This window comes from Oncorhynchus masou, chromosome 25, assembly GCF_036934945.1.
Source record: "Oncorhynchus masou masou isolate Uvic2021 chromosome 25, UVic_Omas_1.1, whole genome shotgun sequence".
Taxonomy (NCBI): Eukaryota; Metazoa; Chordata; class Actinopteri; order Salmoniformes; family Salmonidae; genus Oncorhynchus; species Oncorhynchus masou.
The window spans coordinates 15,300,299-15,444,477 of NC_088236.1; the positions used below are offsets into that span (position 1 = coordinate 15,300,299).

Sequence of the window (144,179 nt, forward strand, 5' to 3'; positions counted from 1 at the left end):
TGCAACATTATTTTGTTGAAAGAAAAGTTGATTGCACCCTAATTGGACATTTCAATGTATTGGATTAATATAAAATTCAATAACCATAGTTCCCAACATCTAATTAGACCAAACCTCTTTTTAACAATGATTAAATATGTGAGGAATCCAAACTCCACACCAAGCTCACCCAACTACCAGAAAAGTTTGTCATTGAAGTCTCTTGCATTTTCCCTACTTTAATTAGTGTGAAAGTGCCAAGTTTTGCCCACTAGATTCCATTGTTCCTTCTACTGCCACACCTTTTGAATCACTTTGCTGGTCTCTAGTGTTATGTTTTTAGCTGATATGTTCAACACCTACCTCGGCGTTGTGAGTTTTGGGCGACGTCTACAATGTAGATGTTAGCCTGCAACATGGCCATAATATTTACCCCCTCATGTGGTTAGTGCGGATGTCATCACAGGGTCTGGGGAAGGAAAGTAAGCACCTGTATCTGTTCCTGCATCCTGTGATCAACAGGTGTCTCCCAACCACCACACCTCTACCTGCTAGAAGACGGACTGGAGCTGTGGTAGGTACACACACCCACACACACACACTCAGCCTCGTCAGCACACTGATGCTAACAGCCTCTGTCACTCTTCTAAAGGCAGACATGTTTTAGGCACTTACAGCTTTCACCTTTCTCGCACCTTCTGAAGCTGTCTTTTTCTCTCACACCCTTCTCTTTGATGTTTTGATCTCTCTCTCTTTCCTATTCAATGGGCTTTATTGGCATGGGGAACATATGTTAACATTGACAAAGTAAGTGGAAGAGATTACAGTGTATAAACAAAACTGAAATAATCAAAAACCTAACACTCACAAGTTTCAAATGAATAGACACATTTCAAATGTCATTATGGCTATGTACAGTGTTGTAACGGTGTGCAAATAGTTAAAGTACAAAAGGGAAAATAAATAAACATAAATGTGTGGTATTTACAATGGTGTTCACTCTCTCTCGTATATCAATGCAATTTCGATTCAATTCAATTCCAATTTAAGGCGCTTTATTGGCATGGGAAACATATGTGTACATTGCCAAAGCAAGTGAAATAAATATGTGATAAATAAAAGTGAAAAATTTAAAATAAACTCACAAAAGTATAAAGACATTTCCAATGTCATATGTCTATATACAGTGTTGTAATGTGAAAATAATTCAAGTACAAATGGGAAAATAAATAAACATAAATATGGGTTATATTTACAATTGTGTTTGTTCTTCACTGGTTGCCCTTTTCTTGTGGCAACAAGTCACACATCATGCTGCTTTGATTGCACACTGTATCAGGAATCAAGGTGATACCCAAGTGCAGACTGTGTGAAGTAACAATGTTTATTATAACACCAGGGGCAGGAAAATGACAGGTCAAGGCAGGCAGGCAGGCAGGCTCAGGGTCAGGGACAGGCAGAGTTCAAATATCCAGAGGTGGAGCAAAGGTACCGAAAGGCAGACAGGGTCAGGGACAGGCAGAGGTCAAATATCCAGAGGTGGGATAAAGGTACCGAAAGGCAGACAGGGTCAGGGTAGGCAGAGGTCAAATATCCAGAGGTGGAGCAAAGGTACTGAACGGCAGACAGGCTCAGGGTAGGCAGAGGTCAAATATCCAGAGGTGGAGCAAAGGTACCGAAAGGCAGACAGGGTCAGGGTAGGCAGAGGTCAAATATCCAGAGGTGGGACAAAGATAAAGGACGGCAGGCAGGATCAGGGACAGGCAGAGTAGTCAGGCAGGTGGGTACAAGGTCAGGACAGGCAAGGGTCAAAATCCAGGAGGAAGATAAAAAGACAGGTAGCTGACAGGACTTGGTAAGCTTGACAAACAAGACAAACTGGCAACAGACAAACAGAAAACATGGGTATAAGTACACAGGAGATAATGGGGAAGATGGGCGACACCTGGAGGGGGGTGGAAACAAGCACAAAGACAGGTGAAACAGATCAGGGTGTGACACACTGTGGTATTTCACACAATAGAAATGGGACTTTGTCAAAATGTGATTTATTTTTGAATTCTTGTGGGTCTGTGTAATCTGAGAGAAATATGTGTCTCTAATATGGTCATACATTTTGCAGGACTTTAGGAAGTGCAGCTCAGTTTCTACTTCATTTTGTGGGCAGTGTGCACATAACCTGTCTTCTCTTGAGAGCCAGGTCTGCCTTCGGTGGCCTTTCTCAATAGCAAGGTTATTTTCACTGAGTCTGCACATAGTCAAAGATTTCCTTAATTTTGGGTCTGTCACAGTGGTCAGCTTTTCTGCCAGTGTACTCTCTGTTTAGGGCCAAATAGCATTCTAGTTTGCTCAGTTATTTTGGAAATTCTGTCCAATGTGTCAAGTAATAATCTTTTTGTTTTCTCAATATTTGGTTGGGTCTAATTGTATTGTTGTCCTGGGGCTCTGTGGGGTCTGTTTGTGTTTGTAAACAGTGTCCCAGGACCAGCTTGCTTAGGGGGCTCTTCTCCAGCTTAATTTCTCTATAGGTGATTGCTTTGTTATGGAAGGTTTGGAAATCGCTTCCTTTTCGTGGTTGTAGAACTTAACGGCACTTTTCTGGATTTTGATAATTAGCGGGTATCGGCCTAATTCTGCTCTGCATGGATTATTTCGTGTTTTACATTGAAAACAGAGGAAATGTTTGAACATTTCTGCATACAAGTTGGTGTTTGTCTCATTTAGTGAATTCTTGGTTGGTGAGCGGACGCAAGACCTCACAACCATAAAGGGCAATGGGTTCTATAACTGATTCAAGTATTCTTAGCCAGATCCTAATTAGTATGTTGAATTTTATGTTCCTTTTGATGGCATTGAATGCCCTTCTTGCCTTGTCTCTCAGATCATTCACAGCTTTGTGGAAGTGACCTGTGGCTCTGATGTTTTTTTGTGTGCTCTAGGGTAACGGTGTCTAGATGGAATTTTTATTTGTGGTCCTGGCAACTGAACCTTTTTTGGAACAGCATTATTTTTGTCTTACTGAGATTTACTGTCAAGGCCCAGGTCTGGCAGAATCTGTGCAGAATATCTAGGTGCTGCTGTAGGCCCTCCTTGGTTGGTGACAGAAGCACCAGATCATAGGCAAACAGTGGACATTTTACTGCAGATTCTAGTAGGGTGAGGCCGGGTGCTGCAAACTGTTCTAGTGCCCTCGCCAATTTGTTGATATATAAGTTGAAGAGGGTAGGGCTTAAGCTGCATCCCTATCTCACCCCAAGGCCCTTTTGAAAGACGTGTATGTTTTTGCCAATTTTAGCCATACACTTGTTGTTTGTGTACATGGATTTTATAATGTTGTATGTTTTTCCATCAATTTCTATCAACCATTTTCCATCAATTTGTATAGCAAATCCTCATGCCAAATTGAGTCAAAAGCTTTTGTTTTTAGTCAACAAAGCATGAGAAGACTTTGCCTTTGTTTTGGTTTGTGTGCAGGGTGAATTAGGGTGTGCAGGGTGAATATGAGGTCTGTCGCACAGTAAATTGGTAAATTGCCAATTTGACATTTGCTCAGTACATTGTTTTCACTGTCTGCTGTTACTGATGCAGAGCATTTTTCCAAGGTTGCTGTTGACACATATCCCACAGTAGTTATTGAGGTCAAATTTGTCTCTACTTTTGTGGATTAGGGTAATTAGTCCTTCGTTTCAACATTTACATTTACATTTAAGTCATTTGGCAGACGCTCTTATCCAGAGCGACTTACAAATTGGTGAATTCACCTTATGACATCCAGTGGAACAGCCACTTTACAATAGTGCATCTAAATCATTTAAGGGGGGGTGAGAAGGATTACTTTATCCTATCCTAGGTATTCCTTAAAGAGGTGGGGTTTCAGGTGTCTCCGGAAGGTGGTGATTGACTCTGCTGTCCTGGCGTCGTGAGGGAGTTTGTTCCACCATTGGGGGGCCAGAGCAGCGAACAGTTTTGACTGGGCTGAGCGGGAACTGTACTTCCTCAGTGGTAGGGAGGCGAGCAGGCCAGAGGTGGATGAACGCAGTGCCCTTGTTTGGGTGTAGGGCCTGATCAGAGCCTGGAGGTACTGCGGTGCCGTTCCCCTCACAGCTCCGTAGGCAAGCACCATGGTCTTGTAGTGGATGCGAGCTTCAACTGGAAGCCAGTGGAGAGAGCGGAGGAGCGGGGTGACGTGAGAGAACTTGGGAAGGTTGAACACCAGACAGGCTGCGGCGTTCTGGATGAGTTGTAGGGGTTTAATGGCACAGGCAGGGAGCCCAGCCAACAGCGAGTTGCAGTAATCCAGACGGGAGATGACAAGTGCCTGGATTAGGACCTGCGCCGCTTCCTGTGTGAGGCAGGGTCGTACTCTGCGGATGTTGTAGAGCATGAACCTACAGGAACGGGTCACTGCCTTGATGTTAGTTGAGAACGACAGGGTGTTGTCCAGGATCACGCCAAGGTTCTTAGCGCTCTGGGAGGAGGACACAATGGAGTTGTCAACCGTGATGGCGAGATCATGGAACGGGCAGTCCTTCCCGGGAGGAAGAGCAGCTCCGTCTTGCCGAGGTTCAGCTTGAGGTGGTGATCCGTCATCCACACTGATATGTCTGCCAGACATGCAGAGATGCGATTCGCCACCTGGTCATCAGAAGGGGGAAAGGAGAAGATTAATTGTGTGTTGTCTGCCTAGCAATGATAGGAGAGACCATGTGAGGTTAAGACAGAGCCAAGTGACTTGGTGTATAGCGAGAATAGGAGAGGGCCTAGAACAGAGCCCTGGGGGACACCAGTGGTGAGAGCGCGTGGTGAGGAGACAGATTCTCGCCACGCCACCTGGTAGGAGCGACCTGTCAGGTAGGGACGCAATCCAGCGTGGGCCACGCCGGAGATGCCCAACTCGGAGAGGGTGGAGAGGAGGATCTGATGGTTCACAGTATCGAAGGCAGCCGATAGGTCTAGAAGGATGAGAGCAGAGGAGAGAGAGTTAGCTTTAGCAGTGCGGAGCGCCTCCGTGATACAGAGAAGAGCAGTCTCAGTTGAATGACTAGTCTTGAAACCTGACTGATTTGGATCAAGAAGGTCATTCTGAGAGAGATAGCGGGAGAGCTGGCCAAGGACGGCACGTTCAAGAGTTTTGGAGAGAAAAGAAAGAAGGGATACTGGTCTGTAGTTGTTGACATCGGAGGGATCGAGTGTAGGTTTTTTTTCAGAAGGGGTGCAACTCTCGCCAGCGGTCAGGGATGAGTTGATGAGCGAGGTGAGGTAAGGGAGAAGGTCTCCGGAAATGGTCTGGAGAAGAGAAGAGGGGATAGGGTCAAGCGGGCAGGTTGTTGGGCGGCCGGCCGTCACAAGAAGCGAGATTTCATCTGGAGTGTAGGGGGAGAAAGAGGTCAGAGCACAGGGTAGGGCAGTGTGAGCAGAACCAGCGGTGTCGTTTGACTTAGCAAACGAGGATCGGATGTCGTCGACCTTCTTTTCAAAATGGTTGACGAAGTCATCTGCAGAGAGGGAGGAGGGGGGGGAGGGGGAGGAGGATTCTGTAGGGAGGAGAAGGTGGCAAAGAGCTTCCTAGGGTTAGAGGCAGATGCTTGGAATTTAGAGTGGTAGAAAGTGGCTTTAGCAGCAGAGACAGAGGAGGAAAATGTAGAGAGGAGGGAGTGAAAGGATGCCAGGTCCGCAGGGAGGCGAGTTTTCCTCAATTTCCGCTCGGCTGCCCGGAGCCCTGTTCTGTGAGCTCGCAATGAGTCGTCGAGCCACGGAGCGGGAGGGGAGGACCAAGCCGGCCTGGAGGATAGGGGACATAGAGAGTCAAAGGATGCAGAAAGGGAAGAGAGGAGGGTTGAGGAGGCAGAATCAGGAGATAGGTTGGAGAAGGTTTGAGCAGAGGGAAGAGATGATAGGATGGAAGAGGAGAGAGTAGCGGGGGAGAGAGAGCGAAGGTTGGGACGGCGCGATACCATCCGAGTAGGGGCAGTGTGGGAAGTGTTGGATGAGAGCGAGAGGGAAAAGGATACAAGGTAGTGGTCGGAGACTTGGAGGGGAGTTGCAATGAGGTTAGTGGAAGAACAGCATCTAGTAAAGATGAGGTCGAGCGTATTGCCTGCCTTGTGAGTAGGGGGGAAGGTGAGAGGGTGAGGTCAAAAGAGGAGAGGAGTGGAAAGAAGGAGGCAGAGAGGAATGAGTCAAAGGTAGACGTGGGGAGGTTAAAGTCGCCCAGGACTGTGAGAGGTGAGCCGTCCTCAGGAAAGGAGCTTATCAAGGCATCAAGCTCATTGATGAACTCTCCGAGGGAACCTGGAGGGCGATAAATGATAAGGATGTTAAGCTTGAAAGGGCTGGTAACTGTGACAGCATGGAATTCAAAGGAGGCGATAGACAGATGTGTAAGGGGAGAGAGAGAGAATGACCACTTGGGAGAGATGAGGATCCCGGTGCCACCACCCCGCTGACCAGAAGCTCTCGGGGTGTGCGAGAACAAGTGGGCGGACGAAGAGAGAGCAGTAGGAGTAGCAGTGTTATCTGTGGTGATCCATGTTTCCGTCAGTGCCAAGAGGTCGAGGGACTGGAGGGAGGCATAGGCTGAGATGAACTCTGCCTTGTTGGCCGCAGATCGGCAGTTCCAGAGGCTACCGGAGCCCTGGAACTCCACATGGGTCGTGCGCGCTGGGACCACCAGATTAGGGTGGCCGCGGCCACGCGGTGTGGCGCGTTTGTATGGTCTGTGCAGAGAGGAGAGAACAGGGATAGACAGACACATAGTTGACAGGCTACAGAAGAGGCTACGCTAATGCAAAGGAGATTGGAATGACAAGTGGACTACACGTCTCGAATGTTCAGAAAGTTAAGCTTACGAAGCAAGAATCTTATTGAATAAAATGATTGAAATGATACAGTACTGCTGGAGTAGGCTAGCTGGCAGTGGCTGCGTTGTTGACTTTGTAGGCTAGCTGGCAGTGGCTGCGTTGTTGACACTACACTAATCAAGTCGTTCCGTTGAGTGTAATAGTTTCTACAGTGCTGCTATTCGGGGGCTAGCTGGCTAGCTAGCAGTGTTGATTACGTTACGTTACGTTAAAAGAACGACAATAGCTGGCTAGCTAACCTAGAAAATCGCTCTAGACTACACAATTGTCTTTGATACAAAGACGGCTATGTAGCTAGCTAGCTACGATCAAACAAATCAAATCAAACCGTTGTACTGTAATGAAGTGAAATGAAAATGTGATACTACCTGTGGAGCGAAGCGGAATGTTGACCGGGTTGTTGAAGTTCTATTCGGTAGACGTTGGCTAGCTGTTGGCTAGCTAGCTAGCAGTATCTCCTACGTTAAGGACGACAAATAGCTGGCTAGCTAACCTCGGTAAATTAAGTTAATCACTCTAAGTCTACACACTCTAAACTACACAATTATCTTGGAAACGAAGAAAGCAAAGACAACTATGTAGCTAGCTAACACTGCACTAACACTGTTTCAAATATTGTGGAAGATGCCAAAGCTCTCTCTCTCTACTCTCTCTCTACTCAATTCAGTTCCGTAGACTTTCTTGACATGACAAGTTAAATTAGTTATATTGTCATACTATACATATTCAAAAAAGTTGGGACTAACAGCAATAAGGCTTCAATAATAATAGTAGTACTAGTAATGGAAATGGGATTACCATGAACAGCAACTACAACAATATTATTGAGAATAATAATACATTAATGTAATAGTAGGCCAGTCTCAACATGACTGAGAAGCCACATGACATGATCTGAAAGGCAAAACAAAACAAAATGGGAAATATTCCCTCAGGTTGCGGCAGGAGCACACACATTTAGCTGCCTGCACATTTAGGCTTTTTCACAAAAAAAAAAAAAAATTCTACATATTCTATAGTTTCAAATTCTTTGTGCTGAATTATCATTTTGGGAAAGAAAGATTCTCTTAGGACTGAGTACTTGTCACAGTGTAATAGGAAATGCCGCTCTGTCTCTACCTCTCCCCGGGGGCAGAGTGAGCACAGCCTGTCCTCTCTTGGCAGCCAGGTTTGCCTGTGATGACCAGTCTCTATAGCCAGACTGTGCTCACTGAGTCTGTACCTAGTCAGTGTTTTTCTCAGTTTTCTATTAGTCACAGTGGTCAGATAGTCTGACACCATGTACTGTATATTTAGAGCCAAATAGCATTGACGTTTACTTAGATTCTTTGTGGTGTCTTTCCAATAGGTGATATATTTATATTTGTGCTTTTTGATGAGTTGGTAGTGCCATATTTCTGCCTAGAGGTATTTATGGGGTATTTATGGGCTTTGGCTTTGTGAACTGAGCCTCAGAACCAGCTGGCTGAGGGGATGCTTCTCTTGTTTCATCTCTTGATATTGTAGGGCATTGTGATGAAATTTTTCGGGGTCACTTGTTTTTAGATGGCTGGAAAATGTGATGGATCTTTTTTCTATTCGAATAAGGAGGGGGAATTGGCCTAATTCTGCTCTACATGTGTTATTTTGACAGCTTTGCACTCGCAATACAGTCTTGAAAACTCTGCATGCAGTATTTCAATTGGATGTTTGTCCCATTTGTTAAATTCATTATTAGAGAGTGGACCCCATACTTTGCTGATTGGAACATTTTGGGCCACATTCTAATTGGAATTTTGATTTCAATGTTACTTCTAATGGCATAGAATGCTCATCTTGCTTTGTCTCTCAGCTTGTTCACACCCATGTGAAAGCTAACCGTCCTAGATACAGTACGTGTAGTTTTTGGTGTGTTCAAATATAATTTATATTTCTTATTCTGATTTCCGGACCTCTTTTGGACTATCATAATATTTGTTTTTCTTAGGTTAACTTTTAGAGCTCAGGTCTGTGCAGATGATCTACATCAAGGGGGGAGCAAAGTATTCTTGACACAATTCCCGCTTAACCCGGGAGCCAGACGCACCAATGTGTCGGAAGAAACACTGCACACCTATCAACCGTATCAGCGTGCAATATCCCTGCCCACCACACGAGGCGCTAGAGCACAATGGGACAAGGAAATCTTGCCCTGCCAAACCCTGGACCAATTGTGCAGCCTCATTGGTATCCCAGTCACGACCAGCTGTGACACAGCCTGGGATCAAACCCAGGTCTGTAGTGATGCCTCAAGCACTGCAATGCAGTGCCTTAGACCACTGCACCACACGAGATGTCCCTGCAAATTGATTTTAACAAACAATTGGTCCCCTCTAAAAATGCGTCCCTCCGTTGAATTTGAAAATCCCAATATGGACCTCGAGCCAAAAAGTTTGCACACACCTAGATGCTAGATGCTGCTGTAACCCATCCTTAGTGGGAGACAGCAGCACCAGGTCATAAGCGTGTAGCAGACACTTGATTTCAGTGTTGTGTAGGGTGAGACCAGGTGCTGCAGGTTCTTCTAATGCTTTTGACAATTAATTAATGTAGATTAATTGGCAATTGACTGCTGATTCAAGGATTTGTAATTTTTATTGTATCTTTTCATTCTGTGCTCTTCATTATATTGCTGTAGATGTTTGAAAAGTTATTTCTCCACATATCTCTCTTCATTGAAGTAGGGTGACCCGGGGGAAATCGGGTTAATTTGGTTAATTTGGTAAATGGTATGATCTCAATATAACCCAGTGGACAGCGAGAGGATTTTGATTGTGATTGTGATTTGTTAATCATTTAAGATAACATTTGTGTTATGGTGAAGATGGTGGAGTTCTTGTTCTCATCTTACCATGACCCCCGCCCTATCACGTGTGAGTACAGTAGAATCAGAATATGCTAAATGTCACTCATTTCATTGGTGGGGGCTGTGCCAGTTGCTCCTCTCACAGCTTGTGCGTAGCTCTGCCTGCTGGGCTGTGGATCCTCCAGGTGTGTGTCTGCGGTGGGGGGTGGGGGTTAGGCCTTGTTTGGGTGGGTCTAAAGCTGGACTGGGGTGATCTGTGCTGCCCTGGCTGTGGTGGGTGTTGAGGTTAGTGGTGCTGTGGCCGTGGCCATGGCTGGGGTTCCAGGGTGCTGGTCCACAGTGTTGTCTCTGTGATCTCAGGAGGTAGGGATTGCTCCGCTGTTCCTGGGTGGAGAGGTCAGGCTGAGGTTTAAATCGACGTCCTTGAGAGTCGTTGCAAGGATGGAGTCTGTCTCCCTGTACAGGTGAACATGGTCGAAGACACAGTCCAGATTGAGGGTGGGATAGTGGGCCAGGTGTACATTGGGTTGCAGGGCACAGTCCTTCGAGAGGCTGGTGTTTATTCTTTGGATTATGGCAGGATGGATGTCGTTCCTCTTTAGAAGAGTGGACACCACAATCCTTGAGTTGGGGAAGATTGCGAGGCCTTCTCAATCAGTCCCATAATGACGTTGCAACCCTCTCCTGTTGAGCATGCATGTCGCTGCTTCCTATATGTATGATTTTGTGGCTTGGCGACCCGAGCTGGGCCTTATCAAGCAGCTCCCTGACACTCTTGTTTTGGGTCGAGGGAAATGTTAATTCTCATGAACAAAATTCCCATTTGAGTCCATCAACAGCATGCTGTCAGCCACTGTGCATTCTGTACTGGATGGAGTAAAGATGGGGTAGGGGGGGTGTTGGATGTTCTGTGCCGGTGCTACTGTCAGTGGGAGGATCTCTTGTAGACTGGGGTGGAGGCATGCAGTAGGCAGGGCTGGGGAGGCCTGGTTGGTGTAGGTGGGCTCCTTTGCTGTGTGAGGGCAGGTCACAGAGTGGTGATCTAGCTGCTCCTGCAGCCTGTCCTCTGTTCTCTATCTTTCCTGCAGCTCCTCTCAAATCAAATCAAATGTTACTTGTCACATGTGCCAAATGCAACAGGTGAAGACCATACAGTGAAATGCTTACTTACAAGCCCTTAACGAACAATGCAATTTTAAGAAAATACCTAAAGATAAGTAAGAGATAAGAACAACAAATAATTATAGAGCAGCAGTAAATAACAAAAGCAGGGCTACATACAGGGGTTACCGGTACAGAGTCAATGTGAGAGTCAATGTGTGTGCAGGGGTAATTGAGGTAATATGTACATGTAGGTAGAGTTGTTAAAGTGAATATGCATAGATAATAACAGAAAGTAACAGCAGCTTAGAAGGGGGGGCAATGCAAATAGTCTGGGTAGCCATTTGATTAGCCGTTTAGGAGTCTTGGGAATTGAAGCTGTTAGAAGCCTCTTGGACCAAGACATGGCGCTCCGTTACCGCTTGCCGTGGAGTAACAGAGAGAACAGTCTTTTGACTAGGGTGGCTGGAGTCTTTGACAATTTTTAGGTCCTTCCTCTGACATCGCCTGGTATAGTGATCCTGGATGGCAGTAAGCTTGGCTCTGGTAGTGCCTTGTGGTCAGAGGCCAAGCAGTTGCCATACCAGGCAGTGATGCAACCGTCAGGATGCTCTCGGTTGTGCAGCTGTAGAACCTTTTGAGGATCTGAGGACCCATGACAAATCTTTTCAGTCTCCTGAGGGGGAATAGGTTCTGTCGTTTCCTCTTCATGACTGTCTTGGTGTGCTTAGACCATGTTAGTTTGTTGGTGATGTGGACACCAAGGAACATGAAGCTCTCAACCTGCTCCACTTCAGCCCTGTCAATGGGAAAGGGGGGGGCTCGGTTCTCCATTTCCTGTATTCCACAATCATCTCCTTTGTCTTGATAACTTTGAGGGAGAGGTTGTTGTCCTTGCACCACATGGTCAGGTCTCTGACCTCCTCCCTATAGGCTGTCTCATCTTTGTCGGTGATCAGGCCTACCAACGTTGTGTCATCAGCAAACTTAATGATGGTGTTGTGCCTGGTCGTGCAGTCTTGATTGAACGGGGAGTACAGGATGGGACTGAGCACACACCCCTGAGAGGCCCATGTGTTGAGGATCAGCGTGGTAGATGTGTTGTTACCTACACTTACCAAATGGGGGTGGCCCATCAAGAGATCTGGGATCAAGTTTCAGAGGGAGGTGTTTAATCCCGGGATCCTCAGCTTAGTGATGAGCTTTGAGGGCATTATGGTGTTGAAAGCTGAGCTGTAGTCAATGAATAGCATTCTGACACAGGTGTTCCTTTTGTCCAGGTGTGAAAGGGCAGTGTGGAGTGCAATAGAGATTGCATCATCTGTGGATCTTTGGGTGCGGTATGCAAATTGGAGGGGGTCTAGGGTTTCTGGGATAATGGTGTTGATGTGAGCCATGACCAGCCTTTCAAAGCATTCTCATGGCTACAGACGTGAGTGCTACGGGTCGGTAGTCATTTAGGCAGGTTACCTTAGTGTTCCTGGGCACAGGGACTATGGTGTTCTGCTGGTATTACAGACTCAGACAGGGAAGGTTGAAAATGTCAGTGAAGACACTTGCCAGTTGCTCAGCGCATGCTCGGAGTACACGTCCTGGTAATTCGTCTTTTCATGCCCTGCCACATCCGACGAGCGTCGGAGCCGGTGTAGTAGGATTCGATCTTAGTCCTGTATTGACGATTTGCCTGTTTGATGGTTCGTCAGAGGGCATAGCGGGATTTCTTAGAGTCCCGTTCCTTGAAAGTGGCAGCTCTACTACCCTTTAGCTCAGTTCGAATGTAAACCATGGTTTCTGGTTGGGCTATGTATGTGCAGTCACTGTGGGGACGACATCCTTGATGCACTCATTGATAAATCCAGTTTTTTTTATTTTTTTTTATTTCACCTTTATTTAACCAGGTAGGCAAGTTGAAAACAAGTTCTCATTTGCAACTGCGACCTGACCAAGATAAAGCATAGCAGTGTGAACAGACAACACAGAGTTACTCATTGAGTAAACAATAAACAAGTCAATAACACAGTAGAAAAAAAGGGGTCTATATACATTGTGTGCAAAAGGCATGAGGAGGTAGGCAAATAATTACAATTTTGCAGATTAACACTGGAGTGATAAATGATCATATGGTCATGTACAGGTAGAGATATTGATGTGCAAAAGAGAAGAAAAGTAAATAAATAAAAACAGTATGGAGATGAGGTAGGTAAAATTGGGTGGGCTATTTACCGATAAGAGTACAGCTGCAGCAATCGTTTAGCTGCTCAGATATCAGATGTTTGAGGTTGGTGAGGGAGATAAAAGTCTCCAACTTCAGCGATTTCTGCAATTTGTTCCAGTCACAGGCAGCAGAAAACTGGAACGAAAGGCGGCCAAATGAGGTGTTGGCTTTAGGGATGATCAGTGAGATACACCTGCTGGAGCGTGTGCTACTGGTGGGTGTTGCAATCGTGACCAGTGAACTGAGATAAGGCGGAGCTGTACCAAGCATGGACTTGTAGATGACCTGGAACCAGTGGGTCTGGCGACGAATATGTAGCGAGGGCCAGCCGACAAGAGCATACAAGTCGCAGTGGTGGGTGGTATAAGGTGCTTTAGTGACAAAACGGATGGCACTGTGATAAACTGCATCCAGTTTGCTGAGTAGAGTGTTGGAAGCTATTTTGTAGATGACGTTGCCGAAGTCAAGGATCGGTAGGATAGTCTGTTTTACTAGGGTAAGTTTGGCGGCATGAGTGAAGGAGGCTTTGTTGCGGAATAGAAAGCCGATTCTGGATTTTATTTTAGATTGGAGATGTTTGATATGAGTCTGGAAGGAGAGTTTACAGTCTAGCCAAACACCTAGGTACTTATAGATGTCCACATATTCAAGGTCGGAACCATCCAGGGTGGTGATACTAGTCAGGCGTGCAGGTGCAGGCAGTGAACGGTTGAAAAGCATACATTTGGTTTTACTAGCATTTAAGAGCAGTTGGAGGCCACGGAAGGAGTGTTGTATGGCATTGAAGTTTGTTTGGAGGTTAGATAGCACAGTGTCCAAGGATGGGCCGGAAGTATATAGAATGGTGTCGTCTGCGTAGAGGCGGATCAGGGAATCACCAGCAGCAAGAGCAACATCATTGATATATACAGAGAAAAGAGTCGGCCTGAGAATTGAACCCTGTGGCACCCCCATAGAGACTGCCAGAGGACCGGACAGCATGCCCTCCGATTTGACACACTGCACTCTGTCTGCAAAGTAGTTAGTGAACCAGGCAAGGCAGTCATCAGAAAAACCAAGGCTACTGAGTCTGCCGATAAGAATATGGTGATTGACAGAGGCGAAAGCCTTGGCAAGGTCGATGAAGACGGCTGCACAGTACTGTCTTTTATCAATGGCCGTTATGATATCGTTTAGTACCTTGGGCGTGGCTGAGGTGCACCCGTGACCGGCTCGGAAACCAGATTGCACAGCGGAAAAGGTACGGTGTTATTCGAGATGGCTCCAACCTAAGTGTATGTAAACTTCTGACTTCAACTGTATATGTAAACATCAGCTGGTAAACGATATCTAAGTCTTGAGGTTTTGCTCACTTGAGGTAGAGTATCTCATGATAAGCTGTAGACCACACTATATATTTATATAGCCCTTTGTACATCAGCTGATATCTTAAAGTGCTGAACAGAAACCCAGCCTAAAACCCCAAACAGCAAGCAATGCAGGTGTAGAAGCACGGTGGTTAGGAAAAACTCCCTAGAAAGGCCAAAACCTAGGAAGAAACCTAGAGAGGAACCAGGCTATGTGGGGTGGCCAGTCCTCTTCTGGCTGTGCCGGGTAGAGATTATAACAGAACATGGCCAAGATGTTCAAATGTTCATAAATGACCAGCATGCTCGAATAATAACAAGGCAGAACAGTTGAAACTGGAGCAGCAGCACGGCCAGGTGGACTGGGGACAGCAAGGAGTCATCATGTCAGGTAGTCCTGGGGCATGGTCCTAGGGCTCAGGTCCTCCGAGAGAGAGAAAGAAAGAGAATTAGAGAGAGCATATGTGGGGTGGCCAGTCCTCTTCCGGCTGTGCCGGGTGGAGATTATAACAGAACATGGCCAAGATGTTCAAATGTTCATAAATGACCAGCATGGTCGAATAATAATAAGGTAGAACAGTTGAAACTGGAGCAGCAGCACGGCCAGGTGGACTGGGGACAGCAAGGAGTCATCATATCAGGTAGTCCTGGGGCATGGTCCTAGGGCTCAGGTCCTCCGAGAGAGAGAAGGAGAGAATTAGAGAACGCACACTTAGATTCACACAGGACACCGAATTGGACAGGAGAAGTCCTCCAGATATAACAAACTGACCCCAGCCCCCGACACATAAACTACTGCAGCATAAATACTGGAGGCTGAGACAGGAGGGGTCAGGAGACACTGTGGCCCCACCTGAGGACACCCCCGGACAGGGCCAAACAGGAAGGATATAACCCCACCCACTTTGCCAAAGCACAGCCCCCACACCACTAGAGGGATATCATCAACCACCAACTTACCATCCTGAGACAAAGCTGAGTATAGCCCGCAAAGATCTCCGCCATGGCACAACCCAAGGGGGGGTGCCAACCCAGACAGGATGACCACAGTAAGCCAGTGACTCAGCCCCTGTAATAGGGTTAGAGGCAGAGAATCCCAGTGGAAAGAGGGGAACCGGCCAGGCAGAGACAGCAAGGGTGGTTCATTGCTCCAGAGCCTTTCCGTTCACCTTCCCACTCCTGGGCCAGACTACACTCAATCATATGACCCACTGAAGAGATGAGTCTTCAGTAAAGACTTAAAGGTTGAGACCGAGTTTGCGTCTCTGACATGGGTAGGCAGACCGTTCCATAAAAATGGAGCTCTATAGGAGAAAGCCCTGCCTCCAGCTGTTTGCTTAGAAATTCTAGGGACAATTAGGAGGCCTGCGTCTTGTGACCGTAGCGTACGTGTAGGTATGTACGGCAGGACCAAATCAGAGAGATAGGTAGGAGCAAGCCCATGTAATGCTTTGTAGGTTAGCAGTAAAACCTTGAAATCAGCCCTTGCTTTGACAGGAAGCCAGTGTAGGGAGGCTAGCACTGGAGTAACATGATCACATTTTTTGGTTCTAGTCAGGATTCTAGCAGCCGTATTTAGCACTAACTGAAGTTTATTTAGTGCTTTATCCGGGTAGCCGGAAAGTAGAGCATTGCAGTAGTCTAACCTAGAAGTGACAAAAGCATGGATTAATTTTTCTGCATCATTTTTGGACAGAAAGTTTCTGATTTTTGCAATGTTACGTAGATGGAAAAAAGCTGTCCTTGAAATCGTCTTGATATGTTCTTCAAAAGAGAGATCAGGGTCCAGAGTAACGCCGAGGTCCTTCGCAGTTTTATTTGAGACGACTGTACAACCATTAAGATTAATTGTCAGATTCAACAGAATATCTCTTTGTTTCTTGGGACCTAGAACAAGCATCTCTGTTTTGTCCGAGTTTAAAAGTAGAAAGTTTGCAGCCATCCACTTCCTTATGTCTGAAACACATGCTTCTAGCAAGGACAATTTTGGGGCTTCACCATGTTTCATTGAAATGTACAGCTGTGTGTCATCCACATAGCAGTGAAAGTTAACATTATGTTTTTGAATAACATCCCCAAGAGGTAAAATATATAGTGAAAACAATAGTGGTCCTAAAACGGAACCTTGAGGAACACCGAAATTTACAGTTGATTTGTCAGAGGACAAACCATTCACAGAGACAAACTGATATCTTTCCGACTGATAAGATCTAAACCAGGCCAGAACTTGTCCGTGTAGACCAATTTGGGTTTCCAATCTCTCCAAAAGAATGTGGTGATCGATGGTATCAAAAGCAGCACTAAGGTCTAGGAGCACGAGGACAGATGCAGAGCCTCGGTCCGATGCCATTAAAATGTCATTTACCACCTTCACAAGTGCCGTCTCAGTGCTATGATGGGGTCTAAAACTAGACTGAAGCATTTTGTATACATTGTTTGTCTTCAGGAAGGCAGTGAGTTGCTGCGCAACAGCCTTTTCTAAGATTTTTGAGAGGAATGGAAGATTCGATATAGGCCGATAGTTTTTTATATTTTCTGGGTCAAGGTTTGGCTTTTTCAAGAGAGGCTTTATTACTGCCACTTTTAGTGAGTTTGGTACACATCCGGTGTATAGAGAGTCGTTTATTATGTTCAACATAGGAGGACCAAGCACAGGAAGCAGCTCTTTCAGTAGTTTAGTTGGAATAGGGTCCAGTATGCAGGGTGAAGGTTTAGAGGCCATGATTATTTTCATCATTGTGTCAAGAGATATAGTACTAAAACACTTGAGCGTCTCTCTTGATCCTAGGTCCAGGCAGAGTTGTGCAGGCTCAGGACAACTGAGCTTTGAAGGAATACACAGATTTAAAGAGGAGTCTGTAATTTGCTTTCTAATAATCATAATTTTTTCCTCAAAGAAGTTCATGAATTTATCACTGCTAAAGTGAAAGTCATCCTCTCTTGGGGAATGCTGCTTTTTAGTTAGCTTTGCGATAGTATCAAAAAGGAATTTCGGATTGTTCTTATTTTCCTCAATTAAGTTAGAAAAATAGGATGATCGAGCAGCAGTAAGGGCTCTTCGGTACTGCACGGTACTGTCTTTCCAAGCTAGACGGAAGACTTCCAGTTTGGTGTGGCGCCATTTCTGTTCCAATTTTCTGGAAGCTTGCTTCAGAGCTCGGGTATTTTCTGTGTACCAGGGAGCTAGTTTCTTATGAGAAATGATTTTAGTTTTTAGGGGTGCAACTGCATCTAGGGTATTGCGCAAGGTTAAATTGAGTTCCTCAGTTAGGTGGTTAGCTGATTTTTGTCCTCTGGTGTCATTGGGTAGACAGAGGGAATCTGGAAGGACATCATTGAATCTTTGTGTTGTCTGTGAATTTATAGCACGACTTTTGATGTTCCTTGGTTGGGGTCTGAGCAGATTATTTGTTGCCATTGCAAACGTAATAAAATGGTGGTCCGATAGTCCAGGATTATGAGGAAAAACATTAAGATCCACAACATTTATTCCATGGGACAAAACTAGGTCCAGCGTATGACTGTGACAGTGAGTGGGTCCAGAGACATGTTGGACAAAACCCACTGAGTCGATGATGGCTCCGAAAGCCCTTTGGAGTGGGTCTGTGGACTTTTCCATGTGAATATTAAAGTCACCAAAGATTAGAATATTATCTGCTATGACTACAAGGTCCGATAGGAATTCAGGGAACTCAGTGAGGAACGCTGTATATGGCCCAGGAGGCCTGTAAACAGTAGCTATGAAAAGTGATTGAGTAGGCTGCATAGATTTCATGACTAGAAGCTCACCATATTCTTATCGGCAGACTCAGTAGCCTCGGTTTTTCTAATGACTGCCTTGCCTGGTTCACCAACTACTTTGCAGACAGAGTTCAGTGTGTCAAATCGGGGGGCATGTTGGCCGGTCCTCTGGCAGTCTCTATGGGGATGCCACAGGTTTCAATTCTTGGGCCGACTCTTTTCTCTGTATATATCAATGATGTTTCTCTTGCTGCGGGCGATTCCCTGATCCACCTCTATGCAGACGACACCATTCTGTATACTTCTGGCCCTTCCTTGGACACTGTGCTATCTAACCTCCAAACGAGCTTCAATGCCATACAACACTCCTTCCGTGGCCTCCAACTACTCTTAAACGCTAGTGAAACCAAATACATGCTTTTCAACCGTTCGCTGCCTGCACCTGCACGCCCGACTAGCATCACCACCCTGGATGGTTCCGACCTAGAATATGTGGACATCTATAAGTACCTAGGTGTCTGGCTAGACTGTAAACTCTCCTTCCAGACTCATATCAAACATCTCCAATCTAAAATAAAATCTAGAGTCGGCTTTCTATTCCGCAACAAAGCCTCCTTCACTCACGCCGCCTAACTTACCCTAGTAAAACTGACTATCCTACCGATCCTTGACTTCGGCGATGTCATCTACAACATAGCTTCCAATACTCTACTCAGCAAACTGGATGCAGTTTATCACAGTGCCATCCGTTTTGTTACTAAAGCACCTTATACCACCCACCACTGCGACCTGTATGCTCTAGTCGGCTGGCCCTCGCTACATATTCGGCGCCAGACCCACTGGCTCCATGTCATCTACAAGTCCATGCTAGGTAAAGCTCCGCCTTATCTCAGTTCACTGGTTACGATGGCAACACCCACCAGTAGCACCCGCTCCAGCAGGTGTATCTCACTGACCATCCATAAAGCCAACACCTCATTTGGCCGCCTTTCCTTCCAGTTCTCTGCTGCCTGTGACTGGAACGAATTGCAAAAATCACTGAAGTTGGAGACTTTTATCTCCCTCACCAACTTTAAACATCTGCTATCTGAGCAGCTAACCGATCGCTGCAGCTATTCATAGTCCATCGGTAAATAGCCCACCCAATTTAACTACCTCATCTCCATACTCTTTTTATTTATTTACTTTTCTGCTCTTTTGCACACCAGTATCTCTACCTGCACATGACCATTTGATCATTCATCACTCCAGTGTTAATCTGCTAAATTGTAATTATTTGCCTACCTCCTCATGCCTTTTGCACACAATGTATATAGACTCTTTTTTTCTTTTTTTCTACTGTGTTATTGACTTGTTTATTGTTTACTGCATGTGTAACTCTGTGTTGTTGTCTGTTCACACTGCTATGCTTTATCTTGGCCAGGTCGCAGTTGTAAATGAGAACTTGCTCTCAACTAGCCTACCTGGTTAAATAAAGATGAAATAAAAAAAATAAAAAAAATACAAAACTAATTTTCAGAACTTTCTTGTTGACAAACTATAGCTTTGGCAAGTTGGTTATTTACTTTGTGCATGACACAAGTCATATTTTCAACAATTGTTTCCAGACAGATTATTTAACACTGTATCACAATTCCAGTGTGTCCAGTGAGGTTTACATACACTAAGTTGACTGTGCCTGTAAGCAGCTTGGAAAATTCCAGAAGACAATGTCATGGCTTTAGAAGCTTCTGATAGGCTAATATACATCATTTGAGTCAATTGGAGGTGTACATGTGGATGTATATCAAGGCCTACCTTCAAACTCAGTACCTCTTTGCTCGACATCATGGGAAAATCAAAAGAAATCAGCCAAGACCTCAGAAAACAAATTGTATACCTCCACAAGTCTGGTTCATCCTTGGGAGCAATTTCCAAATGCCAGAAGGTATCATGTTCATCTGTATAAACAATAGTACGCACGTATAAACACCATGGGACGACGCAGCCATCATACCTCTCAGGAAGGAGACGTGTTCTGTCTCCTAGAGATAAACTTATTTTCGTGCAAAAAGGGAAAATCAATCCCAGAACAACAGCGAAGGACCTTGTGAAGATACTAGAGGAAACAGGTACAAAAGTATCTATATCCACAGTAAAACGAGTCCTATATCGACATAACCTGAAAGGCTGCTCAGCAAGGAAAAAGCCACAGCTGCAAAACCGCTATAAAAAAAGCCAGTCTACGATTTGCAACTGCACATGGGGACAAAGATCGTTCTTTTTGGAGAAATATCCTCTGGTCTGATGAAACAAATATAGAACTGTTTGGCCATAATGACCATCGTTATGTTTGGAGGAAAAAAGTGCAGGCTTGCAAGCCTAAGAGCATCATCCCAACGGTGAAGCACAGGGGTGGCAGCATCATGTTGTGGGGGTGCTTTGCTGCAGGAGAGACTGGTGCACTTCACAAAATAGATGGCATCATGAGGAGGGGAAATTATGTGCATATATTAAAGCAACATCTCAGGAGGATTGGGCCAAAACTCACTCAATTTATTGTGGGAAGCTTGTGGAGGGCCCCCTCGAAACGTTTGACCGAAATTCAACAATGTAAAGGCAATTCTACCTAATACTAATTGAGTGTATGTAAACTACTGACCCACTGGGAATGTGATGAAAGAAATAAAAGCTAAAATAAATAATTCTCTCTACTATGATTCTGACATTTCACATTCTGAAAATAAAGTGGTGATCCTGACTGACCAAAGACAGGGAAGTTTTACTCTGATTAAATGTCACGAACTGTGAACTGAGTTTAAATGTATTTGGCTATGGTGTATGTACATTTCCGACTTCAACTGTATGCATAGGCACTCGCACCGTGTCTTACCAGACGCTATTCTATCCTGCCGATAGCGTGTTTAACCCGCCAGCTGTATGTTCTTAATGTCGTCATTAAGCCACGACTAGGTGAAACATAAGATATAACAGTTTTTAACGTCCCGTTGGTAGGATAAACGTGCTTTCAGTTCGTCCCATTTACTTTCCAGCAATTGAACATTAGCTAACACTACGGAAGCTAACACTATGGGCACAAAAAACAACAAAAAAACAAGCCAAGCATCACACATGTATTCTTCCTATATCCTCTATCCCTTCAGTGTCTTATTCACTGAATTGCATTCTAACCGAAACCATCCACACATGTGTGCTGAGTGCGCATGCAACCTCCCTTTAGGCCTCCATAAATGCCTATGAAAACTGATTGAATACAGAAGCTACATTCCTTGCCAAATGACAACAGTTTAATCACAAATTCCAAAATGGACTGCTTGAATGAAGTAGGAAAATATGTTTTCCAACATTAGTTTGACAAAGTTAAAGAACGTATTTTCATCAAAATCATTAAGCATAGGCCTAATTACCAAACAGATGGTGGCTGTTATTTATCATCATGTAGTGTTCAATGTGCAATTGTTAATCCACTTGGAAAATTCCAAAGAAGAGGCAGAATAAACTAAATTGAACATCTGTATTTCGAAAAGGAGACAGATTTTGGTTTGTAACCCTGAAAATATTGTCGTTCAACTCTCCAAATTGAGCCCTGTTTCAAATTCTCTCTCTTTGAGAATAACTGTTCCAGATGCGAGATGCACATCACTTCAAAAGTTTGGACACACCTCATTTTTTACTATTTTCTACATTGTAGAATAATAGTGAAGACATCAAAACTATGAAATTACACATATGGAATCATGTAATAACCAAAAACGTGTAAAACAAATCAAAATATATTTTAGATTTTAGATTCTTCAAAGGAGCCACCCTGGCCACCCTGGCTACTTTGAAAAATCTTAAATATAAAATATATATTTGATGATCTGGAAAGATTCTGAATGGAGGAATGGTCAAGATCCCTCCCAATGTGTTCTCCAACTCATAAAACATTTTAGAAAAGGCTGTGCCGTTATCCTGACAAGGTGAGGTATTGAAAGCAGGGGTGTCAATCATTTTGACACTAACATTTTGGAGAAGGTCTTACTTTTTAAATAGCATCTCTTTCTCTGAACAAGTGTATCAGTATAAAATGATAGAATTTCCCTTTATTTTTAGCATACGAAATAGCACAGTATTTTTCTCATTTAATTTACAGTCATTTCTGCTCATCTTTGTCATGGGTGTCAATAATTTTGGACCCCACTGTGCATACTCTGAATCTGAAACAGAGTTTGTGTAGTATTATCAAAGGCTCTGTTACTGTATACTGTTGTCCTGTATGGCTCAGTTAGTAGGGCATGGCACTTGCAATGTCAGGATTGTGAGTTTGATTCCTGGAGCCACTCATATGTCAAATGTATGCAAGTCGCTTTGGTTAAAAGTGTCTAATAAATGGCATATGTTGTTATATTACTCAGCTATATGTGCTTCTGTGATGCTCCTCTGTCTCACACCCCTCTCACTCTCTCTATCCATCTACCCTCCTTTATCTCCTCTCCATCCCCCCATCTCCCTCTAGGTTGGTGACGTTGGAGTCCAGTCATCACCCCAAAGCATCTCAGAATCTTCCAGAACATATGATCTCCCCTGGGTTAAGATGTACATGAAAAGAATAGAAAGGCTGGCACAATCCAGACGATCTTCATCAGGTCAAGCAGACAGGAAGTGCAAACATTCCCTTAGCTAACATCTCCCATCTAGTTAGCCTTCAAAGGGAATGAGTAGTATAAACAGCACTCTGGTTGCTCTCTGTGACGTCAATGCCTTCTTATCCCTCTGCGCCCTACAGGGAATTGAATGACGTGAATTGGGTGATGTGAAGGAGCTGTGCTCTGAAGTAAAAATAGAGTAGTCCTACCTTGACTATACAGACACTAACAGCAATAACTACAAATACACATTGGCAGCCCTTAAAAAGTTATTAAGTAGGCAGATGGGGTAAAAACTGATTGTTTTAATAGTTACACACCGTTCATAGTTACACACACATTTGCAAGTCATTCTAAGAAAGAGCATATATAAATAGCTAAAAGGTCAAATGTCTTCCTCATGTTTTGATCTCATAAAATTACAATGGTATTCTGATGTTTTCCTTTGTCTTAAAAAAATATTCCCATAGTTTTCTCTTTCTCTATTGTGTAACTTGTTGCTGTAATAGTATTGAGCCAGGGAGGGAAGACAGAGTAGGCTACTACTCAGCTCTGTGATATAGGGTCATAGTCCGTCATGTTCCAGGAATTTCTTGAAGGCCAGAGGAATCATGAATCATCCACTGTTGTATCACTGAGTGGATCTAGTAACTGGGTGACTTGCGGTCAGTAGTAAATCATTGTCATTGTCAGTACAGAGCGGTACAGATCGTACTGAGTAGGTATTGATTCAGTGCTGTGGGGAGTCAGGTGGGGTTAAATATTAGTTAAGTTTGGGTAAGATTGGTACAGGCTCAGTGATGCACTATAACTCCAGGGATGATTGGTACAGGCATGAGCGCTGGACAAGCTGGCTGAGGCATAGAAACCCGACGAGCCAGCTGAGGCGTGGCAGCCTGGCGAGCTGGCTGAGTCATGCGAGCCTGACAATCTGGCTGAGGCTTGAAAGCCTGACGATCTCGCTGAGGTGTGGGAGCCTGATGGGTCAGCTGAAGCATGACATGGCGCCTTCTGTGGCAAGAAGACCTCTCGAGCCAGCTAAGGTGTGGCAGCCCGACGGACATGAAACAGAACAGGACCCGTGTCTGCACAGGGGTAATGTAAAGACGTCAATGATGACACAGGGAACAAACTGAGGAGCAGCCAGATATAGAGGGAGTAATCAGCAAAGTAATGGAATCCAGGTGAGTCAAATTGCAGATCCCCCCCCCTCCCATAATCTATCTGTTATTGTCTCGCGTATAGGCAAGCCAGCGGGGGTTATGAAATATAAACACGAGACTCACAGCTTTTTGAAAATATAGATTGCTATTATTTTCTGTGCATATCATAAAAGACGATTGTTGCAATTTAACACCCTACGCCTGCTCCATAATAAGAGTAGAATCTACAGCCAGGCATAGCTCATAAAATGGCTACACACAGTTGGTGTCACAGATAAAAGATGTTTGTCCGGCGTGGAGTTTGTTTTTACGTAGGATGTAGAGTTATGACCCACTTACAACCAACTGGTGCTGTTGCCACTGCTCAGGTTTGTGTGTAAATAAGCAGATGTAGCCTTTCAGTTCCAATTAGGGATAGCTGCCTAATTGGGATTTTCGGTTAGCTGCCGAAAATACATTTGAACAGTGATGCTTTTCCGGTCCATAGGTTAATTTTAATTATTTAATGGAATTAAATTGCCGCTTTTGAATATGTTAGTTTGTCATGTATCTTTTTTTTATCAAACGCGAACAGCATACAGAGCCTAGTTTTAGTAGAATATCACATATCAGACAACGAGAGCTGCAGCTCATCAAACTCCTCCTCAAACAAGCTGGTTGCTGATGGAGTAAATTGTGTTCTCATAAGCCCAGTCATTGTGCAAGTCCAATCGCATGTTAAAAACTGAGTTTTGAGGGCCACGATTAAAAAAGAGGAGGATCCCAGCTTTCTGTTGCTACAAAAAAAGCTTGTCCTCCTTTAGGCTTGGGTGATATTATGATAGTATCGGATATCTAAAATTATTGACAGCCATTGTTGATGGTGACAACACTGGGATGTGACAGACAAGACAATGTAGCTTATTTCAACTTGACTGGCACCACACAGCAAAGAGCTGCCATGCCAAGTGGATGATTCCTTTGCTATAGCCTGCAATAAAAACACTAGATGACCAAAAGTTTTGTGGACACCTGCTCGTCGAACATCTCAGTTCGAGTTGGTCCCCCCTTTGCTGCTATAACAGCCTCCTCTCTTCTGGGAGGCTTTCCACTAGATGTTGGAACATTGCTGTGGGGACTTGCTTCCATTCAGCCCCGAGAGCATTAGTGAGGTCAGGCACTGATGTTGGTGGCTCGCAGTCCGTGTTCCAATTCATCCCTAAGGTGATCGATGAGGGGGAAGTCAGGGCTCTGTGCAGGCCAGAAAAGTTATTCCACACCGATCTCGACAAACCCTTTCTGTATGGACCTCTATATCTTTGTGCAAGGGTGCATTGTCATGCTGAAACAGGAAAGGACCTTCCCCAAACTGTTTCCACAAAGTTTCAGAGGAAGGCCCAAAAAATTGTCAAAGAGTCCAGTCACCCAAGTCATAGACTGTTCTCTCTGCTACCGCACAACAAGCGGTACTGGAGCATCAAGTCTCGGTCCAAAAGGCTCCTTAATTAACAGCGTCTATCCCCAAGCCATTAGACTGCTGAATAATTAATTGAATGGCCACCCGGACTATTTACATTATCATCCCCACCCTTTGTTTTTGCACTGCTGCTACTCAATGTTTATTATCTATGCATAGTCACTTTACCCCTACCTACATGTACAAATGACCTCGACGAACCTGTAACCCTGCACATTGACTAGCTACCGGTACCCACGTATATAGCCTCACAATTGTTATTTTATTGTGTTACTTTTAAATGTATTTTTGACTTTAGTTTATTTGGTAAATATTTTCTTAACTCTATTTCTTGAACTGCATTGGTGGTTAAGGGCTTGTAAGCAAGCATTTCATGGTAAGGTCTTGTTTTCACCGCATGTGACAAATAAAATTAGATTTGAAGTTGGAAAAACATGATCATATAGAATGTTATTGTATGCTGCAGCCTTAAGATTTCACTTCACTGGAACTAAGGTGCCTAGCCAGAATCCTGAAAAACAGCCCCAGACCATTATCTCAGCCCCAGGCGGCCCCAGACCCCCCCCCCCATCTTTTGCAGAAATTACAGCTCTAAGTCTCTTGGGGTATGTCTCTATAGTCTTGGCATATCTAGCCACTGGGATGTTTGCCCATTCTTCAAGGCAAAACTGCTCCAGGTCCTTCAAGTTGGATGGGTTCCGCTAGTGTACAGCAATCTTTAAGTCATACCACAGATTCTCAATTGGATTGAGTATAAGACAAGGACATTCCAAGACATTTAAATGTTTCCCCTTAAACCACTTGAGTGTTGCTTTAGCAGTATGCTTACGGTCATTGTCCTGCTGGAAGGTGAACCTCCATCCCAGTCTCAAATTGTCACGCCCTGATCATAGAGAGCCCTTGGTTCTCTATGGTGTAGTAGGTCAGGGCGTGACTAGGGGGTGTTCTAGTTCAATACTTCTAGAGCAGCTGGTAATCGTTGCCTCTAATAGGGGATCATATTTAGGTCATATTTAAAGTTTCATCGAAATAAAGATGTGGAACTTCAATCACGCTGCGCCTAGGGCTGCTCATTACGACGATCGTGACACAAATTTCTGGAAGACTGAAACAGGTTTCCTTCAAGAATTTCTCTGTATTTAGCACCATCCATCATTCCTTCAATTCTGACCAGTTTCCCAGTCCCTGCCGATGAAAAACATCCCCACAGCATGATGCTATCACCACCATGCTTTACTGTGGGGATGGTCGCTCTGGGTGATGAGAGGTATTGGGTTTGCGCCAGACATAGTGCTTTCCTTGATGACCATAAAGCTCAATTTTAGTCTCATCTGACCAGAGTACCTTCTTCCATATGTTTGCGGAGTCTCCCATATGCCCTTTTGGTTGAACACCAAACGTGTTTGCTTATTTTTTTCTTTAAAGCAATGTTCTTTTCTGGCCTCTATTCCACAAAGCCCAGCCTTGTGGAGTGTTCGGCTTAAAGTGGTTCTGTGGACGGATACTCCAATCTCTGCTGTGGAGCTTTGCAGCTCCTTCAGGGTTATCTTTGGTCTCTTTCTTGCCTCTCTGATTAATGCCCTCCTTGCCTGGTCTGTGACTTTTTATGGGTGGCCCTCTCTTGGCAGGTTTGTTGTGGTGCCATTTTCTTTCCATTTTTTAATAATGGATTTGATGGTGCTCCATGGGATGTTCAAAGATTCTGATAGTTTTTTATAACTCAACCCTGATCTGTACTTCTCCACAACGTTGTCCCTGACCTGTTTGGAGAGCAGCTTGGTCTTCATGGTGCTACTTGCTTGGTGGCGCCCCTTGCTTAGTGGTGTTGCAAACTCTGGGTCCTTTCAGAACTGGTGTATATATACTAAGATCATGTGACACTTAGATTGCTCACAGGTGGACTTATTGAACTAATTATGTGACTTCTGAAGGTAATTGGTTGCACCATATCTTATTTATGGGCTTCATAGCAAAGGGGGTGAATACATATGTACAAGCCACATTTTTAATGTTTACATTTTTTGAAACAAGTATTTTTTTTCATTTCACTTCACCAATTTGGAATATTTTGTGTATGTCCATTACATGAAATCCAAATAAAAAGAATTTTAAATTACAGGTTGTAGTGCAACAAAATAGGAAAAACACCAAGGTGGATGAATACTTTTGCAAGGCACTGTAATGTGCTTCCAGAGACAGTTTGGAACTCGGTAGTGAGTGTTGCAATCGAGGACAGACCATTTTTACATGCTTCAACACAGGGGACCCGTTCTGTGAGCTTGTGTGGCCTACCACTTCTCGGCTGAGCCGTTATTGCTCCTAGATGTTTACAAAATAATAGCACTTAATGTTGACGAGGGCAGCTCTAGCAGGTCAGAAATTTGATGAACTGACTTGGTCCCACGTTGAAAGTCACTGAGCTCTTCATTAAAGCCATTCTACTGCCAATGTTTGTCTATGGAGATTGCATGACTGTCTGCAAAACATTTTTTTACACCTGTCAGCAACAGGCGTGGCTGAAATAGCCAAATCCTCTAATTTGAAGTGGTGTCCACATACTTTTGTGATTCTGATATAGCGTATGTTATAAACTATTTACAGAATGCATGAAAACAATGTAGACTAAGCTAAGATTTTCATCAAAGCAACCTAAAAATTCCAAAGAAAGTTTAGTTTTTTTCTCTGTCCACTGGGCCATATAGCCAAAGCCTATTTACATTTTATAGACGACACTGGTGTCTAATTATTTTAAAAGCCATATGTCTGTGGCTCTGCCTCCAGATCCTGCTAATACAACGTGTTGGGATGACACTCCCAGTCAGTCATCACCTATTCACAGCCTCCTCATATCCCCACGGACTCATTTAGATCTGAAGCTTATTTTATCTCCTAAACACCCGTCAAACTGTCTCTTAGGCAGATGGTTTTAATATCTCTATTAACATCAGCTGATTAGCCTCTAACCCCCTCTATAGCTCTATAGACGCCCCATAAAGGCTGTCTCCATGATCATGTTGTCCTCACGTTGACGTCACCATAATATCTGCCCTTGTTAAAATGGTTTCTAACATGCTAACCAGAACGGACACGTCGCGTGCGCGGGGGCGTCGCTAAATAAATGTAGAAATCCATGTTATTCAATTATTGCACCCACACAGCTCGTGCAACGAGCGTCTGCGACACCAAGGGCTAAAATAGAAGTCCTTCCTATTTCTGACGCAGATCGCGCTGAAAGTCCTGCCTCTCCCATCTCCTCATTGGTTTAGAGAAGCAGGTACCCACGTGCCATCTCCTCATTGGTTATACCCATGTGGGTGATTGAAAGACGAACTTTGTTACCGGCTGTCGTGGTAATACAATGAATGTTTAGATGCGATCACCATATAAGTTCAAAGATGAAAAAGCCTGAAAGGAGGAGAGATGACTAGAAACGATTCGGATGGCCGTTTTATGTGTGGATAAATTGTCCGAGTAGAGGTCTTTGTGCATTTCAGGTAAAATAACAACTCAATGTTTATATCCCAGGACAAATTAGCTAGCAACAGCAAGCTAGCTAAATAGGACAAATTAACGTTAGCTAGCAAGCTAACTAGATAAATTGCCATACATGTTTAATGCTTTTCGACCTGTCCCCAAATTAATGTCATTGGTTCAGAGTTTGTTTTGATATTTTAACCTGCGTGTCGTGATCGCGTTTGGTGTGTGGGGGGGCAAAATACATTTATGCACGATAGCGCACAATGCTGCACTCGCACAGCCGGTCTGGGTTCCGTGTAATTGAAATGGCTTTCTTGTGGGACCTAGACTACCCAGTACAGAAAGATGAGTGATGTTGCTGCTGCTCTAAAGAACACCCTATAGATTGGTCAAATGATCCACTCACTTACCTATCTATCAACTATATATGCAGAATGACCTTTAATGACCTCAGGAAACGGCCACATCTGTTACTCTCTCCTTTCATCTATTACCCTCTCTCCCCCATCCTTCTCCCATTGGCCTATTCTGGCCTAATGGAAAGTGTGACATTTCTCTTAACAAGGTTTTCCACAGATGTAATGAATTTCATAACCAGTGACAGCTCCTTCTCAATATATTAATAGAAATAAATAGGCTTTAGGATTTTAATTATGTTTTTAAAATGTTTGGTGTATTCAGTTGGGCGGTAGCAATAACTGGTATGAATAAATGGGATTCCCCATAGTCGTCTCTCCTGTTCGCATATTAAGAATAGCACTGGTGTTTTGGTGGATATTTCACCCCCCTCCCTTTCCGCCTCACATTTACAGCAGATATTTGTTAGTGTTAATTGCATATTTCATTAGGGCTGGGAATTGCCAGGAACCTCACGATATGATATTATCATGGTACTTGGTGCCGGTACAATATATATTGCAATTTTGTGATTTGGCGTTCCAAACATATTGCTCACTATATATGCCTACTGCAGAGACAAAGCATAAGAAAACAAGTTTTGAAAATAAGTAATTCCATTTTCTGTGCCATATTTCTGGCAGATCTGAATTTTATAGAAAATCTTGGCATACGTTATATATAAAGTATATACTGTTTGTGGCTTGGCCTGAATGTAATGCATGATTCTTCCCAATTGATTCCTGTGAGGTGAAATATAAAGCTGTTTTGATGAAAGAGGATTAGGGGTCTCAGAAGTGGAATCGATCGTCAAAACAAAAGATTTGCACTCAATATCAAAGCCTACACTCCAACCCTTTCATACCAACATGAATACAGGCGGAGCACTACTTACAAGCCTGTCCTCATGCATTTATGTACATGCATTTATAATTTAACACAGAGACAAATGCGCTTTCTTTCAGGCTCAGGTCAATCTCTACACCCCACTCTGCTTTCAACTGGGTTTGACTTCGTATATTTTTGATCAGTGGAAAAAGTGTGTGAAATGTGTGCCTCTGGAACATGTTGGCCTAGTTTTTGTCAGCTATGTGTGTGGTCTAGTCTGGTCTGGTCTGGCCTGGTCTTGTCTGATCTGGTCTATTCTGGTCCTGGCTGGTCTGATCTGGCTAATGAAGATAACTGCTTTATCTTCACTAAGTTGAGCAGGAGAATGTTACTAGTTAAGTGGTTGTTGAATCTAAGCTAACCAGACCAAGCTAACATAAGCTACTGCACTCTAACACCAGGCTGAAAGACACGGTAAGTCAGGTTTGAAACAATGTGATGATGTGTTTGAATTAATTGTATTCAATTGTAATTGGAACCATTACAAGAGCAGTGAGAGATGTGAGGGAGCATTTCTGATATTAATGCACCTTCACGCTAGGGCAGGGCAGTAAACCCCCCAAAATTACGAGTTTTTATCACCAGTATTAAAAATGCTAACAGCTGAGAACCGCTAGCTAGCTAGCACAACATGTCAACAATGTCGGGAAGACAAGCTTGCCAAGTAGACCCCTGGAAATCTACTGACTACCCTTAGTGGTGAAAGTAAGAAATGCAATTGAAGCCAAAAATACAGGAGAATAATAATCTATTTTTATTTATTAAAAAGATTATACTTATTAAATAGAGGCATACTAAGACCAAATAAACTTAACAAAGTGTGTAAAAGATAACAAATTAGTGCAGGAAATGAAGACATTTATTAAATGTATTTTAAATGTTTTATTTAACCTTTATTTAACAAGGCAAGCCAGTCAAGAATAAATTCTTATTTACCATGACAACCTACCAGAAGACAAAAGGCCTCCTGCGGGGATGGGGGCTGGGATTAAAAATATAGGACAAAACACACATCACGCCAAGAGAGACACCGCAACCCTCATAAAGAGAGACCTAAGACGACAACATGACATTTTAGCAACACTTGAAAACACAGCATGGCAGCAACATGGTAGCAACACAAAATAGCAGCAGCTCAACATGGTAGCAGGGCAACATGTTAGCAGCACAAAACATGTTACAAACATTATTGGACACAGACAACAGCACGAAGGACAATAAATTTGCGACAACAATACATCACGCGAAACAGCCACAACTGTCAGTAAGAGTGTCATGATTGAGTCTTTGAATGAAGAGATTGAGATAAAACTGTCCAGTTTGAGTGTCTTTTGCAGCTCGTTCCATTCACCAGCTGCAGCGAGCTGAAAAGAAGAGTGACCCAGGGATATATGTGCTTTGGGGGCCTTTTTGGATATATGTGACTGGCGGAATGGGTGTTGTATGTGGAGGATGCGGGCTACAGTAGATATCTCAGATATGGGGGAGTGAGGCCTAAGAGGGTTTTATAAATAAACATCAACCAGTGGGTCAGAGGATGACCAGTTTACAAAGGAGTATAAAGTGCAGTGATGTGTCCTAAAAGGAGCATTGGTGGCAAATCTGATGGCAGAATGGTAAAGAACATCTTGCCGCTGGAAGTGAATTCTTGAATAGAACAAATAACTATGCCAAGTGGAAACCATTAGTCGAGTACCAGAGTTTGGGGCTACAAAATAGGACTTTGATTCCTTTGCAATGTTTTACAAATAGGACTACTTCATTGTCAGTTTTGTCCTCCTAATATTTTTGGTTGAAGTTGTCTTGAACAGTAGCCTATTAATCAATCAGATTGGAGAAAGCCCATTAAAACCACTTAGAATGAATTTGTTGCTATGCACTACCCATAAATCATATTTGTAACTTTTATTATTCAGAAACAACAAATACCGACAAAAATTAGAAAAATACTGTGATATGATATTTTGTCCATATCACCCAGGCTCTCTGCCTGGCGTCGTTCTGTGAAGACTCCTACTTCCTACTCTAATTCTCTTGCTAAGCTAATGACTTCTGACAGCTGACCTTCACATCAACACGCCCAGAAGAGGGATCTTTATGGCAGGAGCTTGACTCCATTTTGTATTCTCCATTTCTTTTGACACATGAATCTCTTCGGACGCCTTTTATGTTGGTCCACAGGAGAGTGAGACGTCTTGCTCTAACTTTATCTGCCTGGGTTGTCACTTTCAGAGAAGAGATTAATCTTTTCAGAATAGGCTACATTCCAAATGGCATCGATTACAGAGGGCAATTCTGAACACATTACGAAACAACAAAGGGTACCAGACAATAGGACAATGCCTCAAATAAATTTTACTCCAATTAGTTGAATCTCTGTATTTAACACCGAATCACTTGACTTTGGATGGGATCTGCAGTCGCTTCTAAGATCTTTGCTTTCTAAAGGATCCACATTAACTGTTCTGCATCTACTGTATCACAGTTGTTCTGATTTCATGACAATCTTTTTTCATTGGGGTGTAGACTCTGTTCACCACTGTATAACATAAACTCAGCAAAAAAAGAAGCATCCTCTCACTGTCAACTGCGTTTATTTTCAGCAAACTTAACATGTGTAAATATTTGTATGAACATAACAATATTCAACAACTGAGACATAAACTGAACAAGTTCAACAGACTTTTGACGAACAGAAATGGAATAATGTGTCCATGGACAAAGGGGGATTCAAAATCAAAAGTAACAGTCAGTATCTGGTGTGGCCACCAGCTGCATTAAGTACTGCAGTGCATTGCCTCCTCATGGATTGCAGCAGATTTGCCCATTATTGCTGTGAGATGTTATCCGACTCTTCCACCAAGGCACTTGCAAGTTCCCTTGACATTTCTGTGGGAATGGCCCTGGCCCTCACCCTACCGATCCAACAGTTCCCAGACGTGCTCAATCCGATTGAGAACCGTGCTCAGAACACTGACATTCCTGTCTTGCAGGATTCACGCACAGAACGACCAGTATGGCTGGTGGCATTGTAATGCTGGAGGGTCATGTCAGGATGATCCTGCAGGAAGGGTACCAAATGAGGGAGGAAGATGTCATCCCTGTTACGCACAGCGTTGAGTTTGCCTGCAATGACAACAGAGTACAGAGTACAGACCTCGGTGTAATGCTCATTCCTTCAAAGATAAATGCAAATCTGACCATCACCCCTGGTGAGACAAAACCGCAACACGTCAGTGAAGAGCACTTCTTGCCAGTCCTGTCTGGTCCAGCGACGGAGGGTTTGTGCCTATAGGCGACGTTGTTTCCGGTAATGTCTGGTGAGGACCTGCCTTACAACACGCCTACAAGCCCTCAGTCCAGCCTCTCTCAGCCTATTGCGGGCAGTCTGAGCACTGATGGAGGGATTGTGCATTCCTGGTGTAACTTGGGCAGTTGTTGTTCCCGCCCTGTTTCTGTCCCGCAGGTATGATGTTCGGATGTACCGATCCTGTGCAGGTGTTGTTATACTTTGTCTACCACTGCGAGGACGATCAGCTGTCCGTCATGTCTCCCTGTAGCTCTGTCTTAGGCGTCTCACAGTACGGACATTGCAATTTATTGCCCTGGACAGATCTGCAGTCCTCATGCCTCCTTGCAGCATGCCTAAGGCACATTCCCGCAGATGAGCAGGGACCCTGGGCATCTTTCTTTTGGTGTTTTTCAGCGTCAGTAGAAAGGCCTCTTTAGTGTCCTAAGTTTTCATAACTGTGACCTCAATTGCCCAGAACGACAGTTCCACAGGTGCATGTTCATTAATTGTTTATAGTTCATTGAACAAGCATGGGAAACAGTGTTTAAACCCTATACAATGAAGATCTGTGAAGTTATTTGGATTTTATGAATGATCTCTGAAAGACAGGGTCCTGAAAGAGCGCCATTTACTCTTTTGCTGAGTTTATTTCTATCAACTCTAGGCATTTTCCAGAGTCCTAACTCTGCAATAGGTTAGTTTTTTTTGCCTTCTCATCATTGGTGTTCATAGACTTGTCTTGTGCATCTCTGTCCATATGCTGAGCCATGCCTATCTCTTTATTTTCTCTCCCTCTCTTTCTAACTCTCCAACTCTCTCTCCCACTTTCCCTCCGAGATTTCTGCTCAGCCATGACTTTTCAAAGCCTGTCTCCCCTAACTTTTCTTCATCTTTTCATCTCTTCATCTCCTTCAGTCATATCGTTATTGATGCTGTGTAATGGGGACTTGATAATGAACATCAACGCTACTTGGTTCTTTCGGTCTCCATATCTCTCTGTCTATCTCCCAGGAGAAAGTGTGGGGCCTCTAGCTAGCATACTCTAACAACCATAGCTAGAGTTGGAGTGTTAATGGTCTTACTAGACAGCACTGTATTAGCATGTTCATGCTTCAACATCTCATCTTTGTGCCCACTATGATATTAGTGTCACATCTGCTCCTGTCATGCCCTCTAGTGCTAATCTGGTGTCTCCTTGACCTTCCCCCACTTCCCCAGTTCACTCTCCCTCTCTCTGTGTCTGTGTGATTGTGTGGATGGAGACAGGTGTGCTGGAGTCAGAGCAGATCCCCTCCAGCTGCAACCTGTTCCATAATCAAGACCTCTACTAATACTCAGTCCTGCCACCTCCACACTGCCAGATCGTAATCTCTGCTCAGTCAGTCTATGTTTCTAGCCGTTTGTTACTATTCAGATCCTGTTTTCCTGTTGTGCCTGTTTTCCTCTCCGCTACAGTTCTGCCCGCTCTGACTCAGGTCCTTGTATTCAGTCCCACGTCTCCTCATCCAGCTACTCTGTCCTGGATTTCCCACTCCACTACTCCCTTTGATTCCCCTCCGGACCAGCTCACCCTGTCTCAACCCTTCTCGCTCCAGCCTGGGCCTCCGCACCTAGTTTCCAGCAACCCGTCCGACTTTCCCCTGAATTGCATTCCATCTCCCCCTGTGTTTCAATAAATACATTGGTTACTTCATCCCAGTCTGCTCGTTTGTCTGCTCTTGGGTTCCCCTGTTCCACTCTTCGTAACAATTAGCCCAAGGCTCTTCAGTTAGTGCTGTCTGTTGCACAATGGCAGGCATGGATTGCTCTCTTATAATGCTCCGTGAATCATAGGGAACCAAATAATCTCTTTATACAACGTGTTTAGAAAAAGTACATTGCTGAAGTTTTAAAAGTTAACGCTTGCTTTGTTAATAATGGACACATTGTCTTAGTGATTCTGTATACACAAAATTACATGCAAATATCCATGGCTTGATATAAACTATTATTCGAATATGGCAAACCAAAGAGTTCTCTCTGGTTGTGGTACCAGGATGGGTTTTAAATTACGCTGCATATTGTTTTGCATAACCTTCTTTAATGATGTGATTGAAGTTCAGTAGAGGATGACCCATGTTCCTCTGTAGTTTTGAAATGTTTCTTTACCATGGGACCTCATCTAATGCTGCTTGAATTGTTTTCTCCTTGGTTTATGTGCAATTGCTGCGAAAACATCCCTCTGCCCTGGACCCTTTGAATTAGTCTTATGGTTTATACAGACAGTGTTTCCGCTCTGTCATCTAATGCTACAGTCTCACCACATGTAATGTCTCAAACTCACAATCTGTCTGCTAGTGCTAACTACCCTTTTTGATGCACTTACCCAATTTTGAACCCTTTCGCGGAGAGCCTAAAGCCTGCTGGCAACATTTGGGAAGGGACCAACGCCCTCTCCGTGTCCCCAACAGACATTAAAGTTGTTTCAGGGACAGGCATTACAGGGAGATGCAAGCCCAGCATTGAACACACTTTCTGTTCCCCGCTAATTCACAGTCCTCCAGCTGCTCTCCACCATATGCCCGGGGCCAGACTGGTATCTTCTGTGAATGTTTTTATAAATCCCTTTGCATCTTCATACATGCGTAAACAGACAGTCCTCACAAAATCTAAAGTAAATTTGTTTTGAAATGTCTGTGCTATATCTGAGAGATAAAAGAAAGATCTGGAAACTGATATCCAATTGGTAGTTAGTCTTTTCCCATCTACCGTATGGACACGGTAGAGGCGAAGGTTGAGAGCCATTCGTCCTTCAAAACACGACCCAGCCAAGCCGCTCTGCTTCTTGACACACTGCTCGCTTAACCCGGAAGCCAGCCGCACCAATGTGTCGTAGGAAACACCATAAAAATGACGAGCGAAATCAGCGTGAATGCGCCCGGCCCACACTAAACTATCTCCACATACAGAGCATTTGGAAAGTATTCAGACCCCTTGACTTTTCCACATTTTGTTACGTTACAGCCTGTGAGGAAAAAAATCCTGTATCACCTCTAAGCTTGTATAGCAGAGACAATGTAAAGAATAATTACTTTAATAGTTATTAATGCTAAACTTTGTTATGCCTTAATAACTCTTAAGGCTAGGGGGCACTATTTTCATTTTTGGAAAAATAACGTTCCCAAAGTAAACGGGCTATTCCTCAGGACCAGATGCTAGAATATGCATATACTTGACAGTTTAGGATAGAAAACACTCCAAATTTTCCAAAACTGCAAAAATATTTTCTGTGAGTATAACAGAACTGATATTGCAGGCGAAAGCCTTAGAAAAATCCAATCAGGAAGTGACTCTTATTTTGAAACCTCTGCGTTCCTATGCATCCCTATTGACCATTGAAGGGGTTATCAACCAGATCCCTTTTTCTATGGCTTCCCTAATGTGTCTACAGTCACTAGACATAGTTTCAGGCTTTTATTTAAAAAAATGAGCGTGAACGACAACATTGCATCAGTGGTCAGGTGGTGGCTCTCAGCGTGATTTGTGCGTAATAGACAAAGGCGGCCATTGTTCCTCTCGCTCCTAGTATAAAGCCAATTGTCCCAGTTGATATATTAACGAATAGATATTTGAAAAACGCCTTGAGGATTGATCATTGTAACGGGTTTCTTCCGCTGACGGAGAGGAGGACCAAAATGCAGCGTGGTTAGAGTTCAACATGTTTAATCAAGACCATACATGTGAACACTACAAAATACAAAACAACAAAAGCGAAAACCGAAACAGTCCTATCTGGTCCAATGACACAAAGACAGAAGACAACCACACACAAATTACCCAAAGAACATGGCTGCCTAAATATGGTCCCCAATCAGAGACAACGATAAACACCTGCCTCTAATTGAGAACCAATTTAGGCAACCATCAACTTATATAATCACCTAGGTTAGATAACACACCATAAACATACAAAACCCCTTGACCAGGTAGAAAAAACACATAAATCCCCCATGTCACACCCTGACCTAACCAAAATAATATAAAAAACAAAGATAACTAAGGCCAGGGCGTGACAGTATCCCCCCCCCCCCCAAGGTGCGGACTCCCGGCCGCACACCTAAATCCATAGGGGAGGGTCTGGGTGGGCGTCTGTCCATGGTGTCGGCTCTGGCGCGGGACGTGGACCCCACTCCACCATAGTCTTTGTCCGCTTTAGTCTCCTCCTAGGAACGGCGACCCTCGCCGCCGACCTCGGATTGGCAACACAACTAAAGGGCCCTGCTGGACTAAACAAACTCCTCCGGACTGAGGGGCAGCTCCGGACTGAGGGGCAGCTCTGGACAGATGGAAGACTCTAGCAGCTCCGGACAGACGGGAGACTCTAGCAGCTCCGGACAGACGGGAGACTCTAGCAGCTCCGGACGGGTGAGGCGCACTGTAGGCCTGGTGCGTGGTGCCGGCACTGGTTGTACTGGGCCGAGGACACGCACCTCAGGGCGAGTGCGGGGAGGAGGAACAGGGAGTACTGGGCTCTGGACACGCACAGGAAGCCTGGTGCGGGGGGCTGCCACCGGAGGGCTGGTGCGTGTAGGTGGCACTGGACGTGCAGGGCTAGGGAGGTGTACAGGAGGCCTGGTGCGTGAGGCTGGCACAGTCTTCACCATACGACTAGCACACACCTCAGGACGAGTATGGAGAGCTGACCCAGGTGCCATCAAATCCCGACACGTTCCGTCCGGCGAAATCCGTGCCTCATGCACCAACACAGCACCTCCCTCATAACTCTCTCCTCCAATTTCCCCATTAACTCCTTCACTGTCTCTGCTTCGCTCACCTCCAACACCGGCTCTGGTTCCATCCTTGGCTCCTCACGGTAAACAGGGGGAGTTGGCTCAGGTCTGACTCCTGACTCTGCCACACTCTCCCTGTTCTCCCCCTCAAGAAATTGTTGGGGTTGTCTCTCGGGCTTCCAGCCGCTCTGCCGTGCTAGCTCCTGTGCATTTGGTATTTGGTCAATAACAAAAGTTTATCTCAATACTGTTATATACCCTTTGTACCCTTTGTTGGCAATGCCAGTGGTCAAACTTTTTCTGTAAGCCTTCACAAGGTTTTCACACACTGTTGCTGGTATTTTGGCCCATTCCTCCATGCAGATCTCCTCCAGAGTAGTGGTGTTTTGGGGCTGTTGCTGGGCAACACAGACTTTCAACTCCCTCCAAAGATTTTCTATGGGTGTTGAGATCTGGAGACTGGCTAGGACACTCCAAGACCTTGAAATGCTTAGGCTTCTTACGAAGCCACTCCTCCATTGCCTGGGCGGTGGGTTTGGGATCATTGTCATGCTGAAAGACCTAGCCACGTTTCATCTTCAATGCCCTTGCTGATGGAAGGAGGTTTGCACTCAAAATCTCACGATACATGGCCCCATTCATTCTTTCCTTTACACGGATCAGTCGTCCTAGTCCCTTTGCAGAAAATACAGCCCCAAAACATGATGTTTCCACCCACATGCTTCACAGTAGGTATGGTGTTCTTTGGGTGCAACTCAGCATTCGTTGTCCTCCAAACACGACCAGTTGAGTTTTTACCAAAAAGTTATATTTTCGGTTTCATCTGACCATATGACATTCTCCCAATCTTCTTCTGGATCATCCAAATGCTTTCTAGCAAACTTCAGACGGGCCTGGACATGTATTGGCTTAAGCAGGGGGACACGTCTGGCACTGCAGGAATTGAGTCCCTAGCGGCGTAGTGTGTTACTGAAGTTAGGCTTTGTTACTTTGGTCCCAGCTCTCTGCAGGTCATTCACTAGGTCCCCCCGTGTGGCTGTGGGATTTTTGCTCACCGTTCTTGTGATCATTTTGACCCCACGGGATGAGATCTTGCGTGGAGCCCCAGATCGAGGGAGATTATCAGTGGTCTTGTATGTCTTCCATTTCCTAATAATTGCTCCCACAGTTGATTTCTTCAAACCAAGCTGCTTACCTATTGCTGATTCAGTCTTCCCAGCCTGGTGCAGGTCTACAATTTTGTTTCTGGTGTCCTTTGACAGCTCTTTGGTCTTGGCCATAGTGGAGTTTGGAGTGTGACTGTTTGAGGTTGTGGGCAGGTGACTTTTATACTGATAACAAGTTCAAACAGGTGCCATTAATACAGGTAACGAGTGGAGGACAGAGGAGCCTCTTAAAGATGGTCTGTGAGTGTGTAACGACGTTCTTCGTTTGTCGAAAGAGAGTCGGACCGAAATGCAGCGTGTTGATTAATCATGTTCTTTAATGAAACAAATAACGGCACTATACATGAAATAACGAATAAATACAAAAACAACAAACGGAACGTGAAACTTATTACAGCCTGACTGGTGAACACTAACACAGAGACAGGAACAATCACCCACGAAATACAAAGCGAAACCCAGGCTACCTAAATAAAAATAAATATGGTTCCCAATCAGAGACAACGAGAATCACCTGACTCTGATTGAGAACCGCCTCAGGCAGCCAAACCTATGTAACACACACCCCTAATCAGCTACAATCCCAATAACTAAAAAACCCCACTAAGAATACAACAAACAATAAACCCATGTCACACCCTGGCCTGACTAACTAATTAACTAAAACACAAAATACTAAGACCAAGGCGTGACAGAGTACCAGAAATCTTGCTTGTTTGTAGCTGACCAAATACTTATTTTCCACCGTAATTTGCAAATAAATTCATTAAAAATCCTACAATGTGATTTTCTGGATTTCTTTCCTCATTTTGTCTGTCATAATTGAAGTGTACCTATGATGGAAATTACAGGCCTCTCTCATCTTTTTAAGTGGGAGAACTTGCACAATTGGTGGCTGACTAAATACTTTTTTGCCCCACTGTATGTCTATGTAGCCTGAGAGATATGAGAGGTAAAAATAGAGAAGTGAGAGTTTAAGACTGTATTTGGAAATTATGTTTCGATATATAATGTTATCTCTGGGTTCCGATATATGGATTCTGTGAAAATGAATGAGAACTTGTATGTGTGTATAATCGATTACTGGAGTAGATATGAAGTAATAATGAAAATATGAATAATATACAAACTTGCAGACTCAAACGTAGACGTATGGAAGGGGTGAAACAAGTATTCTAAGTTGGTTTCTTTATGGATCATTTGATAGTGATTGGTTATAGCATATACAGTAAATGCTGGAGTGGATTAAAACACAAATAATTATAGAGTGGTCTCCCTGTTTAACATAAGTTATCATGTTTTGTTTTGTCTATAATTTAAAACTTTTTCTTCAGCTGGTAAAGTAACATTAGAAGGAAAGACAGAGGTAGAATATAGGAGACGTTGTAGAGGGAAATAAGTATTTGAGGGAAAGAGAAATGTACTGGGTGATGATGATTGAGAGAGCGTTTGAGTTCAAGTAAACAGATATGTAGTTAGTGAACGTAACAAAGAAAGTGGGAAAGAAAGGAAATGGGAAGTTAATTGGAAAGTAAAATGGAAAGTAAGAATTCAAATGTTGAATTGTTTGGATTGATTAAAATTTTACAAAATGTTTATTTTCTCTTTTTGGAGAGAATGGTGTGTCCTTATATCTCCCTTTGAAATATTTCCGGAGGCTGTTCCCTTGGGAGAGCAGTTAGTGAAATCTCTGCAAAGAAAATCTTGGACAAACTTTAAGGCTATTGTGTCGTTATTATGTGCCTGATGTTAAGACCACAAACTGTTATAATTGGGTAATTTGCAGGATTTACCTGTCATTTCAATAGGCATAGGGCCTATATTACTGATTGAAATCTGGGTTTATGATTGTGGTTTAACTTTGCCATGCTTTGATTAGACAGCTACAGTAGTCTGGGTAAGATTTCGGCGGGATGTAGGCTGAACGATGTAGCAGCTTGCTTAGGTCACATTGAAAGACTAATTTGTTCAACGTGAATAACGAGGCGATTTCGATGTATGAAGTTTTGGCTTGCCCAATAGCCTGCTTGAAGAGGCTTCTGAGAATGGGGTCATAATTTCAATCACTAAATTAAAAATATGAATAATATGGATATGAACTGAAAGTATATGCTTGTCAACAGCCAGTGTTTGTTGTATTACCTGTAGCCTAATCTGACGGACTGTTACCTAAATGTAATGCATTCTAATCACAGCTGTGTCCATGATCACTACTGATTACTTTCAATTTAATTAACTAAACATGGCTATTAATAGTTGCATAATAAAACAAGTCTACAACAACATTAAATTGAAGTTATAAGCAGTGTTAATATGCAACAGAGGTTGGAAATAAAATATAGAATAACATTGTTAAATCAAATCAAATCAAATGTTATTAGTCACATGTGCCGAATACAACAGGTGTTTCACCTTACAGTGAAATGCTTACTTACGAGCCCCTAACCAACAGTGCAGTTAAATAAATAGGGATAATAATAACAATTAAAAGTAACAAGTAATTAAAGAGCAACGGTAAAATAACAATAGCGAGACTATACACAGGGGGCAACCGAAACAGAGTCAATGTGCTGGGGCACCAGTTAGTTGAGGTAAAAGGTACATGTAGGTAGAGTTATTAAAGTGACTATGCATAGATGGTAACAACAGAGAGTAGCAGCAGTGTAAAGGAGGGGGGACGAATGCAAATTGTCTGTGTAGCCATTTGATCAGATGTTCAGGAGTCTTATGGCTTGGGGTTAGAAGCTGTTTAGAAGCCTCTGGACCTAGACTTGGCGCTCCGGTACCGCTTGGATGGTAGGAGTCTTTGTCAATTTTTAGGGCCTTCCTCTGACAACGCCTGGTATAGAGGTCCCGGATGGCAGGAAGCTTGGCCCCAGTGATGTACTGGGCCATTCGCACTACCTTCTGTAGTGCGTTGTGTTCAGAGGCCGAGCAGTTGCCATAACAGGCAGTGATGCAACCAGTCAGGATGCTCTCGCTGGTGCAGCTGTAGAACCCTATGAGGATCTGAGGACCCATGCCAAATCTTTTCAGTCTCCTGAAAGGAAATAGGTTTTGTCGTGCCCTCTTCACGACTGTCTTGGTGTGCTTGGAGCATGTTCATTTGTTGGTGATGTGGACAACAAGGAACTTGAAGCTCTCAACCCGTCGATGAGAATGGGGGTGTGCTCGGTCCTCTTTTCGGGTGTCCACAATCATCTCCTTTGTCTTGATCACGTTGAGGGATAGGTTGTTGTCCTTGCAGCACAGGTGTCCTTGCCAGGTCTCTGACCTCCTCCCTATAGACTGTCTCGTCATTGTCAGTGATCAGGCCTACCACTGTTGTGTCATCAGCAAACTTAATGATTGTGTTGGAGTCGTGCTTGGCCATGCAGTCATGAGTGAAAAGGGAGTACAGGAGGGGACTGAGCACGCACACCTGAGGTGCCCCTGTGTTGAGGATCAGCGTTGCAGATTTGTTGTTACCTACCCTTACCACCAGCCTGTCAGGAGGTCCATGATCCGGTTGCTGAGGAAGGTGTTTGGTCCCAGGATCCTTAGCTTACTGATGAGCTTTGAGGCCACTATGGTGTTGAACGCTGAGCTGTAGTCAATGAATAGCATTCCTTTTGTCCAGGTGGAAAAGGGCAGTGTCGAGTGCAATAGGGATTGCATCATCTGCGGATCTGTTGGGGCGGTATGCAAATTTGAGTGCGTCTAGGGTTTCTGGGATAATGATGTTGATATGAGCAATGACCAGCCTTTCATGGCTACAGATGTGAGTGCTACGGGTCGGTAGTCATTTAGGCAGTTTACCTTATTGTTCTTGGGCACAGGGACTATGGTAGTCTATTTAAAACATATTGGTATTACAGGCTCAGACAGGGAGAGGTTGAAAATGTCAGTGAAGACACTTGCCAGTAGGTCAGCGCATGCTCAAAGTACACATCCTGGTTATCCGTCTGGCCCAGCGGCCTTGTGAATGTTGACCTGTTTGAAGGTCTTACTCACATCGGTTGCTGAGAGCGTGATCACACAGTCTTCTGGAACAGCTGGTGCTCTCATGCATGTTTCAGTGTTATTTGCCTCGAAGCGAGAAAATAATTGGTTTAGCTCGTCTGGTAGGCTCGTGTCACTAGGCAGCTCTCGGTTGTGCTTCCCTTTGCAGTCTGTAAGGCTTTTCAAGCCCGGCCACATCCGACGAGCGTCAGAGCCGGTGTAGTACGATTTGATCTTAGTCCTGTATTGATGCGTTGCCTATTTGATGGTTCGTCTGAGGGCATAGCAGGATTTCTTATAATCTTCCAGGTGAAAGTCATGCTCCTTGAAAGATGCAGCTCTAGTCTTGAGCTAAGTGCAGATGTTGACTGGTATCCATGGCTAGACTACAATATTAGGGTAGACTATAATGAAATCAATTACTTTTAATAAGGAGAGAATAATACTTTTGGATTGCTTTGTTTTCTATGATAAGTGTCAGTGATGATTACATTGATAAGGAGGGTTGGTTTAAATCGAATGAGTGTTGACAGTATGTGAATGGTAATATGTTTTTAGTGGTTTTTATTTAGCAGTTGAGGTTTCAATACAAGGCTAAAAAATGTATAGAAGGATTGAGCTTTGAAACTGACAGGTGAAAGCATATGGTGCCCGCTGGGCCAGAGCGTGCTGTAATAAACTTTTTTTTTACAATTTCCAATTATCATTACATAATTTTATAGTTTGGGTAAACACTAATGATTAGGAAAAAGTTTAGAATTTAGCAATAGTCCTATGTGCGATTCAGACCATGACAACGACAGCTCCCCTTTACTGCTGAAGACAGTGATGTTTGACCTGTTGTAGACAGAGGTTTGCTCTCACAAGGTTGGCTCAGTGGGAGTGGAATTTTGGCTGAACGCCCAGACTCTGTGATTGCAAGGTGTTCTTTTCTAAGCTGGGAGCAAGCGCTTTCCTGAGAAAGGATCCACTTGGCAATCTTTGACAATGACAATGGTTAGAACTGTATGTGGTATGTGTAGAAGGTTAAAGGTTTTAATCTCAGTGGCACAACAGAAGCCATTTACTTTAATGTACTAGACTAAGAAAGCACTCTCCTAAAGTGTTTCGTGAATTGCTTGGTTGAAATTATGCTTAGATTATGACAAAATTGTCTTACATTATTAACTATTGCTTACATGTACTGTTTTATGCATTGAATATTTGCTTGTTTGATTAGCCCCTTTTTACATTTTTTTGCCTGAAATTACATACTCAAATCTAATTGCCTATAGCTCAAGCCCTCAAGCAAGGATATGCATATTCCTGATACCATTTGAAAGGAAACAGTTTGACTTTTTCTGAAATGTGAAAGGAATGTAGTAGAATATAACTCAATAGATCGGGTAAAATATCTGGTAAAAAAACAATCATTATTTTGTATTTATTTGAATCATAATTTTTTAAATGCAAGAGAAAGGCCAACATGTATTATTCCACCCCAGGTGCACTTTAGATTTCGTCCAGTAGATGGCAGCAGTATATGTGCAAAGTTTTAGACTGATCTAATGAACCATTGTATATCTGTTAAAAATATTGTGTCAAGACTGCTCAAATGTGCCTAATTTATTAATAACTTTCATTTTCAAAATTGTGCACTCTCCTCAAACAATAGCATGGTATTATTTCACTGTAATATCTACTATAATTTGTATAGTGCAGTTAGATTAACAAGAATTTAAGCTCTCTGACAATATCAGATATGTCTATGTCGTGGGAAATTTTCATGTTACTTACAACATCATGCTAATCGCATTAGCCTTCTATAGCTCAACCGTCCCGTGGACAGGACACTGATCCCGAAGAAGTTTTAAGAACAAATTCTTATTTACAATGACGGCCTAGGAACAGTGTGTTAACTACCTTGTTCAGGGGCAGAATGACCAATTTTTACCTTGTCAGCTCGGGGATTTGATCTGGCAACTTTTCGGTTACTAGCCTACGCTCTAACCACTAGGCTACCTGCCGCCGCAAAAGGTCATATGTATATTTTAGGTCGTCATTGTAAATAAGAATTTGTTCTTAAATAACTGACTTGCCTAGTTAAATACACATAAAAAAAATGTACAATTAAATGTAAGGGTATTAATTCTGATTTTATTTGTTATTTTATTATTTTTATTTAACCAGGCGTGTTGTTTTTTGTTGTTGTTTTCTTTTACATATTAATCACAATGTGGGGCATTTGTCAAAAGGGAGGATTACCAATCCCCTGAGGCTTTTTGGTTAAAGATGCAGATTGATTTTGTTTACATGCCTGCCTGTAAAAGGAAGAAGTGTATGGTTGTTTGTTTTGTTTGTTCTGTTTCTGTCTTGCTTTAATATAAATCTCACCGGATTGGGTCTGCTGGATGAATTAGCTGTCTAACTCCCTGACTCTGTAACTCTGCGGTGAGGTCGGCAATAGGATGGGGGAGTATTAGCCAATTCAACTTTTTTAAACTCTGTGTTGTTATTCCCTTTGATATGTGTCTTTCAAATTTGTATTAATAATATTGGTAGAAATAATAATTACATACAGTAAATAAATTGTCTGGATTTCTTGAATCAGAAATGCCTGAAACTAAACTGTTGTTCTAAACTGCCCTAAACTAAACTGTTGGTATCTATATGCATGGAAGGGGTAATTCGGCCGAGAACAGTGTGGACCTCAAACCCCCTCTGACAGGCTAAAGTAATGCCAAAAATGGAGTTCAGTATGGTCCCTCACCAATTATACTGTGAGACCTGTGTCCGAGCCAGCAACCTGTACACAGTATCCAGTCGAAGCTATCAACTACCCTTTCTCTCATGCTTTTTCGCTCAGGAGTGCAACAGGAGTCCACGTGGAGTGAGGATGGAGAGTGATATGTTCCAACTTCCCTCATGTTGCTGGTATACTGGTTGGCAGATGGACATAATGGTTGGTAAAGGTGGTGGCGGCCCAGGTGGGACATCAGTCTGTTTGGGAGAATCAGATCATTCCTCAGACATTGAAATCGGGACATTATCACGAGCCTTCCACTTTGAACATGTGTGCCATCGGGAAAACGAACTGTAAAACTATCTGAAGAAGAAAATGAAGAGACGCCAGAAGATTGAATGCTGGTGTCACGTAGAGTAGGCCAGAAGGCTAAACTGGATAACCTAACCTCTATCAAAATAAAAAGATGGCGGAACCGCAAAAGTTCTTCTGTGCAAAGGTGTTTATTTACAAGTGATTCCGGAACAAAAAACAACAGTACTGCCATCAACGTCTACCTTATGGGACAGCTTAAAAACAATGCTGCCCCATCCACAGCTCAATCCAAACTGCCTCTTCATGACTGAAAGAGAGGCTCCTTTTGTAGGGCTAGCCCCTCCCCTCAGAACAATTAACCCTAATTAATTAATCAATTAACAATACAAACCTACATTTTCCATGAACTGAACTAAACATACTAAAGGATATACATTGCAACACGGTTTTAAACAATATCACAACATAACATTTACAACATTACATCACTACTGACAATATCTTTCAATATGCCCATATGCATTAATGAGCCATTTGGGACAGGCACTATAAAGCCAACCCAATTCCCTTAGCTCGGGTCCTTTTCCAGCATACCCGGAAGCTACAGAGATGGAGAGAGAGGAACAGAACAAACAATGCGCTCATCCACAACATTGATAAGTATAATAATTATTGTATCTCTCAAATATGAACATTGACAATTGTGAAATGCATGCACCAAGACAGAAGTTAATTTGTGTGTCGACCCACATTGTTAACTTATCTTATAATGGCGCAGGGAGGAGTGATGAATATGTGTGTGCGTTAAAGAACCAAATGCTGCCCGCGTCCAGTGACGGACTTCTACGTCACAGCTGGGGAAGGAGAGCGTTGGAAATGTGTCCACAATTATTACTTGGGGTATCAGGTTGATTGTGGAGGTCTATACACTGCAAAATGTATAGTAATATAGACTAAGAATGGATTAAGATATTGATCAGTAATTATAACCGTGATGAGAAAGTTAAGGCTAGAATTATGGATAATTTTACTGTATGTAAATGTACTTGCTGGTATTGCCGATGTTTGCTAAGTTGAGGGTTTCAGCATTGAGTGATAGAACCAACGTGAGTAACTGAGCAATGTCATTCTAAATTTGGGTTGGATAGTTCATTGGGTTTTAATTATGATTTGTAATTTGAACGCTTTTTTGTAACTGACTAACTGACTAGCAATTTTTCTTTGTATGTTTATAACTGTATAAGTAGGAAGAAATGAAAGTGTTACGGGTTAGATAAAATGATTTATGTGTAAATGTAGTTGTGGAGAAGGTGGTCATTGTGGAAGGAGAGCCCTGCTGGGCCCTGGTTGGGTCCGTTGTGTACTGATGAAGCATGTACTCCTGTTTGATCTACCTATGTTTTCAACTATTTGTGTTAATAATGCGGCTTTACTATGATTTTTCTTGAGTTGAGACATGAGTCCCATTCTTCTCTACAGATCCTCTCAAGTTCTGTCAGGTTGGATGTGGAGTGTTGCTGCACAGTTATTTGCAGGTCTCTTCAGATATGTTCAATTGATTAAAAGTCTGGGCTCTGGCTGGGCCACTCAAGGACATTCAGAGACTTGCATTGTCTTGACTGTGTGCTTAGGGTTGTTGTCCTGTTGGAAGGTCAACCTTCACCTCAGTCTGAGGTCCTAAGCACCCTTGAGCAGGTTTTCATCAAGGACCTCTCTGTACTTTGCTCCATTCATCTTTCCCTCGATTCTGATCAGTCCCTGCTGCTGAAAAATATACCCACAGCATGATGCTGACACCACCTTGCTTCACCGTAGGGATGGTGCCAGATTTCATCCAGACGTGACACATGGCAGTCAGGTCAAAGAGTTCAAACTTGGTTATGGTCAGACCAGAGAATATTGTTTCTCATGGCCTGAGAGTCATTTAGTTGCCACACGGGTTGTCATGTACCTTTTACTAAAAAGTGGATTCCGTTTGGCTCTATGGACAATTCCTTTGACTTGGATTTAGCTGCCACCGGCATGATGCTTGGCATTCAGATAAAAAAAGCTCAGTCTTGGTTTCATCAGATCAGGTAATCTTGTTTCTCATGGTCTGAGAGTCATTATGTGCCTTTTGGAAAACTCTAAGCATACTGTCATGTGCCTTTTCCGAGGAGCGGCTTCCGTCTGGCCACGCCATCATAAAGGCCTGATTGGTGGAGTGCTGCAGAGTTAGTTGTCCTTCTGGAAGGTTCTCCTATCTCCACAGAGGAACTCTAGAGCTTAGAAAGTTGTAGAAACATTCCAAGGTGTTTAATACCACTTTGTGTTACAAAGTGGTATAAACATTTATTTTTTAAAAACAATTCTACGATCTACACATTTTACACAAATGTCAAAGTGGAAGACATATTAATGAGTAAGTATTCAACTCCCTGGGTCAATACTTGTTAGAATAACCTTTTGCAGCGATTATAGCTTTTGGGGTAAGTCAATAAGAGCTTTGCACACCTTGATTGCACAATATTTGCCCATTATTCTTTCAAACAAATTGTCAACCTCTGTCAAGTTGGTTGTTTATCATTGCTAGACAACCATTTTCAAGTCTTGCTATAGGTTTTCAAGACGATTTCAAAGCAAAGGGCGGCAGTGTAGCCTAGTGGTTAGAGCATTGGACTAGTAACCGAAAGGTTGCAAGTTCAAATCCCAGAGCTGACAAGGTACAAAATCTGTCGTTCTGCCCTTGAACAGGCAGTTGACCCACTGTTCCTAGGCCGTCATTGAAAATAAGAATTTGTTCTTAACTGACTTGCCTAGTAAAATAAAGGTAAAAAAAAAAAAAAGCTGTAACTAGGCCACTCAGGAATATTAAATGTTGTCTTGGTAAGCAACTCCGGTGTGTAGATGTAGCAACTCCGGTGTGTAGATGGAAGCAGACTGAACCAGGTTTTCCTCTAGAATTTTTCCTGTGCTGAGGTCGATTCCATCTAATTTTATCCTAAACAAATGTCCAGTCATTGCGGATGACAATCGTACCCATGACATGATGCAGCCACCACCATTCTTGAAAATATGAAAAGTGTTACTCAGTAATATGGTTTCCATCCTACCATTTCATGAGGATGAATTACTTGACGCATTAAAAAAGTCACGACTGGGCTGATGGAAACAATTTCATAAATGCCGACATACAAATTGTTCGTTCTACATGGTGGGATCTTTTTGTGTCTGTAAAATCAATTATGCGAGAAAAATGGCAGTGGAAACGCCTTTATTGATATAATAACCATCATATCGAAGTAAATTTGGAGTGATGATTCAGTGTGTGCTATAGGCTATAGATTAAATAAATTGTTATGGACTTCACAGGGTGGTGAATGTGCAAGATGATGAGCTTAATGATTCTTTCCAATAAATATCAATGGTCTTATTCTGGTGACATAATGATCGATGCTTGGCTGCCGTTGTACAAATACAAATACAAATATAAAAAGAAGATGAAACCCATTTAACTTTTATTTTCATTCGGTAAATGGTGATTTAATGGCAAAAGTGATGTTGATGTGCACTACGTCATCACGCACAGTCATTATCTGCAAAAAGTCTGTTTGATGGATATGCATATCTGGTCGGAATATGCTCATATAACCTAGCTAGTGATGTGCTGTGTTGGATTAGCCCAAAACATAACGCTTTATATTCAGTACAAAAAGTTAACATATTTTTTCCAGTATTACTTTTTCTTTTTTTTTCTTTTTTGTATTTCACCTTTATTTAACCAGGTAGGCAAGTTGAGAACAAGTTGTCATTGACAATTGCGACCTGCTCCAGATAAAGCAAAGTAGTTTGACACATACAACAACACAGAGTTACACATGGAGTAAAACAAACATACAGTCAATAATACAGTAGAAAAATAAGTCTATATACAGTGAGCAAATGAGGTGAGATAAGGGAGGTAAAGGCAAAAAAAGGCCATGGTGGCAAAGTAAATACAATAAGTAAAACAGTGGAATGATAGATTTGCAGTGGAAGAATGTGCAAGGTAGAGATATAAATAATGGGGTGCAAAGGAGCAAAATAAATAAATACAGTAGGGGGAGAGGTAGTTGTTTGGGATAAATTATAGATGGGCTATGTACAGGTGCAGTAATCTGTGAGCTGCTTTGACAGCTGGTGCTTAAAGCTAGTGAGGGAGATAAGTGTATCCAGTTTCAGAGATTTTTGTAGTTCTTTCCAGTCATTGGCAGCAGAGAACTGGAAGGAGAGGAAGCCAAAGGAAGAATTGGTTTTGGGGGTGACCAGAAAGCACGTGCAGGTGGGTGCTGCTATGGTGACCAGCGAGCTGAGATAAGGGGGGACTTTACCTAGCAGGGTCTTGTAGATGACCTGGAGCCAGTGGGTTTGGCGACGAGTATAAAGCGAGGACCAGCCAACGAGAGAGTACAGGTCGCAGTGGTGGGTAGTATATGGGGCTTTGGTGACAAAACGGATGGCACTGTGATAAACTGCATCCAATTTATTGAGTAGGGTATTGAAGGCTATTTTGTAAATGACATCGCCGAAGTCGAGGATCGGTAGGATGGTCAGTTTTACAAGGGTATGTTTGGCAGCATGAGTGAAGGATGCTTTGTTGCAAAATAGGAAGCCAATAGAGGGAAGGATGCGCAAATAAAATGAAAATAATGCGTCTGCTCTCAAGCTTAGCCTTTTCTTAACAACACTGTCATCTCAGATTTTCAAAATATGCTTTTGAACCATAGAAATTGACTAATTTGTGTAAGAGTATGCAAAGCTAGCATAGCCAAACATTTTCACAAAAACCAGATAACCAAATAAATAAAATCATTTACCTTTGAAGAGCTTCTGATGTTTTCAATGAGGAGACTCTCAGTTACATACCAAATGCGCAGTTTTTCCTGAAAGCGTCTGTGTGTAGGAGAAATCGTTCCGTTTTCTACATTGCGTCTGGCTACCGAAACGAACCGAAAATTCAGTCACCTACAACGTAAAACTTTTTCCGGATTAACTACATAATATCGACCGAAACATGGCAAACGTTGTTTGGAATCAATCCTCAAGGTGTTTTTTCACATATCTCTTCATTGATATGCAGTTCGTTGAAGCTTGCGTTCCTCTCTGTATCCCATGGAAAAATACTGGCAGCTGTCTTTTGCGCACCAATTTCGGCGCAGGACACCGGGCGGACACCTGGTAAATGTGGTCTCTTATGGTCAATCTTCCAATGATCTGCCTACAAATACGTCACAATGCTGCAGACACCTTGGGGAAACGACAGAAAGGGCAGGCTCATTCCTCTCGCATTCACAGATAAGCCAGACAATGGAAAACAGAGCCTCAAAAATCCTGCTAATTTCCTGGATGCCGTCTCATCTTGGTTTTGCCTGAAGCTCACGTTCTAGGGCACGCACAGAAAATATCTTGGTAGTTCGTCAGAGTGTTTTCTTTCGAAAGCTATCAATTATATGCATAGTCGAGCATCTTTTTGTGACAAAATATCTTGTTTAAAACGGGAACGTTTTTCATCCAAAAATGAAATAGCGCCCCCAGAGCATCAACAGGTTAACTTCGGATTGGATATGCTTGATGCGAGTCTGGAAGGAGAGTTTACAGTCTAACCAGACACCTAGCTATTTGTAGTTGTCCACATATTCAGTCGGAACCGTCCAGAGTAGTGATGTTGGACGGGCGGGCAGATGCAGGCAGCGATCGGTTGAAGAGCATGCACTTAGTTTTACTTGTATTTAAGAGCAATTGGAGGCCACGGAAGGAGAGTTGTATGGCATTGAAGCTTGCCTGGAGGGTTGTTAACACGGTGTCCAAAGAAGGGCCAGAAGTATACAGAATGGTGTTGTCTGCGTAGAGTTGGATCCGAGACTCACCAGCAGCAAGAGCGACATCATTGATGTATACAGAGAAGAGAGTTGGTCCAAGATGGAATCCTGAGGCACCCCCATAGAGACTGCCAGAGGCCCGGACAACGGCCCCTCCGATTTAACACACTGAACTCTATCAGAGAAGTAGTTGGTGAACCAGGCGAGGCAATCATTTGAGAAACCAAGGCTATCGAGTATGGCGAAGAGGATGTGGTGATTGACTGAGTCGAAAGCCTTGGCCAGATCAATGAATACGGCTGCACGGTATTGTTTCTTATCGATGACGGTTAAGATCTCGTTTAGGACCTTGAGCGTGGCTGAGGTACACCCTTGACCAGCTCTGAAACCAGATTGCATAGCAGAGAAGGTATGGTGGGATTCTAAATGGTTTGTAATCTGTTTGTTGACTTGGCTTTCGAAGACCTTAGAAAGGCAGGGTAGGATAGATATAGGTCTGTAGCAGTTTGGGTCAAGAGTGTCCCCCCTTTTAAGAGGGGGATGACCGCAGCTGCTTTTTAATCTTTGGGAATCTCAGATGACATGAAAGAGAGGTTGAACAGGCTAGTAATAGGGGTTGCAACAATTTTGGCAGATCATTTTTAGAAAGAAAGGGTCCAGATTGTCTAGCCCGGCTGATTTGTAGGGGTCCAGATTTTGCAGCTCTTTCAGAACATCAGCTGACTGGATTTGGGAGAAGGATAAATGGGGAAGGCTTGGACAAGTTGCTGTGGGAGGTGCAGTGCTGTTGACCGGGGTAGGGGTAGCCAGGTGGAAAGCATGGCCAGCCATAAAAAAATGCTTATTGAAATTCTCAATTATAGTGGATTTATCGGTGGAGACAGTGTTTCCTATCCTCAGTGCAGTGGGCAGCTGGAAGGAGGTGTTCTTATTCTCCATGGACTTTACAGTGTCCTTTTTTGAGTTTGTGTTGCAGGATGCAAATTTCTGCTTGAAAATTCTAGCCTTGGCTTTTCTAACTGCCTGTGTATATTGGTTTCTAGCTTCCCTGAAAAGTTGCATATCACGGGGCTGTTCGATGCTAATGCAGAACGCCATAGGATGTTTTTGTGTTGGTTAAGGGCAGTCAGGTCTGGAGAGAACCAAGGGCTATATCTGTTCCTGGTTCTAAATTTCTTGAATGGGTCATGCTTATTTAAGATGAATGCCTTATTGCAAATAGGATGCATATTTTGGAATATGTTTATTCTGTATAGGTTTCCTTCATTTCACAATGCAATTTATGTTAGTGTTGTGGAGTAACTATAGTGTTGTTGATCCATCCTCAGTTATCTCCTATCACAGCAATTAAACTCTGTAACTCCATTGGCCTCATAATGAAATCCCAGAGTGGTTTCCTTCCTCTCCTGCAACTGATTTAGGAAGGATACCTGTATCTTTGTAGTGAGTGGATGTACTGATACATCATCCAAAGTGTAAAATTAATGACTGCACCATGCTCAAACTAGTATTCAGTGTCTGCTTTTTTTATCATCTATCAATAGGTGCCCCTCTTTGCGAAATGCAGGTCATCGTGGCACCATTCACAAGCTAAGTACTGTAAGCGAAAATGAAAGTGAAAAATATTCAACCAAATATAGCTATCTCGCCCTCTCTGTCTTTCGCTAGCTTCTCCATCATTTTTGAAGAAATTAATTTGTTCGAAACTGTTTAACTTTTGCTTTTCTCTCTCTTTGAGTCAACTACTCACCACATTTTATGCACTGCAGCGCTAGCTAGCCAAAACGTGTACTTTCAGTACTAGATTCATTCTCTGATCCTTTGATTGGATGAACAACATGTCAGTTAATGCTGCAAGAGCTCTGATAAATTGGAGGAAGTTCTCCGGATGTTGTCAAAATTACAGTTTTTGGAAGGGGGTGAGAAATACGAGCCTCCTAGGTTTTGTGTTGACGTCAATGTACACAGAGGACGGAAACTAGCTGTCCTCCGGCTACACCATAGAGCTACCCTACAGCGTGCTGTTGAGGCTACTGTAGACCTTCATTGCAAAACATTGTGTTTTAATCAATTATTTGTTGACATATTAATATACTTAGTATAGTTTTATCTAAAAAGGAAAACTTCTAATGTTTCACTATATTTATTTTTATTAAATTAATTGAGGAGAATGGTCCTCCCGTTCCTCGTCTCAGGAGGCTCCACTGGTTCACACTCACTGGGGTTATTCCATAAAGAAATTCTGGAAGCCTTATCAAGTCCAACGTCTTCACTCCACATTATCCTTCCAACCTTGAACCCATCACCGGAAGCCAATTCAATGTCTTCTCTCCACGAATTCATTTTCCCCTCGAATTTATATTAATATGAAACACTCCCTTGTGGATATTGCAATGTGAACACCTTATCAGCTGCCAGGCCATGGTGGGGGAAAAGTGAAGGGGAGAGGCTGTCAGAAGCCGAGGCTGTGATTTACCTCCAGGGGTTTTTGCCATATCCAATAAATGTAAATAAACGGCTTGATGAAAGTTCCAGGGTTCTTGCATGTAATCACAGAGCAGGGGCTGCGGTGGAGGAAAAGATGCTGCAGCAAAGTGTGTGTTTTATTGGTCCTTAGGGCTACCAAGTCAGGGCTGATTTATTCCACAAAGTTAACCCCTCTTTGGCCCACTTCACTCCCCTATAGGGATCTAGAAGGACTGTATAGGGGAATGAAAAATAGTGTAAACTAGATATAACTATTTCTTACACCTGCCCTAAGAGAAATGTCTGGATAGAAAGAAGCAGAGAGAGTAATGTGTTTAAAGCCGTTAATAACTTTATTTGAACCTCAGTCCTTGACTCCTTCTCCTGATCCATAACCCATGACCCATGAAACCCCCCTGGAGAGTTCTGGGTTTATATGGCAATATGTGTTAATAACTCAGCCATGATAAACATCGACTAGGTGCATCTGTGTGTAGCAAATGTGTACGTGCATGTGTGTGCTTGAGAGCCCAGTCTGATGCATCCCCTGAGGATATCAAATCAGTGTGTGTGAAATGGAGGACATTGGTAGAGTGCCATTCCTCACCTACACTAAGTGGGCAATGCCTGTATGAGAAAGAAGATCGTTCAGTATGCATTTTTTGATTATCCCCGGTGGAATGAATCTCATATACAGTACAGTATGGTGCCCAGGATATTACTCTGTTTGGATATAAATTACTTTTGCTGTAGCAGAGAAAATATTGTTTTGCCACCATAGGCAGAATCATAATGTATACAAACACGTAAAGAACTAACTGTGTCACATGTTATGGTAAGGCATGTTGAAAATGAAAGCTATATGGTGCTTGGTGGAGTGTGAAATCTCTTGATTGGCCACTGCTCTAGGCTGGTGCAGATCAAGCTGAGAGCACATGTCTGGATCTACGAGCATCATAATGTACATATACTTGTTTATTTAGAAACATTCTACCTGAAAACCTAAAGAAATACAGACATATTCAGAGGATCATTTTCACCTGGATACAACGTTTAGATTGCATCTCTGTCAATTGCTAGTGTATGATGAAATAAGTCAGAGAGAAAAACAATCACTTGTAGTAGCGAGGCAACTTGAGTAAAGCACTGTTGAACTGCGTGTGCCTGATACTTTTGAATGAATTTGAAAGCAAATGTTTATTTGTAGCTTCCAAACCATTACTGAAGGAGCACAGGAAAGAGAGAATATTCAGATACTGTATGCTGTCATTCCAGGTGTCTTCTGGGTAACCATCTGACGTGTGTTGTAACTGCCACGGGTCACCTACATGGTGACGTCTAACCTTTGAAGGTCTAGGATGTCTACCTCACTGGCCATGTTAGACAATTTCCCTGCTTTTGAGAGGAGCTGGCTAGTGTCCCTGGAGACTTTCAGTTAACATTAAGCTGACATCAATTAATTATCTTCGAACTCAGAGACATAACAATGGTATCGATGAGTCAGGGTTTCCGTTAGCCGTCAATTGCCGGCATTTGGCAAAAAATAAATTAATAGTTGATAAATAAAAATGTTGCCGGCCAAAATGACCAGGAGAAATAATGATTTTTATTAATTGATGAAAATACCAGTCGATGGAAATACATTTGACCGTTATTCTTATCAGTCTATAGGTTAATTTGCATTAAATTAAATTGACCTGTGTGTATTTTCATTGGTCATCATGTATCTTATTTATCTAATACAACGATCACACTCGCAAAGCATACAGAGCATATTTTGGGTGGGATTTCTCCTGCAGCTCCTCAGCTGGTTGCTGCGTTATAAGTCAATTCACTGTGCAACATTTCTAAATGCAATCGTTTGTAAAAAAAGTTTTGGCGCACGATTAAAAATATCTACTATTTTTATTTCCCAACTGTTAATTGAAGCACGCAACAAGCTATTAGCACATCACGCACCACTTTACGATGTTAGCTGGAGGCAGTATGCCTTTTGGAAGGATACTTCATGATTTTATTTATTTATGTATTCGGCTAATTTTTTGCCATTCGTTTTCATATCAACTATCTTTTGTTGTCCAGAAGCCAAGGCACAATCCTAGTCATATGAGCAACCCATCCTAGTTCTGCATCTTTAGTTTCCCCCTCTTTCATCTCTGTCACCTATGGACCTGCTCTCAGGTGCACTGTTTAGAATGGTGTTTTCCCAGGTGCGTTGTTTAGAATTGTGTTTTCCTTGAAGTAGGACCAATGGAAGCGTAACAGACCCATTATGTCAAATATCCACCACCATATTTTACAATAGGTATGAGGTTATTTTCTGCATTTGCATCCTTCTTTCGATGCAAAACCCACCATTGATTTGCGTGCCAAAGACTCCTATTTTCATATCATCTGACCAGGGTGTCACGCCCTGGTCGAAATATATTGTGTTTGTCTTTATTTATTTGGTCAGGCCAGGGTTTGACATGGGTTTATTGTGGTGTGTTTTGTCTAGGGGTTTTGTTAGGTATTGGGTGTGTGGTTTAGTGAGGGCGTCTAGCATAGTCTATGGCTGTCTGGAGTGGTTCTCAATCAGAGGCAGGTGTTTATCGTTGTATCTGATTGGAAACCATATTTAGGCAGCCATATTCTTTGAGTATTTCGTGGGTGATTGTTCCTGTCTCTGTGTTTGTTGTCACCAGATAGGCTGTATAGTTTTTCACGTTCCGTTTGTTGTTTTTGTATTGTTCGTTTTCTTCGTCATAAAACATGTCTCAAAAATACCACGCTGCATTTTGGTCCGCTTCTCCTTCGACAGACGAGAACCGTTACACAGGGTCATCACTTCAGCTAAACTGAGGGTATGGCAAAGTGACAGGGATTAAGAGTGGGCATTCATTCACCTCAGTCATTAGGGGACCTAACAGTCTACAAACACATACAGAAATTAGCTGCATACGCAAAAAAACCTCTAGTTTAGTTTCATGTCAAGAAACAGAAGCAGTTACCTGTTCACTGCAGCTGCCTCACTGAGCTCTCTATAGTCCTAAAGCAAGTCAGACAGACATGGTTCACATGGTCCTAAAGCCAGCCCGCTAACACCACTAAACTGCATGCATTTGCCTTTTAACTGTGATTTAATTGATTTTAGGAGCATATATTGAATTGTTGGTGTTGAGCTAGGTTAGGCTATTGCCAAACTGCAATACCCAGTTGACACCCTTCCATCTGACCATAAGCACCCGATTCCAATTCAAGAACAATTTAGCAAACTCCAGGTGTTGATATTTGTTCATTCACACAAAAACGGCAATTTTTTGGCAACCCTTCTATAATAGCCTATTGGCATGGAAATGTGTAAGACTTGGTTCCCCAAGAATGTGACCAAGATCTGTAAGTCTGTAACTGTGGCCAATTGTAGATAATGTTTCCACCATTGTTTCTTATGACCGAAAATAGCTTCTGGACATCACAACAGTGATCACTAACCTCGATTTGGATTCGGCTGCGCAGGACATACTGCTCACCCTGGACCAGGCCCTAATCCCCAAAACTCAGAAAAGGAGGAGAATTGGCGAAAATACAATCACTGGAGCCAAACTGGGCTAGCTCTGTTCGAGACGATACTATCAATGGGACCTGAAGAAATGCAATATCCTATAATATTTTAAGTTGTAGACCATTGTATTTACCAAGACAGTTTCCATCTATATTTTTCGTAGCTTTATATTTACCCCCACAAACCGATGCTAGCACTAAGATCACACTGAACGAGCAGAATAGGGCTATAAGCAAACAAGAAAATGTTCATCCAGCAGCATCGCTCTTAGTGGCCACTGATTTTAATGCAGGGAAACTGACATAATTCTTACCTAATGTGTCCTGTGCACGAAAAGAGGCAAAACTCTCGATCACATTTACTCCACACACAGAAATGCATACAAAGGTCTCCCTTAGCCTACATTTGGCAAATTTGGCAATAACTCTATCCTAATTCCCTTCTTACAAGCAAAAACTCAAACAGGAACCACCAGTGACGCGCTAAATATGGAAGTGGTCTGGTAAAGCGGATGCTAAGGTGCAGGGCTGTTTCGGTAGCACAGGCTGGAATATGTTCCCGGGATTGAGGAGTTTACCACATCAGTCACCGCCTTCATTAATAAGTGCATTGACAACATTGTCCCCACTGTGACTTACGTACACCAACCAGAAGCCATGGATTACTAGCAACATTTGTACTGAGCTAAAGGCTAGACCTGCTGCTTTCAAGGAGCGGGATACTAATCTGAACGTTTAAGAAATCCCGCTACGACCTCCGACAAGCCATCAAACAGGCAAAGCATCAATACAGGACGAAGATGGAATCCTACTACGCCGGCTCTGACGCTCGTCGGATGTGGCAGGGCTTGCAAACTATCATGGATTAGAATGGGAAACCCAACCAAGAGCTGCCCAGTGACTTGAGCCTACCAGGCAAACTAAATTCCTTCTATGCTTGTTTCGAGGCAAGCAACACTGAACCATGAACTGCACCGTGATCCTAAAGATTTGTGCACTCAGTGTATATTCATATTCATTCCGGTTTATTCAGGGTAGAAGTTAAGTTGTTATATCACACACTGCTTTGGGAACTAAGGTACACTACAGTAGCTCACTAGCTCAGAGCTAGTAAAAGATTGAACTGGTATACTGTACCAGTGTACTGTACAGTACCCGTCTGTAAGAGAAGTAGGCTCGTACCTTCCTTAAATTGTTGCTTACACAATTGAAGCATTGTGACAGAGGGTTAAACAAAGTGGAGCACTGTGTCCCCATGCTCCCTGGTAAGAAGTAGTGCATCATAAAGGAAATATGGTTCAACTTGGGAAACTACCTTAGTATCTGCTAGGTCAGACCCTCAACAAACATCTCAGTCTGGAATATTCCTTTTCCCATTCCTTGATTGGCAGATCACACACACACACACACACACACACACACACACACACACACACACACACACACACACACACACACACACACACACACACACACACACACACACACACACACACACACACACACACACACACACACACACACACACACACACACACACACACACACACACACACACACACACACACACAAGCAGACTGCTGTTCCAGGCGTTAGGATCAGTAACCCTGCCACTTCATATTACTGTCAGTAACAAGCTCCCTCTGTGTTTGTGTGTGTGTGTGCATCGCATCTGCCAATCAAGGAATGGAAAAGGAATGTTTCGGACTGAGATGATGCTCTTCTCGAGGGTCTGACCTGCCAGATACTACGACTGTGTGCATGGGGAGGTTATAGTTTGGATCAGCCACCCTGCCACTCCACATTATTGTTAAATTGCGATCCTCTCGGCCATCTAGGAAGGGTTTGCTGACATGCCAGACATGACACACACACACACGTCCTCTTCCTCTCTACGTGTGTTTGAAGGCAGAAACAGAAACCAGCGAGCTCATCCTCCGTCATCCTGCCCCTCTCTTCCTCCCTCTATCCTAATCCTCCACCTCTCTTCCTCCATCCTCATCCTCCACCTCCATTCCTCCCTCATCCTCCACATCTCTTCCTTCATCCCTCCCTCATCCTTCCCCTCTCTTCCTCCCTCACTCCATCCTCATCCTCCCCCTCTCTTCCTCCATCCTCATCCTCCACCTCCATTCCTCCCTCATCCTCCCCCTCTCTCATCCTCCATCACTCTTCCTCACTCCCTCATCCTTCCTCTCTCTTCCTCCCTCCATCCTCATCCTCCCCTCTCTTCCTCCATCCTCATCCTCCACCTCCATCCCTCCCTCATCCACCTCTCTTCCTCCCTCCCTCATCCTCCCTCTCTGTTCTTCCTTCCCTCATCCTCATCCTCCCCCTCTTTTGTGTTCAGCCCCTCGTTTACTTCTGCTTGCTCTGTCCCTACACTCTTTTATCTCTTCCTCTTCCATCTCTCACTCTTCCATCTCTCACTCTTCCATCTCTCACTCTTCCATCTCTCACTCTTTCACCTCTCCCTCTTCCATCTCTTCCTCTTCCATCTCTCCATCTTCCATCTCTCACTCTTCCATCTTTCCATCTCTCACTCTTCTATCTCTCCCTCTTCCATCTCTTCCTCTTCCATCTCTCCATCTTCCATCTCTCACTCTTCCATCTTTCCATCTCTCACTCTTCCATCTCTCCCTCTTCCATCTCTTCCTCTTCCATCTCTCCATCTTCCATCTCTCACTCTTCCATCTCTTCTTCCATCTCTTCCTCTTCCATCTCTCACTCTTCCATCTCTCCCTCTTCCATCTCTTCCTCTTCCATCTCTCCCTCTTCCATCTCTTCCTCTTCCATCTTCCATCTTCCCTCTTCCATCTCTTCCTCTTCCATCCATCTTCCATCTCTCACTCTTACATCTTTCCATCTCTCACTCTTCTATCTCTCCCTCTTCCATCTCTCCATCTTCCATCTCTCACTCTTCCATCTTTCCATCTCTCACTTTTCCATCTCTCCCTCTTCCATCTTTCCATCTCTCACTCTTCCATCTCTCCCTCTTCCATCTCTTCCTCTTCCATCTCTCCATCTTCCATCTCTCACTCTTCCATCTCTCCCTCTTCCATCTCTTCCTCTTCCATCTCTCACTCTTCCATCTCTCCCTCTTCCATCTCTTCCTCTTCCATCTCTCCCTCTTCCATCTCTCACTCTTCCATCTCTCACTCTTCCATCTCTCCCTCTTCCATCTCTTCCTCTTCCATCTCTCCATCTTCCATCTCTCACTCTTCCATCTTTCCATCTCTCACTCTTCTATCTCTCCCTCTTCCATCTCTTCCTCTTCCATCTCTCACTCTTCCATCTTTCCATCTCTCACTCTTCTATCTCTCCCTCTTCCATCTCTCCCTCTTCCATCTCTCACTCTTACATCTCTCCCTCTTCCATCTCTTCCTCTTCCATCTCTCCATCTTCCATCTCTCCCTCTTCCATCTCTCCCTCTTCCATCTCTCACTCTTCCATCTCTCCCTCTTCCATCTCTCACTCTTCCATCTCTCACTCTTCCATCTCTCCATCTTCCATCTCTCCCTTCCATCTCTTCCTCTTCCATCTCTCCATCTTCCATCTCTTCCATCTTTCCATCTCTCACTCTTCCATCTCTCCCTCTTCCATCTCTCCCTCTTCCATCTCTTCCTCTTCCATCTCTCCATCTTCCATCTCTCCATCTTCCATCTCTCACTCTTACATCTTTCCATCTCTCACTCTTCCATCTCTCCCTTTTCCATCTCATTTTTTCATCTCTCACTCTACAATCTCTCATATGGTCCCCCCTCCTCCCCTCTCCTTGTCTAACCCTAACCTTAAGCACATTGCTTACTTTAATCCATAACCCTAACCTTAAATTACATGTTTTTTTTCAGACAGTTTTACAATATAACCAGTTTTGATATTGCAGCAGGGCTATCTAGCAGAAATCACTAAATTCCGCCTCCAGGACAAGATTGATCCCAATAAACATCAATCTGCTAAATACGCTGGGACTGGACCACCCCTGATTCATCCATCCATACCCTTCCTCTTCATCTCCTCCTCTCTTATCTCTGTTCCACCGTGTTCTGTGAGCAGCCTCTCAGCACCCCTTTCTGATTCCCAAGTCACCCTGTCAAATAAACGGACAAACACACATACCAGTATGGCTCTGTGGCTGTGGTCAGTTTAGTTATTGCACATATGTGGAAGGAAACCCTGTCAAAAGCAGCTCTTATAAACCCACAGTGAGTCATTAGCTATCTTCCATAATTCCCAATGATTAGTAAAGGATCCTCATTAATCCCTTCATAATTAATTTCTCATTAACATTTTAGTTCCCTAGTGGATTAAAACCCAGATTTCCCAATCTATTTTAATTATATGTATTGCTAACTTTGATGCTGTATAGCTTTCTACTTTGCCTAATCAGTGTTCTGTCATTTACTCCTTTCCCCTGGTGAGATGGGGATTCTTCTGATAGGATTAACACTCCTAGGGTCGGCAACCAATAGGCAGCCTATTCCTATTATAGTGCACTACTTTTGACCAGAGTCCTATGGGCAGAACTGAGTTTTATTTATATTTTTCAAACTGGACACATAAAATAAGATTGTTGGTGATTAGAGAAGGTTGTTGGTAATTAGAGAAACTTGTTACACATTATTGACTAGCATTAATATTCCAGAAACACAAACACTAGTGCTGAGTGATGAACCGGAAAGTCGGATATTTTCAGTTTTTTAAACAACTTATTGACCAACATTAGATCAATTATTTGAATTTCATTTTGTTCAGGGTTTTTCTTTGAGCTCAACGCACAGTTTCTCTAGTGATAAATCAGATCACCGCCGAACTCTGCAACTTAGTAGAGAGTTGTAGTTTCCAACAGGCCAACATTCTACATAGTTAAGCGTAGAAAATGTGGCAATTACCTACAATGATCATAATCCATTGCATGCCTACCTGTCCGGTCTACTTCACAGCAGACAGGGAGGCAGAAAGAAGAGACAAGAAGAACACACGATCGAGAAGTATAGAGAGACGTTACTTCGAGGTACCTCTACCTCAAAATACATGTCAAAGTTATTGATAGTTGGTATTCAGCAGTCATACAAGTATGCTTTATTTACTTTAGAGAACTACAAAATAGTGATTTTGTCAGACAACACACATAGGCAGTAGCTCCATAGATGACTTGGAATGAAATGATAAAGTCTTCAAATAAAACAAATGTAATACACACAGCTGAAATATTTGATTAAAGTAAATATTTGATAAGTGGTAAAGGGCAGTCACCATCATGGGACTTGTACTAATTGTTTACATCTGTGTTTTCACAGCATTAAACCCACATAATGCTTAGTGCATTTAACGTTTAAACGGAAAACCGTGATTATTTTCATTATCAAACCAAAACTGAACCGACCTCAAAAAGCACTAATTGCACACACACACACACACACACACACACACACACACACACACACACACACACACACACACAATGGAGTCCCATTCAAAATCCTATTTTCCCCTATAACCCTTACTCTTACCCTAACCCTAACCCTATCCCAAAAACCTATCCTTAACCCTTACCCTGGCTCCTAACCCTGCAAGAATAGGTAAACAAGTCCACACACACGCACACACGCACCTGCACACACACACACACACACACACACACACACACACACACACACACCAGAAATAATTCAATTATAATAACACAGAGCGATCTTTGTTATGCTGCCAGGGTGAGTGGAGGGTGTTTGAATAATTTAGATGTTTTGTTTGAAAAATGATTTATTATCATCATAACTCCCATGGTGCTGTAGTTAGATAGACCAGTAGAAGTGTTGTGTTCTGGTAGATGTTTTATTTACATGTAACCTTGATTTCACCAGGAAGGAATGAGTTTCCCCAAGTGTTTGTGACTAATGTTGTATTGTGGATGGAATGACAGCACTGTTTTAACAAGCACTTAGGTGTTTAAAATATTCTAGTGAGTCAAAACAATAAGACTCACCATTTCACTTGAGTCATAGTACTGTATCAAAACATTAAGACTCACCATTTCACTTGAGTCATAGTACTGTATCAAAACATTAAGACTCACCATTTCACTTGAGTCATAGTATTGTATCAAAACATTAAGACTCACCATTTCACTTGAGTCATAGTACTGTATCAAAACATTAAGACTCACCATTTCACTTGAGTCATAGTACTGTATCAAAACATGGATGTTGGCACTGCATGTTGATAATCCCTGGGACTGCTGAGGGGTGGCATGTTCAGGGGCATACATCCCTCAGTGCCAGCCTGTCTCTCTCTCTCTCTCTCTCTGTCCTCTCTGCCTTTTTTGACCTGTCTCATCTCTAGCTCTAATGTGATGCACTTGTCTATCAGTCCAGTGTAGCTCAGTTGGTAGAGCATGGTGTTTGCTATGCCAGGGTTGTGGGTTTGATTCCCACTCATTACTTCCTGTAAGTTGTTCTGGATAACTGTCACATTGTGACTTTAATTTTCTTTATTTAGTATGGTCAGGGCGTGAGTTGGGGTGGGCAGTCAGTTTGTTTTTCATTGTCAACTCATCCAGAACGCCGCAGCCCGTCTGGTGTTCAACCTTCCCAAGTTCTCTCACGTCACCCCGCTCCTCCGCTCTCTCCACTGGCTTCCAGTTGAAGCTCGCATCAGCTACAAGACCATGGTGCTTGCCTACGGAGCTGTGAGGGGAACGGCACCGCAGTACCTCCAGGCTCTGATCAGGCCCTACACCCAAACAAGGGCACTGTGTTCATCCACCTCTGGCCTGCTCGCCTCCCTACCACTGGGGAAGTACAGTTCCCGCTCAGCCCAGTCAAAACTGTTCGCTGCTCTGGCCCCCAATGGTGGAACAAACTCCTTCACAACGCCAGGACAGCGGAGTCAATCACCACCTTCCGGAGACACCTGAAACCCCACTTCTTCAAGGAATACCTAAGATAGGATAAGTAATCCTTCTCACCCCCCCCCCTTAAATGATTTAGATGCACTATTGTAAAGTGGCTGTTCCACTGGATGTCAGAAGATGAATTCACCAATTTGTAAGTCGCTCTGGATAAGAGCGTCTGCTAAATGACTTAAATGTAAATGTAAATGTAATGTATTTTTTTCTATTCAGCCTAGTATGGTTCTCAATCAGAGGCAGGTGTCGTTAGTTGTCTCTGATTGAGAATCATACTTAGGTATCCTGGGTTTCACTATTGGTTTGTGGGTGTTTGTTTCCGTGTGAGTGTTTGTCGCCACACGGTACTGTTTCGGCTTTCGTTTTCATCACATTGTTTATTGTTTTGTACTCAGTGTTCAGTTCGTTTTTAATAAATCGTCATGAACACTTGCCACGCTGCATCTTGATCCGATCCTTACTCCTCTTCAGATGAAGAGGAAATCTGCCATTACAATAACAGTGTTGAGTAAAATGTAAGTGCTTAGGCGCTGAGCTCAGTGAACCTCAGTACATTCTTCCAGATAGTCAATGGATATAGCTGACTTGCTGCAGATCTCTCTGTGATCTAGACAAAGATGTCACCAACAAGGGACAGGTCCAAGTGCTGAATATAGTTTGTGATAGAGTTAACATTTTCAGCCTACGGGGACTGATGATTTTATACCGAGCCAAACCTCAAAGTCTGTGAATTGATTCAGGCCTGCCGAGTTTCAGGCTTGCCGCTCTGTTAAGAAAAGAAAAGGTCTGGACATATTTTAGTACTGCTATCACTCAGCAGCAGCGGCACCAGGATTCCAGTATTGGCTTGGTCAGAGAAACTTGTGGCCATGATTTTCCGGATAATTGTGATACTAATCGGAGTGCAAAAAGGAAAATGATGATCCAAGAGACGACAACAGAATCAGGAGAAGTCCATATTCCAATGGTATCCGTTAACGCCGATACATCCTAACAAAATACACCCTGTGACTGCCCAGTTTGCTAATGTGCCCTCATGGACCTTGTAACCTATCAAAAGTAGAACCATAACTGATCTAAATGTTTTCCTTATCAGGCATGGTCTTATTGCAGTTTTTTTGTAATGAAGCATGGATCCAAAACACAGGGTTTTTGAGCGATTATTCATGTGATCGATGTTTGGCAGAAAATTGAGATTGTTTAATTATTCAAGGCTCCTTTTATTTCCTTTTTTAAATAAAATGCTTTATTGCTTTTACAGTTTTCCACAATTATTTAGACACGTTTGCTGAATCTTTGGGACATTTTCCCAAAACTCTAAACACAAAACCACAAACACAAAATGCAAAACTCTACAAATGTCTAGCAAAAGCAAACACACACACGCGTCATATGAATAGATCTGTCTACCAACCAACAACACACTGATGTGCTCAACACAAAACACTACTATGAATATCCCATCAGTAGGTTTATGCATTTTCAGTGTTACACTGTAGCCGGTTGTTAAAACTTCTTATGGCTTGTTGGCAGTATTAAGTAGCTTGGATGAATAAGGTGCCCAGAGTAAACTGCCTGCTACTCAGGCCCAGAAGAAAATATATACATATTATTTGTAGATTTGGATAGACAACACTCAAGTTTCTAAAACTGCTTGAATGATGTATGTGAGTATAACAAGGGTTGTAGTTTTTCAACTCTTTGCCTATCCTAGATACAGTGTACATTTGGTCCGATTACACTTCCTAAGGCTTACAATAGATGTCAACAGTCTTTAGAACCTTGATTGAGGCTTCCACTGTGAAGGAGGAGAGAATGAGAGCTGATTGAGTAAGAGGTCTACCCGTGAGAGGTACAGTAGCTGCGTTCCATTGCATTTCTAAAGACAAAGGAATTCTCCGGTTGAAACATTATTGAAGATTTATGTTAAAAACATTCTATACATTGTTTGATTTGTTTCTACGAACTGTAATGGATTTGTTTTACTTTTCGTCTGGCATGCGCGTCGTGGATTTTGATTTTTGACTAAAGGCGCAAACAAAAGGAGGTATTTGGACATAAATTGACTTTTTCGAACAAAATAAACATTTCTTGTGGAACTGGGATTCCTGGGAGTGCATTCTGATAAAGATCATCAAAGGTAAGTGAATATTTATAATGCTATTTCTGACTTCTGTTGACTCCACAACATATCAGAAATCTGTATGGCTTGTTTTGTGTCTGAGTGCCGTACTCAGGTAATTGCATGGTGTGCATTTTTGGTAAAGCTTTTTTGAAATCTGACACAGTGGTTGCATTAACCTCTCTAGGGTATGTGGGACACTAGCATCCCACCTGACCAACATCCAGTGAGATTGCAGAGCTCCAAATTCAAATACAGAAATACTCATTATGAAAATTCAGAAAATATATTATTTTATCTATTTTACATAGGTTAAAAGATTAAAGATTGTTACAGTAATATATACCTACTCAAATATACATAAATAAAAACACAAATGCAATACAGTAACAAAAAGTAATTTATTTCCAAAATGCAGGATTTTTGAACACTTGTGTTTTGTACATAACACTTTCCATACCGAACAGGAGAAAACATTCACGAAGATAAAGGGTTTTCTGTACAAAAATAAAGAATGAAAGTGTCTCATTCTTTCAAAACACAAAGACAAAAACACATGCAAAATGTAAGAAAAAAGACATTAGGCTGCATCCTGCCTCCTATTTTGGTCTGGCCACAGTACCTCATCTACATCACAAACAATGTTCTCCCTGGCTAAAGAGAGGAGAAAGAATGTTCTGGAGTGACTGATCAAGCCGCCGAAAGCCCTCACATCAATTTCACCACATGCATCCTCCATTGCCTGGAGAAGAGGCATGAGTGCGAGGGGATGGCGGTCATACCCCTTCCATCACTATGCTGAAAAAAACTATATATATGCGTTAGGAGGTAGGTGAAGGAGTCAGGCGCAGGAGAGCAGAGATGCGTCATTTCAAATGGGCAAGTCCACTAAATACAGGTAAGGCACAATACAAATAATCAAACGCCCTCGACAACAGACACCCATTAATCACGAAAGGAGGAACAAACAAAAGCTCCTAAATGTAAACAAAAATGGGTTCAACCTAACCGAGCAACATCATAATAAAGGAATCCTGCACAAACCTAGGCAGGCAACAGGGTAAATTATGCACACAGAAATTAAGGCAACCGAAACCAGGTGTGAAAAAAACAAAGACAAAACAAACAGAAAAGGAAAAGGGGATCGGTAATAGCTTGGAGGCCGGTGACACCGTACGCCGAGCGCCGCCTGAACAGGGAGAGGGACTACTTACGCTGGAAGTTGACACTGGCTGTCTCAGTTCTGTAGAAGATCAACAAATTATTTGATTGGTTAGGGTAAACTAAAATAATCTATTTTCTTTCAATATGAAATTACATTACTGTAACATTGGCCAACAATCACTGAGTAACATTGGCCTACTGATATGTCGGACTGCAGTATACTACAGTATACATACATAAAGAGCATAGTGTAGATGGTAGGTAACTTACCGGTTCTCATTTCTGAATATAGGATGATAGATGCAACCATGTAGCGGCTCAGTTTGGGCTGAACTCTCTGCCCAGCCTCCCTTATACTCAATCCATGGTTGAGCATATGGTCAACCAATGTGGCCCTGATCTCATCTGAGACAACTGTCCTTCCTCGTCCTCCCTCTTACTCTCACTCCTTCACCTCTAGCTCTTTCTTCACCATTGACTTCAATTTTCCTCCATCCACTCATCTGTGGTCTTTTATAGTGCTAAATCTCTGATTTCTAAGTGAACATTTCAGCAACTAGTGTTTACACCTGTGAGGAGTGGGTGTTGCCAAATGGTGTATAGAGCTTGGCATTGTGATTGGAGTTGCTTTCCAAAGAGACTAACAAGATTTTAATGATTTGAATGGTGTGCCTAATGTAGAGAACTGTATGTAGTGTTTGCAAAAAGTGTGATATAGAATTGAAAACTGAGTGTAAAACAGAAATTGTTCTTGCAATTTTGCAGACTTGGTTTAAGGATTTGGTACATGAGTTTCAGGTTTCTGTGATTGCGTTTCAAGTTCCAATTTTAGTGTGTAAACAAATGGGAAAAACTGTAAAGGCATGAATGACTCGAGTATTTCAACAGAAATACTCATCATAAATGTAGATGATAATACAAGTTATACACATGGAATTATAGATATACCTCTCTTTAATGCAACCACTGTGTCAGATTTCAAAAAAAGTTTATGGAAAAAGCTACACATGCAATAATCTTAGACGGAGCTCAGAACAGTAGCCAAATTAGCCACCATGTTGGAGTCAACAGAAACCAGAAAATACATGATAAATGTTTCCTTACCTTTGATGAACTTCATCAGAATGCAGTTCTAGAAATCCCAGGTCCACAATAAATGTTTGATTTTTTCCGAAAATGTCCGTTATTTATGTCCAATTAGCTACTTTGGTTAGCACGTTTGGTAAACAATTCCAAATTTACGAAACGCGTCCACTATAACGTGACGAAACGTCCAAATGTTCCGTAACAGTCAGTAAAAACATGTCAAACGATGTACTGAAGCAATCTTTAGAATGTTGTTTAACTATATCTTGAATAACATTTCAACCGGAGAATTAGAATGACTTCAGATGACCGGTGGAACGCAGGTGCTTCCCCTGTGAACGCGCATAGTGAAAGCATGGTCAACTCGTGGCAGTGGTGACTATTTCCTGTCTCATTTGACCCCCCTTCACATTAGTCATCAGACAAAGTTCTATTGACTGTTGACATCTAGTGGAATGCGTAGGAAGTGAAAACCATATCTCGCTGTAATTTCAATGAGAGCTAGGTTGAAAATCTGACACCCCCAGAAAAATACAAACAGGAAGTTGAAATTATCAGGTTTTTGCCTGCAATATGAGTTCTGTTATACTCACAGACATAATTCAAACAGTTTTAGAAACTCCAGAGTCGTTTCTATCCAATAATAATAATATGCATATATTAGCAACTGAGACTGAGGAGCTGGCCATTTACAATGGGCACCTTTTCATCCAAGCTACTCAATACTGCCCCTGCAGCCATAAAAAGTTAATGAAGGATTGATTGAGAGACATTGAAGTAGGCCTTAGAGCTGTGAGAGTGCATCCTATAACAGGAAGCACTCTCACAGCTTGTTGCTGGATAGATGGGTTATAGAAGGCTACTAGCCAACTAGGCCTAATATTCAAAAGTAATACTTATTATTATAATGTCAATAATAATAATAGGAAAAATAAGAAGACCAACGAAAAGAACACCAGACTAACATTTTCCCCTGGAGGCACTGGTGCAAGTAACTTTTTCAGTTGCTGGCACCGGCCCATGGTTGGGTCACACCAATTTCTTGCGTCACGCTGTATAATATACTTCTGAGATGGTGGGCTATTCAAGAAATGACTGTAAATTGTTTCACCCAACATGTTGAAGCAAGAATGCATGATTCAAGATATTTTGATGTGCAACCTAATCCAGTGATTTGTTGAATTGTGCGTTGTCAATGTTGCTGTTAATGTTAAAACAGGACTCCATAATTTTGCAAATGTTGTTGTTCAATAGAGATGAATTTGCCTACCTCTGTGTGCACTCATTTTATAGGCTAATGCAATTTTTCAGGCTAATACACCACCACTCAATTCAAATCACTTTAACTGGGCAGTTGTATCTCCATCTCTTCATTCAAAGACACTCTTACTGACAGTTATGGCTGCTTCGCATGATGTACAGTATTGTTGTTTCTGCCTTCTTGCCCGTTGTGCTGTTGTCTGTGCCCAATAATGTTTGTACCATGTTTTTTGCTGCTACCATGTTGTGCTGCTGCCATGTTCTGTTGCTACCATGTAGTTGTCGTGTTGCTACCATGCTATGTTGTTGTCTTAGGTCTCTCTTTATGTAGGGTTATATTTTGTCTTAATATATATATATATATTTTTAATCCCAGCCACTGTCCCCAGATGAGGCCTTTTTCCTTTTGTTAGTCTGTCATTGTAAATAATCATTTGTTCTTAACTGTCACGTTCGTCATATAGGCACATTCCCGCAGCGTGTTGTGAATACATTCTTCTTTAATAAAAGGAAGAACACTTAACAAATAATACAAAAGAACAAAAACGAACGTGCCGCTATAAAGACCGAGTGCTGACATGCAACTACACATAGACAATAATCCATGAAATACCCAAGGAATATGGCTACCTAAATATGGTCCCCAATCAGAGACAACGATAAACAGCTGCCTCTGATTGAGAACCAATCTAGGCAACCATGGACATAAAACACCTAAACTAGGTCCAACCTCATAAACGTATGTTTATGGGGTTGGACCTAGTTTTGGTGTTTTATGTCCATGGTTGCCTTTACAACACGCTGCGGGACTGTGTCTACCCTAGACAGGACAAAAACACATATATCACCCTCATCACACCCTGACCTAACCAAAATATTACAAAGAATAATAAGGTCAGGGTGTGACATTAACTGACTTGCCTATAAAGGTTAAATAAATAAACACGAGGAAGTGAAAAGTCATAACACATTAGCTAGATCAAGAACACCAAATGTAATACCCTCTGCTATTAATCTTACAGTTCACTTTAAGTCCTAAAAAAGCTTTGCAGTTGTAGCCTGCTACCATATGCATTCGCAATAGTATCTTAAGATCTCATTAAATTGTTGTTACCTTTATTTAAATAGGCAAGTCAGTTAAGAACAAAATCTTATTTACAATGCCGAGGAACAGTGGGTGAACTGCCTTGCTCAGGGGTAGAACAACAGATTTTTACCTTGTCAGCTCGGGGATTTAATCTTGCAACCTTTCAGATACAAGTCCAACACTCTAACCACTAAGCTACCTGCCGCCCTGTAGTTGTCACATAAACCGAATATAACAGGTGTAGACATTACAGTGAAATGCAAACCATTAACCAACAATGCTGTTTTAAGAAAAATAAGTGTTTATTCAAAAAAAGATCAGTAAAAAATGTAAATAACAAATAATTAAGGAGCAGCAGTAAAATAACAGTAGCCAAGCTATACACAGGGGGTACCAGTACAGAGTCAATGTGCGGGGGCAAAGGTTAGTCAAGGTAATCGAGGTAATATGTACACGTAGGTTAAAGCGTTAAAGTGACTATGCATAGACAATAATCAGAGCAGCAGCATAAATGAGGGGGTGGGGGGGTATCCATTTGATTAGCTGTTCAGGAGTCTTTTGGCTTGGGGTTAGAATCTGTTAAGAATCCTCTTAGACCTAGACTTGGTGCTCCGGTACCGCTTGCCGTGCGGTAGAAGAGAGAACAATCTATGACTAAGGTGGCTGGAGTCTTTGACAATTTTTAGGGCTTTCCTCTGACACCGCCTGATATAGAAGTCCTGGATGGCAGGAAGCATGGCCCCAGTGATGTACTGGGGCGTACGCACTACCCTCAGAACCTTTTGAGGATTTGAGGACCGATGCCAAATCTTTTCAGTCTCCTGAGGGGGAATATGTTTTGTCATTCCCTGTTCTTGGGGGAACCACCTGGGGGTGGCCTGTCAGGAAGTCCAGGATCCAGTTGTAGAGGGACGTGTTTAGTCCCAGGGTCCTTAGCTTGATGATGACCTTTGAGTGCACTATGGTGTTGAACGCTGAGGTGTAGTCAATGAATAGCATTCTCACGTAGGTGTTCCTTTTGTCCAGGTGTGAAAGGGTAGTGTGGAGTGCAATAGAGACAGTATCATATAATTTGTGGGTCTGTTGGGGTGATATGCAAATTGGGAGTGGATCTAGGGTTTCTGGGATAATGGTGTTTATGTGAGCCATGACCAGCCTTTTAAAGCACTTCATGGCTGCAGACTTGAGTGCTACGGGTTGGAAGTCATTTAGGCTGGTTACTTTAGTGTTCTTGGGCACAGGGGCTAAGGTGGTCTGCTTGAAACATGTTGGTATTACAGCCTAAGTGAAGACACTTGCCAGTTGGTCAGCGCATGCTCAGAGTACATGTCCTGGTAATCCCGTCTGGCCCCTCAGCCTTGTGAATGTTGACCTGTTTAAAGGTCTTACTCACATCAGCTGCAGCCGTCCCTCTCTTCTCCAGTACAGTACTGATAAAATAGGAAGGAATAACAAGGATGTGATATTTATTACTGTATCACCAAAAACCTGCCTCTCTCCCTCCTTATCTCTGTTTTCTCACTCTCCTCTCTTTGTCCCCCACCGTCCGTTCCCCCCTCCATCTGCTTCTATCCCTCCCTCCATCCCTCCCTCTCGTCCCTACTGATAGGACAAATTTGAAGTCTGTACGTCTCCATTAGAGATCAGAGGAGTGACTGTAATGGTATCAAACATATGGAAACCATGTTTGATGTGTTTGCTAGCATTCCATTCATTCTGTTCTGTTCCAGCCATTACTATGAGCATGTCCCACCTGATCCTTATGGCCTCCATGTGTATTTGATTGGGATCTGGATTCTAAGAAGCGACTGATGTGGTGTTCAGAGCTCCTGTGGCTTGTTCAGTGGGTTAGGGAGGCTGACAGGAACAGAAAAAGAGGGGAGGACTAGAGGGAGGAGGAGTGGGATGAGGAGTGAGAGGAAGAGGAGGAGTTATTGTGTGCCAATTTATGCTATGGTTAGAAGTGTCGATTAGGGAGTCACCCCGCTGGGAGTGTGAGTGAGTGTGTGTGTGTGTCTGCAGTGGGTCAGAATGTTGGCCTTGCAGACTGGGTTCTGAAAACACACACTCATGCTCCAGCTGCTCCCACTAACAGATGTACTGTAGTAGTACTGAAAGACTGGGATAGTGCAGTAGTACGGTGGAATTAGGCAAAAAAATCTATTTCCTGGTTGAGGGTTGATTTGTTTGGTGTATCTAGTATGGTATGCATACAATCATAAGGGCAGAGGAAATTCAGCAACCCTTGGAGGACAATGGAAGTTTAAGTGCTTCTTTATTTTTGAAGGCTAAGGGCCAAAATGTGTTGCTTTTAACAATAAAGAAGCACTTTTATCAATGTCCACTGTCCTCCAAGAGTTTTCTGAATTTCCTCTTCACTTCAGTTTGCTCTTCAATTCATTTACCTTGGACAGTGAGGTAGCGACAGTGTTCCCTTCCCTATACATGACGTCATACACATATCATTGTTTTATTTAGGCTGGTACCATTGCCTTTAGTTTCACATCTCAAAGCACATTTACATGCATGTGTGTTGGCTGCTGGGTCAACAGTTCCTTCAGAAAGTATTAATGTTGTTGTGTTACAGCCTGAATTCAAACTATATATTTGTTTCAACCATCTACACACAATACCCCATAATGACAAAGTGAATACGTGTCTTTAAAATGACATATTGTTTTTGGGGTACGCCCACAACCTTTCCAACAAAACAAGCTTATTTTTAACATACCTAGTTAAAATTAATTGGAAGGAAAACTATTTCACTCGTATTGTAAGTCATTACAGGTCAAATTTCATAGAAATCTGGAAACACTGGACAGTTAATTTACAGTTTACACAGTTTACAAAATTAAAATTTGTTCTGCAATGCTGAAAATCAAATAATAAGGTGTGATATTTGTATGTATTAAGTCAGCAGCTACTCTTCCTGGGGTTCCAAACACATTAAGGTACATCACACAAAAAACATACAATGTTTTTAAATAAAACAGTACTTCACGTAACATCATTATACCATTACATTTCTACAACACTAAATGTATAATACCACCATACAACAATATTAAAGTGTATGTGTGTGTAGTGTGTGGGTGCTAGCATGCGTGTGCGTATGCACGTGTGTGCCTGTGTGTGTGTGTGTGTGTGTGTGTGTGTGTGTGTGTCTTCACAGTCCACGTTGTTCCATAAGGTATAGTTTTATCTTTATTTTTTAAAATCTGATTATACTGCTTGCATCAGTTACTTGATGTGGATTAGAGTTCCATGTAGTCATGGCTCTGTGCAGTACTGTGCATTTTCCATTGTTCGTTCTGCACTTGGGGACTGTGAATATACCCTTGGTGGAATGTCTTGTGGGGCATGCATGGGTTTTTCAGCTGCGTGCTAGTTGATTGAACAGCTTGGTGCTTTCAACATGTCAATACCTCTGACAAAGACAAGTAGTGATGCAGTCAATATCTCCTCTACTTTGAGCCAGGAGAGATTGACATGCATGTCATTGATGTTCGCTATCTGTGTACATTTAAGGGCCAGCCGGGCTGCTGTGTTCTTGGCCAACTGTAATTTGCTTATTTCAGTCTTTGTGGCACTTGACCACATGACTAGGCAGTAGTCCAGGTTCGACAAAACTAGGGCCTGTAGAACTTGTTTTATTGATAGAAATGTCAAGAAAGCAAGGCAGCGCTTTATTACGGACAGACCTCTCCCAATGTTAGCTACCGAGTGGACAGCTTGATGAAAGCAAGGCAGCGCTTTATTACGGACAGACCTCTCCCAATGTTAGCTACCGAGTGGACAGCTTGATGAAAGCAAGGCAGCGCTTTATTACGGACAGACCTCTCCCAATGTTAGCTACCGAGTGGACAGCTTGATGAAAGCAAGGCAGCACTTTATTACAGACAGACCTCTCCCAATGTTAGCTACCGAGTGGACAGCTTGCTGAAAGCAAGGCAGCGCTTTATTACAAACAGACCTCTCCCAATGTTAGCTACCGAGTGGACAGCTTGATGAAAGCAAGGCAGCGCTTTATTACGGACAGACCTCTCCCAATGTTAGCTACCGAGTGGACAGCTTGATGAAAGCAAGGCAGCGCTTTATTACGGACAGACCTCTCCCAATGTTAGCTACCGAGTGGACAGATTGATGAAAGCAAGGCAGCGCTTTATTACGGACAGACCTCTCCCAATGTTAGCTACCGAGTGGGCAGCTTGATGAAAGCAAGGCAGCGCTTTATTACGGACAGACCTCTCCCAATGTTAGCTACCGAGTGGACAGCTTGATGAAAGCAAGGCATCGCTTTATTACGGACAGACCTCTCACAATGTTAGCTACCGAGTGGACAGCTTGATGAAAGCAAGGCAGCGCTTTATTACGGACAGACCTCTCCCAATGTTAGCTACCGAGTGGACAGCTTGATGAAAGCAAGGCAGCGCTTTATTACGGACAGACGTCTCCCAATGTTAGCTACCGAGTGGACAGCTTGATGAAAGCAAGGCAGCGCTTTATTACGGACACACCTCTCCCAATGTTAGCTACCGAGTGGACAGCTTGATGAAAGCAAGGCAGCGCTTTATTACGGACAGACCTCTCCCAATGTTAGCTACCGAGTGGACAGCTTGATGAAAGCAAGGCAGCGCTTTATTACGGACAGACCTCTCCCAATGTTAGCTACCGAGTGGACAGCTTGATGAAAGCAAGTCAATATTTAGGGCACCCGGAAAATATACCTCTCTGTTGATATCACATACATTATCAAGCATTTCACACATATTATCCAGTGTGATGACCAAAATGTTTTTTCAAATGTTACTTATTTTTTTTAAATAGGGAATTATTTAAGAAAAGTGCAAGGGTGCCAATATATTTGTACGCAACTGTATGTAGACACTGGTACCATATAGTGCTGGAGATAATGAATCATTTGATTTAATAAATGTTTTATTTAACATTTATTTAACTACGCAAGTCAGTTAAGAACAAATTCTTATTACAATGACAGCCTACCCTGGCCAAACCCGGACGACGCTGGGCCATTTGTGCGCCGCCCTATGGGAGTCCCAATCATGGCCGGATGTGATGCTGCCTGGAGGTTGAAATAAGAGGTTGAAAAGTGGAGGAATTGCCCTTTAATGAGAGTGAAAACAGGAGGGTTACCAAATGCTCTCGCTCGCTGTGTACCACATAGGTCTGTGCGTCAGCCAGGCTATAGCTGGGTGTAACGTTCCTCTCTGAACTACAGTCATGTTTTTGATGCCAAATGACTTGAAGTTACCCAGTCAGCCAGCCAGCCAACCAGCCAGATGCAACTAGCCAGTAGCTATCCAGCAGGGCTGACCAGATGTTGTGCGTCCTGGGTGAGGAGGCTGCCAAGGGATCTGTTCTGAATCTCATTAGGGCTATGCTGGAATAAAGCCAATTACGCTAGTAGAGACACTTTAAAGCTAATTTATCTGGCCTCAGATCAACACCTCTGAGGTTTAGACTCTTACACCACCAGCAGTTACCATACCCGGTTAGCTAGGTGGGTGATACTTAAAGTCCCCAGGACATTCACAATATTAGGCAAGACTGCCTTCTCTTCTTGTGCACCAGAGGCATGGAATAGTCTACAATTCATGTTTCATCTAGATATGTTAGTGCCACTGAATGAATTTAATGTTTTTTTTAGGCTGAGTCATGTTGATGTATAGTATTGTTGTATTTTTTAATTCTGTAATATATTGATTGTTGCTGCCTTCTTGGCCAGGTCTCCCTTAAAAAGGAGACTCTGGGTCTCAATGGGCTTTTCCTGGTTAAAGAAAAGGTAAAAAACAAAAAACATGCGAAAAATACTTTGATCTACTGGTCGAAGCCATCCGGTCAATTAGTCTGAATACACACACACACACGCACACGCGCACGCGCACGCGCACGCACGCACACACACACACACACACACACACACACACACACACACACACACACACACACACACACACACACACACACACACACACACACACACACACACACACACACACACACACACACACACACACACACACACACACACACACACACACACACACACACACACAAAATTATACGAGTGAGTCTAGTCCTGGAAGCTGATAGGTTAAAACCGCATTCCAGCCGGTGTCTATTCCACAAGTTACCATCAGCTAATGTCAGGTTGTGTGCTACTGGTATAGAAGTCAGGTGCAGAGAGTTGTGATCAGGCACACACTTTTTTTGGCAGAAGCAACAACAGATGGATGCAACTGCGTCAAAAATCCTCCAGCCAATGGCAATAGTGAAAAGCGCAACAACAGTCACAGTGATGCAAATGTTTAACAATTTAACATACTTCGTGTTCAACACGGTGCTCGGGGAAAAACCAGCCTGGCGGGTCACACAAAACACGTAACAAAACAATTCCACACAAAGACATGGGGGGAACAGAGGGAATATATATGTCGTGTGATTAGGGAATGTAAACCAGGTGTGGGGGGAAACAAGACAAAACACATGGAACAATGAAAAGTGGAGCGGCGAAAGCTAGAAGACTGGTGATGTCGACCACTGAACGCCGGCCGAACAAAGAGAAGAGCCGACTTCAGCGGAAGTCATGACAGCTAAAGCTATTAAATTGAAATGCCTATTTACTCTGTTCCATCTCACTGCGCAATCCACTGTCTCATCAACCCAGCTATGCAACTTATAAACTTCATCTCCACTATAAAAGACATCTAACCATTATCTCTCATTTATTTTAGATTAGCATTTGGTTTTTCAAATAAACAAGCCCAGGTAAACAGTTCGAGTAATATAGTCTTCTGAAAACCTAATACTTGGATAGAATGTAATAGTTTCAGTGGAACTATTACACAAATGTTAATGACAAAGACACACCCAAATGGCATTCCAATAGGTGTTGAGTAGGTTGTGAAAAAATCTAATGCAGTTCCATTCCAGGTGTAGACATTCACTAGCGATTATATATATTACCACACATCTTCATATGGTTCTGTATCAGCGTGTTTCTTCTTCTGTGGATTATTCCTTATTTCTTCTTCTGTGGATTGTTCCTTATTTCTTCTTCTGTGAATTGTTCCTTATTTCTTCTTCTGTGAATTGTTCCTTATTTCTTCTTCTGTGGATTGTTCCTTATTTCTTCTTCTGTGAATTGTTCCTTATTTCTTCTTCTGTGGATTGTTCCTTATTTCTTCTTCTGTGGATTGTTCCTTATTTCTTCTTCTGTGGATTATTCCTTATTTCTTCTTCTGTGGATTATTCCTTATGTCTTCTTATGTGGATTGTTTCTCATTTTTTTTTTAGTAGATTGTTCCTTGCATCATGTTTGCAGAAGCTGTACCTGTACACATGGCACTGTGCCAGAGGAGGGATGGGAGAGGGAAGGAGGAAAGGAGGGAGGTAGAGGGATAGGATGAGAGAGATTGCATCTGTAAAGAGCTTAGCACCTTAGCTCCCATTTCTCTAGGCTAGTCATTAGTTGCACCTCTGTGTGTGTGTGTTGTTTGGAGGTTTATTTATGCGTAGCGACAGTCAGATCTCAGGGCTTTAGCATCTTTAAGCTCAGTGGCATTACTGCACATCTGGCTCCCACTAATCTTGTGTTCCAAGGAGAGCACAAAAGCTCAGCTCAGCTCAGAAAACATGTTCACCCTCCCAGTCCCCACTAGCCTGGGTTGTATACATTAGTGCACAACGTAGCAAAACCTGTTGTGAAGGAAAACCAAAACAAGCATACTTAATATTGGATACATTCAGGTAGGCCCCTCCCAGTTTTGATCCGTTTGGTTCCTAGTCAATACGGCCCTGGTGGAACCAGCCTGATGTTGAAATGGATCCCAATCTGTTTCACTTTAACAAACTGGCGAATGTAGCAATACATAATGTTATCCGTGTACTAAAAATGCATAGTCTTTTATTACTTGCACTGACTTTGCTAATAGCAGCTTTATTGAAGAAAAGTTTCACTTACTCTAGCTAGGTTTCCATCCAATTGGCGACAATTTTCATGCGAATATTCAAAAATCTGCATTAAAAAATATGCGCATTTTCTCACAAATGCTGTGCGTGATGAAGTCTACATAAAAATACATTTTCTGTTAAATTCCCACATACCGAATACAAGATCAATGGGTTTCCATTGCATTGCGTGCCATAGCGAATGTGCTTACTCTGGCATTGGCATATCCGTCTGCAGATATAGTGCAGTTATAGCCAACATGCGATAATTATGGACAAAAGAGAGAGATCATTTGTATTTGTCAAACGGTATCCAAGCATCGATCATCATGTCACCAAAATAAGACCCTCAATATTTATTGAAAAGGAGCATCAAGACTCCCAACGTGCACTAACCCCACCCTGTAAAGTTCATCACTACTTATTTCACTTGTAGCCTATTAAACTGTATGCTTTCCCGAGTCGTTGTGGCAGGACCACATATTATACCTTATCATCGCGTGTCACGCACTGGTCGTAATATATTGTGTTTGTCTTCATTTATTTGGTCAGGCCAGGGTGTGACATGGGTTTATTGTGGTGTGTTTTGTCTTGGGGTTTTGTGGGGTGTTGGGTGTGTGGCTTAGTGGGGTTATCTAGCAAGGTCTATGGCTGTCTGGAGTGGTTCTCAATCAGAGGCAGGTGTTTATCGTTGTCTCTGATTGGGAACCATATTTAGGCAGCCATATTCTTTGAGTATTTTGTGGGTGATTGTTCCTGTCTCTGTGTTTGTTGTCACCAGATAGGCTGTATAGGTTTTCACGTTCCGTTTGTTGTTTTTGTATTGTTTGTGTTTTGTCATCGTCATTAAACATGTCTCAATAATAGCACGCTGCATTTTGGTCCGCTTCTCCTTCACCAGACGAGAACCGTTACATCGCGTTACTCAAAGTTGACTTTGATATGATGGTTAATTTATCAATATTTGTGCATCAAAGCGTTCTTGCATAATTAATTTTACAGACACAAAAAGATTACACCATGTTGAATGATCAAATGATATGTCTGCATTTATATAATTAAACTGAAACTTCCTGTTTCCATCACAGCTGTCGTGATGTTTTTTTTTTATACGACTTTACTCGCTTAAAAACTGTGGATGGAAATGTGGTTTATAACTGTAATATGTGATTGCCTTACCTACACTCTCCTTCATATGTATATGGAAAGTGAAGCTAAAATGTTTCATTTGGCTCTATACTCCAACACTATATGTATCTTGTACCCCGATTTCAGGAAGACATAAGTCTCAAAGTTGTAAAAAGATTATTGTTTGGTCCCATATTCCTTGCACGCAATGACTACATCAAGATTGTGAGTTTATAGAGTCACAAATCTATCTTAGAGCCCCCAAAACGCTGCACATATTCAACTTATTAGCCTTGTTCCAGGCTTTGGTTTTTCCATTTATGTTTTGAGGTTGGACTTTAGTAGGTATGGTACGTTAGCACGTAGGGTGCACCGATTGGTGTAAACTAATTAGTCAGTATGTGTTACACCTGTGCTGGCTTGTCCATCTCGTTAGTAGGAAGGGCTTTCACCTGTGCTGGCACAGGTACTATTCATGAGTGGCTGTCCCAGTGCTTCAGTTGTCTTGAGCGATGTGGAGGATCAACATCTTTAGTTGGCTCTCGCTATTTTAATTTCCAGACAAACAATCCTTTATCAGATCTTACCTGTTTTTGTTTTGCTCCACTTTTGGGTTTGCTTCCTGTCTTTAAGTTTGGAGTGTGTTTTTCTTATGTTTGCCTCTTTTTGGGTAAATTTAGTGGCGCTCAGGATGGGTGTCTTTTAGGTTCCAGTTGTTGTTGCTCGTCAACTTTCAGTGTACACCCACCCCCTGAGTGTCTTTCAGTAACCCTCCTAAAACCCCACCTGTTCCATTTTGGTTTTTGGTCAGTGACTCTTTGTTAGTACCCCCTTTTATTTGAGGGACATTTTTGGTTTTCTTTCTGGGGAACACACCAAAGTTTCTGTTCATAAGTCTGTTAACACTTTACTTGACACCCAGCGTCATAACACATTATGACACGGTCATAACCATGTCATAACCATGTCATAACCATGTCATAACCATGTCATAACCATGTCATAACCATGTCATAACCGCTGATATGTCATAATCTGTAATAATATGGTCACAACACTGTCCACGATTACACCTGTTGTGACATATATTGTGTTATTTTATGGCTGGTTATGACACCTAAATAGAGTGTCAAAACCCACATATATTAGAATATATTTTTCCTGCCAAGACATTTCCTTTCGTTTGGAAGTTGTAATGAACTCCTTATGTGATGTTTACTTCCCATAATATTTAAGTAACTTGCAGAAAATACACTCGACATTGTCGTGAAGCATTAAGAACATCCTCTGTCACTTTACTTGGACTAAGATAATTCACTTTATGGCACTGTCAAGAACCATTATCACCATCCTAATCATATTAGATAGGCATATCAAGTACATACCCTTATGTCAGTTATCAGTCAAAAAGAGAGTCTTGTCCTGCTTCTGAAATCTGCTCCTGCATTCATTCCAGTCATCAGCAACAGAGCATTGGGTAGGTGCATGTCTGACATCAATGTGTGCGTAATTACAATGATAATTTAATATGGTACATTTATGAAAATGTTATACAACATCAACAAGTAGGCTATTGTGTAATGGAATGTTTTGCATAGTATGGTAGACTTTGTGGGTTTTGACATTCTAATGTAGGTGTTACACCCAGCCATAAAATAACACAATATTTGTCAACAGGTCTAAATATGTGTCATGACAGTGTTTTGACATATTATGACACGGGGTCTTCCGGTTCCGGGTTGGAGCGAGCGGTCGCATCTACACTTCGGTCCGCAGGTAGTATAACTTTTCATTACATTTTCATTACATTTCATTATAGTACAACGGTTTGATTTGTCTAATCTTAGCAATTTCTTCTTAGCTAGCTACATAGCCGTCTTTGTATCAAAGATAATTGCGTAATTATCGTATTTCGTCGTCCTAACGTAGTCTACACTGCTATCTGCCCAGCAGCTAGCTAACGTCCACTAGCACTGTAGAAACTATTACACTCAACTGAACGACTCGATTAGTGTAGTGTTAGCTAGCTACATAGTTGTCTTTGCTGTCTTCGTATCCAAGATAATTGTGTAGTTTAGAGTGTGTAGACTTAGAGTGATTATCTTAATTTACCGAGGTTAGCTAGCCAGCTATTTGTCGTCCTTAACGTAGGAGATACTGCGAGCTAGCTAGCCAACAGCTAGCCAACGTCTACCGAATTGAACCTCAACAACCCGGTCAACATTCCGCTTCGCTCCACAGGTAGTATCACATTTTTCATTTCACTTCATTACAGTACAACGGTTTGATTTGTTTGATCGTAGCTAGCTAGCTACATAGCCGTCTTTGTATCTAAGACAATTGTGTAGTCTAGAGCGATTTTCTAGGTTAGCTAGCCAGCTATTGTCGTTCTTTTAACCTCTTACACTTATGGTGGCGCTATTTCATTTTTGGAAGAAAAACGTTCCCGTTTTAAACAAGATATTTTGTCACAAAAAGATGCTCGACTATGCATATAATTGCTACTGTTCGAAAGAAAACACTCTGACGTGTCCAGAAATACAAATATCTTCTCTGTGCGTGCCCTTTAACGTGAGCTTCAGGCAAAACCAAGATGACTTGGCATCCAGGAAATGACAAGGATTTTTGAGGCTCTGTCTTTCATGATCTCCTTATATGGCTGTGAACGCAAGAGGAATGAGTCTGCCCTTTCTGTCGTTTCCCCAAGGTGTCTGCAGCATTGTGACGTATTTGTAGGCAGATCGTTGGAAGATTGACCATAAGAGACCACATTTACCACGTGTCCGCCCGGTGTCCTGCGCCGAAATTGGTGCGCAAAGTCACCTGCCAGTATTTTTCCATGGGGCACAGAGAGAGAAGCAAGCTTCCACGAACTGCATGTCAATGAAGAGATATGTGAAAAAACACCTTGAGGATTGATTCCAAACAACGTTTGCCATGTTTCGGTCGATATTATGTAGTTAATCCGGAAAAAGTTTCACGTTGTAGGTGACTGCATTTTCGGTTCGTTTCGGTAGCCAGGCGCAATGTAGAAAACGGAACGATTTCTCCTACACACAGACGCTTTCAGGAAACACTGCGCATCTGGTATGTGGCTGGGAGTCTCCTCATTGAAAACATCAGAAGCTCTTCAAAGGTAAATGATTTTATTTATTTGGTTATCTGGCTTTTGTGAAAATGTTGCGTGTTACATGCTACACAAAATGCTATGCTTGCTTTGCATACTCTTACACAAATTAGTCAATTTCTATGGTTCAAAAGCATATTTTGAAAATCTGAGATGACAGTGTTGTTAAGAAAAGGCTAAGCTTGAGAGCAAACGCATTATTTTAATTTTATTTGCGATTTTCAGAAATCGTTAACGTTGCGTTATGCTAATGAGCCTGAGGCTTAGTCACAATCCCGGATCCGGGATGGGGAGTTTCAAGAGGTTAACGTAACGTTACGTAATCAACACTGCTAGCTAGCCAGCTAGCCCCCGAATAGCAGCACTGTAGAAACTATTACACTCGACGGAACGACTTGATTAGTGTAGTGTCAACAACGCAGCCACTTCCAGCTAGCCTACTCCAGCAGTACTGTATCATTTCAATCATTTTAGTCAATAAGATTCTTGCTACGTAAGCTTAACTTTCTGAACATTAGAGACGTGAAGTCCACTTGTCATTCCAATCTCCTTTGCATTTGCCTAGCCTCTTCTGTAGCCTGTCAACTATGTGTCTATCTATCCCTGTTCTCTCCTCTCTGCACAGACCATACAAACGATCCACACCGCGTGGCCGCGGCCACCCTAATCTGGTGGTCCCAGCGCGCACGACCCACGTGGAGTTCCAGGTCTCCGGTAGCCTCTGGAACTGCCGATCAGCGGCCAACAAGGCAGAGTTCATCTCAGCCGATGCCTCCCTCCAGTCCCTCGACTTCTTGGCACTGACGGAAACATGGATCACCACAGATAACACTGCTACTCCTACTGCTCTCTCTTCGTCCGCCCACGTGTTCTCGCACACCCCGAGAGCTTCTGGTCAGCGGGGTGGTGGCACCGGGATCCTCATCTCTCCCAAGTGGTCATTCTCTCTTTCTCCCCTTACCCATCTGTCTATCGCCTCCTTTGAATTCCATGCTGTCACAGTTACCAGCCCTTTCAAGCTTAACATCCTTATCATTTATCGCCCTCCAGGTTCCCTCGGAGAGTTCATCAATGAGCTTGATGCCTTGATAAGCTCCTTTCCTGAGGACGGCTCACCTCTCACAGTCCTGGGCGACTTTAACCTCCCCACGCCTACCTTTGACTCATTCCTCTCTGCCTCCTTCTTTCCACTCCTCTCCTCTTTTGACCTCACCCTCTCACCTTCCCCCCCTACTCACAAGGCAGGCAATACGCTCGACCTCATCTTTACTAGATGCTGTTCTTCCACTAACCTCATTGCAACTCCCCTCCAAGTCTCCGACCACTACCTTGTATCCTTTTCCCTCTCGCTCTCATCCAACACTTCCCACACTGCCCCTACTCGGATGGTATCGCGCCGTCCCAACCTTCGCTCTCTCTCCCCCGCTACACTCTCCTCTTCCATCCTATCATCTCTTCCCTCTGCTCATACCTTCTCCAACCTATCTCCTGATTCTGCCTCCTCAACCCTCCTCTCTTCCCTTTCTGCATCCTTTGACTCTCTATGTCCCCTATCCTCCAGGCCGGCTCGGTCCTCCCCTCCCGCTCCGTGGCTCGACGACTCACTGCGAGCTCACAGAACAGTGCTCCGGGCAGCCGAGCGGAAATGGAGGAAAACTCGCCTCCCTGCAGACCTGGCATCCTTTCACTCCCTCCTCTCTACATTTTCCTCCTCTGTCTCTGCTGCTAAAGCCACTTTCTACCACTCTAAATTCCAAGCATCTGCCTCTAACCCTAGGAAGCTCTTTGCCACCTTCTCCTCCCTCCTGAATCCTCCCCCCTCCTCCCTCTCTGCAGATGACTTCGTCAACCATTTTGAAAAGAAGGTCGACGACATCCGATCCTCGTTTGCTAAGTCAAACGACACCGCTGGTTCTGCTCACACTGCCCTACCCTGTGCTCTGACCTCTTTCTCCCTCTCTCTCCAGATGAAATCTCGCTTCTTGTGACGGCCGGCCGCCCAACAACCTGCCCGCTTGACCCTATCCCCTCCTCTCTTCTCCAGACCATTTCCGGAGACCTTCTCCCTTACCTCACCTCGCTCATCAACTCATCCCTGACCGCTGGCTACGTCCCTTCCGTCTTCAAGAGAGAGAGAGTTGCACCCCTTCTGAAAAAACCTACACTCGATCCCTCCGATGTCAACAACTACAGACCAGTATCCCTTCTTTCTTTTCTCTCCAAAACTCTTGAACGTGCCGTCCTTGGCCAGCTCTCCCGCTATCTCTCTCAGAATGACCTTCTTGATCCAAATCAGTCAGGTTTCAAGACTAGTCATTCAACTGAGACTGCTATTCTCTGTATCACGGAGGCACTCTGCACTGCTAAAGCTAACTCCCTCTCCTCTGCTCTCATCCTTCTAGACCTATCGGCTGCCTTCGATACTGTGAACCATCAGATCCTCCTCTCCACCCTCTCCGAGTTGGGCATCTCCGGCGCGGCCCACGCTTGGATTGTGTCCTACCTGACAGGTCGCTCCTACCAGGTGGCGTGGCGAGAATCTGTCTCCTCGCCACGCGCTCTCACCACTGGTGTCCCCCAGGGCTCTGTTCTAGGCCCTCTCCTATTCTCGCTATACACCAAGTCACTTGGCTCTGTCATAACCTCACATGGTCTCTCCTATCATTGCTATGCAGACGACACACAATTAATCTTCTCCTTTCCCCCTTCTGATGACCAGGTGGCGAATCGCATCTCTGCATGTCTGGCAGACATATCAGTGTGGATGACGGATCACCACCTCAAGCTGAACCTCGGCAAGACGGAGCTGCTCTTCCTCCCGGGGAAGGACTGCCCGTTCCATGATCTCGCCATCACGGTTGACAACTCCATTGTGTCCTCCTCCCAGAGCGCTAAGAACCTTGGCGTGATCCTGGACAACACCCTGTCGTTCTCAACTAACATCAAGGCGGTGGCCCGTTCCTGTAGGTTTATGCTCTACAACATCCAGAGTACGACCCTGCCTCACACAGGAAGCGGCGCAGGTCCTAATCCAGGCACTTGTCATCTCCCGTCTGGATTACTGCAACTCGCTGTTGGCTGGGCTCCCTGCCTGTGCCATTAAACCCCTACCACTCATCCAGAACGCCGCAGCCCGTCTGGTGTTCAACCTTCCCAAGTTCTCTCACGTCACCCCGCTCCTCCGCTCTCTCCACTGGCTTCCAGTTGAAGCTCGCATCCGCTACAAGACCATGGTGCTTGCCTACGGAGATGTGAGGGGAACGGCACCGCAGTACCTCCAGGCTCTGATCAGGCCCTACACCCAAACAAGGGCACTGCGTTCATCCACCTCTGGCCTGCTCGCCTCCCTACCACTGAGGAAGTACAGTTCCCGCTCAGTCCATTCAAAACTGTTCGCGGCTCTGGCCCCCCAATGGTGGAGCAAACTCCCTCACGACGCCAGGACAGCGGAGTCAATCACCACCTTCCGGAGACACCTGAAACCCCACCTCTTCAAGGAATACCTAGGATAGGATAAAGTAATCCTTCTCACCCCCCCCCCCCCTTAAATGATTTAGATGCACTATTGTAAAGTGGCTGTTCCGCTGATGTCAGAAGGTGAATTCACCAATTTGTAAGTCGCTCTGGATAAGAGCGTCTGCTAAATGACTTAAATGTAATGTAAATGTAAATGTAAATGGTTATGACTGTGTCATAATGTGTTGACACTGGATGTCAAGTGAAGTGTTACCCCAACTTGTTTGCAGTTTCTGTTCACTGGTAATCAGAATGTGTTGTTCGGTGTCAAGTTATATGGCTACAATTTGATTGTTTGAAGTGTAATTTTAGGATTGTTTTTAAGACCCTAAAAAGCTATTGTTTACATTTTTATATTTCCAAATAAATAATGCATATTTGTTCAGCCCAAGGATCACGACAGATTATATTTTGTCCACTAAACCCAAAGGTTTGAGCACTCCAGTTTAAGATTAATGCATTAACGCTCTGGATAAGATTTTGGTCTAAATGACCAAAATCTAAGCAATCAGGATGTTTTTTCACACCCCTCAACTCTGTTGCATCACTAAGCATCATCACATAGTCTACCCAGATATTGTCATCATGTTTCACATTGATCTTTCTCAACGTCACAGTCTTTCTCAACGTCCATGTATAGCCACTTACTGAGTGGCCAGTCTGTTCATACAATAACCGGGGCCACGTCCCATTTTTCCACCGTTTTCCCTATAGGCCCTGGTCAAATCAAAACTACTGCACTCTGTAGCGAAAAGGGTGCATTTGAGATGTTGCAGAGTTACAACAGCAGATTTATTTTGCGCCGAAATGGTCCATTGGTTGTTTTTTATAGTCTTCTGCGATTTAGTCATGGTGTCAGATGCCAAACCTTTGAAGTTAAAGAGATCAAAAGAGCCATAGTAAATTGTTAAAAGCTATTAGAGGGAGAGGCTAATGGTTTAGTAAGGTTTTAAGAAGATGTTCAAGTGTGGAAAGGTCAGGGGTTATGTCCTGATTGTGTTGTTGGTACTGTAGGCAGAATGATGAGGAGAGGAACCCTTAGCCAAGATAGTTAGATCTTATGCCCTGCTATTCATGTCTGTATTAAACACACGTGTTAACTGTGTCCTGAGTTTTCTTCCCAACAGCCAAATTGACAGAGCTACACGTTACTCTGCAGCAGATAAAAATAACACCCATTGACAGGGCTACAGACTAATATCCCCCCCCCCCGGTGACGCTAATACCACTAAGTTCTTCAGTTGGTGGAACAAGCCCATGATTTGGTCGCACCAATTTGTTTCTTCAGCATCACGCAATAGAAAATATTTGGTATCACTTTATAGAGTAATTCACAGTTCTTTAGTCTGTGTAATAGACTACTGAGATTGTAGGATATTCAAGAAATATGTTCTTTCATCTAACATGTCCATGCAGGACTGCATGATTCAAGATATGTTTATGTGCAACCTTATCCAGTGTTTGTCATGACGGAACAGACAACTTTAACTTTGATTTTATACTAGACCCCAAAAATCTAACTTGTTACATGAAATGTGCACAGGCTCCATGATGGGGGAAAAAAGCATATGGTTCTTGAACATTAAAGAGATTGTCAGCAGATGTGGTTTTCCTGCAAGAGTTACATTTCAAAAGAGGCGAAAGTGAATATTTAAAGAGGAGCTGGGTTGGAGAGTCATATGCTGCCACCTACTGTAATAACAGCAGAGGTGTGGGCATCCTGATAAATAAGAATACACGCTTTTCCCTGATATCCCAGCACACGGACCAGGAAGGACGTTTTGTAGTGTTGAATTGTACCTTACATACTCATTGATAAATATGCATTGATTTCATTGTGCATCCCACTAGGGGCAAATCTGTTGTTTTTAGATAGAATTCAAGCTATATTAGATCAAATCCCTATAGGAACTATTATTTTAGCAGTCGACCTAAAACATACATTCTATAAGGTTGACAGACGTATTAATAAGAAAGTAAGATTCAAGGAACCACAAAAAAGGCTGAAAAAGGTCATATCTACAAATAATTTACAGGACAAATGGAGATTACTATTCCCAACAACAAAAGACTACTCCTTTTCTTTCTCAACGTATTAAATTCAATTAAAACAATTGTTTTATCCAAACTTCTTCCATTTAAGAATGTTGGAGGGCACTGGGTTCTTGGGGACCTTCAATGCTTCAAAAATGTTTTGGTACACTTCCCTAGATCGGCGCCTCAACACAATCCTGTCTCGGAGCTCTACAGACAATTCCTTTGACCTCATGGCTTGGTTTTTGCTCTGACATGCACTGTCAACTGTGGGACCTTACATACACAGGTGTGTGCCTTTCCAAATCATGTCCAATAAATTGAATTTACCACAGGTGGACTCCAATCAAGTTGTCGAAACATCTCAAGGATGATCAATAGAAAAAGGATGCACCTGAGCTCATTTTAAGTATTGTCATAGCAAAGGGTCTAAATACTTATCTCAATAGGGTATATTGGTTATTATTTTATTTTTTATAAATTAGCAAACATTTCTGAAAACCTGTTTTCGCTTTGTCATTATGGGGTATTGTGTGTAGATTGATGAGGTAAAAATGAAATGTAATACATTTTAGAATAAGGTTGTGACATAACAAAATGTGGAAAAAGTCAATGGGTCTGAATACTTTCTGAATGCACCGTATATATCTGTCTTTCTCCCTTTCCATTTGTCTTGTATGAGAGTTCATCTGTAACTGACAGGTTGACTTGACCTTCGCTCTGCCAGAACCTTCTGTAGGAACCTGTCATCTTCCAGCCTTCTCTCTCTGTCACTCTCTTTCACTCTGTGTTCTTTTGTATGTCCTTCACTTTCAAATACAGATGTCTGTATAATAACTAAATTGGATAAGGATAAGCCATTTAGCCTCTTTAGGTCTCTGTTTGTCATACAATAACCTAACTTTGACTGGTCTGTTCTGAAGGCTCTGAAGATATTATGCCGTATACTGAATTTACTCACTGTGACAGGAGTTACACCTTCTAGTCTATGCCCATTGGTCCCTGTTGTATGTAGTGAAACAAGCCCTTGTCGTCACATTATGTTTTTCTCTTTAACTCCTTTCCCCCCTGTGTGTGTGTGTCTATCTGCAGAGCTACCCGGTGGTGATGTCCACCTACATGGGCATCATGGGAAGAGTCCTGCTGCAGACCGCTAGTTTCTTCTCCTCCCTCCTGACACAGATGGCCAGACAGTACAACCAGCAGGTTAGACATTGTGCTGTTACAACTAGTAGAGTGGTGGAGTGGCAGCCATGTTGGATTTACCATTATGGCCAATAACCGTCATTTCACTCTGTTACCTTCTGCAAGAGATGTTACCCTCCCCTTAACAGCAACCTAAAGTTATTATGGAATCACATTCTGTCCAGGTTTCTCTCTGCTTGTACAGGTTTCTCTCTGCTTGTGTATCTGTGGTGCTATTTTGGCTCTGAACGCATCGCTAACAGGTCCCTGGTGGATCACGAGTCTGTCTGGTTTCAGTTCCCCCTAACTCCATCTCTTCATCTGAGAATACAGTATCTCCACAGCTCTCTCCCCATAGGAAAGACAAACAGCCGACTCCCTATAACAAAGTCTGCATTGAAGGTTCACCTAAACTCTGTTTGGCTTCATAGGCCTAATGAGATCTAACAGTCTGTTTACCTCCTGGTCAGGAATCAATTGTCCGAACCTGTATCTCCCAATCCATTAGCCTTTCATTTTCAACTCATATAAGCCAATAAAGTTTGGCTGTAATGATGTCGCAGAAATCCCCAAACCAGTAAAATAACTCAAAGACTTTATCCCCTGGGGGCATGTACCACAGGAGCCACCAAGACTCTTAATTGGGGAGAACAGGCTTGTGTTAATAATGACTGGAGCGGAATCAGTGGAATGGTATCAAACACATGGTTTCCAAAGTTTTTGATACCATTCCATTTACGCCGTTCCTGATATTATTATGAACCGTTCTCCCCTCAGCAGCCTCCACTGGCATGTACTGTTGGAAAACTTAGACCTCAAGGAGAATATTTATGGTCAACAATTCAACTGCAAGGCCTTTTAAAAGTCAAGACTGTCTTAGTTTCTTGGATAAAAAAAACCCAAAGCTGAAAGTATAGGCTCCCTATAATAATAATGCAATCTGACCCAAATGTTGACCTCACAGATTGCTTGTCTGGGTGCCTCTTGAAACTCCCTTGTGCCTAGCTGTGAGCACCAATAGCCGGGTTTGGCAAACTGATCCCCTGATCAGAGTAGGCCATCAGGTTGGAGAGAATAACAGGCCTGTGGATGTTTACAGACAGGATCTCCAGCTGCTAGTAACCTGGGCTGCAGCCTCTGCCTCAGCCAACTCCTCTGCTGTTTCCTTGTCAAACAACAAGCTAGAACATCCAAGGAGTTTTCTCAAGTCAACAGACTGACACCCAGGCAGAATCTCTGTCCCTGCTGCCTGAATCCAGACTGGATAGCCTATGTACCTAGCAGGGCCTGAACTATAATTTGTGGTTCTGTGGTCTTGTCAGGGCCTTTTTCACCTCTGTGGTGACTCGGGCATTAGCAGTGTTAGTTAACCTACATACAGTGCATTTGGAAAGTATTCAGACCCTTCACTTTTTCCACATTCTAAAATGGATTAAATAAATAAAAAATACTCATCAATCTACACACAATACCCCATAATGGCGACGCAAACAGAGTTTTCTATAATATTTTTATTAAGTATTTAGACTATTTGCTATGAGACTCAAAATTGAGCTCAGGTGCATCATGTTTCCATTGATCATCCATGAGATGTCTCTACAACTGGATCGGAGTCCACCTGTGGTAAATTCAATTGATTGGACATGATTTTGAAGGCACACAACTGTCTATATAAGGTCCCACAGCAGTGCATGACAGAGCAAAAACCAAGCCACGAGGTCGAAAGAATTGTCCATAGAGCTCCGAAACAGGATTGTGTCAAGGCACCGATCTGGGTAATGTCGCAAAAAATGTCTGAAGCATTGAAGGTCCCCGAGAACACAGTGGCCTCCATCAGTCTTAAAAGTAAGAAGTTTAGAACCACCAACCACCAATACTCTTCCTAGAGATAGCAATCAGGGGAGAAGGACCTTGTTCAGTGAGGTGACCAAGAACCCAATGGTCACTCTGACAGAGCTCCAGAGTTCCTCTGTGGAGATGGGAGAACATTCCAGAAGGACAAACATCTCTGCAGCACTCCACCAATCAGGTCTTTATGGTAGTGTGCCAAGACGGAAGCCACTCCTAAGTAAAAGGCACATGACTGCTTGGAGTTTGCCACAAGGCACCTAAAGGACTCTCAGACCATGGGAAACAAGATTGTCTGGTCTGATGAAACCAAGATTAAAGTATTTGGCCGGAATACAAAGCGTCACGTCTGGAGGAAACCTGACACCATCCCTACGGTGAAGCATAGTGGCGGCAGCATAATGCAGTGGGGACGTCTTTCAGCAGCAGGGACTGGGAGATTAGTCAGGATCCTTGATGAAAACCTGCTCCAGAGTGCTCAGGACCTCAGAATGGTGCAAAGATTCACCTTCCAACAGGATAACGACCTCTAAGCACACAGCCAAGACAACGCAGGAGGTGCTTCGGGACAAGTCTCTGAATGTCCTTGAGTGGCCCAGCCAGAGCCCGGACTTGAACCCGATCGAACATCTCTGGAGAGACCAGAAAACAGCTGTGCAGCGACACCCTCCATCAAACTTGACAGAGCTTGAGAGGAGCTGTAGAGAAGAATGGGAGAAACTCCCCAAATACAGGTGTGCCAAGCATGTAGCATCATACCCAGGAAGATTTGAGGCTGTAATTGCTGCCAAAGGTGCTTCAACAAAGTACTGAGTAAAGGGCCTGAATATTAATGTAAATGTGATATTTCAGTAAATAAAATAAAAATACATTAAAAAATAAACTTTTTTTGCTTTGTCATTATGGGGTATTGTGTGTAGATTGATGGGGGAAATAAACATTATCCATTTTAGAATAAGTCTGAAACATAACAACTTTTGGAACAGGTCAAGGGGTATGAATACTTTCCAAATGAACTGTACAGCACATGTCAAAACTCTTAGCATACCCCAAAGACACACAGGCATACATAGGATGTCTGTCTCTCATAAGCTACTTTCTTATGTCAGTACTGATGTGACAGGACAGGATAGGTGAGAGCAATATGCCTAGCAGCTGTTCTGCTTTCACATGTCAAAACTCTTAGCATACCCCAAAGACACACAGGCATACATAGGATGTCTGTCTCTCATAAGCTACTTTCTTATGTCAGTACTGATGTGACAGGACAGGATAGGTGAGAGCAATATGCCTAGCAGCTGTTCTGCTTTCACCTGTCCACTTCCTGACTTCCATCTGTGACACTATAGAACAGGAGAAGGAGAGGCCACTTTAGATGACTGATATGTTCTTACCTTATCATCTCTCGCGCTTTCTCTAACTCTCTCATGCTCTCTCTCTCTCTCTCTCTCTTCCCACTCTCTCTCTTCCCACTCTCTCTCTCCCAACTCTCTCTCTCCCCCCATCCTTCTTCCCCTTCTCTTTCCTCCTTGTTTCCTCCTTCCTCCACTCTGTCAGATGGGCCAGTTGTTGGGTGGTGTGATAGAGATGTGGGTGTACCACATGGACAGCATCACACAGCCAGAGAGGAGGAAACTGTATTCTCTGGCTCTGCTGGGGACTACAAAGGGAAGCAGAGCCGTGAGCTGCCCAGTGACACAAGCCTACCAGACGAGCTAAATTACTTCTATGCTCGCTTCGAGGCACGTAACACTATGGCATGCATGAGAGCATCAACTGTTCCAAACGACTGTGTGATCACGCTCTCTGTAGCCGATGTGAGTAAGACCTTTAAACAGGTCAACATTTATAAGGCCGCAGGGCCAGACGGATTACCAGGATGTGTACTCTGAGCATGCGCTGACCAACTGGCATGTGTTATCACTAAAATGTTCAACCTCTCCCTGTCTGAGCCTGTAATACCACCATGTTTCAAGCAGACCACCATAGTCCCTGTGCCCAAGAACACTAAGGTGTCATGATGTGCCGTTGTTGGGTATAGATTGTGGCTTCCCCCTCTCTCTCTTTCTCTCCTACACCCAGGTTCTGTTATCTCATGTCGTAAATTCCTGGCGGAGACTCTCTCCCCCTGGCCATGCAGAAAGAGAGACACGGAGATAACAAAGGATTTCACATGGCGAAATCCCCAAAATGTGAATTTGAAACAAAATGTCCACTTGTGAGGAGTTGGGAATGGTCCTTGGACACTTAAGGGACGGGTATGACCAGTGTGTTTCATTCGGTGACCTCAGAGAGAGCAGGAAACACACATAACTATATCTCTGAATGTGTACATTTATCAATTAAGAAGTTTGCATCTCATTCATGTATAAAATATGAAACTATTTGTGAAATGATGTAATGTGATGTTAAACCTTTATTTTGAGAAAATTGTATTAATTTAAAGTTTAACTAAGTCATTGGCCCACCCCTGTGAGCACAGACACCATCAGGCGTCATAGAACCACCTTTTCTATCGTTATGAATAAAAACCCATTCTGAGGAAATCCTCATTAGACAGCGCGTACCTCAGTGTTAGCTGAGGTGGCATAGGTTTGAGTTCCAAGTCTGAGCAAACCCACAGCGTGAGCTCTGATTGCAAATAGTTATTGAATTCCTAACCATACCAAGTGGAGCATTGGCTACACAGCTGGAAATGGTTCAACTCTGAGACTATCAATTTTATTTAACCATTATTTAACTAGGTCAAGTCAGTTAAGAACAAATTTTTATTTTCAATGGTGGCCTTGTGGGTTAACTGCCTATTCAGGGGCAGAATGACAGATTTGTACCTTGTCAGCTTGGGGGTTTGAGCTTGCTATGTTCTGGTTGCTAGTCCAACGCTCTAACCACTAGGCTACCTTCCGCCCCAATCCCTACAGGACAAGGGCAAATCTTAGATACTAATTACTAGTCTGCAGCTAGAAATTATGTAAACCTGGAATGCGAAGTCCGACAACCGCCGAAACATCTATTCCATGAGAACATTTCTGAATGGTACTCTGAAGTATCCATTCTAACGAAAGACTTTGGTCTTCAGAGAGAGAGATAGAAAGAGATGCGGATGAACTGACTCCCCAGCAGTCGGACTGACAATGCCAACAGAGATCAAGACGACACCTGGGAGGAAATATATAGTGATTGCAATTATTCCCGAATGAGTGAGCGTTCATGTGAAAAGGATTAGCATTTCCATTAATATAATTACCAACTGTGTGTAGTGATCCCTTTTGTCTTTTCCACTTCTTTCTCAGTCCACACCCACTTCCCTTTGTCCACCAAGCCGTCATATCCGCTTAGCCCACTAGGGAATCTTCCCTGTCCCGTGTTAGTAACCAATATCTACTGTGTTGTTTGTTTATGCATTTCTGGGATTATTTAGTTAGTTAGTAAATCACTGATTTAGCCAATTGGTGTATGGATGATTCATAGTAAAGGCTGGTTTGTGCAGCAATTCAAAACCAACAATTCACAATGTTTGGAATGAGACTGAAGTGAGGTAAATAATAGTTCATTAATAAGAAGACTAATTGATCAGATATTAAAATATCTGAAGAGTTATATTAGGAAAATTATAACTTTGTAATCTGTAGTTTTTCCTTGGTGCCCCAGCTTCCTAGTTAATTACATTTCCATGATTAGTTTAATCACGTAATAATAATTGCAGAGAATTGATTTGATAAACTAACAGTCTTCACTTTTAATGATGCCAAAGACACGACAAAGGTAACTTGCCTAAATGAATACCAAACCGTAGCACTCACTTCAGTAGCCATGAAGTGCTTTGAAAGGCTGGTCATGGTTCACATCAACATTCAGAAACCCTAGACCCAATTAAATTTGCATACCGCCCCAACAGATCCCCAGATGATGCAATCTCAATTGCACTCTACACTGCCCTTCCACACCTGGACAAAAGGAACACATATGTGAGAATGCTATTAATTGACTACAGCTCAGCATTCAACACCATTGTGCACTCAAAGCTCATCACTAAGCTGAGGATCCTGGGACTAAACACCTCCCTCTGTAACTGGATATTGGACTTTCTGACTGACGGGCCGCCCCCAGGTGGTAAGGGTAGGTAACAACACATCAGCCACACTGATCCTCAACACGGGGGCCCTTCAGGGGTGCGTGCTCAGTCCCCTCCTGTACTCCCTGTTCACTCATGATTACATGGCCAGGCATGACTCCAACAATATCATTACATTTGCCAACGACATCAACGGGGCTGTAGTACCCACATCACCAACGATGGTCCAACCTGGTCCAAGCACACCAAGACTGTCGTGAAGAGGGCACGACAAAACCTATTCCCCCTCATGAGACTGAAAAGATTTGGCATGGGTCCTCAGATCTTCAAAAGGTTCTACAGCTGCACCATCGAGAGCATCCCAACTGGTTGCATCACTGCCTGGTATGGCAACTGCTTGGCCTCCGATTGCAAGGTACTACAGATGGTAGTGCGTACAGCCCAGTACATCACTGGGGCCAAGCTTCCTGCCATCCAGGACCACTATACCAGGTGGTGTCAGAGGAAGGCCCTAAGAATTGTCAAAGACTCCAGCCACCCTAGTCATAGACTGTTCTCTCTGCTACTACATAGTAAGCAGTACCGGAGCGCCAGGTCTAGTTCCAAGAGGCTTCTAAACAGCTTCTACTCCCAAGCCATAAGACTCATGAACATCTAATCAAATGGCTACCCAGACTATTTGCATTACCCCCACCCCCCTCTTTACGCTGCTGCTACTCTCTGTTTATTATCTATGCATAGTCACTTTAATAACTCTACCTACATGTAGATATTACCTCGACTAACCGGTGCTCCCCGCACATTGATTCTGTGGCGGTACCCCCTGTATATATGGTAGCCTCGCCATTGTTATTTTACTGCTACTCTTTAATTATTTGTTGCTTTTATTTTTAGTAGTATATTTTGGGGGTATTTTTTCTTAAAATTGTGTTGTTGGTTAAGGGCTTGTAAGTAGGCATTTTACTGTGAGGTCAACGCTTGTTGTATTCAGCACATTTGACCAATACAATTGGATTTGATTTTTCTCTCCTTCTTACCATCAGACAACAGGTGAGGAGGACGCACACCACAAATATACTACACACACACAGAGATACCATATACACACAGGCACACACACTTTTTACAATCCTGTTGGGGATTTTAGGTCCCCACAAGGATAGAAGAACAAGACACACACCTCTCTCTCTGCCCCTGGGGTAGTCTGGCCTGTTGGTGATCATGCTAAGATCTATTTACATGGACCATTTTTACATAACAAACACACTGTTGACTCTCACATTAACAGGGGCTTCCACCCCCCCCTGTCATGTTGCATTGGTCCTGAGAGCTGTGTGGTGGTGGACATAGACCTGACTCAGACTAAGGCTAGCACAGGAGACACAACACCTGTCTGTCTAGCCTGCCTGCTCCAGACCTGAAGGATGGTAGTCTGGGCTGGATCAATACAAATCTCTCCATGAGCGGGTCACCCAGATCACTCTCTGACACACACACACACACACACACACACACACACACACACACACACACACACACACACACACACACACACACACACACACACACACACACACACACACACACACACACACACACACACACACACACACAGTTTATCAGTTCAGGGATTCAATCCAGCAAGTTACTGGCCCAACACTCTAACCATTAGGCTACCTGCCGCCCCACATTAATGGAAGCCACATTCTATCAGCAATATTAAAGCTGATCTACCCCATCCCCCCAAACACTTAAACAAATAAATAAAAATAGAACAAGGTTAATTCAGGACTGTCCTCATGCTAAAAGCATTACTGTGTGAGCCAGACTGAATGAGCTCCAAATTACATGCACCTGTCTGAAGCTATAATACTATACACTTTAAAAAAAAAGATTTTCAGAGGATTCACTTGTGTTATATGGCGGTAAGTTCATTATCCAGTTGAGTTTAGGTTAAGTTTTCTGTTTTGATGAGACAATCTGTAGTGAAGTGGGAGTTATTTTGTACACCACCTCCATTGCTTTGCATCAGCATCAGCTATTGGATATGCATCAGCAATTGATATGACAGCCTTGCTGACGGTGTTGCATCTTCAAACTACCACCAACCACCCTTCCACACAGTCTAAAACGCTCATAGTTTGATGCATTCTGTAGATTATACGTGTGTCACCTCAAAATTGAATCGCACAGTGACCGAGTGTTACTTTACTGAGCATTGAAACAAAGGCAACATTTGGGTGCAGGTCTCTCACCCTGAAAAACAACTGTTGTTCCTTGTATTCACTGTTGGAATAATTAGGCCTATTTGTTGTCACTTAAAACTTGTCATTGTACCCATTAATAATATTTAATAATAATAATAATAATGTATTACATTTGTAAAGCCTTTTTCATTACACAGAATAATCTCAAAGTGCATAAAATAAAACAAATAGCCAGGTACAAAGTGAAAGAGCACATCAAGTCAAATTGCGTTGTGTTTTAGTAGCAGACACTCGTATTCGTCAGTGCGTCCAAGGAGATGGACAATCATTTAGAGTTGTGTAAATTGGCCGTCGTGTTTGTCAGATTGGGACAATAGCTTCTGCTTAGCCAGTAATTTAATGTAAATATCTGATAAGACGCTGGCTTCAGATGTCGACTCCATCTCACTTAATATGCAATTATTCCACTCTCACTAACGGTCCATTCCACTTACATTTCAATGGTTTATTGTTTCACTTTGCAGCCTCCTATTGTCCTATCTCATGATACTGATGAGTTGGATGACTAGCTTATTTTCTGTCACTGACAGAATGTACAATCAGTGTTGTTCTGGTTTAAAGAAGGTAGAGAGGTGTTGGTATGAATGGAATAGCATTACAGTCCCCATTCATTTTCTTTGAAAAGTAATAATTTAGCTCACCATAAACTATTCAGTCCTTCACTAAATCTCTATTGACCTATTTCTTTCATTATTTCACTGTATTAAAACTGACTGTTTATGACTGGGTATGTGTCAGTTTCTGAGCCAAAGAAGGAAATGTTGCTTTTATTCCTTATCAGCAGAGAACAGCTTATTGGACTGTCTGTCCTCCTGGTTTTTTGTTTTTTGATCATAGGATTATCGCCTACCAAATCATTTTGAAAGGACTTTTCAAACCTTTAAATAGTTAAAGTACATCAGTTCTTTTAGGCCATTTTATCCTCTACTTTGCATGCATTACTTACGTTGTCAATTTCATGGTAGAGTGCCTTGGTCATCGAACTGCTCATCTTGATTTTCTCTGCTGTCAGTCCAATGGCCTGCTAAATTGGCATGCCACCTCTTTCAGACATATCTGTGTTGAACCACAAGGATTGTATGGCATTACAATGGCAAGACTGAAGTTAATTATTTTCTACTTTACTGCTGGATGTGGCCTGATAGCTAAAGAGGGAATCAGTTCTCAAGAGTTTACTCCATTGGGGCATTTACACTGTTGCTTTGGTTTCAGTTCAGTTTTGTTTCATATCTCAAAAAGGAGAAAGAAGTTTCCCAGCTGCAAACGTGTGTACTCAGTAGGGACAGAATGTCCTCAAGTCAGCAGAATAAATCAGAAATTCAAGTTGAGTTCAATCAAATCAACCCAAATCCCACCTCAGAACTGGAAAGTTACAAATCCCAAAGTTGTGCGTATGACGCTGCGATCCCCCACTGCTCCTGCCTGGCCCTAGCATCAGAAACAACTTCCTACAGTAAGAATGTGCATTTCCACTAGTTCCTCCCTGACGTTCCTCACTCCTAGACAAACGTTTTCACTCCCATTCCAGTATTGGGGAACATCAACCCCCCCCCGCAGGCGCGCTTGCACCACGTCCATTACCATGGGCACAAGCATTGTTCATGACCCAAACTGTTCACACCTCTTTTGTTGGTCAAGAGAATTTTGCCATTTTAAAGCACATTTCCTTGCAAATCTACACGTCTAATGTGTATTCATGTGACATTTGAGTGACCCAAAAAAATCACAACAATATCTATGGGTTAAAAAACTTAAATAAAAAAAACATTAGCTGGCATGGGATACTGGCGGCAGGGTAGCCTAGTGGGTAGAGCGTTGGACTAGTAACCGGAAGGTTGCAAGTTCAAGCTGACAAGGTATAAATCTGTCGTTCTGCCCTTGAACAGGCAGTTAACCCACTGTTCCTAGGCCGTCATTGAAAATAAGAGTTTGTCCTTAACTGACTTGCCTAGTTAAATAAAGGTAAAATAAAACATTTCTGACTAGTTATAAATAGCTCTCTAAGGTATGCAATGACCAGCATGACAAGAGGAACTGATTATTTAGAAATGGCATCTTGTGTATTCTGCTCACGCTCTTCGGCTTCCCTCACAATTCCATGTTTATGTGCTCTGGTAGGGGGGGAGAGTCGGGTGACACCTATTAGGAAAGAATCACAGACAAGGAGTCGAGCAGGATGGAATTACAACTGACACACACTCACATGTGATAAGATATCTTTAATATGAAGGCAGACACCTACTTCAACTGGTTTCCATGACAGCCAAGTCTGACACTAGATATCAGGAGATACCTGTTAGGGGTTTCCTGGTGCTACACAGTGAGGTTATTAAATGGTAACATTTTATTAAACGTCTGACTGGAAATAGGAAAAGTATGCGAGATAAGTATGTCTGTTGGTGCAAAAAAAATGTCCTCTACTTTTCATGCACCTAGTTCAGACTGTTATGTGAAATGGCATCAGAATATTATTTCTTTGGTCTAATATTGTCCGTGTTTAAGATGCTCCATGGCCCTCTTTCTCTCAAATGCTTTCATCCTCTAGTTTCTTTCCACTAATATGTCCAAGACACTCTGTTCTCACCCTTTCAAATAAAAGACTCAAATAACAAATCTATGAATGCATGTTTTCTTCTAGGCATTGGTTAAAGGCCTTGTTGGTTAAAGGCTTGTAAGTAAGCATTTCACTGTTGTATTTGGTGAGTCTATACACACACAATACCTTTCCTCCTGTGTGTTAATTACAACCAGAAGCCAGTTGATAAAACCACTACCTTTCTCTCCACTGTAGATCATGTTGGAATTTATGTGTTTTTTTCATGCCACTGACAACTTCCTGGCCTTATAAAATGTTGTTTTCCCACTTATCTCTCTTCTAAAATTCTCTTTTTACTTGTATGTGTGGTTGTTTGTGTGCATGTCCCACTCCTCAGTATGGATAATCATGGTTTCTCTACAGGTGGTACACAGTGGGTAAAATAACACATGTAATGATTAAAGAATGACTCCAGCAGGTGATGGGGACATACATCCATGCTCTATTTTGCCAAACAATTCTCTAAAATAGGTTGTATACAGTGTCAGTCAAAAGTTTGGACACACCTACTAATTCAAGGGTTTTTCTTTATTTGTACTATTTTCTACATTATAGAATAATAGTGAAGACATCAAAACTATGAAATAACACGTTTAATCATGTAGTAACCTAAAAAGTGTTAAACAAATCTAAATATATTTTAGATTCTTTAAAGTAGCCACCCTTTGCCTTGATGACAGCTTTTCACACTCTTGGTATTCTCTCAACCAGCTACACCTGGAATGAAGAAAATAGTAAAAATTAAGAGGACCCCTTGAATGAGTTGGTGTGTCCAAACTTTTGACTGGTACTGTAGGTTGGTATGGTGGTGTGTTGGTGCAAATGTACTCTTAGGAGGGATAATCTGTGCATATTTCATTTCTCGTGGTGCCGAAGAGGTATGAATAAGATTGCATCATTTGTAATAGCAAGCATTTGTGTTATTGCACATTTTATGTGTGAGTGAAAGAGTGTGCACGTGTGTGTGTGTGGTTTTGTTTGCATGTTTGTTTATGTCGGTAGTGTCCTTCAGCACTTATCACCTCAGTCCAGACCCTGGTGTTCCCCTGAGGGAACGAGAGAAGGGCACAGCTGGCACTGTTTGTTCCAGCATAGCTCCCTTATTAAAAGATGGTCTCTGTGTTCATAGTCGGATTCTCTCTCTCTCTCTCTCTCTCTCTCTCTCTCTCTCTCTCTCTCTCTCTCTCTCTCTCTCTCTCTCTCTCTCTCTCTCTCTCTCTCTCTCTCTCTCTCTCTCTCTCTCTCTCTCTCTCTCTCTCTCTCTCTCTCTCTCTCTCTCTCTCTCTCTCTGTCTCTCTCTGTCTCTCTCTCTCTCTCTGTCTTTGTCTCTGTGTGTGTGTGGATTTGTGTATACTACATAGCCAGCCTGGGGAGACAGACTGTTTTAAAGTGACGAAGAATGCTAAATGTTTTTTGTCTTAGATCCCCAGTCCAACACTGAGATATCACGCACCTGCACAGCCGCTGTGTGCCCTCAGGCACTCTTTCTGGCAGATGGGTTTGCTACAGTAGTGTGTGATCTAGGACAAAGCCCCCTACCACCTGTGTCACAGTCATAGGACGGAACAAGGCTTAGTCTGAGCTCTCTGGTGTGTTGAAGAAAAAATGGCACACACACACACGCTCCTGCTCACATTTCTAGTGCAGCTCCTCGCATGGCTCTGTCCTCGTCTTCATGAAAGATACAGATTAGCTGAGCACTTTAATGCACCATCCTCTGTGCCGTTTCAACTCATTTTCTCAGAAAGCCATAGAAACAAGCTACAAAACCATATTGTGTCAGACTGCTAGAGACCTACGCCTCATTTTTAACATTCACTTTACATTTTTTCAGTCCCTCACAGTAAAACAGATGACGTACAGGTAACTGCCAAAATAATAGAAACACCTGAGTAAATAAGGGATCTGGTGGCTCTCTCATGGTCCACTCAACCCCTTAGAGGGCATGGTAAACGCCAACAAATACACAGCCATTCGGAGTAATCACCTTAAACCTATGGTGAATCATTTCTGTCTTGATAGGAGTGGATGACAATGCCCCCCATCCACAGGTCACGAATGATCACTGAATGGTTTGATGAGCATGAAAACGATGTAAACTATGCCAACGCCATATCAGCCACCAGATGTCAACCCTATTGAAGACTTATGGGAGATTCTGGAGAGGCGTCTGAGACAGCGTTTTTTTATCAAACCTAACACAATGGTAAATCTTATCGCTGGCGGTAGAGCTTTAGGTCAGGGGGTGTGTCTGAAATATTTGTACTACTTCCACAGCAGGAATTATGTGCACTGTAGCTGCCCGTGGGGCAAAAGTGCTGGGTTTTGAAGTATAAATTAGCTGTAGGTGTGTCGAGGCTTCACCCCTCACCGCCAATCAAATTATGCTAAATATGTGTGGTTGCTTTGAGTTGCGTATTTATGGTATTTTATGTGTTGCGATGCTATCAAGTCAAATTCAAATGTTAGTCCGTTACAGCCTGGTTTGTTAAATAACCTACAGAAACAAACTGTCTAAATAGCCTATGTTGAACATGTTTGAAGTACACATTGTTCTAAATTATTGCGTTGGCCTATCGGAAATATATATTTAAACATTTGCACTGATATACTGTAGGTGCAAGGCCTACTGTAAATTGCATTATGTCGCAACCATGGACAAGCCAACGTTGTCAATAAGCTAGAAATTCACTATTGATAAGGCCTAAAAAAACGACAATGAATGTTTCTAATCAAATTATTATAAAAAAACAAAACAACTTGTTTTAAAAAGTCTGTCTAAATATAGTTACAGGCACTATAATTGCTCCCCGTGGGAATATACCGTAATATTAGTATTCAAAACAGTTTGCCTTTTTGTAACACAATAAGTGAGACTACATGGACAGGGGGCCTGATTCTAGATCAACACTCCTACTCTAAGACACTTGATACATACAGCCCCAGGCAGGTGTAGACATTTTAGTGATCCATCCAGAAGCTTGTAATGTTTGTCCTGTGGTGCTTACTATAGCATTAGACAAGGCTATAAGGTTTCCAGGCACCACCATGAGAGCTGACAGCAGCAGACAGATGTCAACAGGGGGACAGTGAGTAAACAAAGTCTACGAGGCAGGCGAGAGGAAAACAAGCTGCTCTAGTCTAGATTAACACTTGATTCTTGCTCCTCAATTAAATGTCTGCTCTTATTCACATTAAATATATTGATGTGTCTAGCCCTCATTTATTTATTTAACTAGGCAAGTCAGTAAAGAACAAATTCTTATTTACAATGACGGCGTACACCAGCCAACGCAGGGACAATTGTGCCCCACCCTATGGGTCTCCCAATTACAGCCGAGAATTGAACCAGGGTGCCTGTAGTGACGCCTCAAACACTGAGATGCAGTGCCTTAGGCCGCAGCGCCACTCAGGAGCTCTTCAGACCCCACAATAAACAACAATAAACTTTAATAATAAAGTCCTGTGTGTGTGTGCGTGCTTGTGCCTGTGCACGTGCGTGTGAGCGTGCCATGTGTGTTTGTGTCCTGTCTGTGTCACCGAGAGAAACTGTATGCAAAATGTTTTGTGAGGTGGCATTTGGCCTGCATGTGAGACACTGGCCCTGTCTCTGATTGGCCAGTCTGTGTGTGCTGCTACCATCAACAGTGACCTTTGGCTAAGTGACGTCTGGGGCTCTATGGGACAGCTCTACAGGCCATGACTCCCTGTCTAAATGCTATTGGACCTTTACATATTAAACACACTCAGAGAAGGGCGTGTGAGTGTGTGCATGTGCGTGTGCGTGTTCTCGTCTGTGTGCGCCTGTGTGACAGTATATCTACACTGAGTGTATAAAACATTATGAGCACCTGCTCTTTGCATGACATAGACTGACCAGGTGAATTCAGGTGAAAGCTATGATCCCTTATTGCTGTCACTTCTTAAATCCACTTCAGTGAATGAGCACAGTTGCATGCACACAATAATATGGTTATTGTGGAGAGTCAGATTAATATAATAGTTTGTTTAAAACATTTACATGCTTTGCAAGAAGAATGATTTCCCTAATAATCCAGTTGACATGGACACATCTGAAATCAGGCTACTGATGGGACTCTGATAAATGCAGAAAATCACCAATCTAAGTAAACGTTTTCCCACAGTGACCACGACCAGTTTTGCAAATGCATTTTGACACCGCCATATAAAATTTATGTGAAAACTTTTTATGAGATGCATATTTTCCATTTTTTCAGAACTCACTTCATTTGTGCATAAGAAGTGCTGATGAAATACACTGCTGGAACGCAGATTAAGCTCTTTACATGTCCTAATAATATGAATCAGAAAACCAGTTGTTTTAATCACCGTATGCTCACTTCGATAATGATAATAATGATCTTACGGCGATTAAGATAAGCAGAGGAGGGTGTTTACATGACTAATGCCATACTCGGCCTCCTGCCATAATCAGTTTAATATCAAATTATTATTGTGTATGTAAATGTACTCAGTGTAAGGGAGGAGATAGGTTAAAGAACGATTTTCAAGCCTTGAGACAATTGAGGCATGGATTGTGTATGCGTGCCATTCAGAGGGGAATAGGCAAGACAAAATATTTAAGTTCCTTAGAATGGGGTATGGTAGCAGGTGCCAGGCTCACCGGTTTGTGTGTGTCAAGAACTGCAACGCTGCTGGGATTTTCAACCTCAACAATTTCCCGTGTGTATCAAGAATGGTCTATCGCCCAAAGGACAACTGTGGGAAGCATTGGAGTCAAACATGGTCCATAATCTATGTTTGTGTCCCCTTTCATCAGGTGCCACATAAAATAGTACAGAAAAAAGGTTCATATGCTCCCAAAGCTTTATTGGTGAGATGTTGAAATGGACGTTGTCTCAATGGCTTTTCAGGGCGGTTCTATTGCTTCAGATGTCATGTTTAATAATGTAGGCTTTAACAGGAGCAGGGTGTGTGGTTTGGTTTGTCTGCAGGCAGCTGTTCTGGAGCCTGAGGGAGTATTAATGACGCAGATTCTGTTGCAAGACGTTTCTTACACCGAAGGAAACTAAACGGGAAGGGACCTACCTGATTTTTTCTTTAGAAACTGCAAAAAGTTTTTTCAACTGGTTTGACTAATGGTTACACACCTGCTACTCTTATGTTCTCTCCTGGAGACATCTCTCATCTCTCTCTCTCTGTCTCTTTCAGCTGAAGCCTCTCTCTGAAACTGCCTGCTGATGAATTAATAAACATTTAGCCCCATCCAACCACTGAACAAACTACAGGGTGTGGAAACCCATCTAAAAAACTGTTGTAATTAAATCACAGGTTCATGAAAGACTGGGCCCAAGATACAGGTAATTGCCAAGATAAAGGAAACACCAACATAAAGTGCCTTAATAGGTTATTGGTGTCACCATGAGTCACCAGAAGAGCTTCAATGCAACTTGGCATAGATTCTACAAGTGTCTGAAACTCTATTGGAGGGGTGCAACATCATTCTTCCACAAGACATTCTATAATTTGGTGTTTTGTTGATGGAAGTGGAAAACGCTCTCTCAGGCGCCGCTCCCGAATCTCCCAGAACTGTTCAGTTGGAATGAGATCTGGTGACTAAGACACACACACACACTCACACACACATATAATCCCTTTAAACCCCCTATGCTCCTTTGAGACCAAAGGCCCAGGGTTCCGGTCTAGAAGCCCAGTTTAGATTGCTCCTACAGTTTTGCTTCGGTACTGTAGTGTCGCTGATGCCCGGCCCAGAAAGACATTTTCCAAAGAAGGCCACATAGAGAAGCCAGATGAGAAAATGAGTAATAAGTGTGGTAGATTAATTTCTGTATTACCAAAGAGAGAGAGAGAGAGACAAACTTCACACACCAGTCAGAGTTACACTTAAACTACACCTTTAACAATAATTAAGCTTTGCAATAGCATTTGACTTTCAACAATTCACTATCTCTAATGAATAGTTGAGAGTGTGAACATAATGGCAACTGAGATCTTTTATAGCAATGATCCCCTAGTCGACATGACAAACCACAGATAATAGGAACTGTTCACAAAGAAAGACTTTTACTTGAGAGAGGAGTATCCCATAGCCAGATAGCATTCGCTATGTTGTTCAGTTTGGTCTCTAAGACAAGGTTCTAATCTCGTTCCTGGTACTTCATAGTACAAAAACACCAACTAATCCAATGGCATATATCAATTGTCAACTCTAGATACTGTACCCCCATCTCAAGTAAACCCCACTCCTGGACAAGCTCACTGAAGGGAGTGAGCCACTAGGTCATATACTATCTCAAGATAAATGCAACATCAGAGGGGACATACAATGGTTCCAGACACGGCCATACTCCTCCCCCAATGGGAAAAGGAGGGAGTGAATGGCGTACAGACATTGTGGAGACAATTAATTGGTTCCCCATTAATCACGCCATTCCTTCACATGGTTTAGGAATAGGTAACGACACATTCACATGAGAAGACAATGTTCCATTCTGTCCTCCTCCCCTTCTGATATTCTGCATAGCACCAGATGGTTTAACAGATACATTCACATATGAAGACAAGCCTGACCTCTCCCCTCTCTGGGCCCCAGGTGACTGAGCCCCAGCTGAGAAGGGAAAACTGCCAACCCTATAGTCCAAAGGGATACATTCTAATGACAAGCATCTCACATAAGCATATTATGCAAATAAAACATCTTATCTATGTTACCGAAGGTAAGTAGGATTCATACCCCACATAAGACACTTCAGTCATCACTTTTGTTCACAAAACATCTGTTTAATTATTTAAACAATTGTTGCTGAGGCCGTTTTTTCCCATTATTCACAGTCGAAGATATAAAAATGTTATATTCTTTCCGTCTGCCATGTTTTTGGATGACGTGATGACTTCGTCAGTCTCCAGTCCCTATTATACCTCAGTGTTTGAGACCCCTGAAGTATATTAGGAACTGAGATATCTTCTTCTAACCATGGTAGCCAAAATAATGGGCAAATGGGCATTTTTATACATGACCCTAAGGATGATGGGATGTTAATTGATTAATTACCTCAGGAACCACAACTGTGTGGAAACACCTGCTTTCAATATACTTTGTACACACATCTACTTAAGTGGTTCCTTTATTTTGGGAGTTACCTGTAGATGGATGTGATGCAAATGATCCTGTCCTGAGATACAATACTGACTGTGTGAACCATGAATTGATGTCAACTGGGTTACGCGCACAAATCTCAAGTCAGGGTTCTGCCGTGTGTGTGTGCGTGTGAGTTTTATCAGGAGGGTGACCTGACCCGAGTTTGAACTCTCACTGCTGAGTGTGAGGTGTGATGTCCTGACCTCTCCTTGTCAGTCTCCTCATATGAATGATAAACTCAGCAAAAAAAGAACTTTCCTCTCACTGTCAACTGCGTTTATTTTCAGTAAACTTAACATGTGTAAATATTTGTATGACCATAACAAGCTTAATTAATCAACTGAGACAAAAACTGAACAAGTTCCACAGACATGTGACTAACAGAAATGGAATAATGTGTCCCTGAACAAAAGTGGGGTCAAAATCAAAAGTAACAGTCAGTATATGGTGTGGCCACCAGCTGCATTAAGTACTGCAGTGCATCTCCTCCTCATGGACTGCACCAAATTTTACAGTACTTGCTGTGAGATGTTACACCACTATTCCATTAAGGCGGTGGTAGCTAGCAGGCTGGCGACGATGACCACCGAGCGCTGCCCGAACAGGAAGAGGCACCATCTTCAGCGTGATTCGTGACAGTACTCCCCCCCTGCAACGCGGCTCCCGAGCGTACCCCCCCCCCCCCCCTGACACGTGGCTCCCCCCCTGATGCCCGGCTCCATCTTCGGCGGGAACAGCCAGGAAGATCAAGGAAGGCCCACAGTCTACTATGACACTTCCCTTCCCTCTATTCCTCCATACCCCCATCACTCCCTCGCTCTCACAATCTACCCCTCCATCCATCCCTCCCTCCCTCCTATTTCTTCCTCCATCCACCCTTCCCTCCAGATCCCTACTTCATATGTATCCATCTTGTTATTCTGCCAGGAGGTTGTGTCCCTCTGCTTGCAGGTGATGATTGGCTTTTTGTGTCTGTTAAGATGAAGATATTTCTCCGGCCCTTGGAGAGGATCTTGTCATGGCTTCTAGAAGTAGTGGGTGGAGGAGTCAGGCGCAGAGAGCAGGGAATTTCAAAGATGTGGATCTTTAGTTCCAAAAACAGAGAGACGGTCACGCCACACACACAAGGGTGCATAAAGAACCAGTCCAACAAACAGGATGAAATTGTTCGGAAAAAATGGAATCCACAAAATAATCACACACCATAAACAGAAAAACAAGCCAACACAAAAGCCGGCGGGCCTACCGGGTTTAAATAGCCCACAACCAAAACCTAAACACGAAACAGGTGCAACTAATCAGACACAACATAATGAAACAGAAAAGGGGATCGGTGGCAGCTAGTAGGCTGGCGACGACGTCCGCCGAGCGCCGCCCGAACAGGAAGAGGCACCATCATCGGCGGGATTCGTGACATTACCCCCCCCCCTGACGCGTGGCTCCCGCAGCGCGCCGACCCCGGCCTCGAGGGCAACCCAGAGGGCGAGGCGCAGGGCGATCCGGGTGGAGGCGGTGGAAGTCCTTCAAGAGGGAAGGATCCAAAATGTCCCCCACCGGTACCCAGCACCTCTCCTCCGGATAGTACCCCTCCCAGTCCACGAGGTACTGCAGGCCCCTCACCCAGCATCTTGAGTCCAGAGTAGCTTGTACCATGTACGCCGGGGACCCCTTGATGTTCAGAGGGGGCGGAGGGACCTCCTGCACCTCACCTTCTTGTAGGTGACCAGCTACCACCGGCCTGAGGAGAGACACATGAAATGAGGGGTTAATGCGATAGTAAGAGGGAAGTTGTAATCTATAACACACCTCGTTTATCCTCCTCAAATGGCCCCACACACTGCAGCCCCAGCTTCCGGCAGGGCAGGCGGAGGGGCTGGTTTCGGGTCGAGCGCAAGACCCTGTCCCTGGTGCGAACACAGGGGCCTCACTGCGGTGACGGTCAGTGCTCTTCTTCTGCCATCCACCGGTCTACTTGAGAGCTTCCTGGACTGCCCGCCAGGTCTCCCTCGAGCGCTATACCTACTCCTCCAACTGCAGGAGCTTCGGTCTGACTCTGATGCCACGGCGCCAGGACCGGCTGGTAGCCCAGCAACCATTGGAATGGCGACATGTTCGTGGAGGAGTGACGGAGTGAGTTCTGGGCACACTCCACCCATGGGACGTACCTCGCCCATTCTCCTGGCCGGTCCTTGCAATACGACCGCAGAAACCTATACACTTCCTGGTTCACTCTGTCCACCTGCCCATTACTCTCGGGGTGATAACCAGAGGTCAGGCTGACCGAGACCTCCAGACGCTCCATAAACGCCCTCCAAACAAGGGACGTGAACTGGGGACCTCGATCAGATACTATGTCCTCCGGCACCCCATAGTGCCAGAAGACGTGGGTAAATAGAGCCTCTGTAGGGCCGTATGGAGACCAGGCAATGGGAGGAGACGGCAGGACTTAGAGAACCGATCCACAACGACCAGAATGGTGGTGTTCCCCTGAGATGGGGGAAGATCAGTGAGAAAGTCCACCGATAGATGAGACCAGGGCCGTTGTGGAACCGGGAGGGGCTGTAACTTCCCTCTAGGTAGGTGCCTAGGAGCCTTACTCTGGGCACACACCGAACAGGAGGAGACATAGAGCCTCACGTCCTTGGCCAAGGTGGGCCACCAGTATTTCCCCCTAAGATCCCGCACTGTCCCCGCAATCCCCGGATGACCTGAAGAAGGTAGTGTGTGAGCCCACCGAGTCAATTGATCATGGACACCAAGCGACACTGTGAAGATGCAGGTTCCAACCGCAACGCTCGCTCAATGTCCGCGTCCACCTCCCATACCACCGAAGCCACCAGCCTAGAAGCTGAAAGGATGGGAGTAGGATCGATGGACCGGTCCTCAGTGTCATAGAGACGGGACAGCGCGTCGGCCTTAGTGTTGAGGGAACCTGGTCTATAAGAGATCGTAAATGTAAATCAGGTAAAGAACATGGCCCACCTATCCTGACGCGGATTCAGTTTCCTCGCTGCCCGGATATACTCCAGATTGTGGTGGTCAGTCCAGATGACGAAAGGGTGCTTAGCTCCCTCAAGCCAGTGTCTCCACACCTTCAGGGCTTTTACTATAGCTAGCAACTCCCGGTCCCCCACATCATAGTTCCGCTCCGCTGGACTCAGCTTCTTAGAAAAGAAAGCGAAGGGTCGGATCTTCGGTGGCGTGCCCGAGCGCTGTGGCAACACGGCTCCAACCCCAGGCTCGGACGCATCCACCTCCACTATGAACGCTAACAAAGGGTCCGGATGCGCCAACACGGGCGCATCAGTAAACAGCGCCTTCAACTGGTTGAAAGCTCCATCTGCCTCGGCCGACCACCGTAAACGCACCGGTCCCCCCTTCAGCAGTGAAGCAATAGGTGCCGCCACTTGGCCAAAACACTAGTCCAACACTCTAACCTCTAGGCTACCTGAAATGGGATGGCATATAAACTAGGATGGCATAGGCCTACTCACAATACGTGAACGCATATTCAATAGGAGTGTGTGCAAGCATTGAGGTATTGAGCTTATTTTGCCAGATCTGTCAACATTTGCATAGAAGCGTTACTCCAGCATGTCACACCTGTATGGAAGGACATCATATAGGCACTGCTGTTAGATTGACAATATAAAATACCATCTATTGGTGTAATGCATCTAATGCCAATGGGCCCAACGTAATATCATGATTTGTGATCATGGATGCTTATGAAGCTAGTATGTTTTGTCATTTTCCGTGATCTGAATTTGTTTTTTTTCTCAGCTGTAAGAAGGCATCTCTAAACAACTCACCTCACAACTCACCTGACTCAATTGGCTAGTTCAGCTATCTGTCAAGACATGGACGGGTTTTAAGTTGATCCTACTTCTACGATTGGATAGAGCAAGGCTGCAACTCTCTTCCTTTCACATCTCTCTTAATCGCTCATATCACTTGCTGGCTGCTGTTTACTGCTACTATCATAACTATCTCAATGGCAATGACATTTGATACCAATCCATAAATGTGCATAATATCTAACCAGGAGGGTAAGGGTAGGAAAAAGATGAAACAACGATGCACATTGACTCAAATTTTCTCATAGTTTGAGAAATGAATACTAGAGGTTGACCGATTAATCGGAATGGCCGATTAATTAGGGCCGATTTCAAGTTTTCATAACAATCGGTTATCGATTATGGCCGATTACATTGCACTCCATGAGGAGACTGCGTGGCAGACTGACTACCTGTTACGTGAGTGCAGCAAGGAGCCAAGGTTAGTTGCTAGCTAGCATTAAACTTATCTTATAAAAAACAATCCACCTTAACATAATCACTACTTAACTACACATGGTTGATGATATTACTAGTTTAACTAGCATGTCCCGCGTTGCATATAAACGATGCGGTGCCTGTTAATTTATCACCGAATCACAGCCTACTTCTCCAAACAGGTGATGTTTTAACAAGCACATTCGCAAAAAAAAGCACTGTGCAATGTGTACCTAACCATAAACATCAATGCCTTTCTTAAAATCAATACACAAGTATATATTTTTAAACCTCCATATTTAGTTAATATTGCCTGCTAACATGACTTTCTTTTAACTAGGGAAATTTGTCAAATCAAATTTTAGCCCTTCTTACATCAGCTGTTATCTCAAAATGCTGTACAGAAACCCAGCCTAAAACCCCAAACAGCAAGCAATGCAGGTGTAGAAGCACGGTGGCTAGGAAAAACTCCCTAGAAAGGCCAAAACCTAGGAAGAAACCTAGAGAGGAACAAGGCTATGAAGGGTGGCCAGTTCTCTTCTGGCTGTGCCGGGTGGAGATTATAACAGAACATGGCCAAGATGTTCAAATGTTCATAAATGACCAGCATGGTCAAATAATAATAATCACAGTAGTTGTCGAGGGTGCAACAAGTCAGCACCTCGGGAGTAAATGTCAGTTGGCTTTTCATAGCCGATCATTAAGAGTATCTCTACTGCTCCTGCTGTCTCTAGAGAGTTGAAAACAGCAGGTCTGGGACAAGTAGCACGTCCGGTGAACAGGTCAAATCCGTGTCACGTCTCTTGCATTCTGTGCAAGCAGAGTCAGGAAATATGCTGCAGTTTGGGCTGCCTGGCTCGTTGTGAACTGTGTGAAGACCATTTCTTCCTAACAAAGCCCATAATTACTTTGCCAGAATTGTACATAATTATGACATAACATTGAAGGTTGTGCAATGTAACAGCAATATTTAGACTTAGGGATGACACCCGTTAGATAAAATACGGAACTGTTCCATATTTCACTGAAAGAATAAACGTTTTGTTTTCAAAATGATAGTTTGACCATAATTAATAAAGGCTCGTATTTCTGTGTGTTATTATATTATAACTAAGTCTATGATTTGATATTTGATAGAGTAGTCTGACTGAGGACTGAGCGGTGGTAGGCAGCAGCAGGCTCATAAGCATTCATTAAAACAGCACTTTCCTGCATTTGCCAGCAGCTCTTCGCTGTGCTTCAAGCATTGCGCTGTTTATGACTTCAAGCCTATCTACTCCAGAGATTAGGCTGGCAATACTATAGTACCTATAAGAACATCCAATAGTCAAAGGTATATGAAATACAAATGGTATAGAGAGAAATAGTCCAATAATTCCTATAATAACTACAACCTAAAACTTCTTACCTGGGAATATTGAAGAGTCATGTTAAAAGTAACTACCAGCTTTCATATGTTCTCATGTTCTGAGCGAGGAACTTAAACGTTAGCTTTTTCACATGGTAAATATTGCTCTTTTACTTTCTTCTCCAACACTTTGTTTTTGCATTATTTAAACCAAATTGAAAGTTTTTCATTATTTATTTGAGACTAAATTGATTGTATTGATGTATTCTGTTAAGTTAAAATAAGTGTTAATTCAGTATTGCTGTAATTGTCATTATTACAAATATATATAAATTGGCCAATTAATCGGTATCCGCTTTTATTTGGTCCTCCAATAATCGGTATCAGCTTTTTTTGGTCCTCCAATAATCGGTATCGGCGCTGAAAAATCATAATCATTCGACCTCAAGTGAGAACATACACACACATCAGCAGATCTTCAGCTCTCTTGGTCCATAAACATGCAGGAAGATTCTTAGGAAGCTAAACCTATTGACAACCTTTATTTAGGCATTTTAAACCAACCTTTATTTAGGCATTTTCACCAACCTTTATTTTGGCATTTTAAACCAACCTTTATTTAGGCATTTTAAACCAACCTTTATTCAGGCATTTTAAACCAACCTTTATTTAGGCATTTTAAACCATACTTTATTTAGGCATTTTAAACCAACCTTTATTCAGGCATTTTAAACCAACCTTTATTCAGGCATTTTAAACCAACCTTTATTTAGGCATTTTAAATCAACCTTTATTTAGGCATTTTAAACCAACCTTTATTTAGGCATTTTAAACCAACCTTTATTTAGACATTTTAAACCAACCTTTATTTAGGCATTTTAAACCAACCTTTATTTAGGCATTTTAAACCAACCTTTATTTAGGCATTTTAAACCAACATTTATTTAGGCATTTTAAACCAACCTTTATTCAGGCATTTTAAACCAACCTTTATTCAGGCATTTTAAACCAACCTTTATTTAGGCATTTTAAACCAACCTTTATTTAGGCATTTTAAACCAACCTTTATTTAGGCATTTTAAACCAACCTTTATTTAGATTTTGTTTTGTGTTTGATGTACTTGATACCATTCCACTCATTCCTCTCCAGCCAATAACACGAGCCCATCCAACCCAATTAAGGTGCCAATGACTCAGATCTTGGCTGATATCCAATGACTCAGAGCCTGGCTGTTATCCAGTGACTTAGAGCTAGGTTGTTATCCAATGACTCAGAGCCTGGCTGTTATCCAGTGACTTAGAGCTAGGTTGTTATCCAATGACTCAGAGCCTGGCTGTTATCCAGTGACTTAGAGCTAGGTTGTTATCCAATGACTCAGAGCCTGGCTGTTATCCAAGGACTCAGAGCTAGGTTGGGAAATGGGGAGAGGAGGTGAGGGAAGAGATTAACAAAAAGAGGAGAGTGAAGAATAGACTAGTAGCAATGGCAGTGGGTGATGGACAAAGAGTGGAAGATGGAGTAGAGGAGGGATGCTGAGTGACAGATGATAGAGCAGAGTGCTGGAATCAGAATGTGGAATGTGGAGTGACAAAGTGGGGTGCTTGGTTAGTTTGGTTCAGACGCCATTTTGCCTGTTTGATTTATATTTACTGTTCAGGCATTCCACTGATGGAAACAATTGTGTATGGCTTTTGGATGTTTAGCGCAGGGTAACTGCTATGAATGTAGGAATCAAATAAGATTGGATTTGATTCACTCATCTGATTATACACGCTGATCAAAAATATAAACGTAACATGTAAAGTGTTGGTCCCATGTTTCATGAGCTGAAATAAAAGATCCCAGACATTTCCCATATGTACAAAAAGCTTATTGAAAATCTAATCAAACACTTCATGAGAACCCATGATCTCATGTTGCGCAACATTTCTATTGGCTATGCAATTGTTTGAGAAAACAGAGTTTTGATGGCCTCTATTAAAAAGAGGAGGATCCCATCAGCTTTCTATAGGCAAGGCCTAATATATTTATTTCTCAACTTTCCAAATATTAAGCACATTGCTTCTCTTTACAACAGGAGTGTAGCCTACCTGGCTGGCATGAAAATGAACCAGGGGAAAAGTGTCCTACATTCCCCATATTAGTGCATAGATTACATGTATTTTATCTCCTGCCATTGTTTCGAGAGGTGCATGACAATGGTACATTCTAAATCAAAACAGATTTCACACATAATATTTAGTACATGGAAATACAAGACTAAATCAATAATAGTCTGACGGGTAACAATATTGGCCTATCACTTGTGAATTATATATTATCACTTGTGAATCATGCCCAGCATAAGACAAGAAACAATGCCGTATTTGTGTGGCTTTTTTGAATCATCGTCGCAGACTTCATATAGCCAAGCCCATAGGCCTATATGTTTTGATAAGGTTTGTATCACAAAAGTAGCCAAACAACTTCTTAAAATTACGCACCTTAATTCGCTTTACAAGGGGTGTAGAGCCTAACTTGCATATATAAGCAGATCGTGAGTTTCAAGTGTGGGGAAGGTCATTTTCACCTTAAAAATGCACCTTTAAAATAATAGCATTACATGCATAATCGCATTTGTGGTAGCTTTTGATAATGCTGTTTCCCGCTAATGGAATAGTCGCACGTGTAGTGATATCCTTTCTATTTTATTCAGCTTTGTTCAATTGCATTCTTCATACTATAAACTATACTAAATTAACTAGTGTTGCCCACAGCCATATGGCATAGTCAGATCAGGAACTAACATAAGGACAACTCAGAGTACGCTATTCTGTTCTTCTGAAATAGACTACATTTTCTTCATATCATGTTTCTTCAGACCTGTCTAAAATAAATAACGTATTTATTGTGAAGGTGGAGGCTATATTACATGGATTTATTATACTTTTCAAATGTAGATGTTCCGAAGGTCTGCGTCAGTGGCTTGTAGGCTACGTGTGGAAGCCAGGATTAAAGGTCAATTACTGTGAGACCGGAAGTTATTTGTTTGACAATCACCGGCTGGTGAAGTTTCATGACCGCCACAGCCCTTCACACAACACAATGACACAGATGTTTTAGGGTGCAGGAATGTCCACCAGAGCTTTTGCCAGAGAATTAAATGTTCATTTCTCTGCCATAAGCCCCCTCCAACGTCGTTTTTGAGAATTTATCAGTACGTCCAACTGGTCTCACAACTGCAGACCACGTGTAACCACGCCAGCCCAGGACCTCCACATCCGGCTCCTTCACCTGCGGGATCATCTGAGACCAGCCACCCGGAGAGCTGATGAAACAGTGGGTTAACACAGCCAAAGAATTTCAAAAACCGTCTCAGTGAAGCTCATCTGCGTGCTCGTCATTCTCACCAGGGTCTTGATCTGACTGCAGTTCTTTGTCGTAACTGGCTTCAGTGGGCAAATGCTCACCTTCGATGGCCACTCTCACACTAGAGAAGTATGCTGTTCACGGATAAATCCGAGTTTGAAGAGTACCGGGCAGATTGCAGACAGTGTGTATGGCTCTGTGTGGGTGAGAGGTTTGCTGATGCCATCGTTGTGAACAGAGTACCACATAGTGGCCAATATCCAGCAACTTCCCACAGCCATTGAAGAGGACTGGGACAACATTCCACATGTCACGATCAACAGCCTGATCAACTCAATGTGAAGGAGATGTTTCACGCTGCATGAAGCAAATGGTGGTCACAACAGATACTGACTGGTTTTCTGATCCACAGCCCTACTTTTTTTTTTAAACCTCCTATCATGTTGTCAATTTGACCCATCTCCACTTTTGAGTTGTCTAAAATACAGGTTAACCTCTCTTTTTCTCCATGAAATTAAATTACTTTTCCTCATTTGGGATCATGAACCTAACTTCAAAATGTGAGAAAGGAAATATGTTTAAGAAAAAGTCCTTATGACTCATACCACAATGGACTTTTCTTCAGCAAAGGATTAAAGATATCTGTGACCAACAGATACATATCTATATTCCCAGTCATGTGATGGCCATAGATTAGGGCCTAATGATTTTATTTGACTGATTTCCTTACATGAACTGTAACTCAGTAAAATCTTAAAAAATGTTGCATGTTGCGTTTATATTTATGTTCAGTATTTGTGTGTTAATCTGTCTTTGGACTGATGTGCAGTTGGTGTAATTTTTGCTGGCCCATCTGTGTGTTTGCCGTCAGTGTTTTAGCTTGTGTGTGTCTATTTACTGTAAAAGAGTTGGAGCTTGGCTGTCACAGTCCTTCCCGCTCCCCAGTGGCAAGCTTCCTAACTGGGTCATAGCTCCACCTCCTCCTGGCTCCTCCAGACTTGTCATTTCTAGTAGATCTCATGGGTCTGGCAGGAAATGCACCCTGGAGCTTGTTGGAGGTAAAGACAAATCAGGGGCAGTAATTCCACAGTAACAGAATTATGCTCAGTTTTTACACTTTAAAATGTATGCCAAACAAAACCCATTGATTTCAATGTTTAACAAACCATACAACTCTATGCACAATGACTCTATGCGCAATGGTCACTGAAAAATTACAACAAATAATTTAGTGCAACAACTGTGCAAATGCAATCTTTGGTAACAGAATTTAAAGGTAAAATCTCCCTCAGTTTTTTATGTGACCATGTTTTCCAAAAGCTCTGTCGAATATCTGCTCTGAATCAAGATTCCAAGATGTCTGCAGAAAGAATAAATGGCATTCTCCTCATGTTTCACAAGTTTGGACATCACAGCACGGCACAGCAGATCAGGGCAGAGTTCAGTACAGTAGAGTACAGTGCAATATAATACAGCACAGCAGAGCAGGGTAGAGATCAGCACAGTAGAGTACAGTGCAGTACAATACAGCACAGCAGAGCAGGGCAGAGTTCAGTACAGTAGAGTACAGTGCAGTACAGTACAATAGGGCACGGCAGAGCAGGGTAGAGTTCAGTACAGTGCAGTACAATACTGCACAGCAGAGCAGGGTAGAGTTCAGTACAGTGCAGTACAGTGCAATACAGCACAGCAGAGCAGTGCAGGGTAGGGTTCAGTACAGTAGAGTACAGCACAGTACAATACAGCACAGCAGAGCAGGGTAGAGTTCAGTACAGTAGAGTACAGTGCAGTACAATACAGCACAGCAGAGCAGGGTAGAGTTCAGTACAGTAGAGTACAGTACAGTACAGTACAGCACAGCAGAGCAGAGCAGAGTAGAGTTCAGTACAGTAGAGTACAGTGCAGTACAATACAGCACAGCAGAGCTGGGTAGAGTAGTGTTCAGTACAGTACAGTAGAGTTCAGTACAGTAGAGTACAGTACAGTACAGTACAGCACAGCAGAGCAGGGTAGAGTAGTGTTCAGTACAGTGCAGTAGAGTACAGTAGTATATAATACAGTAAATTTGAGTGTAGTTCAGTACAGTACAATATACTTTACCTTACGTGTTGTTATTTTCTTTGCTGCACTGTACTGTATTGTACTGTTCTCTACTGTGCTCTACTCGGTGCACAGTAATGTGCTGTACCTAGTACTGTACTGTATAGTACAGTATTGTAGCTAAGCGAAACAGTTAATCAACATTGCAGCACCCTGTATGATGCAGTTGTAACGATGCAGCTGTCAGAACTGGGCCTTAGTGTGTTCATTCTGACAGATAGATGTTAGAACGGGGCCTTAGTGTGTTCAGTCTGACAGATAGATGTTAGAACGGGGCCTTAGTGTGTTCAGTCTGACAGATAGATGTTAGAACGGGGCCTTAGTGTGTTCAGTCTGACAGATAGATGTTAGAACTGGGCTTTAGTGTGTTCAGTCTGACAGATAGATGTTAGAACGGGGCCTTAGTGTGTTCAGTCTGACAGATAGATGTTAGAACGGGGCCTTAGTGTGTTCAGTCTGATAGATAGATGTTAGAACGGGGCCTTAGTGTGTTCAGTCTGACAGATAGATGTTAGAACGGGGCCTTAGTGTGTTCAGTCTGACAGATAGATGTTAGAACAGGGCCTTAGTGTGTTCAGTCTGATAGGTAGATGTTAGAACGGGGCCTTAGTGTGTTCAGTCTGACAGATAGATGTTAGAACGGGGCCTTAGTGTGTTCAGTCTGACAGATAGATGTTAGAACGGGGCCTTAGTGTGTTCAGTCTGACAGATAGATGTTAGAACGGGGCCTTAGTGTGTTCAGTCTGACAGATAGATGTTAGAACTGGGCCTTAGTGTGTTCAGTCTGATAGATAGATGTTAGAACGGGGCCTTAGTGTGTTCAGTCTGACAGATAGATGTTAGAACGGGGCCTTAGTGTGTTCAGTCTGACAGATAGATGTTAGAACAGGGCCTTAGTGTGTTCAGTCTGACAGATAGATGTTAGAACGGGGCCTTAGTGTGTTCAGTCTGACAGATAGATGTTAGAACGGGGCCTTAGTGTGTTCAGTCTGACAGATAGATGTTAGAACAGGGCCTTAGTGTGTTCAGTCTGACAGATAGATGTTAGAACGGGGCCTTAGTGTGTTCAGTCTGATAGATAGATGTTAGAACGGGGCCTTAGTGTGTTCAGTCTGACAGATAGATGTTAGAACGGGGCCTTAGTGTGTTCAGTCTGACAGATAGATGTTAGAACGGGGCCTTAGTGTGTTCAGTCTGATAGGTAGATGTTAGAACTGGGCCTTAGTGTGTTCAGTCTGACAGATTAACTTCTTGAAACTCCCCATCCCGGATCCGGGATTGTGACTAAAGCCTCAGGCTCATTAGCATAACGCAACGTTAACGATTTCTGAAAATCGCAAATAAAATGAAAATAATGCATGTGCTCTCAAGCTTAGCCTTTTCTTAACAACACTGTCATCTCAGATTTTCAAAATATGCTTTTGAACCATAGAAATTGACTAATTTGTGTAAGAGTATGCAAAGCTAGCATAGCATTTTGTGTAGCATGTAGCACGCAACATTTTCACAAAAGCCAGATAACCAAATAAATAAAATCATTAACTTTGAAGAGCTTCGGATGTTTTCAATGAGCAGACTCTCAGTTACATAGCAAATGTGCAGTTTTTCAAAAAAATATTATTTGTGTAGGACAAATCACTCCGTTTTGTTCACGTTTGGCTATGAAAAAACCCTGTATACAGTTATAGCCTGAAGCTCATTAGCATAATGTAACGTTAACGATTTCTGAAAATCGCAAATAAAATGAAAATAATGCATGTGCTCTCAAGCTTAGCCTTTTCTTAACAACACTGTCATCTCAGATTTTCAAAATATGCTTTTGAACCATAGAAATTGACTAATTTGTGTAAGAGTATGCAAAGCTAGCAATGCATTTTGAATAACATGTAGCACGCAACATTTTCACAAAAACCAGATAACCAAATAAATAAAATCATTTACCTTTGAAGAGCTTCTGATGTTTTCAATGAGGAGACTCTCAGTTACACACCAAATGCGCAGTGTTTCCTGAAAGCTTCTGTGTGTAGGAGAAATCGTTCCGTTTTCTACATTGCGCCTGGCTACTGAAACGAAGAAAATGCAGTCACCTACAACGTAAAACTTTTCCGGATTAACTACATAATATCGACGAAACATGGCAAACGTTGTTTGGAATCAGTCCTCAAGGTGTTTTTTCACATATCTCTTCATTGACATGCAGTTCGTGGAAGCTTGCTTTACTCTGTGTATTGTTTGGAAAAATACTGGCAGGTGACTTTTGCGCACCAATTTCGGCGCAGGACACCGGGCGGACACGTGGTAAATGTGGTCTCTTATGGTCAATCTTCCAATGATCTGCCTACAAATACGTCACAATGCTGCAGACACCTTGGGGAAACGACAGAAAGGGCAGACTCATTCCTCTTGCGTTCACAGCCATATAAGGAGATCATGACAAACAGAGCCTCAAAAATCCTTGTCATTTCCTGGATGCCATGTCATTTTGGTTTTGCCTGAAGCTCACGTTAAAGGGCACGCACAGAGAAGATATTTGTATTTCTGGACACGTCAGAGTGTTTTCTTTCGAACAGTAGCAATTATATGCATAGTCGAGCATCTTTTTGTGACAAAATATCTTGTTTAAAACGGGAACGTTTTTCATCCAAAAATGAAATTGCGCCCCTAGAGTTCAAAGAGGTTAATATAAATAAAATAAAAGATAATCAAGGACCACCCGAGCCACTGCCTGTTTACCCCACGTCCATCCAGATGGCGAGGTCTGTACAGGTGCATCAAAGCTGGGACATAGAGATTGAAAAACAGTTTCTATCTCAAGGCCATCAGATTGTTTAACCTCTTGAAACTCCCCATCCCGGATCCGGGATTGTGACTAAGCCTCAGGCTCATTAGCATAACGCAACGTTAACGATTTCTGAAAATCGCAAATAAAATTAAAATAATGCGTTTGCTCTCAAGCTTAGCCTTTTCTTAACAACACTGTCATCTCAGATTTTCAAAATATGCTTTTGAACCATAGAAATTGACTAATTTGTGTAAGAGTATGCAAAGCTAGCATAGCATTTTGTGTAGCATGTAGCACGCAACATTTTCACAAAAGCCAGATAACCAAATAAATAAAATCATTTACCTTTGAAGAGCTTCTGATGTTTTCAATGAGGAGACTCCCAGCCACATACCAAATGCGCAGTGTTTCCTGAAAGCGTCTGTGTGTAGGAGAAATCGTTCCGTTTTCTACATTGCGCCTGGCTACCGAAACGAACCGAAAATGCAGTCACCTACAACGTGAAACTTTTTCCGGATTAACTAGATAATATCGACCGAAACATGGCAAACGTTGTTTGGAATCAATCCTCAAGGTGTTTTTTCACATATCTCTTCATTGACATGCAGTTCATGGAAGCTTGCTTCTCTCTCTGTGCCCCATGGAAAAATACTGGCAGGTGACTTTTGCGCACCAATTTCGGCGCAGGACAGCGGGCGGACACGTGGTAAATGTGGTCTCTTATGGTCAATCTTCCAACGATCTGCCTACAAATACGTCACAATGCTGCAGACACCTTGGGGAAACGACAGAAAGGGCAGACTCATTCCTCTTGCGTTCACAGCCATATAAGGAGATCATGAAAGACAGAGCCTCAAAAATCCTTGTCATTTCCTGGATGCCAAGTCATCTTGGTTTTGCCTGAAGCTCACGTTAAAGGGCACGCACAGAGAAGATATTTGTATTTCTGGACACGTCAGAGTGTTTTCTTTCGAACAGTAGCAATTATATGCATAGTCGAGCATCTTTTTGTGACAAAATATCTTGTTTAAAACGGGAACGTTTTTCTTCCAAAAATGAAATAGCGCCACCATAAGTGTAAGAGGTTAACAGCCACCGCTAGCACAGAGAGGCGGCTGCCTACCTACAGACTTGATATCATTGGCCACTTTAATAAATGCAACACTAGTCACTTTAATAATGCCACTTTAAGAATGTTTACATATCTTGCATTACTCATCTCATATGTATATAATGTATACTGTCCTTCACTATCTATTCTTTACTATCTATTGCATCTTAGCCACTCTGTCACTGCTCATCCGTATATTTTATACTTATATATCCTAATCCCATTCCTTTACTAGATTGTGTGTATAAATGTTTGTGTAATTTGTTAGACATTAGGTTTTGTTGTGGAATTGTTAGATCTTACTTGTTAGATACTGCGGCACTGTCGGAACTAGAAGCACAAGCATGTCGTTACACAATAACATCTGCTTACCATGTGTATGTGACCACTCAAATTGGATTTGATTTGAAGAATTGGGCCTTAGTGTGTTCAGTGGGAGTTTTGCACATTCAAATTAAGCACGAAGAGGACATTTTCATTAATAAATCTACATAATTTATTACCTTTTAATACCCGCTTACCTCTTGTATTGTAGACCCATATAATATATTCCATTTAGCAGACACTTTTATCTTAAGTGACTTAGTCATGCGTCCATAAATGTGTTCATATTGGTCTGGGAATCTAACTCACTACCCTGCCGTTACAAGCACCATGCTCTACCAACTGAGCTGCAAATAACCACAAGTAGCTGTGGGTCTAAGAAGATAGTGTTTGTGATCAAATGCTTTCGTGCAGTTTGAATTTATATTGCTAGTTACCGCCAACCATTGAACTGTACACACAGCTCCAACTACACAGCCTATCACTTTAAACTTCCAGTAGGCCCGACACACAATTCAAATATAGTCTAGTATTTAATTGGCAGTGTGGGGGATGTACACAGTCCATTTCAAGAGTTTAATACGGGCGTGGAACTAAAACTAAAACAAATCATGCGTTGAAGTCAATGACAGACTTGCAGGAAAGCTGAAATTTAGCATTTTATCTGAGGTTAAGATTGGACCCATGGAGAATAGAAAACATGTCTTACTGTTATTATTCATACTATAGCTCACCTTTTGATCTTTACCTCTCAATCTCACTGGCTTTGTCATAATTTATCACATGAAACCGCTGCAAGGAGCTGTATGTATCAAGCACCTCAAAGTAGGGGTGCTTATTTAGGATCAGTTTTTCCTTTTACATCGTAATGAATACGATCACATGGCCAGGGGGAACCGGGTCCTAGATCAGCACTTATATTCTGAGACCCCTGATACATGCACCCCAGGTCTCACAGCATTATGTCACATGGTTAGGGCCAGTTGTTTTCACTGGTTTTGTCACGACTTCCGCCGAAGTTGGCTCTCCTGCCCATTCGGGTGGTGCTCGGCAGTCGTTGTCACCGTCCTATTAGCCACTACCGATCCTTTTTTCGTGTATCTGTTGGTTTTGTCTAATTGGTTTCACCTGTGTGTTGTTTAGTTAATTGGTATCTGTATTTATGTAGGTTGTCCCGCCCTTGTGTTTTGTGCGGGATTGTTATTTTTGTCATTTCGTTTTGTCTGTCGGTGTTTGCTGTTTTTTCTCCCGGTTTGAGCTTTTTCCCTGTTTTGCTGTTTTTTCACCCTGTCTTGCTTTTGGGTTGACTGTTGTTCTGTTCACCGGAGAATAAACTTGATTATTCGCATTTTTGCTCTCTGCGCCTGATTCCACCCACCTTGACCAGACGTGACAGGTTTTTGTGGTATTTCCTGAATTATCCACCTGGTTTGCTGCAGGTAGAACATTCTAGGAAATGTTCTTTAATTGACACAAGTGGCCTTCAATCAAATCAAATCAAATCAAATTTTATTTGTCACATACACATGGTTAGCAGATGTTAATGTGAGTGTAGCGAAATGCTTGTAAAAATCAAATCATGTCTGGTTGTGCGTGTGTGTTTGGTGGGGTGGATCACATAAGCCATAGGAGGTGAAACGCCACAAATCTTAATTGCATGAAGCCTATTATTTGGCAGAGAATACTATTTGTAGATCAGTGATTCTACACCTCACGTTTCTCAAGATGATCCACTCCAACGGTCTTGTAAGTTGTAGCTAAAATCGGGGCCGTTTAAGGTGAGAGTCAATGAAACCAACCACGGAAGTATGTTTTAAGGAACTTAGGGAGTACGCCCAACCTGGAGTTGAACCCAGGTCCAGCAACTGTCTAGCCAACACCTTTACTTATGCCAAGAAGTGAGAATCTGTGTGTCTTTGGCTACTGGCGGTACTACTGTGTGTAAAACCTCAGAGCTCCCCATTAGTGTGTGTGTGGGAAGAGGTTCCATCTCCACCACTCTGGCTATTAGAGAGTGCCCACAAACACTCACACACACACACAGAGGCTGCTGCAGCCATCATAAAAGGTCTAACTGGGGTTCTGTGAAGTGGACACTTTATGGAACAAAAAGCCTTTACTATTTCATCCTGGAATATCCAAGGCCTGAGGTCATTTGCATTTGGCCTGAAGAGCAGAAACCCGGACTTCACCAAAAAAATTGGTAATACAGACATTGCCATCCTGCAAGAAACCTGGTATAGAGGAGACAGACCCACTGGATGCCCTCTAGGTTACAGAGAGCTGGTAGTCCCATCCACCAAACTACCAGGTGTGAAACAGGGAAGGGACTCAGGGGGTATGCTAATTTGGTATAGAGCAGACCTAACTCACTCCATTAAATTAATCAAAACAGGAACATTCTACATTTGGCTAGAAATTCAAAAGGAAATTATCCTAACAGAGAAAAATGTCCTCCTGTGTGCTACCTATATCCCCCCACTAGAATCCCCATATTTTAATGAAGACAGCTTCTCCATCCTGGAGGGGAACATCAATCATTTCCAGGCCCAGGGACATGTACTAGTCTGTGGCGACCTAAATGCCAGAACCGGACAAGAATCTGACATCCTCAGCACACAGGGGGACAAACACCTCCCTGGAGGTGACAGCATTCCCTCCCCTGTATGCCCCCCTAGGCACAACTATGACAACATAACCAACAAAAACGGGTCACAACTCCTGCAGCTCTGTCGCACGTACATAGTCAATGGTAGGCTTCGAGGGGACTCCTATGGTAGGTACACCTATAGCTCATCTCTTGGCAGTAGTACTGTAGACTACTTTATCACTGACCTCAACCCAGAGTCTCTCAGAGCGTTCACCGTCAGCCCACTGACACCCCTATCAGACGACAGCAAAATCACAGTCTACCTAAACAGAACAATACTCAATCATGAGGCATCAAAGCCAAAGGAACTGAGTAACATTAAGAAATGCTATAGATGGAAGAAATGCAGTTTGGAAACCTACCAAAAAACAATTAGGCAACAACAAATTCAATCCCTTTTAGACAATTTCCTGGGTAAAACGTTCCACTGTAATAGTGAAGGTGTAAACTTGGCAGTAGAAAATCTTAACAGTATATTTGACCTCTCAGCTTCCCTATCAAATCTAAAAATCTCAAATAGAAAACCGAAGAAAATGAACAACAATGACAAATGGTTTGATGAAGAATGCAAAAATCTAAGAAAGAAATTGAGAAACCTGTCCAACCAAAAACATAGAGACCCGGAAAACCTGAGTCTACGCCTTCACTATGGTGAATCACTAAAACAATACAGAAATACACTACGGAAAAGACACTAGACACTGTTGCCCTAGAGCACACAAAAAACTATACATACCTTGGCCTAAACATCAGCGCCACAGGTAACTTCCACAAAGCTGTGAACGATCTGAGAGACAAGGCAAGAAGGGCATTCTATGCCATCAAAAGGAACATAAATTTCAACATACCAATTAGGATTTGGCTAAAAATACTTGAATCAGTCATAGAACCCATTGCCCTTTATGGTTGTGAGGTCTGGGGTCCGCTCACCAACCAAGACTTCACAAAATTGGACAAACACCAAATTGAGACTCTGCACGCAGAATTCTGCAAAAATATCCTCCGTGTACAACGTAGAACACCAAATAATGCATGCAGAGCAGAATTAGGCCGATACCCACTAATTGTCAAAATCCAGAAAAGAGCTGTTAAATTCTATAACCACCTAAAAGGAAGCGATTCCCAAACCTTCCACAACAAAGCCATCACCTACAGAGAGATGAACCTGGAGAAGAGTCCCCTAAGCAAGCTGGTCCTGGGGCTCTGTTCACAAACACACCCTACAGAGCCCCATGACAGCAGCACAATTAGACCCAACCAAATCATGAGAAAACAAAAAGATAATTACTTGACACTTTGGAAAGAATTAACAAAAAAACTGAGCAAACTAGAATGCTATTTGGCCCTACACAGAGAGTACACAGCGGCAGAATACCTGACCACTGTGACTGACCAAAATTAAGGAAAGCTTTGACTATGTACAGACAGCGAGCATAGCCTTGCTATTGAGAAAGGCCGCCGTAGGCAGACATGGCTCTCAAGAGAAGACAGGCTATCTATGCTTATTTATTTTAACTTGTGTCCTTAACCATTTGTACATTGTAAAAACACTGTATATATATATATAATATGACATTTGTAATGTATTTATTGTTTTGAAACTTCTGTATGTGTGATGTCTACTGTTAATCTTTATGGTTTATTTCACTTTATATATTATCTACCTTACTTGCTTTGGCAATGTTAACACATGTTACCCATGCCAATAAAGCCCCTTGAATTGAATTGAATTGAGAGAAGTCTATCCCTGGGACCCAGAGAAGGATACAGAGGAAAAACTGTGAAAATAGGACGTCAGGATGCTAGGAATGGTCTTTATATGGAGTTTGGGAGGAGAGCCTGGAGGTCAAATTGTATTTTATTTGATCAGACAGGGGTAAGGGATTGAAGGCACTGGTGAAGTATGAAGAGGAGAAGGAGAGGTGGAGTATGAAGAGGAGAAGGAGAGTTGGAGGATGAAGAGGAGAAGGAGAGTTGGAGGATGAAGAGGAGAAGGAGAGGTGGAGTATGAAGATGAGAATGAGAGTTGGAGGATGAAGAGGAGAAGGAGAGTTGGAGGATGAAGAGGAGAAGGAGAGTTGGAGGATGAAGAGGAGAAGGAGAGTTGGAGGATGAAGAGGAGAAGGAGAGGTGGAGTATGAAGAGCAGAAGGAGAGTTGGAGGATGAAGAGGAGAAGGAGAGTTGGAGGATGAAGAGGAGAAGGAGAGGTGGAGTATGAAGAAGAGAAGGAGAGTTGGAGGATGAAGAGGAGAAGGAGAGTTGGAGGATGAAGAGGAGAAGGAGAGGTGGAGGATGAAGAGGAGAAGGAGGAGAAGGAGAGTTGGAGGGTGAAGAGGAGAAGGAGAGTTGGAGGATGAAGAGGAGAAGGAGAGTTGGAGGATGAAGAGGAGAAGGAGAGTTGGAGGATGAAGAGGAGAAGGAGAGTTGGAGGATGAAGAGGAGAAGGAGAGGTGGAGTATGACGAGGAGAAGGAGAGTTGGAGGATGAGGAGAGGAGAAGGAGAGGTGGAGTTTGACGAGGAGAAGGAGAGGTGGAGGATGACGAGGAGAAGGAGAGGTGGAGTATGAAGAGGAGAAGGAGAGGTGGAGTATGAAGAGGAGAAGGAGAGGTGGAGTATGGAGGATGAGGAGGAAAGGAGAGGTGGAGGATGACGAGGAGAAGGAGAGGTGGAGTATGAAGAGGAGAAGGAGAGGTGGAGTATGAAGAGGAGAAGGAGAGGTGGAGTATGAAGAGCAGAAGGAGAGTTGGAGGATGAAGAGGAGAAGGAGAGTTGGAGGATGAAGAGGAGAAGGAGAGGTGGAGTATGACAAGGAGAAGGAGAGTTGGAGGATGAAGAGAGGAGAAGTAGAGGTGGAGTATGATGAGGAGAAGGAGAGGTGGAGGATGACGAGGAGAAGGAGAGGCGGAGTATGACGAGGAGAAGGAGAGGTGGAGGATGACGAGGAGAAGGAGAGTTGGAGGATGAAGAGAGGAGAAGGAGAGGTGGAGTATGACGAGGAGAAGGAGAGTTGGAGGATGAAGAGAGGAGAAGGAGAGGTGAAAGCTGTAAAGTGTGTTTATGTTAAGGAGTGCAAGGAGCAGTAGGGTTAGCGAGGGAGAGATAGGGGAAAGGGATAGATAGATGGAGACAGAAAAGGAGTGCATAATGGAATAGATGATTTGTACTGGAAAAAGTTAGACGCTAGAATTTTTTGTACGCTTGACACGTAAAAGATGAAATTAAATGTTTAATTTTTACTGAGGTTTATATCTTGTGAAAGGACGAGGATTTGTTTATTTGAATTTGACGCTCATTTTGTTATTTTAAAGTGTGTCCTGAAATTGATGGGTTTATTGATCCCCTTGCCACTCTCTGAAAGTCATCCTCTGAGTTTTGTCAGCAACATGTGACAACTGTCACGCCCTGACCTTAGAGAGCCTTTTTATTTCTCATTTGGTTAGGTCGGGTATGATTTGGGTGGGAATTCTAGTTTGTCTGTTTCTTTGTTGGCCGGGTATGGTTCCCAATCAGAGGCAGCTGTCTATCGTTGCCTCTGATTGGGGATGATACTTAGGCAGCCTTTTTTCCACCTTTAGATTGTGGGATCTTGTTTCTGTTTAGTTGCTTTCTGCACTGCATGTAACTTTACGTTCATTTTGTATTTATTTTTTTGCTGTAATTTAAATAAAATAAAGATGTACGCCCACCATGCTGCACCTTGGTCCAATCCATACCTAAACAATCGTGACAACAACGGAGGGCTCTCTGAGCGAGTTGCTAGGGGCGAGAGGCTAGTTTGGGAATCACCGTCTCTCTCTCTCTCCCCATTCTCTCTCTCTCTCTCTCTCTCTCTCTAAGGCCGTTTACACTGAAGTGGATAAGAGAGGCTCTGCCCAGGATTTACTGTAATACATCCTTTTGGCTCAAAATTATTAAAGCCATACTGGTCAGAAACAATACTGCTTATCCTCTATGATAAATATGTCTGGCAGCATAGAAGGCACTATCAGGCAAAGACCCAAACAATAACCCACCGAGCCACAGAACAGCCATTCTGCATCAATTGTTATATTTGTGTAAGTTTTGGCTTTATTACGATCGAAACAACAAATACTGACACCAGCACATCTACTATATGGCTAAATGTCAATTTAGATAACTTTCCGATTTGTATTCCATTGGTCTATAAAGATGCACTGCTGTAATTATTGTAGATCAAAGTGTATTTTTTACCCGTGTCAAATATGATATACAGAGGGAAAAGGGGAGTTATAAAGAATATTCCCCAGTGCATCTCAGTCACATCAGCATGCATCCCAGATGGGACTCTATTTCCTATACAATCTACTACCTTTAACCAGATTTTTGCCTAATTCCCAGTTTTAGAGTTCCCTGAAAGTTCAGAAATGTTCATTCTTAGTTGACATCAAATCCTTGTGAATGTAATGGTGGTGTGTGTGTCAGGGGGGACAGTCAAAACATGCTGTTTTAGTCAGAAAGGGTTATTCAGATCTCTCATGCTCACCAGTTATATCATGCTTTTGCATTTTTAAAACTGTGGGTCTCCATCTCTGTGTGTTTGCTTGCTCAGACAGTTTAGGATTTGTCTGCCCTTCTGCGTCACACCGTTAAGCAGGCCCTCAAGTGAAACCCTCAGAACCACTGGCATAGACAGTGGAGGCGTGTCTGAAATCCTAAACCAGAGTTGAAGAGATCTGCTTAACTTCCACGCAGACTGAAACATTGCTATAGCTCATGTGGAAGCTTCCTTCTTTTCAGATTTTTTTTTATTTTATTCATAAGAAGACAAGATATTCCTCTTGCTGGTAATCAGTTCATGATCCCACTTAATGCATTTTGGATTGTATTTTGTTTTAACAACAGGAAGACTTGTTTTGGAAGCACAGCGGAAATGTGTTTTATAGTGTGATATTGTTTTCTCTCTGTCATACACCACTGATAATAAACATCTGTCGTGATTTAAAAAGAAAACCCTCCTTTATTGCTCTTATCGCCACCCTGTCAGGCCATTACTGCGAAAGTCACTATAATCCTATTGCATTAAAGAATAACCCACTGATGTATATTGAAAGCTGCGAAAGCCTGTCTGTGGTGTTTGCAGCATTGTGAACCTGAGTATCTGTCACTGTAGTCCTGGAACTCTCCTCCTCTCCTCTCCTCCTCTGCTCTCTCTTCTCCTCTCTCCTATCCTCTCTCCTCCTCTCCTCTGCTCTCTCTTCTCCTCCTCTCTCCTCTCTCCTCCTCTACTCTGCTCTCTTCTCCTCATCTCTCCTATCCTATCCTCCATTCCTCCTCTCTCCTCCTCTGCTCTCTCTTATCCTTCTCTCTCCTCTCCTCTCCTCTCTTCTCCTCCTCTCCTCCTCTGTTCTCTCATCTCCTCCTCTCTCCTCTCCTCCTCTCCTCTCTTCTATTCCTCTCCTGTCTTCTCTTCTCCTCTCTACCAGTAGTACAATTAATACAGGGGGAAATTTGATAACAAAATGGCATTTTGAAGAATGAATTTCAATTTGCAACTTTTGAATTGAAGCGAGGTGAAGAGAAATGGGGAGTTTTTCTCCCATCTGTGTTAAAACTTCTTATGGCTGCAGGGGCAGTATTGAGTAGCTTGGATGAAAGGTGCCCAGAGGTGCCCAGAGTAAACGGCCTGCTCCTCAGTCCCAGTTGCTAGTATATGCATAGTATTATTAGTATCAGATATAAAACACTCTGAAGCTTCTAAAACTGTTTGAATGATGTCTGTGAGTATAACAGAACGCATATGGCAGGCAAAAACCTGAGAAGAACACAGTGCCATCCAACCAGGAAGCCAACTGCACCAATGTGTCGGAGGAAACACCGTGCACCTGGCAACCTTGGTTAGTGCGCACTGCGCCCAGCCCGCCACAGGGGTGCGATGATACAAGGATTTCCCTATCGGCCAAAGTCACCCCACGGACCTCCCGGTCGCGGCCGGTTACGACAGAGCCTGGGCGAGGACCCAGAGTCTCTGGTGGCGCAGCTAGTGCTACAGTACAGTGCCCGTAACCACTGCGCCACCCGGGAGGCCCTTATAACTTGTATTATCATCTACATTTATGATGAGTATTTCTGTAAAATTATGTGGCTCTCTGCAATATCACCGTATGTTTTTCGAACTGGTGAACGTAACGCGCCAATGTAAACTCAGATTTTTTTTTATATAAATATGAACTTTATCAAACGGAACATACATGTATTGTGTAACACGAAGTCCTATGAGTGTCATCTGATGAAGCTCATCAAAGGTTAGTGATTCATTTTATCTCTATTTGTGCTTTTTGTGACTCCTCTCTTTGGCTGGAAAAATGGCTGGGTTTTTCTGTGAGTTGGTGGTCACCTAATATAATCGTTTGTGGTGCTTTCGCTGTAAAGCCTACTTGAAATCGGACACTGTGGTGGAATTATCAACAAGATTACCTTTTAAAACGGTATAAGATACATGTATGTTTGAGGAATGTTAATTATGAGATTTCTGTTGTTTTGAATTTGGCGCCCTGCACTTTCACTGGCTGTTGTCATATCATCCCGTTAACTGGATTGCAGCCCTAAGAAGTTTTAACTAGGGATACAAGCCCGAGCTGGTCCCCCAAAATACAGTGCCTATCATAAATATACCTACTGTAACATTTTATTGGTTACAATAATTTTGTGAAATAATTAAAAAGTTTAAAGTTTTGAATCCATTTTTGTTATGCATATCAGTTAATACTTTCTTTATTTAACTAGCCAAGTCAGTTAAGGACAAATTCTTATTTAGAATGACGGCCTACCCAGGCCAAACCCAGACGATGCTGGGCCAATTGTGCGCCAGCCTACGGGACTCCCAATCACAGCCGGATGTGATACAGCCTGGATTCAAACCAGGGACTGTAGTGATGCCTCTTGAGCTGAGATGCAGTGCCTTAAACCGCTGCACCATAGATTTTGTACATTGAAAACTATTTTGCAATCTATATGGCACAGCTGTTTTCACTATTATTCTACATTGTAAAACATAAAAAACATAAAGAAAACCCTGGAATGAGTAGGTGTATCCAAACATTTGACTGGTACTGTATATATAACAAAAATATTGCGTATCTTAATTAACCTCTTACACTTATGGTGGCGCTATTTCATTTTTGGAAGAAAAACGTTCCCGTTTTAAACAAGGAATTTTGTCACAAAAAGATGCTCGACTATGCATATAATTGCTACTGTTCGAAAGAAAACACTCTGACGTGTCCAGAAATACAAATATCTTCTCTGTGCGTGCCCTAGAACGTGAGCTTCAGGCAAAACCAAGATGACTTGGCATCCAGGAAATGACAAGGATTTTTGAGGCTCTGTCTTTCATGATCTCCTTATATGGCTGTGAACGCAAGAGGAATGAGTCTGCCCTTTCTGTCGTTTCCCCAAGGTGTCTGCAGCATTGTGACGTATTTGTAGGCAGATCGTTGGAAGATTGACCATAAGAGACCACATTTACCACGTGTCCGCCCGGTGTCCTGCGCCGAAATTGGTGCGCAAAAGTCACCTGCCAGTATTTTTCCATGGGAGAAAAGAGAGAGAAGCAAGCTTCCACAAACTGCATGTCAATGAAGAGATATGTGAAAAAACACCTTGAGGATTGATTCCAAACAACGTTTGCCATGTTTCGGTCGATATTATGTAGTTAATCCGGAAAAAGTTTCACGTTGTAGGTGACTGCATTTTCGGTTCGTTTCGGTAGCCAGGCGCAATGTAGAAAACGGAACGATTTCTCCTACACACAGACGCTTTCAGGAAACACTGCGCATTTGGTATGTGGCTGGGAGTCTCCTCATTGAAAACATCAGAAGCTCTTCAAAGGTAAATGATTTTATTTATTTGGTTATCTGGCTTTTGTGAAAATGTTGCGTGCTACATGCTACACAAAATGCTATGCTAGTTTTGCATACTCTTACACAAATTAGTCAATTTCTATGGTTCAAAACCATATTTTGAAAATCTGAGATGACAGTGTTGTTAAGAAAAGGCTAAGCTTGAGAGCAAACGCATTATTTTAATTTTATTTGCGATTTTCAGAAATCGTTAACGTTGCGTTATGCTAATGAGCCTGAGGCTTAGTCACAATCCCGGATCCGGGATGGGGAGTTTCAAGAGGTTTTAACAAATTAAATGCATAATAATGTAGGCTTTTCATGCCAAGGATAACCATTAAAAAATGCCTTCTTATATCCTTTGTTTGCTGTGTTTTATCCCTACCATGTTGATTTCTACCTTGGGTTCATGCATTTTAACATCAGAAGCCTCCTCCCTAAGTTTGCTTTATTCACTGCTTTAGTACACTCCGCTAATTCTGAATTCCTAGCCGTGTGTCAGGACCCGGTTACGAACCTGGGTCTCCGGAGTGAGAAACAGTCACTTAACCAACTGAGCCACGAATAGTCAGCAGATCCCAGAAGATGAGGCAGACACAGCAGTACTTAAGACGGTGTATTTAATAAAGTAAAAAGGAGAAGTCCTTCAATACAAAAATAGTAAATCCAAAAGATGGTAGGAATAGCACAAAAAAGCCTTAAGAGATCCTCAAAAACAAAAACAGAACTCCACAAGAGCATCCACCGGAATTGACAAGAATACACAGAACACTAGGGCTGGGTGCTAACATACAAACACAGAGCACAGAACTGAGGGAAACTAAGGGTTTAAATACAATCAGGGAAAACGAGGCACAGGTGCAAATAATAATGGGGAACAAGGGAAAAAACATAAGGTCAAAAAGCACAATGGGGGCATCTAGTGACCAAAACCCGGAACAACCCTGGCCAAATCCTGACAGAATCCCCCCCCCCCTAGGAACGGCTCCTGAAAATTGGATGCCGTCTATCACAGTGCCATCCATTTTGTCACCCAAGCCCAATATACTACCCACCACTGAGACCTGTATGCTCTCGTTGGCTGGCCCTCAAAACATATTCGTTGCCAAACCTACTTGAACCAGGTCATCTATAAGTCTTTGCTTGGTAAAAAACACCTCTTTGGCCGCCTTTCCTTCCAGTTCTCTGCTGCCAATGACTGGAACGAATCGCAAAAATCACTGAAGTTGGTGACTTATATCTCCCTCACTAACTTTCAGCGTCAGCTGTCAGAGCAGCTTAACGATCGCTGCAGCTGTGCACAGCTGTAAATAGCCATCCAACCAAATACCTACCTCATCCCAATATTTGTTTTTGTTTTTGTTCTCTTTTGCACACCAGTATTTCTACTTGCACATCCTCATCTGCACATATATTACTCCAGTGTAAATTGCTAAATTGTAATTACTTTGCCACTATTGGCCTATTTATTGCCTTACCTCCTTACCTCATTTGCACACACTGTAAACTGATTTTTCTATTGTGTTGTTGACTGTACGTTTGTTTATCCCATGTGTAACTCTGTGTTGTTTTTGTCGTACTGCTTTGATTTATCTTGGCCAGGTCGCAGTTGTAAATGAGAACTTGTTCTCAACTTGCCTATCTGGTTAAATAAAAATTAAATAAAAACGTTTTTGTTTTTTAATTCAGGCTTTTGAATACTTTTGTGTTCCAGTTCCTTAAATTTGAAGATGTATTATTTAAAAAATGATCCTTTCTTCTAATTATACATTCTAACTTTTTATAAATATTACAAATAGAAAGTTGAATACTAATTAGTTTACAACATTCCTTATCTTGAATGGTATAGTGTATTTGTAGTTTATTTCTTCATCGATTGTTGTAATGAATTGTTTTCCTATTTTTCTATTACAATCCCTACCGTGGATAGTATTGGGTGCACCATTATTTGACTCCTTTATGGGAACTTTGTATTATTTTGAATAGCCATGGAGTGCTCTTGGTGTCTCGGAAACAATTGGTTATGAATGTACAGTTCACCGATTACGAGAGCTACACGTTTCCCTAGAAATCCATTCACCTTGAAGAGCGGTTACAGAACTTTGCGCTTTTCTGCATTTTCCTTCGGGAACTGATCATTCATGTCTATTTTTGTGCCTATTTTTGTGCCAGAGAGTCTTTACACAGGCTTTTAACCGTTATTTCATCTTTCAAGAATGCAAATTTGGGAATGATTGAGCACTTATGTCTCTGTCCTCTCTGTTAAAACAGTGTACAGTTTGAGTTTGATTTTGTCGACAGTATCACCTGTGATCCGTAACGCTGTAAGAAATAATTATTTCACCACATTATTTCAGGATCTTCACCATCTTTTTCTTTGATACCAGTAAGTAACATATTTTCTCTCATAGATCTAGTCTGATCTAGTCTGTATTTCAAGTAACGCTTCTCTCAGAAACATGTTCTCCTTTTTAAGTACTTTGGTGTCCATTTCATTCGTATTGGCAGTACCTTTTAGCTTGTTTTGTTTCTTTCTCCGTTGTCGCAGCTTTCTCGTCATCATCTCTAGGCTCTCCTTCAACTCCTTTTTATCTTTTCTGACTAGTTCAAGTATGCCCAGTTTATCATTTATTGACTTCGGTTTCCAGTGACAAACCGGCATTCAGAGCAGGTGGGGCAAGGCCTGTTTTGCATGTTATTTTGATATTAAAACGTGTCACATATCAGTTTGCAAACAATGTACAAAAAAAGACCAAATCGAAGTTAATAGAGCTGCATACAAACATGGTCTCTTTTTGGCTTTCTTGAGTAAGGCAGCTCCAAATGCAGGTTTCTGAGCAAAGTTCAGGGCTTTCTGTGGTGGTGGGGAAACCAGCGGAATATACAGAGCGTAGGGGTTGGTAATGTCACTCATGGGGATAGTACGTCACCACAAAATCTACAGGAAGAGCTCGAAAAGATCGAGTCCCTTGGGTGCTGCCATAGAGTTACATTAGAAGTGCCCATCCAAGAAGGCTTGGGGTCACTGGCCACAGATAAAATGAAGTCAAATCAGTTATATCTACCATAGCTTTAAATGAACTGATCATGTCAACATCATACTTTCAAAATCTTAGGAAGCAAGCTAAGTATCATCATGAATCAAGTCGACAATCTACTGGCAAATTCTTTTCAATCCTTGTCATATGAAGATAAATTATAGATAAAACATATCAGTGCATCGGCCATAGGACATAAACATCCAAACTACTCAACAATGAGTAGTTTGGAAGGAACCAGTGGCTAACAAAGAATTGTAAAGCAATCACTAGCCTGCTATTCAGCTGAGTGGGTGTGTGGTACATTGTCATTACATTGGTACATTGGTCTTAGTATTTTTGTGTTTTAGTTTATTAGTTGGTCAGGCCAGGGTGTGACATGGGTTTATGTTGTATTTCGTATTGGGGTTTTGTTGGTATTGGGATTTGCGGCTGAGTAGGGGTGTTGCATAGGTTTGGCTGCCTGAGGCGGTTCTCAATCAGAGTCAGGTGATTCTCGTTGTCTCTGATTGGGAACCGTATTTAGGTAGCCTGGGTTTCACTTTGTATTTCGTGGGTGATTGTTCCTGTCTCTGTGTAGTTTCACCAGATAGGCTGTAATTAGGTTTCACGTTCCGTTTTGTTGTTTTTTGTATTTGTATCAGTTTTTTCATGTACCGCGTTTGTTTCATTAAAAAACATGAGTAACCAAGACGCTGCATTTCGGTCCGACTCTCTTTCGACAAACGAAGAACGTCGTTACATACATGTCTGCATTTAAGGGTCTCTTTTCCAAGCTTAAAATTATAAACATTCAGCATTGGTCATGCTGTCAAACCAGCATGACTTCTGCTACATTTGAAACAACTGGAAACTCGGAATTGGGAAATCTCAGACTTCCGTGATTTCATGACAACTGGGAACTCGCCCAAAACGAGCTCCGATAGGAAAATATTTTTTGAACGGTGATCCAACTCGGAATTCCAAGTCAGGGACTCGGGCCCCTTTCTATAGCTTTGACCTTAAGATCACTGACATCATGATTCGAACTTGTTTATTTCTGAGTTCCCAGTTGTCTTGAAAGCACCATAAATCCAGAGTGCCAGACTTTGATGATAAGGTTTGATGTAAATGTGCAAAAGACCGCCACGCCACCTTCCTGTTGAAGTTAGCACACACAACATGGTGTGTCCAAATATGTTTTGTATGTTGATGCATAAATTATGTAATATGCCGGGGAGATATGTATACCGTAGCTGAGAAAGCAATACTAAGTGTTTGTTGTGTAGTACGCTGTTAGTAGCCCATGTGCCTCATCCTAGTAATTTGCTCCCTATTCCTCTAATAACTTAGCTTGTTGTTCTGACTTGGTGGTGCACATTTAGCCTGTAGCCTGTTTTAGAGAAATGTCATCATCAAATATTGTAAGATCTTTCATTGTCTGCTTATATCCCCTGAATTCTGTCACGGTACATTTCAAAAGTGCTGAACAAATAGTTGTATTTATTACGTCCTTCCTCGCTCGCTCATTAACATCTTGATTGAAATCATGGATCGCCTCTTATCCGCTGATCATCCGTAGGTAGCCTAGTGGTTAGAGCTTCTTACCAGTAACCCGAAAGGTTGCTAGATTGAATCCCTGAGCTGACAATCTAAAAATATGTGGTTCTGCCCAAGAACAAGACAATCAGCCCACGGTTCCTAGGCATTCATTGTAAATAAGAAGTTGTTCTTAACTGACTTACCTGATTGAACACATCTAAAACAAAATCCCCTTATGTCTTAGTTTGTACATCTGAATTGTCAAAAGCACATTTGTTACACAAGTCAGCCATGTCAGCTATGTTTTTTTAAAAGGCAGTAAATGAGAAATAAAATGTAATATTCAATATCTGTAAGTTTGACAAAATATTAGCACTTTACTCAGATACTCTTGGGCAATAACCTTCAGCCTGTATAACAACACAAAACAAATTATAAGGCTAGAGAAATGTATCGACCAATATAACCAACACAATCAACACCCAAACATGTCGGCGAGTAAACATGGAGAACCAATCCCCAAAAGAAAATGAGACTCCTCGACGGACGTAGAGGATTTACGCTTTTCACCACAGAGAATGGTAAGTGTGGAAACCACACTTGGGGGTAGAAGCTTTTAAGAAGCCTCTTGGATCTAGACTTGGCGCTCCGGTCCATGACTAGGGTGGCTTGAGTCTATGACTAGGGTGGCTGGAGTCTTTGACAATTTGTAGGGCCTTCATTTGACACTGCCTGTTATAGAGGTCCTGGATGGCAGGAAGCTTGACCCCATTGATGTACTTGGGCTGTACGCACTACCTTCTGTGGTGCCTTGTGGTCCGATGCCGAGCAATTGCCATACCGGACAGTGACGCAACCAGTGCAATCGATCATGCAGCTGTAGAACCTTTTGAGGATCTGAGGACCCATTCCAAATAATTTCCATCTCATGAGAGGAAATAGTGTTTGTCTTGCCCTCTTCACGACTGTCTTGGTGTGTTTGGGCCAGGATAGTTTTTGGGGATGTGGACACCAAGGATCTTGAAGCTCTCAACCTGCTCCACCTCAGCCCCGTCGATGAGAATGAAGACATGCTCGGTCCTCCTTTTCTTGTAGTCCAAAATCATCTCCTGCGTATACAGTGACTTGCAGAAGTATTCAACCCACTTGGTATTTTTGCTATTTTGTTGCATTGAAATATGCAATATAAAGAGATTTTTATTTGGATTGCATGTAATGGACATACACAAAATAGTCCAAATTGGTGAAGTGAAATGAAAAAAAAAAGTTAAAAAAATAAATAATAATAATAATAATGAAAAGTGGTGCGTGCATATCTATTCACCCCCTTTCCTAGGAATCCCCTATTCACCCCCTTTCCTAGGAATCGAGGTTGCCCCGGAGGACGAGGTGCAGGGCGATCCAGATGGAGGCGATGGAAATCCCTCAACATGGATGGATCCAAGATGTCCCCCAACGGTACCCAGCACCTCTCCTCCGGACCGTACCCTTCCCAGTCCACGAGGTACTGCAGGCCCCTCACCCGGCGTCTTAAGTCCAGAATGGCCCGGATCGTATACGCCGGGGACCCCTCGATGTCCAGAGGGGGGGGAGGGACCTCTGGCACCTCACTGTCCTGCAGGGGACCAGCTACCACCGGCCTGAGGAGAGACACATGAAATGAAGGGTTAATGCGATAATAGGAAGGGAGTTGTAATCGATAACACACCTCGTTTATTCTCCTCAGGACTTTAAAGGGCCCTACACACTGCGGACCCAGCTTTCGGCAGGGCAAGTGGAGAGGTAGGTTTCGGGTCGAGAGCCAGACCCTGTCCCCCGGTACAAACACGGGGGCCTCACTGCGGTGGCGGTCAGCACTCCTCTTCTGCCGTCCACTCGCTTGTCGTAGAGATTCCTGGACGGCCCTCCAGGTCTCCTTGGAGCGCTGTACCCATTCCTCCACCGCAGGAGCCTCGGTCTGGCTCGGATGCCATGGTGCCAGGACCGGCTGGTACCCCAACAAACACTGAAAAGGGGACACGTTAGTAGAGGAGTGGCGTAGTTAGTTCTGGGCCATTTCAGCCCAGGGAATGTATCGTGCCCACTCCCTTGGCCGATCCTGGCAATACGACCGCAGAAACCTACCCACCTCCTGGTTCACTCTCTCCACCTGCCCATTACTCTCGGGGTGATAACCGGAGGTCAGGCTGACAGAGACCCCCAAACGCTCCATGAAAGCCCTCCATACCCGAGATGTGAATTGGGGGCCCCGATCAGAAACGATGTCCTCCGGCACCCCGTAGTGCCGAAAGACATGGGTGAATAATGCCTCCGCAGTCTGTAGGGCTGTAGGGATACCGGGCAACGGGAGGAGACGGCAGGACTTAGAGAACCGATCCACAATCACTAGAACCGTGGTGTTCCCCTGAGACGGCAGAAGATTGGTAAGGAAATCTACTGATAGATGTGACCCTGGCCGCTGTGGAACGGGGAGGGGTTGTAATTTCCCTCTAGGAAGGTGCCTAGGAGCCTTACTCTGGGCGCACTCCGAACAGGTGGAGACATAACCCTTAACGTCCTTAGCCAAAGTAGGCCACCAATACCTCCCCTGAAGGCTCCTCACTGTCCTCGTCACCCCAGGGTGACCCAAGGAGGGTAGGACGTGAGCCCGCCAAATCAGTTTGTCCCGAACACCAAGCGGCACGTACCTTCGCCCCACCGGACACTGAGACGGCGCAGGTTCCGCCCGTAACGCCCGCTCGATGTCCGAGTCCACCTCCCATACCACTGGTGCTACCAGCTTTGAGGCGGGAAGAATGGGAGTAGGTTCGGTGGACCCATCTTCCGTGTCGTAAAGGCGGGACAGTGCTTCAGCCTTTACGTTCTGGGAGCCCGGTCTATAAGACAGAGTAAACCGGAACCGGGTGAAGAACATGGCCCACCTTGCCTGACGTGGGTTAAGTCTCCTAGCTGCCCGAATATACTCCAGATTCTGGCGGTCAGTTCAGATGAGAAAGGGGTGCTTAGCCCCCTCAAGCCAGTGTCTCCACACCTTCAGAACTCTAACCACCGCTAGCAACTCCCGGTCCCCCACATCATAGTTACGCTCAGCTGGCTGAGCTTCCTTGAGAAGAAAGCGCAGGGACGGAGTTTTGGTGGCGTACCCGAGCGCTGTGATAGCACGGCACCCACCCCAGCCTCGGATGCGTCCACCTCCACTATGAATGCTAGAGAGGGGTCCGGATGTGCCAACACGGGTGCATCAATGAACAACGCCTTCAACTTGTTGAATGCTCCGTCCGCCTCTGCTGACCACTGCAACGGCACCGGGCCCCCCTTCAGCAGTGAGGTAATGGGAGCCGCTATCTGGCCAAAACCCCGGATAAACCTCCGGTAGTAGTTGGCAAAACCCAAAAACCGCTGCACCTCCTTTACCGTGGTCGGAGTCGGCCAATTACGCACGGCCCTAATGCGGTCGCCCTCCATCACCACCCCTGAGGTGGAAATGACATAACTCAGAAAAGAGACGGCTCGTTTAGAGAACACGCATTTCTCAGCCTTCACATATAGGTCATGCTCCAGCAGTCTCCCAAGCACCTTGCGTACCAGAGACACATGCGCGGGGTAAGTGGCCGAGTAGATCAGAATGTCATCAATATAAACAACCACTCCCTGCCCGCACAGGTCCCTGAGAATCTCGTCTACAAAGGATTGAAAAAACGGCTGGAGCATTCTTTAACCCATACGGCATGACGAGGTACTCATAGTGGCCTGATGTGGTACTAAATGCGGTTTTCCACTCATCTCCCTTCCGAATACGCACCAGACTATATGCGCACCTGAGATCCAGTTTTGTGAAGAACTGCGCTCCGTGGAATGATTCCACCGCCGTAGCGATGAGAGGTAGAGGGTAACTATACCCCACTGTGATGGTGTTTATACCTCTATAATCAATACACGGACGCAAACCTCCCTCCTTTTTCCTCACAAAAAAGAAACTCGAGGAGACGGGTGAGATGGAGGGCCGAATGTACCCCTGTCCCAGCGACTCCGTGACATATGTCTCCATCGCCAACGTCTCCTCCTGGGACAACGGGTACAGGTGACTCTTGGGAAGCGCAGCGTTTACCTGGAGATCTATCGTACAATCCCTTCCCGGTCGATAAGGTGGTAATTTAGTCACTTTCACTTTAGTGAAAGCGATTGCCAAATCGGCATACTCGGGGGAATGCACACGGTGGAACCCTGGTCTGGACTCTTCACCGACGTGGCACCGATGGAAACTCCCAAACACCTTCCAGAACACTCCTCTGACCACCCCTGGAGAACCCCCTGTCTCCACGAAATTTTAGGATTGTGTCGGGCCAGCCAGGGAATCCCCAGCACCACTGGAAATGCATGCGAATCAATAATAAAAAGACTGATGCGCTCCCTATGATTCCCCTGCGTCACCATGTCCAGTGGGACCGTGGTCTCCCTGACCACCCCTGACCCTAATGGCTGGCTATCTAGGGAGTGCACGGGAAAGGGAGAATCTATCGGCACAAGCGGAACCCCTAACTTAAGGGCGAGTCCGCGATCCATAAAGTTCCCAGCTGCGCCTGAATTGACTAGCGCCCTATGCTGGGAAGAGGGAACAAAGTGAAGGAAAAAAGTTAAGACCAACAGGTGGCCAACAAGGGGTTCTGGGTGAGTTTGATGCAGACTCACCTGGGGTGATCGAGAAGCGTTCCGCCTGCCATCTCTCCCCCCAGCACCGATCAGACGTGTGTCCTCTCCGACCACAGTTGGTGCAGGGAAGGCCTCCTCCTCCGGTACCCCTCGGCACAGCCCCTCCCAACTCCATTGGAATGGGAGCGGAGGGGCTGGGTGGTGGAACGCACAGGACCCTCTCCGAACGCCCGCGGGCAGCCAGCAGATTGTCCAGTCGAATAGACATGTCTATCAGCTCATCCAGTGACAGAGTTGTGTCCCGACACGCTAACTCCCTGCGGACATCCTCCCGGAGACTAGACCTGTAGTGGTCAATAAGGGCCCTGTCGTTCCACCCAGATCCCGCTGCCAAGGTCCGGAACTCCAGTGCATAATCCTGGACGCGCCTCCTCTTCTGCCTGAGATGGAAAAGTTGTTCTCCCACCGCTCGGCCGTCTGGAGGGTGATCAAACA

At 43.1% G+C, this 144,179-nt stretch overlaps 1 long non-coding RNA gene across 1 annotated transcript; it reads left to right on the forward strand.

The window, feature by feature from the left end:
* The first annotated feature begins 23,756 nt into the window (after positions 1 to 23,756).
* On the forward strand, positions 23,757 to 97,896 carry LOC135513816 (uncharacterized). Its single transcript, XR_010451581.1, has 3 exons — positions 23,757 to 23,878; positions 90,657 to 90,770; positions 94,155 to 97,896. It is a non-coding gene; the product is annotated as an uncharacterized LOC135513816 (long non-coding RNA).
* The last annotated feature ends 46,283 nt before the right edge of the window (positions 97,897 to 144,179 follow it).